At 51.9% G+C, this 142,174-nt stretch overlaps 2 protein-coding genes and 1 pseudogene across 4 annotated transcripts in view; 2 read left to right on the top strand and 1 right to left on the bottom strand.

The window, feature by feature from the left end:
* The first annotated feature begins 9,586 nt into the window (after positions 1 to 9,586).
* Positions 9,587 to 92,213, top strand: LOC111154316 (par-6 family cell polarity regulator gamma). Its single transcript, XM_022513833.1, has 3 exons — positions 9,587 to 9,706; positions 32,464 to 32,686; positions 89,680 to 92,213. Exons 1-3 carry the CDS (start codon positions 9,635 to 9,637, stop codon positions 90,474 to 90,476), a joined length of 1,092 nt encoding a protein of 363 aa, XP_022369541.1. The 5' UTR covers positions 9,587 to 9,634; the 3' UTR covers positions 90,477 to 92,213.
* Positions 92,214 to 111,173: 18,960 nt separating this feature from the next.
* Positions 111,174 to 142,174, bottom strand: part of LOC111154275 (ADNP homeobox 2) — a 31,097-nt gene continuing 96 nt past the window's right edge. The window contains exons 2-5 of one of the 3 annotated variants that reach the window (XR_002641078.1): positions 133,258 to 133,379; positions 120,388 to 120,477; positions 112,978 to 116,669; positions 111,174 to 111,993 (exon numbers count right to left, since the gene is read on the bottom strand). Coding sequence is in view for 1 of the 3 variants with exons in the window: in XM_022513785.1 (XP_022369493.1) it covers positions 113,445 to 116,669; positions 120,388 to 120,477; positions 133,258 to 133,379 (3,437 nt within the window). In the remaining 2 variants the exon portion in view is untranslated. Of the gene's footprint in view, positions 116,670 to 120,387; positions 120,478 to 133,257; positions 133,380 to 142,174 lie in introns of all 3 variants that reach the window. The other 2 variants (XR_002641077.1, XM_022513785.1) reach the window with 2 other exon arrangements.
* On the top strand, positions 121,024 to 127,139 carry LOC111154206 (annotated as a pseudogene).

Below are 142,174 nucleotides of genomic sequence, written 5' to 3' on the forward strand. Positions count from 1 at the left end.
AGGCCAATAAGGAAACAAGGGCTTGAAATGACACACTGGACCAAATGGACTTCGCAGATATGTTCACAGCATTTCATCCTAAAGCAACAGAATACACATTCTTCCTAGTGCACATGGAACATTCTCCAGAATAGATCACACACTGGGTCTCAACCATTACCAAAAGATCGGGATTATTCTGTACATATTCTCCAACCATAATGTTTTAAAATTTGAACTCAATCAAAAGAGATAATTTGGAAGGAAGCCAAATACATGGAGGTTAAAGAGCACCCTACTAAAAAATGAGTGGGTCAACCAGGATTTTAAAGAATTTTTTGAAATTCATGAAAAAAATGAGAATGAAAACACAACACTTCAGAACCTTTGGGATGCAGCAAAGGTGTTCCTAAGAGGGAAGTACATAGCGATATAGCAAGAAACAAGAAAGGTCTCAAATACACAACCTAATCCTACACCTAAAGGAGCTAGAGAAAAACAGCAAATAAAGCCCAAGCTCAAGAGGAGAAGAGTAATAATAAAGATTAAAGCAGAAACCAATGAAATAGAAACTAAAAGAACAGTAGAACAGATCAATGAAACCAGGAGTTGGTTTTCTGAAAGAATTAATAAGATCTATAAACCCTTAACCAAACTTATCAAATAGAAAAGAGAAAGGACCCAAATAAATAAAATCATAAATGAAAGAGGAGAGATCACAACCAACACCGAAGAAATACAAAACATTATAAGAACATATCATGAGCAACTATACACCAGCAAATTTGACAATCTGGAAGAAATGGATACATTCCTAGAGACATATAAACTACCAAAACTTAACCAGGAAGAAATAGAAAACCTGAACAGACCCATAACCAGCAAAGAAATTGAAGGAGTAATCAAGAATCTCCCAATAAACAAGAGTCTAGGACCAGATGGCTTCCCAGGGGAATTTTACCAAACAGTTAAAGAAGAATTAATACCTATTCTTCTGTAGCTGTTTCAAAAAATAGAAGTGGAAGGACACTAAACAAAACATCCAAACTCTTTCTATGATGCCAACATTACCTTGATCCCAAAACCAAAGACTCCACCAAAAAGGAGAATTACAGACCAATATCCCTGTTGAACACGGATGCAAAAATTCTTACCAAGATACTAACCAATAGGATCCAACAATACATTAAAAGGAATATTCGCCACAACCAAGTGGGATTTATTCTTGGGCTGCAAGAGTGGTTCAACATCTGCAAATCAATCAATATGACACATCATATTAATAAAAGACAAGAACCATATGATCCTCTCAATTGAGGCAGAAAAAGCACTTGAAAAATACAGCATCCTTTCTTAATTAAAACTTTCCACAGTGTAGGGATAGAGGGCACATACCTCAATATCATAAAAACCATATATGAAAAGCCCACAGTGAATAACATTCTCAGTGGGGGAAAATAGAGAGCTTTTCCCCTAAGGTCAGGAACACTACAGGGACATCCACTATTGCCACTGTTGTTCAACATAGTACTAGAAGTCTTAGCCTCAGCAATCAGACAACAAAAAGAAATAAAAGGATTCAAAATTGGCAAAAAAGTCAAACTACCACTCTTCACAGATGACATGATACTCTATATGGAAAACCCAAAAGACTCCACCCAAAAATTGCTAGAACTCATATAGGAATTCAGCAATGTGGCAGGACATAAAATCAATACACAGAAATCAGTTGCACTTCTATTTACTAACAATGAGGCAGAAGAAAGAGAAATTAAGGAATCGGTCCCATTTACAATTGTACCCCCAACCATAAGATCCCTAGGAATAAACTAACCAAAGAGGTAAATGATCTGTACCCTGAAAACTATAGAACACTTATGAAAGAAATTGAGGAAGGCACAAAGAAATGGAAAAATGTTCCATGCTCATGGACTGGAAGAATAAATATTGTTAAAATGTCTATACTACCCAGAGAATTCTACACATTCAATGCAATCCCTATCAAAATACCATCAACATTTTTCACAGAGATGGAACAAATAATCCTAAAATTGTATGTAACCAGAAAAGACCTTAAATTGCCAGAGGAATGCTGAGAAAGAAAACCAAAGTTGGCAGCATCACAGTTCTGGACTTCAAGCTCTATTACAAAGCTGTAATCATCCAGACAGTATGGTACTGGCACAAAAACAGACACACAGGTCAGTGGAACAGAATAGAGAACCCAGACATGGACTCTCAACTTTATGGTCAACTAATCTTCAACAAAGGAGGAAAGAATGTCCAACGGCAAAAAGACAGTCTCTTCAACAAACGCTGTTGGGAAAATTGCACAGCAACACACAGAATAATGAAACTGTATCATTTTCTTACACTATATACAAAAATAAAATAAAAATGAATAGAAGACCTAAATGTGAGATAGGAATCCATCAGAATCCTAGAGGAGAACACAGGCAACAGCCTTGATATTGGCCACAGCAACTTCTTGCTAGACACGTCTCCAAAGGCAAGGGAAACAAAAGCAAAAATGAACTTTTGGGACTTCATCAAGATAAAAATCTTTTGCACAGTAAAAGAAACAGTCAACAAAACCAAAAGACAACCTACAGAATGGGAGAAGATATTTGCAAATGTCTTATAAAATAAAGGGTTAGTATCCAAGAACTGTAAAGAACTTATCAAACGCAACACCCAAAAAGTAAATAATCCAATCAAGAAATAACCAGAGGACATGAAAGGATAGTTCTGCAAAGACATATAAATGGCCAACAGACACAAGAAAAAAGTGCTCAACGTCACTCGGCATCAGGGAAATACAAATCAAAACTACAATGAGATACCACCTTACACCAGTTAGAATGGCTAAAATGAAAAAGTCAGGAAACAACAAACGTTGGCAGGAATGCAGAGAAAGGGGAACCCTCCTACACTGTTGGTGGGAATGCAAGCTGGGGGAATGTAGCCACTCTGAAAAGCAGTATGGAGGATCCTCAAAAACTTGAAAATAGAGCTATCCTATGACCCAGCAATTGCACTCCTGGATATTTACCCTAAAGATACAAACGTAGTGATCCAAAGGGGCACGTGCACCCCAATGTTTATAGCAACAATGTCCACAATAGCCAAACTATAGAAAGAACCTAGATGTTCATTGACAGATGAATGGATAAAGAAGATGTGGTATGTATATACAATGGGATACTATGCAGCCATCAAAAATGAAATCTTATATTTGCAACAATGTGGATGGAGCTAGAGGGTATTATGCTAAGGAAATAAGTCAATCAGAGAAAGACAATTATCATATGATCTCACTGATATGAGGAATTTAGAAACAAAACAGGATCATAGGAGAACAGAAGGAAAAATAAAATAAAATCAGAGAGGAGAGAAATCATAAGAGACTCTTAACTCTAGGAAACAAACTGAGGGTTGCTAGAAGGGAGGAAGATGGGGGAATGGGGTAACTGAAGGACAGGCATTAAGGAGGGCATGTGATATAACAAGCACTGGGTGTTATACGTAACTGATGAATACGGATTCATCTACCTCTGAAACTAATAATATATATTATGTTAATTAATTGAATTTAGATAAAACACAATTTAAATATTTAAAAAACCAAGCCAACTCACATATTCCTCCCCCACTCCCAACACAAATCTAAACCTGACCTTTGCCCTAAATCGTCATCCTCAAATCGGCCCTCTAGGGAGGTTGCCACACTGCTGGCAGATAGGACATTCCAAGCTTCTGGGCTAACCCTAATGCTAGTCATGGCTCTGGGACTAACCAGGCCCTAAGCCTAGGTCAGAAAAAGAGAGGACTGAGGACACCAGTTCAACACTAGAAGACTCAGCCAGCAATGCCTAAAGAAGTCCTGTCATTTGGTAGACTGGAATGGAGATAGCACATGAGTATCCTGAATGAAAACCTAAGCCAGCCCACCGTCCACCCAAAGTACCTTCACACAACCCCTAACCATACCCTATTCCCTAACCACTAATCCTAACCCTAACCCCTGACCCTGACCCTAACTCCTAGCCCTAACCCTGCTGCCCCAGCCCAAGACATTCAGCCTTTCTCTCAGGCTCAGCCATGCCTTCTCTGGCCCTCTGTCCTCCCTGCACCCCCCGTCTACCACGTTAGGTCAAGGCAAACTGTGTCCTCACACACCCCCAACCTTCCCACCTCCCGTCTCACCCATCTCTGGTCTTGCTGGACCCAAAGCACCAGGGGAGCCCCCCGACCAAAGACTATAAGTGGCTCCCAGGTTTTCAGCCCTCTGGGATCCCCCCAACCCACCCCGACAGTGGTGATGGAGATGCAGCTGGAATGTGAGCTACACTGTCTGCTCATCTCACCTTCACTGAGAAGGAAGGAACTCTACCCATGAAACATACTGTGCATTTATGATCTTGAAAAAAAAGAACCAAAAACATTTTATTGGGAACTTTTATCCCAAAGTGTCTTCTCTAAGGCCAAAGTTCAGTAATGAAATTTCTTTCAGCACATTTTCCTTTTATGTGAGTCCTTATGTAAGTCCTTATATCAGGTTGTGCATAAAATGAGGTATGCAGTTTGCCATTTCTCTGAAGTTTGAGCCACCAGGAGCAGAGCACACCTGACATTTAGCATTGTTGATTTCACACTAGGTTGAGTTTTCCCGCCGTTATCTCAGACCCAAGGACAGTGAACAAAGGCAAGATGAATCTACACACTTTGAAACATCTGCAGCAATCTTAAAACCCAGGTTCCCACAGAAGTGAGCTGAAGGTTAGAGACCTGAGTGACGAAAATGGGGGGAAGATAGCAAGTATCCAAAAGAAGGTGTCACGGCGTCTGCGACCTTCCCTACCTGCTGAGAGTGAGCCACGCCCGGCAGAAGGGAGCCACACCTGGGCCTCCCCCTCTATCTGGGCCGCACTCAGTTGTCGCAGCAGCTGCACTGAGCCAAGGCTGGAGGGAGCAGCTGGACATGGATGCCACCTGCCAAGTACCTATGGGACCAACTCCCAGTCCACAGCTGAGGTTTGACAATACTTGTAATTATTTGTGTATTTACTGTGACCGGTAATGTGCTCAGTGTTTTGACTACATTCTCTCCTACTTTATCTTTTTAAACCACTTTATGAAGGTATAACTGACATTAAAGAAAACCTGTAGATAATTAATGTATGCACTGATGAGTTTGGAGGTGGGTTCTACCTGTGAAACCGTCAGCACCGTCTATCCCATTAACATACCCATCACCTCCAGAAGCTCCCTCCTGCACTATTTATCTTCACCACCATCATCTTCTTCATCATTTGTGTGCGTGGTAAGAACTCTTAACACAAGATTCATCCTGTTAGAAAATTTTAACTTTGCAGCCCAGCATCATTATCTGTAGACGCCCTGTGGTACAGATCTCTCAGGACTTACTCAGCTAGCATACCTTGCAGGCTTGGCAGCTCCGGCTGGCTCCTCTCCATTTCTGCGGAACCTGGGGTGGAGGAGGGGATGCTGCTCCCTGTCCTCACAGCTGGGATGTAGCAGAGGGCTGTGTCCTCCTGGTCTGTGCAGAGTTACACGCCGGTGGGTAGCTGCTTTTCTCCTGCCCCTGTTCCCTCAATCACACACCCAACATCTCAGCCTACCTCGTAAGACCACCCATGGGTTGCAGAAACCTTTATCCCATGGGCCTCCCTCTGTCTCCTTTCTCTTAGCACTCTCTTCTCCCTTTTTCCAGTGCCCCCCCCTTGCCTTCCCACTGAAGAAAGAGTCTGGGCAGGAGTAACGACACGCCTGCAGGTGCCTCCGGCTGCAAGGGGGGCTGCTCAGAGCGCTGACTGCTTCACACATTCAAGCCTCCTAACAACCTTGGGTAGGCAAGTACCACCATTATACAACCTTCATTTCACAGATGAGGACACTGAGGCAGAGCAGGCGAGGCAAGCACCCAGCCGCACACACGATGAGTGGTCAGAGCCGCAAACAACCCAGATATTCTTAACCCATGCATCACCTACAAGGAAGGTTCTGGTTCCAGCCCCCCCCCCCAGGAAATGCAGCCACACCCCACCTCGGGTCCTCGGAGACCCTGCTGGATCCTTACCATAATTCCACTCAAGGCTTTAAGTCCTCTACACAGCCAAGTTACTCCAACCTAAGATGGCAGGTCTGCAAAACACCGCAGACAGATTGGGAGAGCCCACATGAAGGAAGAGGAAGGAGCCGCTGCCTAGCACAACAGCGGGAGAACTCGGGGAGGGAGGAGATGCGTAGGCTGGGACAGGAGAGCCTGTGGACCCTCGCCTGTCTCTTCTGCGTTCAAGCACAGACTCTCACCTAGTCCGAAGCAGCATCAGGACTCTCCTCAACCAACGTCTGCCAAAGAAAAGGAACGGAATGGCTAGGTGTGTTTGAATCACTGAGGCTGAGCTGTCAGAGGCAGACACCTGCACCCTCTGCTCTTTTCTCCAGCAGGTGTGTGCTCCGGGAGCCATTCTGGACATTTGTAGATGTTATCTGCCCTTTCTCTCCACAGAGGAGGGAACTGAGAATCCCAGACCTCAAGTCCCCCCACCAGGATCACGCCCAGTCTACAGTCAGAAGTTCGGAATGTCAGCATTCTAGGGGGTCACCACTGCCGATGGAGCCATGGCTGAATGTCCTGGCCAAGAGCCAGACAGGACCCTTTGGCAAAGCTGGGAGCCTGCAGTGAGCTGCCTCGTTAGTAGGTTACTCACTGCGGAAATGCATACTCAGGACAGGCATTGCAGAGTGCAAAAGGTAATGGGGACGGCAACCCCCCACACCGAGACTCCACCCCAAGAGCTGCCCCCGGCTCACCTACTGACAGGTCTCCTTCAGCCTCAGGCTGAGCTACTCTGACCAGGAGCTGCCTCTGGAGTGGACACCGGGCCACACACTGCGTGTGTCTGGACCTCCTGGGACGCAGCTGCGCAACACGCTGACAGCCCGAGGGGAGGTGTCTGTAGCAGGGTCGGGGAGGGGAGCCTTCTGGGGATGTGGACAGGGAGACGTCCTGGGCTTGGAGGAGGAGTGTGGGGCTGTGTCTTCATCAGACCTGGGCCACGCATCAGCTCCACGGCTCAGGGACGTGCACAGAGCAGCCGCTGCCTCATTGGTAATTGCCCTGCTTTGTCTCTTTCTAACCCAAATGCCACAGCCTACACCACCGGTGAGACTGGCGCCAAACCTGCTATAGCATGAAAGTATCAAAGGCAGCAGCCACCTGACAAGTTCTTCAGACCCTGCTCCACAGCCGAGGGGGGAGGAGTGGGCGATGCCTGCATACATGGCCTGGCCACTTGGCTTTGTCTACACCCAACCCACACACAAGCCTGAAGCCAAAAGAATCACCTTCAGGTTCAACCTGGAGACTCAGGCTCCTTCTACATGCATGTCCTCCTGCTGACCATCCCAGTCAAGTTTTTAGAAAACTACAAAGTCGGGGCACACAGACCATGGTGTGGGGGTGGGGGGGGTTGTTCAGGTGCAAATTCCGCTTCAGTGGGTCTGAATGGGGTATTAGTAACAAGCGCTGGGCCTTGGACAGCACTGGGCCCCAAGCGTGAGGGAAACGGTCTCACTTCCACCAAGGACAGAATTTTGTAGCTTCCCACCCTCCCTCCTCCCCATCTCCAAGCCCTGAGCTGGCCAGTGGTGCCCTAACCTGCCCCATCAAGTACAATGCTGTTCACCTCCCATCAGCCCCTTGTCCCTGCTTCTTAATAAATCTTGGGGGCTCTCCCCACCACATGACTGCTGTTCTCAGCAACTGGCAACAACCACAGACCTCCATGTGGTTTAGGGGACTTCTCTTTGAAAGAAAGTCAGTACCTCTGTGCACACAGTGTGTATCTCCCTGACATTTAAAAAAATTCTACTTAAAATTTATTAAAATTTGCATTGATAATAAACCATTATACCATGTCTTTTGGAGCTTTCAGACCAGAGGACATCCTAAACCTTTTGTCTGGAATGGTTTTTTTACTGACTTTCTGTGGGAACGTCTTGGCATTTCCGCCTTAATTTGGAATTCGGTCTATATGCCTGGACCCCTGGCCAGACTGGTGTTTCTCCTATGGGCAGGGCTGTAACTGTGTGTCTCTGCGGTTGTAGTCCCGGCAGGTATGTAACAGGATATTTAGTGAAATGAAGTAAAAATCAGATTCAGAGTGTCACGGTTTGGCAATCTGTGTTAAAGGCTGTGTGTGCTCCATGGCATAGCAATTCCATTTTTCGGAGTCAGTGCTAATGAAATAATTAGAAATAAGTGAATTCAAGAAACACAATATTTTATAAAAGCCAAACATCGGAAATACCTTGTTTATCTAAAATGGAATGATTAAAAGTCCATACATGCAGCTCTTAAAAACCGTATTTCTTGAGAACACTCAATGAATATGTTCCTTAAACAACAAGAGATGAAAATAGTAGGTCGCAGAACTGGTTAAAGAGCATGATCACAATTGTGTAAAATATATGAATATATACACAGAAAACGGAACAGAGATATATATACCAAAAGTTTAACAGAATTGATTGCTGACTAGTATAATTATAGGTGACTACCTTTTGTCTTTCAATTCTTTGTATTCTCCAGATCTCTTTTACAATGAATGTATAACAATGTTACCATTATATAACGTACTTACAGTAAACTTTGTAATACTTTTAGGTACCTAATTGTCCTGTCTTCTTAGCTTCATCCCAAAGTCCTGAAGGAGTTTCAGAACCCTCTAGAAAAGAGGTTCTCCGTGACGTTGCTGACAACCGATTCCATCTTTCTCCTGAGACAGTCTTTTTTCCAGGGCCTTGCGGAAGGCTTCCCTCTGCATCAGCTCGGCCTAGAGGTGCTTCCGACCCTCTCCTTGTTCCACCTGTGCGGAAGTGCGCCTGAGCCGTTTGCCTCCCTGCAGAACCTTCGTCGGGGACCATCTACCACCCGGCGGCGGGTACAGACAGGAGTCAGTCAAGCCTACACTGGCTCCCGCATCGTCCAAGAAAACAGCAACAATCAGCCCAAATCAGCCTCCTGCCCTGGCCGCTCAGGGCAGGTAAACAAAATCAGGGCGGAGGCGAACAGGAGAGAGAAGTTTTGAGCACCCAGGTGGGAATGAGACGCCCGGGGTTGTTCCAAGCTGCTTTTCCCTGCTCCGGACTGCGCACACAGAAGCGCGGACCTCCCCGGGACTCTGCCGCTTCGGGGGCGGGGCGCGGGGGCGGGTCCTTGGGGCGCGGGGCGGGACCAGGGTCCTCGGGACGCAGGAGGCGGGTCCTCGGGGAATGGGGCGGGGATGGGGGGCGGGTCCTTGAGGCGCGGGGCGGGCCCGGGGTCCCGGGGGCTGGGGGGGCGGGCCCTGGGGGCGCGGGGCGGGGCCGGGGGGCGGGTCCTCGGGGCGGTGCGCGCGGCGTCCCCAGCTCCTCCCGCGCGCGGCCCCTGGAGTCCCGAGGCGCGCGGCCAGCCCAGCTCGGGCCGCCGCACTCGGAGCGGCGGGGCGGCCGAGCGAGCGCGGCTTCGGGCTGGGTCGGGGCCTGGGCCGGGGCCCGGGCCGGGGCGGGGGGCGCCGCCCCCAGCGTCCTCCTGCAGCCCCTGGAGCGAGGAGCCGGGGCGAAGGCGAGGCTGCGCGGGGCCGGAACCATGAACCGGAGTTTCCACAAGTCTCAGACCCTGCGCTTCTACGACTGCAGCGCGGTGGAAGTCAAGAGCAAGGTGAGCCGGCGCCGGCGCTCTGCACCCCCGCGAATGAATGAGCGCCCCGCGGGGGGCGGCTGGGCGCTGCGGGGGGTACGCGGACTGGCGGCAACTTTGGAGCGCGGGCGCCGCGGCGGGATGCGCTGGGGTCCCGCCGCCCTTCTCGCCCCCGCACGGACACAAAGCCCGGCGGCGCGATGGGTGCCGCTGGAGCCCGGCGCTGGGAGGGCCGCGCGGGCTCCGGACCCCCGCGGGAGCGGCTCTTTTGTTCCACGGGCGGGAGACGACCCGGCGCGCCACACGGTGGAGGGGCGGCGTTTCCGGGGCGACCCGAGGGCTGCTCGGAGTGGGGCCGTTGGGGAGCCTGTGGGGCCCGGGCCGGGGGGGAGGGCCGGGCCGCGCCTCCTCCTTCGCCTCGGAGGAGCCTCGGAACGCGCGAGGGGTGAGCGGCAGCCGGCCGGGACCCCCAGCCCCGCCGGCGCGCCCCAGGCCCAGGCTCTCCCGGCGCGCCGGGCCGGCGGCCCCTCCCGCTGCCCGCGCCCCGGCCCGAGCGTGCCCCAACTTGCGGTGTCTGTGCGCGTTCGGCTAATTGGCGGATAGGATCTGGCGCTTCTGCCCTTTGCGGGGGCGGCTCCTTAGAGGCTGACGCTTTAGTCTGCGAGGGTCTTGGTTGCTGTTGTTCAGGGTCCCGGAGGAGGGGCTCCTCGGGCCCTTCGCTGCTGCTGCCTGGGAGTCGGCCCTCTCGCCCTTTCTCTGTGCCTCCCGCCTCCTGGAAAACGAGGCGGAGCAGCCTGAGGGCTTGGGAGAGGGGCTGGGCCGGAGGGTGGGCTCAGAGCCCCCACTCCGTGCGGAGCGATTGTGCCTAAGGAGCTGAGTCCGGCTACCCCCCTGCGCAGGCCGCCTCTGCGGGTCAAGGGCCGTAGGGTTCCTTTGGTAAGGGGTTTACAGGGCCTCCAACGAGGACCGGGGCCGGTTTCTCCGCAATGAATCAGTGAGTTGGATTTCATTCTCATCTTGGGGAGACGGTCTTTCTATGAACTCCTCTTCGCAGCCTTCTCCCTATGCTAATTCTGTGACCCTTGCCCGGGACTCATCCCCTCTGCAGCCCAAGAGTGCCCCCACCCTCCTGAATCGCATGTGCCCGCTGTGAGTTTGGGGAGGAAAGAACCACAGGCAGGAGTGGGAGCTCCAGACTATTGTTGGTTTCTTCAACTGCGTTGGGAACGTGGCTGATCAGAGTTCTTTGACCGCTCTCATAGGCACTGAACACATGTGGTGGGTCTTTTTAACTTTTTGAAATCATCATGGTTTCACAGGCAGTTGTAGGAAACAATGTAGAGAGTCCCAGGAGGGCCCGTTTTTATAGCGGGGACGTGGTCGCACACCTTGTTGGGTGTGCATTCCTGCCATTTCCAGCAAGCACAGTGCACACACAGAGCACTTACAGCAAGGGGCCCTCCTGCTGCCCCTCCCGTGGCCCTTTGATTTTAAGTGTAGATTGACTGACATTAAGCACTCTTCCTGAGTCACACAAGCCACATTCCTCGTACTCCAAAGCCGCGTACACCTTGCGGCTGCCTGATGGCAACAAGGTCCAGACGTCTGTCTAGAAGGGGCGATCCGGAGGCAGCTGGTGGCCTCCCATGCAGGCTGCTGGGAGAGGGAGGGGAAGAGCCTTTGCGTCCCCTCCAGGAGGGCAGTGGGGGGGCTGTGGATGTCCTGGCTGGCCCGTGGGCTGCCCCAGACTGCCCTACCCCTCTAGCTCCCCAGTGAAGAAGGGTGCTTGGGCTCAGGTTCAGATGCATTGACTGTTCCCCTGGAGGTGAGGGGCCGAGCTGGAGTTTTGGTTGAACTTGGGAGCACCCCTAGGAGAGCCACACCACCCTGGGTGGGCCCTGCTGAGCTGGCTGGTTCAACACACAGACACACACACACACCATTTTGGGTGCTGGGACTTGCCTTGTTTGTCCAGAGAGTCCACTTGGCTCTTCCCTCTGTACACAGCCTCCCACTGGCCCCCTTAAAAATTAATATTTGCTACCATGAACCCATCTCTGCCAGGAGCCTTTACTGCAGCTGCTGTTGTCAAAATACAGGAAGCAAAACTTGATGACAATGAGGTCTCTGTTCATGTTCAGTGAAGCACCAGAACACCGGGGTTTGCAGGTGGCGAAAATTGTGCTGGGGGCTGAGTGCAGACAGGTCTGCTGCCTCCTACTCTTTGGAGCCTTCAGGAAAGTTATTTGACCCTTCAGAGCCTCTGTTAGTCTATCTGTAAAATGGGCACTGTTCCTGTTCCTCTCACCTCCCAGGACAGAAAGAAGTGATGACTACAAGAGCGTGTGGAAGGCCGCAGACTGCCCACAGTTGGAACAGTCGGTCCCCACAGTTCAGGGTTCTGTGGTGTTTCAGAATATTGGGTATGAAACTCGCCTCTCCTGCTCTCAGCATTTCTGGCCATGTGCCACAGCTACTCAACTTCCAAAGCCTCAGGGACATCGTCTTTACCTGGTGGTTCTCCCCATCACACAGGCCCTTACGTTCCCCAAACATTTCTGCTTTAATACGTGTGAGTCATCTACTCCTCCCCAAACCAGCGGAATGCACTTCTGCCTTCTCAGTTCTGGCACCGAGGCTGCCATTTGTTTGGCTTTTGCCTCTCCTCCCATAAGACCTGCCGTGTGGAAGGAGGGGCTGTGCATAGGTCTCGGGGAGCATGTCTCAGGCCCAGGGGAGCAAGTCTTGGCCCCTTGTAGGGTTAGCAGGAGGACCAGTGCTAGGAGAGGCGTCTATAAGGGGCGGAGTCATCACAGGTCTCCAGCTCTGTGAAGGAGCACGCTACCCCCGTCCACAGTGTGTCCCCTCCGAGCCTCTGCCTTCTGGTTGGGCCTCAGTCACGTTCTCTTAACCTGGTGGTCTGTTGGCCTTGGTTATATGGCTTTCCCCCACCTGAAAGGCTCTCTGAGAATCCGCCCTGGGCGCCGACCCTCTCCTACCCAGCCCATCAGATGCTGTCTGGGCCGAGCTCCCGCCGTCCTCCAGCCCCTGCTCATCTCGTGGCCCCTTTCCCAGTGCTGGCACAGGACGACTGTCCAGGGCAGAGACCGAGGACTATGCGTACAGCCCCAGGCGTGCCACATCCATTGCATCTGGGGACAAGGTACTACTGAGGGTTTTAGTCTAGTGTGCTGCTTTGTTGAAATCATGTTGGAGGCTCTTCTGTACTCTCAAGAAACACTGTCATTGCTGAAAATTTAGAAACCACATCAGGCACAAAACGGGGTAATTCTCCCGTCCAAAACTGAGCCTCTCTCGAGTGTGACAACCTGCCCTCTGGAACCTCTGGGTGCACACTTCTGTCTCCTATAGAATCAGAGTCATGTTCTACAGGCATGTGGCGGTCTAGCCTGAGTCCCCCTTCAAGTGTTTTGTCATGTCGTTAGTGTTGTTAAAGAACATATTTTTAAAATTACTACCTGTGTTCTATCTTGTGTGTAAACCATAATTAATTTAACCAGTATCCTATTGGGTTCATTTCCAGTGTTTTCTATAATAAGCAATGCTGTGAAAAACATCTCTGTACTTACACATCTACACAAACATATACAGAGTAGAGGTTTGTTACGTAAAGGATGGGAAGAGCTCTCTTTTGGGGACGGATCCCCAGAAGCGCACTGTCTGTGCTGTGAGTTACCTACCGTCCCCTGTCTGTCCATCCTCTCTCTGCCCTCCCGCCCTCTAGCCCTGGGTGTTTTCTTATTCTTTCCCAGTCGGATAAGTGGAACCCCGTCCCGTGGTTTTACTTCGATCCTCAAGTTATCAGTGAATTGAAGATTTTTGTATTTGTGGACCACTCATCTGTTTTTAGCTGCCTCTCTCTTGCTGGCAGTGTCACCGTTCTGACTTTTCCTGGAGTTACGGGACCTGCTTGACTACAGGTTTTCCAAGCAGTGGTTTAAGCCTGCGTGTTTCCCCTGGTCCTCAGACCCTATGTCGGCTGAGGCTGTCTGCTGCTGGGTGCTGCAGGGACACGTCTCTCCATCTGGTGGGCTGGGGCCTGGGCCAGGCCCTCCCCACGGGGTGGTTGAGCACTTGCCTCCCCTGGGCTGTTGAGAACCACCTGACGAGGTTTGACTCACCTGTGTGTGTCAGCTACACCCTTTCAAGATTCTGGTTTTGTACGTGTGCATATCTGTTCAAACAGGTTGGGTGACTTGATGAGGGAGGCTGCCGCTGGAGGAGACTCTCACCAGGGACCCCAGAAGCAGTTGGCAGGCTGGTGGGTGCCAAGGGGGTTGAAGTGGACCTCTGGCCTGGGAGCAGCAGAAAGCCCGATGAACTCTCCTGGGGCAACTAGCCAGGGGTTCAAGCCCTTTCCTAGGACTTGTGGCATTGAGATAGAATTCTCCTACCTTGAGGAAAGGGGTGTCAAGATTGGAAGGTGGAACCATTCAAGGCATCAAAGGCTCTCACGTTTGTGAACCGTGTCTAGAATCAGCCCGACCCTTTCCCAGTAAAGGGGCTTCCCACACGTTTAGAGACAAGCAGGGAGCTTGGCATGGCAGCCACAGAAACCACCATGACCCCAGTGGTAAAAGGGAGCATCAGGGGTGGTGTCAGACCTGTCCAGCTGGCTGTGGACATGCTTACTGGCTCACCCCTGCCTCTTGGCACATTTCTACTCTTCTGTGAACCTGGGGACCAATGGCAGGGACCGTGACCTTTTTTAGCCCCAACACACAGCCTGCAGCCTTCCTCTGAGGCTGCCCCGGTCACGCTGCGGGGGGGGGGGGGATATAGATGGTCCGGGCTGAATGCTGCCCTCTGTCTATAGGTTGTGCTCAGAAATGTTTAGGATTATTTAACCGTCTTTCCCAATGTATAAGTGTGTACACCTGCAGACGCTGCTCTAAATACATTGCACTTGCAAATTTCAGTCATTAACCTCCATCACAGCCCTGCAAGATGGGTTCTGTTACCATCACTGTTATATGACAGGAGCACTGAGGTCCAGGGAGATCTGCGAAGCCGCCCGAGGCCAGAAAGCCTGAGCAGTCTGGCTCCAGAGTGTGTGCTCTTGGCCTTGAACTCTCAGTGGCCACTGGGGAAGGAGGGCTCCTGGTTCCTCCTCCTCGGACAGGCCCCGAGGTGCAGGTGCCGGTGTTGGTGCAGGTGCCCCATGTACAGTGAGACAGACCCCTCTGGGCTGCCTGCCGCTAGTGCTGGTAAGGGTAGCTCCTGTGCTTTGTGGGGGAAAGTTCTAGTCTTACGTCACCACAGCGGGTTCTGTGGCTTGGTCTCAAGGGACGTCCTCTATTCGGTAGGTGTCCTTAAAAGTCGGATTCTGCCTTGTGCTCAGCCGTTCCTTTATTCATTTATGCAGCGACCACTCTGTGCCGGGTGTAGGGCTTGTGCTGGGGGATGAAGAGAGTTAAGAGAGTAGAGACGTAGGGTCCAGTGGTTTGCTCTGGCGAGTGAGAAGACTGGGGGAGAGGAGGGTCCGTCATTCTAGTATCCATAGTGTCACCAAATCACGCTTCACATCTCCTGGAGCCCAGAGGTTTCCCCTGCCTCCCAGCCGGCCTGCCCGCCCAGCAAGGGCCCTCATGATGTCAGCCTCCAGAAACCGTTCCTGTCTGTTTCCCAGCATCAGCAATGTTGAAGTTAGCCATGATTCCTCTGAGATAAGTCAGAGCACCTTCTCCCCTCATTGCCCGCACTTTTCTAGTCTGGGGGCTGTCCGCTGTGCTAGACTGGGAGGTCAGCTCAGAACACTAGCTGCATTTCTCAGTAGCATGGTCCAAGGAAACTCTTGGCATCTACAGTGTGAAGAGCGGTGTTTTGCATATAGGAGGTACCCAGTAAATGCTGGCTTAGTTGAATTCAGGTAAGGAACAACTCCATTTTCCCAGGAGCTAGTAGTTCAGAAGTTGTTAGGGTGCTTTAGAAAAGAACTACTTTTTGAGGAAGGTGAGCAAAGCTTGACTCACTGATGAGATTATTCCCAGGGTGCCTCTGAGCTGGGTCAGCGGCCTTGTTCATTCCCTGTGAGTGCCACAGGGGACAGAGCAGACAGGAGCGGGGGAAGGATGAGCTGAAAAAAACAAGAGAAACTTTGGAAGTCAGAAGGAAATGGACCAAAAAGTCCATGTTGCTATTTCTGCGGTGAGGTGTCTGCCGAGTTCCTCAGTGTTTGATTACAGGCCGCAAGCTCGGGTGGGGGCGGGGGAGAGGCACAGCCCACCATCCCTCTCTCTCTCCTCCCCAGGCTGCGTTCCTCACTGGGGCTCCAGGCAGGAGCTCGCCAGCAGGCTCCCCTCCTCGCCCCCAACCAGAGCTTCGGCTCTATATTTTGCGGGGAGTGTGTTGCATTTCACTTGGGGGGAGGAAAAACAATTTTGTTGCTTACAGAGTTTGAAACCACCCCCGGCCACATGCAGGGCCCAGCTGTTAAATCCCCGGTTTGGGTCTGCAGGCCAAGCTTCTTCCAACCTGCCTGGTCCTACCCTTGCCCGGCCTCAAGGCTGAGAGAGCGGCTGTTCCGGGAGGCTGTTCCACACCTCCTTCATGTGGTGGCCTCTCTCCTGTGTGACCGGAGCGCACCCTCATCTCAGGCAGCCTGACGAGCTGGTGCGTGTTTGCACACCAGGCGAACACTACAGATCACGGACGGAGCGCTCCCGGATCCAGGAAGGTTCCCTCACGTCCTGTGTGGTCAGCATCCACCCCTGGTGTAACCACCGTCAGGGTCTCTGTCACTGAAGGGGACAGTGCTGGTTCTCGGACGTGATGTCACGGGTTAGCCTCGTGTCCACAAGGGACACTGACCTGTGTAGATTGTGCCCCAGGCTGCGTGCCTGTCCCTGGGCGGCCACCTCCGGTTTGGTTTAACCCCCACCTGGTGAGGCTGTTCTCGGCTCTAGCCCAGACTCAACGGGATTTCGTTGAAGTGGCTGTAGGAGGTCTGACCATTTGGGAATTCCGAAAGCCTTGAACCACAACTTATTATGGGTTTATTGATTAATAAAATAAATCAGGAAAAGATTCTTTGTCTTGCAGAATTTAAGGCCCCACTGCTGGTGTTAAAGGGGCTCTTAGCCTCCGTCTTGCGGCTCTGTGGTTGCAGGTGCTGCTGTCTTCCTTGGCTTTCCTTTAGTCCACACCAGCTTCCGTGGGCCCCTCTGGTGGGCCTGGCGTCGTGGGAGAAGCAGAGACTCCAGATGAGCACAGGTGGGCCTGGGGGCTGCTCGACGGGTTGCGGGGCATCTGGTGCGCAGGCTGTCCCGTGAGAAAGGGAGATCTCCCCCCACACGAATGTCTGAGCTTCAAGTCCAGAGCGAAGGCCTCATGGGCCACCTGCAGCTTGGCGGGTGTGGACAGCTGTGCGGGCAAGCGTCAGACCGCCTGTGCCCTGGGAGGTCTGCCGCCTCGACCCCCCTCGGCTCGCTCACACGCCCGCAGGTGTGACCGTTGCCTCGCAGCCCGTCCCGGGGCTTTGTCCGGCCTCCTGGACGTCCCACGGAGAGCCGCGAGTCTGTTCTCCATTTCTCCCATCAGCCCGCTTGTCCGCAGGCGGCTCAGGCGCCGGCCTGCCTACAAGGCAGAGCTCTTTTGGCGCCTTTGCTTCTGAGACAGGGCAGGGACAGACAAGGGGCCTCTTTCTGGGGACGCGTGCTTCGCGGAAGGACCCCGAGGCCCCTGGGTAGAGGTTGCGGGAGGGAGACTTGTGAGGGCCATGCTGGAGGGCTTCGGAGATGATCGTCATGTCTGTATCCTGTTTTCCACGGCATGGGGGCCCGAGCCACCGGCTCCCCACCCACGGGTCCTAACCTCACTTCCCTCTCTGGTCTGTGATGATAATGGGGTGTTGCTGTGGGACAAAACAAACTTCTGTGTCTGTGGGATGGTCCCTCACGTGAAGGAGGAGGTGGCGCCCTGCCTCTGGGTTCTGGTCCCCTTGGGCCCATGGGCCGCTGTACCCAAGCAAGGTTAGGGGCACAGAGCCCAGGCTCCCCGGAACATGCTCCCGTGGACTGGAAGGTGACGGAGGGGCTCTGCAGGTCTGGGAGACCCTCCTGCAGGAAATGGGGTATTGAGGACCCTCGTCCAGTCCTCAGGAGATGAGCTGCCCCAGGATCCCTTCTCCCCATGAGCTTGGCATCACCGGCCCTGTCCCCCCAGCACACAGGCTGGGAGCAGTCTCCCCAGGGCGTGGCCCCATTGCTTGTCCGTCAGTGATGCCTCTCCTCGGCCCAGGCGGTGGAGGACTAGTCACGGCACAGTCTGGAGAGTGGCCCAGGCTGTGCCACCACGGATGCCCCACACTTGGCCTTGATTGTGTTTTGGGGAGGCACGTAGTCTCTGGACTCCCTCCCAGCCCTGGGAGCCTCCACTAGCCCAGTGGGAGCAGCTGCCACTCGGTCACACCAACCGGAGGAGAGTCCAGGCAGTGTGACCTGTGTTCAGCTACAGTGAGGTCTCACGGTGACAGCCCCCTTTCCTGGAGCACCGGCTGTGCGGGGCTTTCTGCCAGCGTGTGCATGGGCTGGGCAGAAGAGGACCCCGGGGACTCGCCTTTCAGGTCACCTGACCAAGGTTCCGTCTCTAAGTGCCAAAACCAGGTCTTAAACCCTCAGTCGCTTCCCCTGTATTTCATGTCATTCCCTGATTCCAGCTCTGGAAAACAGACATCACCTACCTGCCCAGCCGCACTCGGCAGTCATATCCTCTACCTGCACCCCGGCCCCGCACCTCCTGACACTGGCTGGGGGCTGTGCGACTCCCTCAGCATCCCGCACGCACCCTGTGAGTACCCCTCTCCCAGGCGGCCCTGTGGGTCCCGACTTGTGCTGCGGAGATGGCAGGGACAGGGTGAACCTGACCAGCTCTCCCACGTCCTCCTCTTTGTGACTGTGAGCAGAGTATCGTGGCGACTCCCCTGCTCCCTGGCACCCCTGGACATGTCCCTCAGCAGATGCCCCTTGAGTGGCATGGCTGTGGGTGCATAGCAAAAGGGCTGCCCGACTGTGTGGGCAAGTTCGGGTCTTTGAGAAGGGCTGAGACCACAGCCCTGTGAGCGCCCGTGTGTGATGCGTTTCTCCAGGCACTCTGGTGAGCAGCGGCCCCTCTGCTGGGACCACACTCGCTCAGCATGCACATATATTTGAGTCTCACAAAAACCCTATGAAAAATGTTTTTGTCCCTTTTTTTTTTTTTTTTTTTTTGAAGAAGGAAATATGCTCAGAGAAGTTTAAATTATCCAGAGGCACAGAGCCAGAAAAGGACAGTTGGGAATTTGCCCCTGCAGGGCCTTGTGCCTCATGACTCTGCCCTCCCATCTCTATGGGTAAGACATCACTGGTCCAGACCCCATCCCATCTCAGCCCATCCCCGTCCCTGGAAACTGCCCCCTTTTTTGTGACTCGTGAGTTCATACTAGGATGTCACCTCGCTTCCTTAAGGGGCCAGGGTTCCAAGCTTCTGCTGGAGTGGATTTCTGCGTCCGAGAAATCCCATGGAGGCAGGGCCAGGTGAGAAACCTGGCCTTCACCTCCTGCGTCCCTCCAGTCTGCCAGCTCCACCTCTCAAAGCAGCCAGGTCTCCTGCACCGTGACCCTCAGCTCCAGAGCAGCCAGACCCGCCCTCACAGTTCCCACCTGCCGGCAGCCCTTCTTCAGGCTGGCGGGCTCAGGCACCCCTTCCTACCTGGGGAGTCTGCTCCCAGTGGGGTGTCCCGGGGCTTGACTTCCGCCGTGGAGTCCTCAGTTTACCACTGGAGCTCGTTAGATCTTTTCTGCATTCTCTCTGGCATCAGCCCTAGTTCTTCTGTTCACTACCCTCGTAACTATGGTCAGGGATCGAATCCTTCCAGGTCTCAGTCTCCTGGCCTTTAAAATGGGACCAGTGACACTCCTGCATGGCTGTTAGGGTTAAAGAGAGCTTGTACAGAAGGCATGGCACTAACCACACCTGTTCTACCATACTGGAAATCCCTGCCAGACAGAAACCATGGACCCTGTTCCTAGATCTCTGTGTCCTCCACTCTCAGCCCTGCCCCACATCTCCGTTAAGCAGGGAGGGGTCCATGGACTCAGATCATGTGTGTGAGCAGAGGAGCACACATGTGACCTGTAGCACACATACGTGCTCACTAAAGTGACCCAGGTGCATTGAGTTCTCCGTCCCCAGCACCCTCACAGGGTTGTTCCCCTGAGTCGTCCTGTGGCTGCCGCAGCTGGGCCATCATCCCTGCAGGTTGGGGTAGGTGGATGGGGCCCAGGAAGGGGCTAGGCTCCGCTGCCGGCTACACCCCATCTGACTCACAGGTCTGTGGCCTGATTTTAAACTATTTCATCACGTCAGCTCAGGAAGTCATCCCACAGCAGGTCCCACGCTCCAACAAATGCCACATGAGAATAACAGCCTTTGCTTCCGGATCATTCTGTGAATGGAAGTCTTCCCCACCATTTTCTCTGGGGCAGACGCATGCACTCCTGCTCCTTGGCCCTGTCCCCAAACGGCCTGATATGGCTGCATCACTGTGCAGAGAGCCATCTGAGATCTGTCACGTCCGGGGCTGTCTGTGCTCCTTCCACCTGTGCTGTGGCCAAGCCGCTCCGGTCCTCTCTTCACCTGGGTGTTTCATTTCCTTAGACACACAGTTCGAATCAGGGCCTGCGTCCTGTAGTTTCCGTGTGTGCATTTCTCAGTTTGGAACTACACATCCGCATGTGTGATCACCGCCCAGCACTGGGCTCTCAAACAACCGTCAGGCCCATGAAGGCACGCGGCCCTGGCACCAGGTGCCACGCACACCTGGCATTCAGTAAGGTTTTGTTCAAGGAACCAACCTAAACAGCAGCCCCTAGCAGTGACTGGCGAGATGCCCCCTGGGATGGGTACAGCCCTGCTTTTCAGACTGATGTGTGCCTGAGTCACTGGGAGTTTAGTGACTCCCTCCTTAAGCCTGGGGCCTGAGGTCACGCATCTGCAGCCGTTCCCAGGTGACAGTGCTGCTGCTGGCTCAGGCACACATGATGGGGAGGTCCAGCTCCAGAGAGCCTGGCTTCACTGGCGGCAGGCGGGCCCAGAGTGCTTGGCTCCCTGGGCTTTTGGGTTAGGCAGGAGTCACAGCTCTGGGCTGGGCCTTGTGGCTTTGCTCCGTGCTGCACCCTAAGGATCACACTAGATTCAGCAGGGCTGAGACTCAGGACCCTGGGATCCTGACCTGAGCTGAAGGCAGACGCTTCACAGACTAAGCCACCCAGGCGCCCCTCTAAGACAGCATTTCTGTTGGCTTAATTACATTTCATCCTGGGAATGTGCTTCCTCTGTTGAAAGTTTAACATTTTTGACAATTAAATATTTTGGTGAATGTTTTCCCTGAAATTCTTTCTGATGACTTCCCCCTTTGCTCTCACCTGAGGGGCCCGGAGGCGGGGCCTCGGGGGTGTGGTGGTGGGCGGGGCCTCACTGGCCGCGGTGGGGAGTCTCCGTTGGTGGGGGGGCGGGTGTGGTGACACCGGGTCCCTAATGTTGGGCCGAGAGGTGCCCCGCGGAGAGAGCTCGGGCGCTGCGGGGTAACCAGGATGGATAACCAGGGTGGCATGGGTGCGTCAGCTTAAGTGTGCGCTTGTCGTGCGCGAAAGGACAAAGGAGCCCGCGGACGGCCCGCGGAGTATCTTTTACCCAAGACAGCCTGTCCCTCCGGGAAACGACCCTAGGAACCCTGGGCTTCGGCCTCGGGCCCTGGTCAGCGGGAGCGGGGGTCCGAATGAGTCCCAGTGTCCAGGACCCTCCTGGATCCCTCAAGGTGACAGCAGTTTCACGGTAACCGAGGAGTCTAGGCCTGGAGGGCATTTTTTAGGCAAAACAAGGCCTCGTTGTGTTAGTGCCGCAATCGGGAGCAGAGCGGGTGTGCTGGGACCCGCGCTGTGCGGGAGCCTCCCCGCGCGCTGCTTCCTAGAGCCTCCCCGAGGCCCGTCCTGCAGGCAGGCTGCGGGGGTCGCCCCGTCCCCAAGCCCCGGCCGCGGCGGTGCGGCCGCCCCTACCCCGGGCTGTGTCGGGGAGACCCGGCGGTGACCCGCCGGGGCTGCGGGGGGAGAGCAGGGGGTGACCCGCCCGGACTGCGGGGAGAGACCCGCCGGCTGCCTTCCCCCGGCGCGTGCACGACCGACCCGGTGCGCTCGGGGAGGTACCACGCGCCCCGGCTCACTGCGGCGGGTCTTCCTGCTGGCGCGTAGTTTCGGGGCCTCTTCTCGGTTGGGCTCCCCCCGCCGCCTGGTGCCCAGAGCCGCCCCGCGCGCGGACCGGCCGGCGACAGCAGGAGCCTCGCGTGACCCTGGTTATTCAGCAAGTGGGTCTGGGGCCGCTGGACTGCGGGACCTGGGGGCGGGGCGGGCATGACGAGGAGACCCGTTCTTTCCTACGCGTAAAGCCCAGTGCGGGAGACTGGAAACAAGGCGTCTCTCCCACACACACCTTCGGGCGTTCGGGTGCGGCGGGACCCCGCGAGCCGCCGTGTCGCCACCACCCGCGCGGACCGCCGCGCCGCTGGAAGTGGGTCCCAGGCTGCTTTCCGCACCGACGGCTCCCGTGGTTGGGGACCCTTCCGGGTCGCCTGTCACTCGCCTGCGTGCAGAGAGTCGTTGGGACACCGCCTCCTTGGGTTTGAAGGTGATCACGCCGCCGCTTCGCAGTGACACCTGGCGTGGGGAGGGGCGCGTGACTCTGTCGTTTGGCTTCAGATCTAACCCACAGGCCTGGGCTGGTGTGTGGCATGGGACCCGGCTTATGACTTCATGCTCCAATCTCCTCCTGTGTTCCTGTTTTGATTTAATTAAAATTCTAGAATTTTATATTAAAACCAGTTAATAGAAGTTTAATTCCTCAATTGAGTGAAGACTTGTGTGCAGGGGCGATACTGGTCTAGAACAACCAGCCCTGCTCTCCGGCTGTGCTCCTTTGCTGCTGTCACTCATGCGGTAATTACAGACTGGTGGCCGCGTGGGGTTTGGAGGCATCTTACAAGTGACTCGGTTACTGAACAAATTTTAGCTGGTAAGGACTCTACCTGAATGCCTGGCTCCCGTGGCCTTGCGGGGTGAGTCTAACGACACCCTGTCATGTCCCTGTGGGCCCAGTGACTTACCCTTCCTCACTCAGGGGCCTCTGACAGCTGGAGACGCCTCCTCCACAAGACCACAAGCATCCAGAGAAGGAATGTTTTCACAGTGGAGCAGATAAGTGAAGAAAAGCACAGAGAGGGCCAGTGTAGAGCGTGTATTACTGTTTGTTTAGAAAAGAAGGACTGTGGATAGAGTTCACATTCAACGCCTTCGCATGGCTTTGAAGGACACAGACAGCTGAAATCACTGGTTCCTGTAGGGAGGGGGCTGGGTGGCTGGGAGACTTTTTACTGAAAACCTTTTGAATTTTGAGCTATGTGGTTCTATCCCTATTCAAACCATAAAGAAAAACATACCAAGCAGTGTGGCTCCAATTCTTTTTTTAAAGCATGCGTGTTGGAGGTATGCAAGCATACATCCTCACACATGGCTCAGGTCTCGGTCAGATGTCCCTACAAGGGCCCTCACGAGCTGGCCCGGGCGCTGGACCAGCCCCAGAGTGGGTGAGCTCCAGGCTTCAGCTGGCACCCCAAGAGTCATACCAGATGCTAGACCCCGATTTTCCTCCTTTTTTTTTTTTTGTCTTGCATGAATCTTGCTGGTTTCCCTGTGGTGGCTGTGTTCACAGGCATGTATGGCCAACTTTTGTGCTATTTCAGAGCAAAGACTACCTTGCTTTAAATGCATAAGAAAGAAGAATACTTTTTTTAAAAACAGCAAGTTTTTTAAGGAAATGATGAAAGAGGATAGACATTGAGAATTAGAGAACTTGCCCTTCAATTCCCGTTGCTGTGAAAACCGCCTGAAGAGGGAGACGAGCTGGGGGTTGTGGGCAATCGCGTCGGACGCTGTGGCAAAGAGAGACCGTGAACCTGCAATTGCACCCCAGGGTTTGAGCCGCCTGCCTCCGTGAAGGGATAATACCTCTCTCCCAGGTGGATTGAGATTAAAAATGGTGTATGCACCTGCCCCACGAGACTGTTAGAAACACAAATATGTGTGAGGCTTCAGTCTTCAAGTGAAGGAAACAAATGAGTCAGCCCTCCCTGTCCTCTCTGGGCGTGCAGGGACCTCACGTGGGGTTCAAGCCCCTAAACGCTGTCCCAAGCTGGAAAGACAGCCGTGGAGATGGACTCAGTGAGAAGACGGTGCTCAGCTTGGTTTTCCTCCTCTTCCCTGTGACTTCAGCCCTCACAGGAGGGATGACGATGAGCCAGAGTTGCCTCTCAGTCATCAAAAAATGTGCCATTTTAGAGTTTTAAAAAAAACAGCACCTGAGCGAGTTTAAGAGGAAATCTGGGGACCATGTTTTCCATCGTAGGAAGAATGACTTTTCGGTTAGCTTGGAGTGGTAGCTGCTTAGTGCTGCAGACGTGAACTGAATCAGAGTCAGGAAATGGGGTCTTTTTTCCAGCCTGGAATCCAGGTGCTCTGTGACCTTGGGCAGATGTTTCACCCTCTCTGAGACCCTCAGTATAGAAGCTGGAGGGGCACTTCCAATGGGGAAGCTTAAAACTTAATTGTGCACGGGGCGCCTGGGTGGCTCAGTGGGTTAAGCCGCTGCCTTCGGCTCGGGTCATGATCTCAGAGTCCTGGGATCGAGCCCCGCATCGGGCTCTCTGCTCAGCGGGGAGCCTGCTTCCTCCTCTCTCTGCCTGCCTCTCTGCCTGCTTGTGATCTCTGTCAAATAAATAAATAAAATCTTTAAAAAAAAACTTAATTGTGCACATGAAGACAGGCAGTGCAAACAAGCCTTTTGTGCTCTGCCATGTTCTACAGAAAATGGATTTTTTGTAACATACAGGAAAGTGTAGAGAGATCTCATTAGGTATCAGGAAAAAGAAAATTTTACATTTTTAGTATTTTTAACCTGGAAAATAAGAAATAATCCTGGTAGCACTCCTGGAGTCCCGTGACACTGAACGATGAGAACAGACTGGTACTGTCAGAGTCTTGTGACTCCAGAAGTACCATCTGAATGGAGTTTTAGTTTCTGAAGAGAAGAGGGACTGAGGGCCCTTTACAGTTTGGAGCAAGGGTGGAGATGGGTGTGAGGGAAGGCAAGTTCTACCCTGCACCGAATGCCTGCCCTCTGTCCTTACCAGTTCAACACCGTGGGACCAATCCAAACTGGAAAAGCCTGCCCTACCAGCTGGGACTGCATCTCACATCCTGTTTCTGCTCTGCAAACCCAGCAGTGATGGGGAGGGGGCTTCTTAAAAGTCTTTATTTTCTAAACTGGTGTAAGCTGACAACACATGCCTGGACACTTGGTCCCTTAGGGTTTCCTGTATGCCAAGAGCAAAAGCAGGGTCTGCATTGAACCCGTCCGATGTCACTCTCTGGGCTTTCTGTGTTTCCGAATACAGCTTCCAATGAGCCTTCAATTGGCTATTTAAAAAAATCATTCTTTGAGGTGAAACTTAAAAAAAAATAAATAAATAACGGCTCTATAAGCTATAACTCACGTGAAATAAAATTCACAACTTCAAAGTATAAATTTAGTAGTTTTTAGTATATTCACAGAGTTGTGCAGTCATTACCACTATCTAATTTGGGAACATTTTCCTCACCCCAGAAATAACCCTCCTACCCATTAGCAGCCATTCTCAATCCCGTCTCTCCCAGCCCCAGGCAACCAGGAGTCCGTTTGCTCTGTGACTCTGCCTACCCGGTACCTTGCACGTAAACAGGCTCATACGTGAAAAGACCTGTATCTGGTCTTTTGTGTCTGGCATCTTTCACTGAGCATGTTTTCAGGGTTCATCTTTATTGTAGGACATGTCAGTACTGAGTTTTGGGGGGCAGTGTAAGGCCAGGATCCACTCAGGAGAGCCTGGCACTGTCCAGGGAAAGCCCACGGCCCCATGACAAATGTTACTGCTTCAGACCCTAGTCTTGCTGCTGGGTCAGCGTGCCTGGTGTAGACCAAGTAGAGGCTCCCAGCAGGTAGGAAAGCTGGCTGCCTCTGGAGTTGTCTTTTAATCAGAAGAAACAAGTTACAAGCAAGCAAAAGTAGACTTTGGCTGCCATTTATGTACACCTCCGTAGTTCCATTCAGTGGTGCTGCTTGTTTCTACCGTGGATTCAAGTTCACGGGTACTGGGCTTCTATTTCAGCCTGAAACATAGCTTTAGTATTTCTTATAAGGCAGGTCTGCTGGTGGCAAATTCTCTATTTTTGTGTGTTTCAGACTATCTCATTTCTCCCTCATTTGTGAAGGACAGTGTTGCTGGGCACAGAGTTCTCACTTGACATTCTCTCCCCCACCCCCCAACATGACATCCCACAACATTTTAGCCTCCATGATTTCAGACAGGAAGTCATTCATATACTTGCGGATCCTTTCTATGTAATGAATTGTTTTCCTGCTTTTAAGATTCTCTCTCGGGCTTTGGATTTTGACAGTTTGCCTATGATACGTCCAGGTGTGATCACATTGAGTTTATCTTAATTGTAGATTGGACTTTTCGGTATGTAGATTAAAACAGATTTGGGAAGTTATGGACTTTGTTTCTTCAAATATTCCTTCTGCCTTTTTCGCTCTAGGTAACCATCCAAAGTAAAGACTTAAAAAATCTTTCACTGAATGAAAACTGTTTAACCCTCCACAAGGCAAGTGTGGCATTGGCTCTTTCGCTCCTTCTTGCCGTGAACGTCCACACTGGGAAGGCTTCCCTGGGCAGTGAGTAGATGGGACTGAGGGCTCTGAAGGCACACCAGACCTCAGCTCTCGACTCTTACCAGGTCGTGTCTTCCTTGGGATGCGTGGTAGCTGGCCACAGATCTCTGAGACTCTGTTCGTTTTTGTCTTTCTGCTCCGTAGATAGTACAGTCTCAAACGACCCATCCTCACGTTTGCCGATTCTTTCTTCAGCCACGTCTAACCGTCTGTCGAGTCCCTCTAGGGAATGTCTTCACTTCAGTTATTATATTCTTCAATTCCAGAATTTCCATCTGTTTCTCTTTTTTTTTTAATGATTTTCATCTCTTTGTTTATAACGTGTTCCTTGCTTTCGTGGTTTCCGTGAGCTCTGTAGACATGGTTTCCTTTAGTCATTTGAACGTAATTATAATAACTGATCTCAGATCTCTGTCTTGTGAGCACAGCCTCTGGGACCCTAAGTGACTGTTTGCTGCTCATTTTCCTCTGTGTGGAGGCCATTTTTTTCTGTCTCTTTATAGATCTCATAAATTTGTTGAAAACTCAACATTTTAAATAATATGATGTGGAAGTCAAACCCTTCCCTCTGAAGGGTTTGTGTTTGTTGCTGCTTTTTATTTAATGACTTCCCTAGAGTAATTCTGTAAACTGTATTATTGTCATGTGTGACCACTGTTAGGGTCCTGGTCAGCCGGTAATTGAACCAAGATTTCCTGGAAGGATTTGAACCAGAGGCTGTGCTCTGAGGCTCTTGGGGCACACCTTTAACACTCCAGCTGCTTACAATTCGCCTTAAAAGCCTTTGCTCCTGACTCACAGAACCCCAAGATCAGCCAGGTAGGAGAGATTAGAGCCTTCTCGGGGCTTTCCTGATCACACTGATAGCCCTGCCTGTGTGAGTGGCTGTCCGTATCATAGGAATGAATCCGAGCTTGTCACAGCCTCCTGCGGAAATCTTATTCCCCTCCATTACTTTTACTGTAAAGCACACATCACGAAAGATGTGCCGCCCAACCATTTTACGTGTGCAGTTCAGTGTCCCTAAGTACATTCACGGTGCCGCGCAGCTGTCCCCACCATCTCCAGAACTCCTTTGTCCTGTGAAACTCAAAGTCTGCCAATTAAGGAGTGACTTTCCAGTTCTTTGCGCCCACCACCTGCTTTCTGTCTCCGGGATCTGATGGGTCCAGGGACCTCATCCGCGAGGATCGCATGGCCCCGAGTGCCCCAGGCTCGTCTGTGCAATGGCGGGGCCAGAACAGCCCTCCTGTTTGAGGCTCAGTAACACGTGTTAACCCGCTGTGTGGGCGTGAGCTGCAGCACACTTAGCAGTTCCATACATTCTGAACATTCTCCCTTTTTACAGGTTTTTCTACTCCGCGGATCGTGTCCTCTTTTTTTTTTTTTTTTAAGACTTTATTTATGAGAGAGCGAGCAAGTTGTGGGGAGGAGCAGAGGGAGAGGGGCAAGCAGACTCCATGCTGAGAGCAGAGTCCAATGTGGGCATGACCTCAGGACCCTGAGATCGTGACCTGAGCTGGAGCCAAGAGTCAGGCACTTCACTGACTGAGCCCCCCTCTGTGGACAATGTCTTTGGATACAGGAAAGGCAGATTTCCCTAAGTGCAGTGTCTCTTTCTTCTTTTGCGACCTGTGCCTTTGGTGTCCTATCCAAGAAACCATTGCCAGACCCAGCGTCCTAAAGCTTTTGCCCTGAGTTTTCATCTAACCATTTATAGTTGTAGGTCCTACATTTAGGTCATTTATCCATTTTGAAAGACTTCTGGTAATGGTGTTACCTAAGAATCCAACTTCATTGTGATAAAAGCATCTTATTTAAAAAACTAAAGTCATGGAATACAAATCTTATATTTTTACTTCCCCCTTATATCAGATCACACAGGTTTCCTCTAGATGCAATAATTAGCAGGTAGGATTCATTGTTATATAATTCTTGGTGTCCTTACCAGAAATTGAGAAAGTGAATTGTGCCAAGGGTTTGGGCAGGAAATCATACAAGCCAGTTGTTTCCAGTATTTTGCTTCTAACAGCATTCAAAGTTGTCCTAATTAAATTGTCAGCTAATAGATTATCAAAAGTAATTTTAACGATAGAGCACTCTATGATTATTTATCTTTGGCACACGACCTGGTGAGAGTCCGAGAGCTGGGGTCTGGCGTACCTTCGGAGCCCTCGGTCCCATCTGCTCGCTGCCCAGAGAAGCCTTCCCAGTGCTGACATTCACGGCAAGAAGGAGAGAAAGAGCCAACGCCACACTTGCCTCGTGGCATGTTAAACAGTTTTCATTCAGTGAAAGATTTTTTAAGTCTTTACTTTGGCTGGTTAATAATTATCTACGAAATGTTGTGGCTGTGTTCTAATCGTGATTTAATCATTGTAATGACTCGGGCTAGAACCTTCTTTACTGCAAAAAATCTATTTTATATTACTTTATAGTTCTGGTGAAATACACATGCCTTATATTTGCCATTTTAGCCAGTTTTCAAGCACGTTACCAGCCTCAGCTCCACTCACATTGTTGTACATTCAATCCAGGACTCTTTCCATAGGCAGAATTAAAACTCCATACCCACTGACAACAAAATGTAGAAGCATTCTCCACACGTAGAGCCTTGTGGCTATGTGAAAAAGAATGTTTAATTCAACTTATCTGTTTTTCTTGCACAGAAGAGTGATAGGGCACTCAGGCATAAATTATTATGATAAAATGCTGGGGCAGGGTAATAGCAACAAGAGACCAAACAGGAAAAGCAACCCTGTGGAACCTGGGATCTCCAGAAGAGTTTGCTTATTCTATTTTAAAATGCGTGATGGTGACATCACATCACTATGGCATTTAGATTTCATTGACTGTATTTGAAAGGTTATCTGATATTTATTTTTAAAAGAAATATCTGCAGAACGCCAGAAATTGTGTCCCTTGCAACTGTTTGTCTTTCTTATGAAAGTCAGGGACGCCTGGGGGCTCAGTCCTTACGCCTCTGCCTTCGGCTCAGGTCATGATCCAGGGTCCTGGGATTGAGCCCCGCATCGGGCTCCCTGTCTGCGGGGAGTCTGCTTCTGCCTCTGCTCCCCACTTGTGCTCTCTCTCACTATCTCTGTCTTTCTTTCTCTCAAATAAATAAAATACTTTAAGAAAAAAGAAAAAGTTACATGCTAACTTTAAAATATATTATCCTTTTTATCATGGTAGTTTTTTGAGTTCTTCAGGGGCACGTGATGTTTGAAGACCGCTCCAGTAGTGTGTCCGGATCCCTCCGAAAATGCCTGAGCTTTCCCTGGAGACCATCTTGAAATGCCCAGAATCTCCACTGGGGGGGGGGGGTCTCCCCCAGGTCATGAGCCTCCCCCAAGGCTCATGACCATGTAGTGACTGCTGAGGGTCAGACCTGCTATCCCAGTGTCAAACTGGCTGAACCCCACAAACGAGGCTGCCTGTCCTCACTCCAAACCAGTCAGGACTTCAAAGCTCAGTGCTTACTAAGGAAAGTTTTTTAAGAAAAACCTTCATATGGCACCTGTTCTAGGTTAGCAGGCAAGTTAGCTGCCTGAAACCGCCCACCTTCTCTTCCCTGTGTCCTGACCACAGCTGTGGCATTTCCCCTTAGAAGGACCAAGGTGCACAGAGTAAAGTAACCCACAGAATGGGAGGAATCATGCCCATCATGGTCACAGAGACAAACTGTGTGATCCCACTCATGTGAAGGACGGGGAGGAGTCGCAGTCCTAGAGTCCTGGGGCAGGTGATGGCGAGGGACTGGGAGAGGGGCTGGGGCATCGTGTTCGAGGGGACAGACTCAGTCCACAGCATCCAAAGGCATGTGGATGGTGGGGACCTGGCACAGATGGTCAGTTTTATGTTATGTGTATTTTGCCACAATAAAAATGTAATATCCCATTTCATACCTCTTTTTGCTAAACTTGGAGGTTCATTCAACGTATGAAGCGTATTTGCCATTCTGTGGAATCGACTAAGCCAGCCTCATTATCAAACAGGTCAGAGTAGCTTTATCTGGATTTTCATTTCACATCAGCACAGTAGGACGTATTTTGAAGGAAACTAATAGAAAAAGTGAGAAACAGCTTAGCTGTGTCTTAGACCAAACGGGCTTGTCCAACGTGCTGGTTCTCCCTGCTCAAGCTGGGATGTGGCCTCGGTCCCACAGGGGTGAGAGGAGGAGAGGCAGCCCGAGTTGCTTAGAGCATGTGCATGGCGTCCAGTCTGGGGAAGAAGCGCAAACGTCGGAGGTGCTCACTGCTCTCATCAGACGGGATCCAACTCCCTTGACGTGTTTACTGAACGGGGGCGCATAGGGATTCAGGCCGCTCTGCAAGCTAACTGGTGTCAGGACCGAGGTGGCGCAGGGGGGGTGGCTGCTGTTCAGACACGTTCGTGATGGGATGGCACAACCCAAGCTGAAAAGGACTCCCCGGAGTGCACGTCATAGGCTCGGCCCCAGGCGTCCTGATGAGTCTCATGGCCGCGGGGTGCCGTCCCCGTGTGCAGAGGCCAGCCCGTGGGGTGTACGGGGACAAATACGAAATCACTCCTGTCTTTAAAGAATTCGGGGAGGGACTTTCAGGTTTGCTGGGCTGTGCACCCCCATGGCAGCAAAGGGGGAAGCCCCGCCGCACCCCCTTCACCCCGCGTGTGGGAGGCAGACTGTGGAGCCGTGCTTCCTCATGGAGGGTGGCCGTTCCCAGACCGACGTTTTCAGATGTCCCGCTGTTGTGTGCCTGGAAGTGTTTTTATTCCCGGGGCAGTGCAGGGTGGGTGAGGACTTTGTTTCCTTTTGCTTTTTTGCTTTTGCTCTGATTCTCAGAGATCTGTGGGTGGGGAGATTGGGAGATGGACTCCCCTAAAATCGTTGGTTTCGTATGTGCAGTCCCCAGCCCGACAGCACCCGCTTCTCCTGGGAACTTGTTAAAAATGCAGGTCTTGGGCTGGCCTCCAGGTCAGCACAGTCGTGACCTCAGGGGGACTCCAGGTGGTTCTGACACCCACCCTGTTTGAGAGCCACACAGACCCATGTGGTGGGAGCGATTGGCCCTTGACATAATGTCTAGATGACGTAACGACTCGTTCGGTGTAAACGTCATTGGACGTTTCATTTATGTGTGTTCCGGAGCCACTGTAATTAGTTTTCAGTTACATTGAAGAGCACTCGTCTGTCCTGCCTGATGAGTAAAGGTCCCTGTAGCCAAGTGAGGGACAGCAACCCACCCCAATCCGGAAAACCGTGGACCAGACTGGCGGTGTCCTCAGACGCCAACACGGTGCAGCCCACGGGAGGTGACCTGGGGTCCTCTGCCCCGAGAACTGCGTGGGTACCTGAGCCAAGGCCAGGGCAGTCAGGCATTCCCCAGGGCACATGGCGAATACCCGCTTTTCTGGGGACAGACCTGCTCTGTCCCTCTGGCCAGTGCAAGGACCCCGCCTCCCGAGATTTCTGAAGCCTCCTTTGTACCACCGTCCTTCCTCCCTTCACTTTGGCTTCCGATCTGACCCTTTTGAAGCACAGTCATTCGGTCCTTTAGAAATGCAAACCCTATCAGGTAGTTCCTAACCTAAAGTCCTTGTAGGACTACCCACTGCCCTCAGGCGAATGCAGAGCTTCCAGGGGGCTCTTGCTTCCCTCCTGCCCCTGAGGGTCTGACCCTGCCTCAGGGCTGTCCAGACCGTAATCTGGGCCTGCAGGGCAGCCGTGGGTGGAGGCCCTCACCGAGGCTCCTGTCATTTCATGCGCCGTCCTGGTTATTAGTTTTGACATTGCTCTTCGTGTCCAGCCTGAGCCCCAGCACCCGTCCTGCCCGCAGCGCTGGCGGAGCTGCTCCCCCCACTCTTGTCTTTGCACAAGCTCCGTGAGGACGGGGATACTGTCACACACTTGTCATTCAGGGAACAAGCCTTATTTCGGCCGCCCTTCCCCACCACTCATTTACTCCCTGTCTCTCGCGCTGTAGTTTGGGGCTGAGTTCCGGAGGTTCTCCTTGGACCGCCACAAGCCTGGGAAGTTTGAAGACTTCTACAAGCTGGTCGTGCACACGCACCACATCTCCAACACGGACGTGACCATCGGCTACGCGGACGTGCACGGGGACCTGCTGCCCATCAACAACGACGACAACTTCTGCAAGGCCGTGTCCAGCGCAAACCCTCTGCTCCGGGTCTTCATCCAGAAACGAGGTACGGGGCGGGGGTGCTGCCTGTCCCCAATGCCCGTCACACTGGTGCAGCACCCACTGCCGTCTGTCAGGACAGAACCACGTGGTTCTTGTGTCTGCCCCGTGGGCAGATGAAAGAAAGTGATGTTTGTTTGGTCAATGTTAATTTGTTAGACAATTTAAAGATTTTTTTTTTTAATTTGATAGAGAGAGATCAGCAGGCAGAGAGGCAGGCAGAGAGAGATGGAGAAGCAGGCTCCTTGCTTGCGGAGCAGAGAGCCCGATGCTGGGCTTGATCCCAGGATCCTGAGATCATGACCGGAGCCGAAGGCAGAGGCTTTAACCCACTGAGCCACCCAGGTGCCCCTTGTTAGACACTTTAAAATGCATTTTCCGTCTTCAGTAGTGTTGACTTCTGACGTCCAAATACTGAGGATGGAATAATATTGACGCTGTCATATTTGACTGGAAGCAAGGGAGTTCACTAACAAGCAGGCTTTAGCCAGTAACGCGAGAGTGAAGCTGTGGCTGCCAGTGTGTGCTCTCCACTGTCTTCTCAGGGTTGGAAAATGATGCGAGCTTTCAGTTATAACTTCGGTTAACTTTTCGCGCTCAGGGCCTAGCTTTGCTGTAACAGTATCATTTTATGGGAAAATAAGCTGCTCGTGTAGGTGTCTGGTTGGGAGGGAGGACCCCCGCTGCTGAGTTCAAGCGCGTCCTTGTGCCACTCCCAGCTGCATTTTAGATGTTTGTTTTCATCTCAGAGTCAGGAGAAACTTCCCGTTTCACAGTGAAATACTGAGGAGAACCCCTGCAGGTGCGGCTCGACATTTGGAAAACAGCGCTTCCTGGTCGACTTGGTCATGACCAGACCTTCTGTGACCCCAGCGAGCACCTCGGGGACCCCGCTGGCCGCCTGCACGGGGCAGAGCACCTCGGGGACGCTTCCAGAGGGACAAGAACAGCTCGCGGTGGGGACAGGGGGCTGGGCGCATCCTGTAGCCACCACAGTGTTGGCGGCAGGAGGAGGCCAGGACCCGGGGCCATGTGTGGGGCCAGGAGCCCAGCTCTGAAGGCAGGCAGGGTCCCTGCGGCGCGGACGGCCATCTGGACGTAGGTGCCGTCAAGCGGCCGCACAGCCAGGTGCCCGAGCGAGCTGGCCGACAGCCCGTGCTCCGTGCGGACTCGCTGGGGCCGACTGGTTTGTGGGCTGGAAGGGAGCACACAGAGGGGGAGCCACAGGAGATCTGCTGACCTCCCTTTCCGACGGGTCCTCTGGCATGAGATCACACAGCTTTGCCTCTGCCGTCTTGCTGAGCTGGGTATCCCGCTGATGGTTCCCAGAAGCCCTCACAGCTGTCACTTCCTCACAATGACGTCGGCTCCGTCCCAGCCCACAGCGTGCTGGGCCCCCAGCTCAGCCGCAGCCTCCGGGGTCCTCCTGCTCTCATCCCCTTCCCTGGGACCACACCTGCCACCCCCGCCTGGCAGCCTGTGCCGCCCACGGCGCCCTGGGGCTCCCTCACGCCACCCTCTCCCAGCGGCCCGGCCCGAGCTGCTCTGCCTCATTCCCTCACGTCCCCCGGCTTCCCCGTGTGGCGTGTGGCGTCGGTCAGCTGTTCTCTGAACGCCACACCCCACGGCTCCGCCCTGGCCGCCCCAGGTCAGGGTGGGTGTGCGAGCAGCAGATCTGCGCGTGGGCCTCGTCAGCCACCCGAGGCCCCACCGAGAGCACCCTTTTGGGCTGAGGGCTGGTGGCGCCCGGCGCCCCGCGCTGCTAATTCACTGAGGCTGAGGTGATGCGGGAAGCCCCAGGGTTTGTGTGTTTGCAGCTGGGCACGTGTCAACTTCCTGAGGGAAGCTCAGATTTCTTTGAGGCCCTCCATCCTGTCTTAATTGTTTACTGTTCCTTCTCCACTGTCCTCGGACAAATAGCCCAGAGTTTAACCCGCTGGCTTCAGGTTTCTGAGCCCCTGGGTTTGCAGTGTGAGCACGTTCCCTGCAAGCCTGCCTTCCTCTGTCAGGTGACAGCAAGGAGCATGGGGGACCTCAGTTCAGATCCTTGTCACCAGCTCTGTGACCAACTGGTCCTTAATGCTGTTTCTGGTCTGTAAAATGGGACAGCAGTGCCCACCTCATAATTGTCAGACTTGAGTAGGAACGTGCCCCTAACATTCACTCAGCCCAGCCTCGTGGTCCCGTCCTTGGGGACACTAGGGCTCCATTCTCACCATCCTCAGTGGACGGTCACTGTGAGCACTGTGTCCGAGTGGGAGAGGCAGGGAGCTTGGGTTTTTGTGGACGGCAGGAAGCAGGAGCCATCTTCACACCCTGTGTGTTCAGGACGGACTTGATGACCGGGGGAGTGTCCGTCCGTGGGCAGGGCCTTGCTGAGGCTACCCTACAAGGTGACATCCAAGTCCCCTGTCCTTTCCCTGCAGCAAGGGTTCCAAGATGTCCATCACATATGCTGTTCTCATGGCTGGGCTGTGGCCATACACTCTGTCCTTCACATCCTGACCTTATGAACCTGGATACGTCCTGTAAGAAAAAGCTCATTACTGTCCCGCGTGCAAAGTCCTCAGTCTTCCAACAGGTGTTGAGTTGAACCCGCAGTTCGGTTTGGGAAAACTACTTTGCCACTTACTAATCTCTTCCCCCAAACCTACACAGATGGCACAGTAAAACTCCAGACCCGTGTCCCTTCACCAAAGCCCCAGGATGTGGGACTCACCTTCCCACACCGGAACTTGTGCGGGGCTGCTCACGGCAGCCGTGAGTGGACAGCATGGATGCGCCATGGGACAGGACAGAGGGGCCGAGGGGTCACGGACGCAGCACGCAGGCACCTCGGAGAGAACGGGAGGCAAGAGCAGCCGGACATCCAGGCTGCTGTCCTGGGGCTCTCTTCAGTCCGTCCTCCCAGTGAAGTTGCTCCAGTCTGTTTGTCGCCGACATTCAGTACTCAGGGCACCCGCGGGGCTGTTCGCAGACGTGCAGAGCAGGGAACAGTCAGCGGCCGATGCGGCTGACGTTGGAAGGGCTCCACTCCACCTTCTTGCATCTGCTCTCAGGCGGAAGAAACGTCCTTCCCACAGTCCACGCAGTGTCCTCTTTGTCACTTTCTTCTGCGTTTTCTCTTCTTTAATTGTGGCAAAATCCATAGGACATAAAATTTGCCATCGACCCGTTCAGGGACTTTAATACATTCCCAGTGACATACAACCATCGCCACCCTCTGTCTCCATGATGCTTTTCATCTTGTAGGACTGAGTCAGTCTGTCTTCTAACGAACTCCCCATGCTGCCCTCCCTCCACCCCTAGCACCCGCCACCCTGCTTTGTGGAATCCCATAGCATTTGTCTCTGTAACTGGCTCGTGTCGCTGAACACAGTGTCCTCAAGATTCATCCACATTGTGTCATGTTGCACAACTTCCTTCCTTTGTGAGGTTGGATACCATTCTTTCGTGTGGACAGAGCACATTTCGTTCGTCAGTCATCCATCAGCAAACGTTTGGGTTTCCTCAGTGTTTTGGCTGTTGTGAATAATGCTGCTATGACTGTGAGACAACATCTCTTTGAAACCCTCCTTTCGATCCTTCTGGGAACACACCCTGTACTACGTATGTTGCTGCTTCATGTGGTAGCTCTGGTTCTGATGTTTTGAGGAACTGTCCTACTGTTCTCCACAGGGGCTGCCCCAACTTGCATTCCCACCAACAGTGCACAGGGGTCCAGTTTATCCACATCCTCTCCAATACCTCTTGTTTTTAGGATTTTCTTTTTATCTTTTTTCTTCCCCCCACGCCCCCCACCCCGTGCAGGGCTTGAACTCACAACCTCCAGATCAAGACCTGAGCTGAGATCAAGAGTCAGACACCTAACCAACTGAGCCACCCAGGTGCCCCTCTGATTTCTTAGAGTGGCCATCACAATGGGTATAAGGTGGGATCTCGTGCTTTTGACTTCTAAGTCCCCATTATTTAGGGATGTTGAGTATATTTTCAGTGCCTAATGGCCACTTGTCCATCTTCTTTGGAGAGATGTCTGTTCAGGTCCTTTGCCCATTTTTGCACCAGATTCTCTTTGGTTGGCGAGCTTCAGGCATTGTTCATATTCTGGATGATCATCCCTTATCACATGTATGACTGGCAAGTATTTTCTCTCATTCTGTGGGCTGCCTTTTTCCCCTGTGGGATTATGTCTTTTGATGTACAACATTTGTAATTTTGTACAAAGTCAAATTTGTCAATTTTTTCTTTCAGTAACTGTGCCTTTGCTGTCAAATCCAACGTCCTAAGGCATTTGTCCTAAGTATTCTTCCAAGGGTTTTATAGTTTTAGGTCTTACATTTAGGTTTTTAGCTTTTATAACTGGCCACGTGTTAGCCTTCCCTGAGACCTTCCTCCATGCACGGCTTCCCAGGACCGTCTCCTGTCCTTCCCTTGTGCCCGTCCAACTCCCAGGAGCAGCTCTTGTAGGAGAGGCTCAGTGGGCACCCGACGGCCACTGCTTTGTCTGTCTGGCCATGTCTTGGTTTCTCTCTCACTTTGCCGCATGATTTTGCTGGATAGAGGGTTCTCTGCTGACCGGTTTTTCTTCTTACAGCTTTGACCGTATTGGTGCACGTTTGCTGAAACCAAAGTTTCTGATGAAAAGTCTGCAGATAATCTTACTGGGCGTCCTCTCTTGGACGTGAGGACTCTCTTGTCTCTCGCTGCTTTCACGGCTCTCTCCTGTCTTGAAAGTCTGGGTGTAAAGTATCTCCGAGTGGGTCTCTCCGACTTCATCTGACTTGGAATTTGCTGACCATCTGGAATTTTATATACATGTCTTTCTTACAGTTAGGAAGGCTTTCTTCAGCCATTATTTCTTCAAATACTCTCTCTGCCCTTTTCTCCTCCTTAGACTCCAACAGTGTATATACTGGTCCTCTTGATGGTGTCCCACGGGTCCCTTGGGCTCTGTTTGTTTGTTTGTTTGTTTTTTCATGGACTTTCTAGTCCACAGTGTTAATCATGTCCACTGTCCCCAAAGATGTCCGGTCTTCAGGTTCACTGATATTTCTTCTGTCTGCTCAAATCTGTTTTGCATCCCTCTAGTGAGCTTTTCATCTCAGTTACTATACAGCTCCAGAACTTTTTTTTTTATGTTCATTCAGCCAGCATATGGTACACCATTAGTTTTTGATGTAGTGTTCAATGATTCATTAATTTCTTATAACACCCAGACTTCTTTGGGTTTCTTTTCTGATTTTTCTACTTCTTTATTTATATTTCCATTTTGTTCATACTTTTTCTTTCGTGATTTTACCTACATCTTCCTTTAGTTCTTTGAACATCTTGGAGACGGTTGTTTTAAAGCCTGTCTAGTAGATCTGACTCAGGCCTTTTTAAGGGACTGACTCTGTTGAATTCTCTTTTTCCTTTCAGTGGGCCAGACTCTCCTGTCGCCTTGTGTGTCTTGTGATTTTTTGGCTGACTGACCACTGGACGTTCAAGTCTTATAATGTGGTGACTCTGGAAATCGGATTCTCCCCCTTCCCCAGGGTTTGCTCTTTTGCTGTCGAAGTTCTTTGGATTGTCGGCGGGCTGTCTCTGTGCCGAGAACCAGCCTGAGGCGTAAGCTGCTGTCTCCTCGGGTCTTGTCTGAGCCTTTCCGTGGGCACGCACAGTCCCTTCCTAATTCCCACCCATGCAGCTGTTTCTGAACGTCCTAACGTGTGGCTCCCAAAAGGGGGCCAAGGGGGCCCTTGCCCTTTCAATGCCCTTGGTGTCGCTAGAGCTGGAGCTGGAGGGGCGGCAGCGATGGCCGCCAGGCTCGGTGTCGGCACCTGTGTGATGGGAAGCCACCGTCAGTGTCAGAGCGTAGACCCTGCTACTGGGAGGACAGGTCCTTGCCCACCTGGCGTCTGCAGGCTGTTCCAGAAACACGTGCACAGCTGCCTGCGGCGTGGCTGGGTGGCTGCGACCGTGCTGAGAGCTCGGAGAGACCCAAACTGACGACTTCCCCTGGACAGTGGCAGGCTTCGGCAGACCCCACGGTCCCCAAAGAGTCCCATCAGACGGTCTGCCCGTGCAGCCGTTGCCCAGGTGGGGAGAGATTCCTGGTGCTCCCTGCTCTGCCCTCTTCCCAGTATCCTCCTGTGCTTTTCTTAAGATGTCACTGTTGAAAATTACCCCAGGCAGAGTGCTGTTGCATCTTCCTCAGTGCAAGAGGGATAGAGTGTTCTCTATGTAGAAAGTGCTCTTGGGTGTGAGCTCAACATTGTGAGTTGGTGACATACAGTGAATTTGTGTCTTTAAACAGACACACACATAGCACAAGGGTTTGTATTGCTCAGTGGATAAAGACGTGATCAAGAGGCTCACAGGAACCTGCCCCTGTATTTTCCCAGGAGTCACGGTTCAATGTTCCAGAGACTTTATAGAACGTAACTACTGTGAATAATGAGAATCAACTCTATATGAGAAGTCCAGAATGGGACGATCCACAGAGACAGACACAGATTCATGGTGCTGGCAGAATGGGTATTAGGAAGGTTAGGGTTTCTTTCCTGGACACTGGAAATATTCTGGAATTCAGCAGTGATGTTGACTGCCGGGCTTGTAAATATACTCAGGACCATTGGATTTTACCCTTTAAGTGGGTAAATATATGGTACGTAAGTTAAGCTTCAATAAATAAATTATATCTCAGTATCTCTGTTCGAAAAGTATGAGATTTCAACCAGACTCTCCTGGGTCTGAGCTTGGACCCTGGGTGATATTGTCTGGGCTCGTCTTTAGCCTTTGTTTCCGAAATTCAGCCATTTTCAATAGGTGTGAACACTTGCACTTTGTAATTAATTTCTGTGGCATCAAAACTCAAGACAGTGCTCAGGACCCTCCAATCGCTCCTGAGGGGCATGTGTTTTGGGTCCATTGATAGACTTAATAGGAACGTGACCAGCCCTGGGCAAGGCCAGCCAGACTGGCCACTTGGCTGCCCACAGAAATCTTGCTCGTTGTAGCAGATGTCTGAACATGGTTTGCAGTGATTGTCATTTTAAAGGAGTGGTGCAGGTTGTTATTTAACACATTAAACAAGTAAGAAAGCACGTGTAATGTTGTATCACATGTTTGCTGTTGGATTTTTATCATCTTCAAAATAACTTATTTCCTTTGTAAATACATGTGTTTTACTTACTGCTTTTAAGAACGTGATTCTGAGAAGCAGTTTCCCAGCACCCTCTGATTCCTGAGGGCCCATGGAGCGCTCAGGGTTAAGAACCCAGTTATGCATAGTCTGCCCTTGGGAGCTCAGACGACAGGCCAGGAATGACTCAGACTTTGTCCCCCTGGGACTGACTTGGGGACATCTTCCTTAGGGTGTGAGATGGCGTTTCTGCCCTGCCTGCGAACCCTGCCTGTGGCCTTCATGTGCACAGGCTTCTCTCTCCCAGCATTTACCAGACTTCTGTAGTCCTCTGTGTGGGGCTGGACTCCTACTAAAAACTGGGGCTTCTCCCCATGGCTGTATAACAGATGTCCTTATGCCTTTCACTTTAACGCTTTGCCCATTAAATAGGTTATAGAATCAAGAGGGCACAGTGGGAGAATGTGGACTTAGGTTTGGGTAGCACACTCAGCCAGTGTTGAGGAGCCACTTTCTCTGTCCCTGCGTGCTCCTCTGGCCCTCCCTGAGGACGCAGGAACATTTTGGAAAGCTGGCCCAAACCAGAGAATGCGGACAAGACCCGCAGAGATCCTCAGAGTATCTCTATTTTTAGCAGAACAAACAGGAAGTGCAAACACTAACTTTTTACCACTTATCCATCACATAAACCCCCAACACCAGCATTCCCAGCACTCTCATTATTTGAGAGATGGGCCTTTTGCCTCCCAGGCCCCAGCCCAGATCTAGAGCTGGAAGCCTTGTCGAATTTGGGGGCTCCTTTGTCCCGCAGGTGACTAGCTTCTGCAGACGTCATGGGAGGCTTGTGCAGACTCAACCATGTCACAAGATTTTCAGCACGATTAGAATGTTCTGAAATACCTACTTTTAAAGTACATGTAAACACTGCGCATTTCCATGTGTCTGGTAACTGTTTCTGGCCTTCTGGCCTTCTTCTCGGTGCCTGGAATGAGGAAGACATGCACGTCTCATCTATCAGAAGTTGCACGATGGGGGTGGTGGGAGGTATTTGCTCATGATTTCACTTAAGTGAGTTGCCAGAGAAAGTACCTATGGGATGTTCTTCAAAGTAAGACGTATTTAATCATTGCGAATCCGGTTTTACGCACTGGCAGAATCTTAAAGTGTTGGACATAGGAGTCCTGCCTGGGATTGCTTCTCTGCACTTCTTCGTGACGTAGTGGGAGGCACAGGTGGCTTCTCGGCTGGGGCTCACGGCTCAGCAGGAGGCACTCGGTGTCTCCCACTTTTTCAGATGCTGTAGTTCTCTTTCCGCAAACACTGCCCGGGGTTTGAGGCTGTACGTGGTGAGGGAAAGTGTGGTCTTGCTGAATTAACCTTATCGTGTCCTTGTGCTCGTAGGAAGGGATTGATACCCTTCCACTGTGGGAGCTTTCTCGTGAGACACATTTGCTTCTTTAATTGCCGCTGATTTCTCCAAGTTTGCATATTTGGAGAATTTCTTTCTTTTTTTTCTTTTCTTTTCTTTTTTTAACTGAAAGAAAGGGCACACACTCTCCCACTCCTCCACCGTGGGAACATGCAGAAAACAAAATGCCTGGAGCCCGCATTCACCCCTGGAGTGGGAGTGGATAGGGGGAGAGAATGTGCTGATGTAGCTCATTAGAAAGAAAACAAAGCCAGAGCCACCCACCATCCAGAAGAATCCAGGGGCTGGTCCTGGCAAGGCTAACGTCCGTGTGGGGAGTCAGAGAGCATGCGGTCGTCGGCGTCCCCAGACGCGGCCGGCGGGGAGCACCTGGGCCCTGGGCCCGCCTCTCCCCCAAGCTGAGCCTTAGGAGGGAGGCGAACGCCCTGTCCCGGGGAACCTTGTACGTGAATGGTGAGAGGGAACCAGATTCCAGTCTCTTCTTTGTTGTCTGGTCCCGTTTACTTTTACACAGTCAAGCCCATGGTATGCTTATGATTTGGACTCCTGCGTTTGAAACTCTAATATATCATAAGCGTACCCTCTCATTAAACTCTTTGTAAGCCTTTTTGTTTTTAAAAAGCCTTTTCTGCTTATAACACACTTGTAAAAGATATGTCAGACAAGGTGGAAACAAACACCACCAGCACCCCAAGGAACCCACAGTACATTCCGGTGAGCCCCTTCCACACTGCTACATCCTGCTAAACCAGCGAGTTTATCTCATAAATCGGCTCATAATACACAAATGCTTTTAAAGTAATTTCAATTTTTAGATATCATTTTAAGGTAGTGTTGTATTTTTGACTTTTTGTGGGTGTGTGTAGATACACACTAGCCTTTTTAACCGGAGATATCAGCTATATAAATATAACAAAACATAACCAATCCCTTATTTTATATTTAAACTGTTCCAACTTTCTATTCTTAGAAACTGTGTTGTGCATTATTACTTTGTGCCGAGTTCTCTCTGTGGGGTAAATTAGGGGAAATGTCTCGCCAGGTTAAAGGCGTGCATACTCTGAACTAAGGTACCTTGTGCCCACAGTCTTCTTGTTAGCAGGGCATTCAATGGACATTTGAATGGAATCTTTTCATACACATCTTTAAAAACTGTCCTTTTGTGCCGTGAAAACTCGTGAGATTTGACTCTACCCTCTTGAAGGCTACAGTGAAGGCCGGTGAGGGTCTGGCCAAAAGTGTAGGCTGTGGGCTATTCTCCCATTAGGACAGCACCCAGGTGGGGACCCTGCAAGGCTGGGACCTCAGCAGGCTGTTATCCTACTCCACATACCTGGTGTGCCCCTCTCAGCCTGGCCTTGCTGGGTGGGAGTGGCAGACCCCTGGGCTTGGAGCTGAAAGTGGAGAACATGGTAGGTGCTCGGGCCCCACCGTGCCTGCTAGCGCCTCTGTGCCCAAGTGGGGTCTGGCCAGGGGAGACCCGCTCCCTGGTTCTGATCCATCATGTCACAGGGCTGGTCAGAGGATGACCAACATGTTTATATCTCAGCCAGTTCTCAAAGAGGGCGAGCTCACGGATGGCCCGTTTGAGGCGGAAACGGCAAAGCATGGAGGCACAGCATGGGGCTTTCTTTGCAGGGTTAGGCTGACGGGCCTGAGCCGAGTGATTGGCTGTCAGGCTGCCCGTGTTAGCAGGATTTCTCTTTGAAATAAATCTTTTTAAACAAAAAGCAGCAAACTCCTCAGTTAATAGAGCAGGACTGTTTCTGTTTCCAGGGTGGGGCAGGGTTCTGTGCCGTCGTCTAGGGTTAGAAGAAAGGGGTTCTTCGGCAGTTTGGATGGCCTCCCGCTGAGCTGCACACCCTGACCCAGCCCTGTCTGGGTGCCTTTTTGGAAGCTGTCAATGCTAGGAGCTCAGGCACTTCCCATGGGAGGTGCCCCCGACCACAAAGGCCCACACTCCGGTCACCCCAACCTGGAGTCACCAGATCTCATGCTTCCCTCCAGCCCCGTGACAAGCAAACTGGAGACTCTTCCCAGTGGCTGAGTGCAGGTGTCTCCTGGAGCCTGTGAGCCATGTAACAGAGCCCAGGAAACAGGCCTGGCCCCTGAAGGTTGTGTTGGGTGATGGAGAGCCACAATAAGGGTCAGCAGGGCCTCTGTGGGGCCAGACCCAGGTGTTGCTGTCGGGGGTGGTTTATGGGAACTCTGCCTATGCCTAGCTGCCTTCTCCAAAGCCCAGGGATAACCACACGCACTTGCTTGTCCTGGACCACACACTCTGGGAGACAGAGGTGTTCTGGGAAGTGTCTCCCACAGCAGGACCTAGGTTCACTTGGGACCTGCTTGTCTGGAATGGATAGAATCGAAACCTGATGGACTGTGTTAGGAAACGTTGCCAAAGGCTGACCGAATGAACTGCCAACTCCCTCGAGGCTTTGTGAGCAAGGGGTTAAGTCTGAGCTTTCTCGTCCGTGTTTGGGGGTTGGCAGCCAAGGGATAACCTGGCCTCTAGTCCCTCCTGAAAGCAAGGTCCTTGCTACTCCCCTTTGACTGCGACAACGGTACCGGGGGAAGTCCGCCAGCCCCAAGTTTTCAGCATGAATTATAGAGCCTTCCGCTGAAGACTCGCTTCCCGAATGTCACTCACAGCATCCCAGAACGACCAGCCCTTCACATCTACCCGGTGTATGGACAGGCTCACCTCACTTATGGGCTTCAGCAACCCATGTCCTGTCCAGGGACACAGGGACCACTCAGGGGAGCGTGCTGCGCAAGCCGGAACAGAAGGTCCGGGGGCTACACGGGGAGGTGGTGCCAGGCCAGGCATCAGCGGGCAGAATGAAAAGTCTTTGTGCAGTCCCGGGAGAAGCACGAGGCTGGGGCTCGGTCCAGAAGCGCCAGGCACAGTGAGCAATGGAAGAGAGGGTGGGAGGGCCCCAGGGGCTGACGCGCCCCCAGAGAACCAGGTGGTCGTTTCCTCACCTGCAAACAGTAGGTGTACACTAAGGAGCGGGGGAGCCCCTAGAGGGCACCGTCGGCCACGAAGCCCTGCCCAGAACGGGCGGACAGGCGTGGAGGACACACAGGGCGAGCGCCCAAAGTGACGGGCAAATTCTGTGGCCAGCGGCACGTCCCACGGGAACTTGGTGCCCGGATCACCGTGAGCTGAGGTGTGTTCAGCGTGTTAACGAAGCGGCTCCCCGAGCGTCTAGTGTGCGCGAGCGGACGCTGGCGTCCGTGTTAACGTGTCTTCTCTTCAGCACTTTGCATCTTGCTCTGGAAGCGTCTTTGCTGGGAAAAGACACCAGGGACTGAACACGTGAGGCTCTTCCTCTTAGCCAAAGGCCAGCCCGCTGGGCCTGCCCCCAAGTTGTGGTCCGATGCTCACGGTCCTGGACCAGTCATTTTGAACCCAATCAAACGCCATCCATTGGGACAAAAACCTTCTTGGGAAGGAATGAAGTTGCTGGAGAAAGTTACTGTTGGCCCAGGAGGGCCCCCAAGGGAGGGACCAGGCCGGGGCGCGGCCCACCCAGAGGCGCGCGCAGATGCTCTGGGGACCAGCAGCACCCACTCGGGGTCACGGTGTCTTTTTCCAGGGTTTTCTCATCTCAGGGGCAGGTGTGGGAGGCCGGGAGCCGTGGAAACCCAGGTGGGCTTGTCGAAGCCACACGCCCACTGAGATGTGGCCTCGGCAGGGGTCAAAGGGAGAAGAGGGAGTCGTCTCCCATCGGCGGTTGCACAGGGAAGGCTGTGTTTTTAAAAATGGTTTCCAAAGCCCGGAATGAAATGACGACGTGCCCCCACCATCTAGGCCCTTGGACTCCCGGCTTGGAGAGGGCTGCCTGCCTCATTCCTTTCTTACTTTTCTTTCTTTGTTACTCTTTCTGAACGCTGGCCTGTTTCCCTGCTTCCCGCACCGGCAAGCTGGCCTCAGCCCTTCTGTGTGTGTCTGCAGCGCCACTGGACGGGCCATCAAGCAGCGACTTACCTGCCCTGGCTGGGAGTCCAGAGATAAAAATTTCCACTGTGAACTTTCCTCTCCCAGAAGCGTAAGCAAGACTGGGATTTCCTCCTGCACAGTGGTCTGTCTTCCTGTTTTTGCCCAGTATCTCTATTTTCCAGCCCGTCCTGTGGGAAGGTGACTCAGCATGGAGGCCAGCAGCCCCAGGGCGCCCCCGGCACCCCGGTCTCACTCCAGGCCCTGAACCGTTTCGTGGCACCTAACCCTTGCAGACAGCGCTGGGGTGAGGCTGGCAGTTGGACTAGGGAGTGCCAGAGCAGAAGAGCCCCTCGGGCTGCCCAGCCCCTCCCCTGCCAGGCTGCGCCTCGTTAGACCAGGAGGGAGCTGGTACCACAGCGTGTGCTGACTGATGACAGAGGCTAATCTTTTATTCTGGAAAAACATACATAAAATAAAATTTACCATTTTAACCACGTGTAAGTGGACGGTGCAGTGGAGTCTGGGGTGTTCCCATTGCTGCGGTCACTGCCGGCCCCCTGAGCTCCCCAGCCCCCGCTGAAACTACACCCGTCAGAGCCTCATGTGTTGGCCGCGTTCGGCTCACGCTCTGCCAAGACGCGTTCCTGTAACACGTCCGTGGATGTCTGTGTCTGCCATCTTGTCAGAAATTTCAGGTCACAGGCCGAGAAAGGACACTTTTTACCAAAGCAGCTTGTCAGGTGCTGCTGGGGTCACCGCATCCCAGCAGAGGCCCGGGCCTCCCCAGGGCCAGTGTCTGTGGCCGACCCTCCTCACTCCCGGGTCTCAGGCACGGACACGCCAGGACCAGAGGCCGGCGGTGACAGTCATGTTTCTTGGATTCTCGATGGCATGTTGTGAGTCTCAAGTCCCCCCAGGAGGAAGTACCTCCCGGACCCCCCGGACACACCGGGGCATCATTGGTCACTCAGAAGGGTCGGTCATCCTACCCCCGTCGGCCACCTGCTCGCGACCCCGACGGCGCTGGGCTTTCTCTGCCCCCTCCAACAAAACGCTGTGCACGTGCTTCCCTCCGGACATGTCTCCTTCCGCCTCCCAGATGCGGGGGCAGGGACCTCGGGGCGGCCAGCTCCCTCCCTGCAGCTAACAAGCCCAGAGGCTGTGCTGACAGACATAAGTGCAGGAAAACGGTGCGGTTTGGGACTGGTGACCGTCCTTGCCTCCATGCTGCCTCCTTCCCTGCCATTGCTGGACCTCCGTGCGTCCGAGCAGCTTGGATCTGCTCTCCCCTCGGTCCTGGCCCACTCCGGGCTCCGGGTAGGTCCTCTCTGTGGGCCTCTGCCCACCCCTGTGTGACCTCGGCGGAGAGGTCAGCTTCTTTGGCCACCAGGAAAGCGTGTGTTCATGCTGCTTGCCGGCAGGGGCACCTGGCCTGGGACAAGGCGCGTCATTGGTGTCTGGGCTTAGAGGGCCGTCTCCCCTGGGACCCGCGCCCCTCCTAGGACCCTCCGTCTTCCCCCAGTGATTGCACAGAGGGGCTCAGTCCCAGAACACGCACTTTCAGGGTTCTGAGTCAGCAGCAAAAGCGGAGAGCTTTGACCACCTTTAGGGTTTGGGCTTTGGGTGCTGGTTTGTCAGCATGGGGAGGGGACCCCCGCCTGGAGCAATGGGTCCAATGTAAACTGTGTCTCCGGTGAACGACTCTTCCGGGTGACTTAGCGAGCGCTCACAGAGCACTCACAGGACTTCGACGTTGCCGTGGGCCCCAGGGCAGGTGGTCCAGCCCCTGACTTCTGGGTGAGGACACACAGTCCCGTTATGCTGCGGGTCCTACAAAGCCGATTCCGCAGTAGGAGTTCTTGGGGGCACGGGGGCTCCTGTGGATGCCCAGGTGCTTCTGGAGTTAGAATAAGTCCTCTCTACCCTCTGTTGCTGCAGACCCAACTGGATGTCCCCATGCTGCCAGGCCTGCGTGGGGCCTGGTAAGTACTCCCAGGACAGCGGGAGAGGGCCTGCAGAAATGCCATGTGGTTCACGGGAATCGGGGGTCTCTGATCGGTGGTACAGTATGCACACCCGGGCCCTGGTTCCCGCACACGGGCGGTGTTTTTGGTGGGTGGGCTGCAGGGGACAACGAGCGTCCCAGGGTTGTGCCGCTGTCACAGAAGCATTGGACAGTCCTGGTCCACAGACCCTACAGCACCTGTCCCCCTGCCCGCTGCCCCCAAGCCCAGGGAGGCAGGGATGGACTGTCCCTTTCACAGAGGACAAACCTGAGCCCCAGGGAGCCACCAGGGTCAGGGTCCAGCCTGTGCCCAGGTCTGCCACCAACATCTTTGTGCTGGCACGTCCGCCCATAGCCCGAGCTGTGGTGAAGCTGAGTGATGGCCTGCAGGTCAGAGTTCCGTCTCGCCCGAGGTGGGAACGTCAGGAAGTGGCCAGGGCAGCACACTCCTTCAGACGGTGACGTCTAGACAGCCAGTGGACGCACAGGGTAGTTCCCGGCCTTCAGAGCTCTGCCCACTGTGGGTGGCCCACCCAGCAGAGTCTCCCGGGCCCAGTGGCTGTTCCTCTGCTGGGACAGTGTCTCGGAAATGCCAGGAAGATGACAAGTTCTGTGCTTAAAATCCAGGGTCTTCAAGACATAGTAAGTGGAAGACACTGGCTACGAAGAAGCATGTGTGCCCCATTCCTGTCTGGAGTAGACCGAGAGGGCGAGCGTCTGCATCCACATTTGCTCATTTCTCCATAAATAGACTCTAGATACATAAACTAAATGAAATAGCGCAAATCACAACCTTGGGTGGAGAGGGAGAGTGGCTCTGGGTTTGGGGTTTCTTTTTGGGTGATGGAATGTTCTGGAATTCGGCAGTAGTGGTGCTGGTCACACAGCTCGGCGAAGGTACCAGGAGCTGTCGGTTTGCCCACGGGGAGCACTCTGGGAGATAAATCACGTCCCGAGTGAGGTCAGTCCGGCCATTGGAAACGTCTCCTGAAGCAGCAGAGCGTCTGGCTCGGAGCCCCGGGCAGTCATTTAACACCAGTTGGGTTCTTGGTGCTTTGTCTCCCCAGAAGGAGACAGAGGTAAGAGGGGAGCCCCAGGATGGAGGGGCCCCCGGGAAGCCGTGTCTCTGCAGGAAAGGGTGCGGGCAGGGGCTGTATCCTGAGCACGGTGAGGAAGGGGTGCCGAGCGGGGGTGCTGGGGTCCTGCTAGTGTTTGCGTGCGGGGGTGGGGGGGAGGATGCCAGGGACTGGGGGGATCGGAGGAACGGAGGCGTTGGCGCAGTGGCTGTATTGAGGAGGGCTGTTCCTGCAGGGCTAGGCCTTGGTAGAGGCAGGGGGCTTTGCCCACCAGCCTCCCTGGGGCTCCTGTCATCTTCTCTGAGTGGAAAGAGGTTGGTCGGCCGGCGCGCCAGCCAAGCCTGGGCCGTGGGACCCCGGCCACGAGAAGCACGGAGGAGGTCCGCCCTAAGTACGGGCTTCCCTGCCAGTGGCTATTCTGGGCCGTTTGGATTATAGCTCTTGTCTCTGGTAACTGCCACTGTGTCCCGTAAATACAGCAGCCAGGCCCGGAGGGAGGACACGGGGACGGCCCCACTCCTCCCTGGACATGCCAGTGACCCTGTGAGGCTTTTGGTGGCATCTCAGAGAAGGTGGAGGGGGGAGCGCTTGGCGCAGCCCAGCAGAGTGCCTGACACGGCTCCCTGTTCCCCCCTCCCCCACCCCACTCCATGATCTGGGTGTGCGCAGCGGCACGCAGCCCTGACTCCCGGGACAGCCCCACCAGGCCTGGACGGGTGTCCGATAAGCGGGCTCTCTGCCCTGGCGGTCCCAGCATGGACGCCATTCTCCTCCTGAGCTGGGCTCGGAGAGGCTGTAGGAAGCCTATCCCGCCCTCTCACTGGAGACGGGTTTCTTCTTTCCTTTCGGTTTTCCCAGCTCCTCTCTCCGCCACCACAAACCAGATTTCAGCGTGAGGGGTGGAAAACAGAGGGTGCTCCTTCTTGGAGAGGGGCGGGCGCCAGACGGGAGCCACTTCAGCCCCCAGCAGGGCTTGGCGGGCCTGGGGGGCCAGACCGTGCTCTCGGTCCCTATTCCCCACTGACCACAGGCCAGCGGCCCTTTACCTGCCCTGGTTGGAACGGAGCTCGGGAGGGTGGTGTCCCAGCCGGGCTGGGAGACACATGTCCAGCTCCGTGTCCTGGTGCCCCCAAGCTGGGCCGGTCCAGCCGGGCCCCCGGAGGCCGTGGGAGCCCGCACACCCACTTCTCTGTGGTTTCTGAGTCTGGGTTGGGTGTAGGATCAGACAGTGCGCTGCGGAACAGCAGCCCTCCGCAGTGGGAGGGACAGACGGAGTCCAGGATACCCACTTCAGGTTCTAGTACCTTTTGTGAGGTCTCTTGTCTGAGATCAGCTGCCAGAACTCGAGTTTTTCTAAGTCTCGCTCCCTGGGAAGCACTCCTGTCCTCCACCTCCTGGCCCAGCCATGGTCCTCGGAGGCGAAGGGGAGCCCCAGCCTCTCAGCCCGGAGCCACGCAGTCCTGGGTGGTTCTCGTTTCTCCCGTACCTTAGCGTCCTCACCCATCAGACTTCGCAGGACAGCACACCGGGTGGCATCGTGAGTGTGAGCCACGCTCCTTCCCCTCCCCATGGCCTCTCGGGCAGTTGGGGCAGGGCTGTGGGTGCAGGAAGAGGGGTGCGCACCCCAGGACCTCCCTGAGTGCAAGCGAGCCACACCCCTGCCACAGCTGGTCCCCGGGCCTGCATGTGCGCATGTGTGCGTGCACATGTGCCCTGTTGGGACCCAGGGTCTCTGGTTGCGTCTGGAGTGACTGCGTCAGGATGGCCTGACGTTCAGGGAACTAGCTGTACATTTAGCAAGATAGGAAAGACAAAGCTCGTTTACTTTAATTAATATTTGTTTTTAAATCATTTCTTCCTAACTTCTGACTTCCTAAATCCTAACTTCCTGTTGGAAGTTAAAACACCTTCTGGGGCTGTAACTGGCCCCGTGAGTAGAAAATCCATGGTTTTGCCCCGTGGGCCCGAGGGAATTCATTACTCACCCAGCGAAGCGGACCAGCTCCCACTAGACCTTCCCTAGCCCAGATCATTGCTGGAAGCTGTCAGGCTGCACAGCAGAAGCAGGCAGGACCTGCCAGCCATCGCGGACCCGGCGATTTTCTGGTGACAGTTCGGAAGCGGCCCGAGCAGCCCCTGGGAGGGAGTGAGAAGTTCGGAAGCAGCCGTTTCCTTGGGCCCGAGCAGCCCCTGGGAGGGAGTGAGATGGCCTGATGTAGGCTCCCGTGCAGCCTCGTCCAATTCTGAGCGTCTGCAGGGCACCCCCAGTCCCAGAGCCTGGTGCCGCTGACGACAGGAAGTCCCCAGAGCAAGCCCAGCCAGGGCGTCCGGGTTTGTCCTCTCGGCCCAGCCTCCGTCTTCACAGAGCGGCAGATGGCTCGTCGCTGAGATCCTGCTAGTGCCTTTGGCTGCCCGCCCAGAGAGCTGGACCGTGGTTCCGACCCGCGGGAGCCAGGCCCCCTGTCCCCTGGCCACGGGAGGTGGGGTCTCGCCTGCTGAGTGGATGCTGCCCCCTGTGGGCGTGAGGAGGGGCGCAGGCTCTTGGGGCTGCCCGGGACACCACGTCCCCGAGTGATGGTCACCAAGACAGCTCGTCTCTTGTCCTCTGCACCTTGTTCTGGTCTCTCGCTGTAGCTTCTGGGTTTCTGCCATGTGCAAAATGGGGATCGTCTTGCTTCTCCTGGCTTCTCTGATAGACGCGCCCTTGTGTTACAATAATATTGGCAAGATGACTGAGAAGCAAGGTCCAGTGTTTGAACATCCCCCAAGCTGTGCCAACAGGGTCCGTCCTGCTGCTCCCCTGTCTTCTGGGGACCGAAACTAATGGCAGGCATTTGGGATCTCCTCCGCAAACCCTGTCATCTTCACCATTGCGCCCGAGACCCACACAGGCTGGGATGGAAGAGTCTGGAAGGAAGCAGAGCTCCCCATCCGCCCCTTCATCACGGGATGGCTGCTGAGGTGGCAGAGGCTCGAGATTCCCAGCCCCCGTGCTGCCGTCCGGGGTGGCAGCCCCGTCCCTGCTCCCACGAGACCCTCATTCCGGGGACGGGAGGTGTGTGTGGAAATGGAGATACAAGCGTGCCCCAGGCAGCACACAGCCTGCGCTGGGTCCCGTGGTGTGACTCAGTGGCAGTGACTGCTGTCCACTTGGGAAGGACCAGAGATGACCAGTTGGGGAGCGTCAGCGTCACTGGCAATCTCGTACGGCCAGGAGGCGCCCTGCCCAGGCCGCAGCGGGGGAGGACGCCCTGTTAGGCAGTGGGGCCTGCGGTCCCCGGAGCAGGAAGGGACCGTCTCATCTCTCAGTACAGGTTGTTGAATGAAGATGCTATTGAGATGTAACTTACATATCACAGAACTTACCGCTTTCAAAGGTGCAAGTCAGCGGCTTTCAGGATGTTCACAGAGCTGGGCGGCCTCGAGCAAGTCAGCGGGACCTCTCCTCACCCCGAAACAGGCTCTACAGCTGTTCCGTCATCCTGCCAGCCCCAGGAGCCCCAGCCTGCGCTCTGTCTGCAGGTTGGCCTGTCCTGGGCGGAGCACGTCGCTGGAGTCCTGCGCTGTGTGGGCTTTCGTGACGGCGGCTTCCCCTCCCCACCGTGCTCCTCCAGGGGAGCCGCGTGGCCCTGCGTGTCCGTGCCACGGTCCTTCTGTGGCGGGTACGTTCCGTTCCATACGTTCCGTTGTGTGGATGGGCCAGCCTGTTTGTCCGTTCCTTAGCTGATGGACACATGGGGGGTCCCGCCTTCTGGCTGCTGTGAACATTTGCAAACAAGCGTCTGCGGACGTGTGGGTTCCGTTCATTCCAGCTGCTCTCAGACGGGTAGACCCGCACTCTCCACGTGGCCCAGAAGCCCAACTTGAGGGTTAGGGTTACTTTTCCCTGTCCCACCTGGGTGCTGCTTCTGTCCTTTTCTCAGCTCCCCACCTGCTAGAAACTCCAGTGGGACATCCTTGTTCTGTTCTGAGCTGGAGTGGGGAGCACTAGCCCTCACCCCTGGGTGGGAGGGCCTCTGTGGGCTCATCAGGCTGCACACCTAGCGTTTCTTCCTTATTCGGGGGCTAAATGCCCTGGGGGCAGTCTCTTGATTTCATCTTGTTTGAGAAATAAAAATGACCAAGGAAGACAGAGCTACAGGCACTAATGTTTACCCAAAACACGACCATAAAAGCAGGAGTTAAAGCTCCGAGTGTTGACACCCCTGGGGTTAGAGCTTGAGTCCGAGTCTGCGCCTGCGGTGCCGTCCTCTGTGTGCTCAGCTAAGACCAGGACGTGTGAGCGATTTCCTGACTTGGAGAACGTTAACTTTATGCCATAGCTTTATTTATAAGAGTCTTTAATTTGGGGGAGGGGTATTTTCTTTTCTTTTTTACTTAAAAGTTATGTAAGGAGTCATCGAGGCTGGTTTTGATACAGAAAGCTCACTGTGACTGGTTGGCTAAATTCAGTTTCTGTGGCCTGGGGACCAGCGGGAGCTAAGCCAAAGGAATGTCTGCGGAAGAGCGTGGGTTCCTGTGTGTGATTCATAGCACAGGGACGGGGCACAGGACCTCAGGGTTTGTGTGTGAGTGGGGCTTCCCTGGGGTCGCTGTCCCATGCCCACAGCCCCATGAGAATTGTCCAAAGGATGCTGGCCCTTGTTTGCCTTAGTTTTTATGGGAAACTTTGGGTACCCGTGGCTTTGCCCCACGCTCATTTACATCTGGTTTCCCGGAAGGTCCTCGGTGCCACATCTTACCGACCGCCTGTCCTGCCAACAAACCCATGTGTATATTATTGTCCAAGTGTGGATCCGGAGCCCACAGCTCCTCTGCCCCTGGCCCCTCGCCCCTTCCTCCAGGGCAAGCGGGAATGGGAAGCAGGGCTGCTGTTTCTCGGAGCTGCTCTGCAGAGGCTCCAAGGGGCCCAGGCGTTGCGGGAAGGACGCAGCCATGCAGGGTCAAGGGCAGCATCGCAGTGTGGATGCAGAAGGACCTCCCGCCTCAGTTTCCCTCCTAGCATGGGTGAAGACGGGGGAGGCAGATAGGGGTGTGTGAGAGCTCCGGGCTGCACACGGGCCTCCCCCCTGCAGCGTGCACATGGCCTGGTTAGATGGCAGGACCCCCTCCCTGGACAGCTTCACAGACGGCACACCCAGCACCACCCCAGTGCTCCCCCAGGGCTTGCTTCCCGCATTTGTTCCGCCCGGGGTGGGGGAGACCAGACAGGCAGGAAGGCCAAGGGCAGAAGGCAGCTCCCAATAGAGGCCACACCAGAACAAGGAGAACGGCCCAACCTCCTGCCCTGTCCTGCTGTGGGCCTTGGCCCTGGTCCGACCCCAGTGAGAACACGAGGGTGAGAGAAGGGGAGCCTCTCCAGGAGGCTCAGCAGGTGCTCTGGGACCCCCATCAGAAGCAGGGTGGCTGGGGGTCCATGCTCACAGAGGCTCCAGGCTCCAGGCTGTCCTGAAGGCGGCCTCCTGCCCAGGCGTGTGTGTCCCACTATGTGTCATGGGACTCCCACAGGCCAGCCAGGGCAGAGGCCAGCCACGCACCTGTCCCTGGCCGGAGCCGGCCCATGCTTCGCGGACCACATGCAGGCTGGCCCATTTCTGACCATGCTCACACGTACCCTGTGGTGGCAACGCTGTCTCAGGTTCCACCATCATGGGGACATCCTGTCTCGGGGGAGGACTGTCAGGCAGGACAGGCTGCCTGCTTCCCGCCTCCCACCCCACAACTTGGTATCTCCAGCACCCGTGGTAGCCTGTCCAATCTTCTGGCCCCGGCCTGGCGTGTGGCCTGTAGTCCCTGCCCAGCCTGAGACGGGCCTCCGAGCGCCAGCCACGAGAGACGCTGCTGGGAGTGCAGGGGGAGGAGGGGAGCATCTCCAGATGTGGTTCAGGTCGGACACTGTGGAATTTAGGGAAAGGGGGTGTGCTCACATGCTCTTTGGGAGCAGAGAGAAGTAGTGGTGACCTTCCGTGGCCTGCGGGCTCCCTGGGGCTCACAGCAGCATTTCACCCAGTTCCCTGGGGCCCTGGCAGGCCATCCTCCTCGGGCACATGCAGGACATAGCCAGGGTGAGGACTTGAGCTTGTGACACCCCAAAGTCGAAGCCCGCACCGAGTCCCGGAGGGGCTGCCCCTGCAGGACCCAAAGTCCGCCTGCATGGGGCCCTCAGAGCGGCCCAGCCCCACGTGGGTGCTGTAGGCCCACGCCGTCCCCGCAGGGCCCTGTGTGCACATAGCAGCAGCTCCCCCGGGGTTCAGCCGGCCTCTGGGCAGCTGTGTCTGCAGGGGCCACACTCTAGCCCCCAGGAGTGTGTGTGTCAGGCACTGACCCCTGAGTACTCCCGACTCCTGAGGAGGCACAGCTCTGTGCCTTGTGGGCGTTGGTCGGCACCCCTCACTGTGACAGCCACAGGTGTCCCCCTCATCACATGTCCCTGGATGTCATTCTGCGTGCTGTGGGGAGGATAGGGCTAGGCTGGCCGCCGAGGGGCTTGCTTCCCCGGGAGAGGCCCGCCCCCGGGTCTCAGGCACATGCCACTGTGCTGGGGGACAGGCCAGAGCTAGAACTAGCCCGGTCTTGCTCTTACAGAGACCAAGAGTCCCCATCACACAGCACCCCTCAGTGCAGCATGGCAGAGGCAGGAGGCTGCAGAAATGAGGTGGAGCCTCGGCCCCAGGCTCTGCCGCACATGAGCCTCACAGGGCCGCTAGAGGAGGACAGGGACACCGTGTGCTGGGGAGGCTGGCCCACTCAGTGTCCCAAGGGCCCAGCGTCTGTGTCTCCAGAGAGTGCCTGGCCAGGCCAGGGTGGCCCCGGAACAGACAGTGGTGTGGCACAGGGGTCCCTCCCACTCTCTGGACCCCTGGGGAGCCCATGTGGGGCCAGAGCCCTGCTCCCCCGGGTAGAGAGCTGAGCAGGGCCCAGGTGGCCCTGCGGGTCCGCCCCACACCCCACCAGGGGCTCCCTGCACAGGAGCAGGAGGCCAGCGGGCCAGCTGGGACCGTACCTCCCAAAGCCCGGATTGTGGGAGTACCAGCCTGGGCCTTCGTGTCCCTTACGTGTGGGCTCTGCACTCTCTCTTCTTGAGCATGACATCTGCCCCTGCCGGAGTCACAGCAGGCACTGTGCTCAGACATCGGCCTCCATCCACAGGGAGACAGCCAGCCAGGCCCTGACCTCGTTTGTCTTTCCCAGAGTTGTTAGGTGAGAGCCAGGAAACCTGGCTCCAAGTCTGACTGTGGGAGCGTCTGCATCAGAGCCGCATTCCTAACCCTAACTCGCCGTGTGTAACATTGTTTCAGAATTTGTCTTGTCCCAGCCGAGGGCTCTAACGGGGTAGCACCTGGGCTTGGCAGGCTCCCGATGGCGTACACCTTGTGGTAACAAGACCGCCAGACTTCAGCCACTGAACACGCAGGGCGACCCTGCGTTGGTGTTTGACCCTGGGCTTGGTTACCCAGTGGGAAAGCGTGGCCTTGAGGGGGAAGCAGAGGCCGCCCTATGGGGCCGCGGCCGCGTTGAACCCCAAGCCACTGGGGCACCCTGCGCTCCTCTCCAGCCGCCCCACAACCAAGCCAGGCTCTGCTCCCAACTGCTGGCTGGCTTCCCCCTAGATCTAAGCCCTGCTGGGAGCCGTGGCCAGCACAGCCGCTGAGGAGACCGGAGCCATACCTGTCTCTGTGGACAGCGGAGGGAAGCACAGGGCCGGTGGCCTCTGCAGGGGTGTCGGGGCTACGACCCACTAACAGCAGGACACAGCCCTGGCGAGGAGAGGAATTCCCCTGCGTCGGGCAACCGGGCTGGGACATGTTGCTGCAGCTTGAGGCCTGTGCCTGAATGATGTCATCGCGCCCCAGCCCAGCTGTGGGTCTCCGCTGCTTCCCTGAGACACACCTGAGTGCTCCCAGCTCCCAGGGATTACTGTGTAAACACATTCCCCTCTGCTTAACAAACATGGCCCTAGTCCTCCTTCAGGCCTCCCTTTCAGAGGCCCGTGGGCTGGATGCCTCGAGGTTTGGCGAGAAACTCTCCCACATGGGCTTGAGGCGGGAACAGCCAGTTCCAAGTAGGGCTTTGTAATCAGCCTTTGTGGCTTCTGCAAAAATGTAGGAAATTGGGTGGTTGACTCTTTCCCTTGACTCTGCATGTTCTTACCGAACAGTCGGCCCAGACTGGGCTCTTCCTTTGGCTTCTGGGTCTACCCACCTTCCCAGCGGGAGGCAAGCGATGTGAGCCTTGAAGGCTGTTTGGGGACCAGGAAGCGTTGGGGCCGAGGACATGGAGAGAAGAGAAGACATTGCCCTGTTCACAGCATTGACAGGCCTGGCTCAGGGAAAGACGCTGAAGAAAAGCATGGTGAGCACCCAGAAGGCTCAGGAGACGGTGCCCCTCACCCCCTTTGTCTCAGATCCATGTCCCTTCTGAGCAGCACAGAGAAGCCAGCCTCCAGCACCCTCCCACAGACACCTCTCTCCAAGACTGACTTCTGTTTTCTGCCATGAGCTCCCTGTAGATAAAGCCCCTTGGGTTTTCCAGAAGGGTGTAACCACAGAGCCCCCCCTCCCGGAGCAGCGCTGGCTGGGGCCTGTGTGTCCCTGCCTCAGGAGGGGCCCCAGGGCCACCTGTAGGGCCAGTGGGGAATCAGTGTGTAGGCTTACCAGTATCCCCGGAACCCAAGGCTCTGGAGTCTTCCTGCCTAAATGCAGCCCCGGGGTGGGGCGGGGGGGAAGACCACAGGGCTTGCCGAAGGGCTCCACCACCCTGACTCTGGGGCAGGGCCGGGGGCTCTGCGGGGTTGGGAGTTGTACCGAGATGAGCAGTAACGTGGAGGAGATCGCCTGTGCTCAGCCCAGGTTCCCCAGCAGGGACGTCCTAGGGGACTACAGCAGGACGGGACACCTTAATGCTGTCTGTCCACCTTGCTCAGCTCCACGACTCCACTTACAAGTGTGTGCCCTGTGGTTTCTTACTGCGAATCACAGTTCTATCTGGTCAGATCACACACACAGAAAAATCACTGTTGACCGTCAACGGCGAAACGTGCTGTGGCATTGGATGGTGACTTATCCTGTGCCGGCTTCCTGTGCTCCTGGGGCCCGGGGCAGGGCTGCGTGCTTAGATCATGGTTCGCCCACAGCCTGTATCTGACACCTGTCAACACTTGCTCCGCCCTGGGGAGCTGCTCTGGGGCCTGGCTCCCCCAGTGAGTGGGATCCGCCTACCCAAGGGAAGTGTCAGCCTGGGCTGATGGCCTGTGCTTTGAGTCCTTCCCGTTTTTCCTGCCAGTCCCCTCCCGTTTCCTCCCGCCCCAGGCCACCGGAACCTGCCCTCTTCAGGCCGCAGCCCAGACCAGCCTTGGCTTCTGTGCTCTGGGGCTTTGCCGCCTTGTGTTCTCGGTGTCGATGGGAGCGGCAAATACACTTTATAAGGAGGATAACTGCTTCTGGAAAATTCTCCCATTTTCTACATTGAGACTTAACATATCGGGTGTATCCATGAGTGTCTTCTCTGTTTGTGGAATTTTTCCAGGTGGAGATGTTAGGAAAAACTTGATGTATTTAGGCACACACTTTACTTTTTTATTATTATTGATTAAATCATCAGCCATTGGTAATTATACTCAATCTCCAGGCCTGCGGCCCTCACTGGGTGGGGTTGGGAGACGGTCCAGCCTGCTAGGCACATGGTTGGCTTCCCTGGCAACCAATCCCCACCTTTACAACACTTAAAGGCTTTCTTACCCTTCTTTTTTCATTTTCTTTTTTTTTTTTTTTACATTTTTTAAATTGAGTTAATTAACGTATAATGTATTGTTAGTTTCAAGGGTACAGGTCCGTGATTCCCAGGGCTCATTACACACAAAGGGCTCATTACAACACAAACCCGTCCCCTCCGTCCCCCCAGTTACCCCAGTTCCCCACACCCTCCCCTCAACAACCCTCGGCTTGTTTCCTCAGACTGAGTCCCTTATGGTTCATCTCCCTCTCTGGTTTCCTCTTGTTTGATTTTTTTCCTCTTTTCCCATATGATCGTCCGCCTTGTTTCTTAAATTCCACATATCAGTGAGATCATATGGTAATTGTCTTTCTCTGACTGACTTACTTCGCTCCGTTAAATGTCCTGTAGTTCCATCCACACCGTTGCATACAGAAGACTGCTTTCTGGCAGCTTATGCACACTATGAGTCTAGTCAGCCACCTGCTCTGATATCCTGCTTCTCCTGTCCCTTTGGCCATTATTCCCTCCTGGTTCCCATACTTCTCTCCTTTAGATTCTTTCCAGGTGAACTGTGAGTTCCACCACTTATAAGAAGTGTCCCTTGGGCCCCCACATCCCTCTGCCCTCCCCCAACCTTCTGTCTTCGTCGTGACATGTGGCTCCTCTGTGTCCTCCAGCTTCTAGGCCATTCCCTCCCACAGACCCTCAGGGTAAAACAACAACCTGTCCTTGCTGAACACCTCCTCCAGGAAGCCTGTTGGGATATCCTGTCCTCTTATCAGAAAAACATCACAGCAGGCTGCTGGTGCGGCTGGGCTGTGGCAACACTGGAATCAGATACATGGCCTGTGGAGCCTTCAGGGAAACAGGCTGGAGAGCAGCTTACCATGTGCGGGCTCAGAGCTCAGCTTCACCCCTTCTACGTAAACATGGATGCTCAGGAGAGAGCGGTTTTAGGGTCAAACGGAGAAACAGAGGCACATCCCTTCTAAATGAGGTCGAAACCGCTACGGAGTTAAGAGGGGTCTGTCCCAGGCAGACGGCAGAATAAAGGAGCCAGCTGTGGCCACGGGCATGGGCCGGGACGGCACTGCACCCCAGCTCCACACAGTGAAGACCTAAGCCCGGTGGGAGGGACTTTAGGAGGCAGTTAAGGTAAACTGAGGTTGTGGGCGGTCCTGGTCCTCATGGGATGAGGGGGAGCGCCATCTCGCTGACCAGAGCCCCTCCTCTGCACGAGCGTCTCGGGCAATCTCCAGAGCAGACCAGCAAGTGTGTCAGCAGACCCAGGGCACAGATGCCCTCTGCGTGGGTGGGCATCGATTCTTCTCTCTCTGTGAGCTGGAGTGACCCTCTCCTCCCTTCAGACATCAGAGCTCCTGCTTCTCGGGCCTTCAGACTTGGACTGAATCTCCCCACCCTCCACCTGGGTCTCCGGCTCCCCCGCGGTCAAGGCTGGAGCCAGTTCCCAAGTGAAGCTCCACTTCCCCGTGAGAACCCGTTCCTGGGGTCTGTTTCTCTGGGATCACGGACTCTGACACACAGGCTCCCTGCACCAGACAGTCTGGGGAACCAAGCACCAGACTGTGACAGGGGCTGGGTGACAGAGTGCGACAGGACAGGATGACATAGTGTGATGGGGCAGGATGACAGAGTGTGATGGGGCAGGATGACAGAGTGTGACGGGGCAGGATGACAGAGTGTGATGGGGCAGGATGACGTCCCCTTTGTGTACATGACCCCTGACCTGTTCTGCCCCAGCACATGGTTGAGCTCTCCCTCCGCATGTTGTTTGTTTGTTTTCATGAGCAAACAGCTGAGCGGAAGGTAAGGGGTTTTCAGCGAGGTCTTCGCTCTAGCACAGGCGCAGGTCTGACCCGGTGCTGGTGGCCTCTAGCATCAGCACCCTCAGTCGAAGGAGATGGTCACTGGCTCCAAGGGCAAGGAGGACCCTGGAGGAAAGGGTGGGAAGCTCTTGTTAGGGCCCAGCTTTCAGGAAGGGGTGTTCTTGGCCAGTGTGGCCTGTGGGGTCCTCAGGAGAGTCCCCCAGGAGTGGCTGCCTGGCCCACCGAGTCTGCCCTTTGTCTGAGGCCCTCGGGGATGCCGGGTTTGAGGGACCGGCCCTAGCACAAGGCCAGGCAGCCCCAGCAGGCGCGAGCACAGCCTCGGCACTGAACTTCCTTCAGGCACGGTGTGTGCAGCCCTCTTTGTGTCTCCTGCTCAGGATCCCGGGGAGATGTGGGCCAGGGCTCAGGAAGGGAAGATAACGCGCCCTCGGTTCCCAGGGCTGGGCTGTGGGCCGGACTCGCCCTGTACCCTGAAGCCATAAAATAGAATCAGACTCGGCGATGCACTCATCACCCACTCCGTGGCCGCATCAGTAACGAGGACCCTGAAATCGCCAGAGGGTGTCGGGGGCTGCCCAGGACTAAGGACACAGGGGCCCCAGCACCCCTCACTAGGGGCTTTGAAAGTCCAAACCCCCCCAAAGTGTAGACGTGGCAAGTTATTTCAGAGCTGACTTTACTTTTACTTTGAGATGCTTTCCAGAATGATCTGTTGTTTGAAGAAACTTTTAGTGGGAAAAAAAAGTTGCTTCGTGCTTTCCCTCCCCACTTTTTTTTTATTATTTCATTTATTTATTTGAGAGAGAGCACGAGCAAGGAGGGTGGGGCAGGGGGCAGGGTCCCTGCTGAGCAGGGAGCCCTATGTGGGACTCGATCCCAGGACCCCAGGATCATGACCTGAACCAAAGGCAGACGATTCACTGAGCCCCCAGGTGCCCCACTTTCTCTCCCTTTTGCTGCTGGGCGTCTGCCAGGGCCAGGCCACCTTTTTCCAGGCCGGTCCAGTTCTTGTTAGTCTGGTCTGCATCTTCTGCTCTCCTCCATGATAGAATTTTCCAGCATCCCAGAGCAATGCATTTCCTGGCACACATCACATTCCTGTGAACTTGGGGAACCTGGTAGCTGAGCTCAATGGTACTTAATTCTTTAAATGAGGACTGAGCACACCGCGTAGCTGGTTGGTTCATTTCTACATCGTGCTGGTTCCAGACCAGCAGGTCCAGCCTGGTGTCCGGGGCTGGACCTCCACTCCAGGGCAGACGGAAAGAGCTTGTAAGACCAGACCCCAAGCACAGGGCTTTATCTGTGTTTCTGTTCCTCTGAACTAGGGCCCTAGCTGCCTTGCTTAGAAGTGACCTGGGGAGGGACGCCTGGGTGGCTCAGTTGGTTAAGCGGCTGCCTTTGGCTCAGGTCATGGTCCCAGCGTCCTGGGATGGAGTCCCACATCGGGCTCCTTGCTCGGCGGGGAGCCTGCTTCTCCCTCTGCCTCTGCTGCCTCTCTGTCTGCCTGTGCTTGCTCTCTCTCTCTCTCTCTCTCTCTCTCTCTAACAAATAAATAAATAAAATCTTTAAAAAAAAAAGAAGTGACCTGGGGAGCAAAGAGGGACATGACTTTGGATTAAGTGATGGCTTCCTAAATAGGACACCAAAAATGACCAAAAAAATAGATAAAATGGATTTCATCAGAATTTGAAACTTTTGCGTCAGAAGATACTACCAAGAAAATGAAAACAACCAGCAAAATGGAGGAAGATATTTTGAATCACATATCAGAGACTTCTATCCAGAATACATAGAGAACACTCACATCAGTATAAAAAGGCAGTCCAAATGTAAATGGGCAAGAGGTCTGGATCGACATTTCTCCAGAGAAGACATATGGATGGCCCACAAGCCCAGGGAAAGGGGAAAGGCCGGTGAAGGCCGAGGAGGAGAAATGCCAAGACGGGGCAGCCCCTGGGGAGGAGAGTCCGGACTTTCAGACGTGACACACGGAGCTTCCATCTGACCGGTGACTCCGTCCTGGGGAAACGCCTGAGAAAAGCGAACACGCAGGCCCCAGAATCCCGCACACCGACATCCAAGCAGCGTTCTTCACCATCACCGAGAAGTGGGAGCAACCCAGCCTGTGGTGCCACGGGGCAAAGCGTGGCCCGTCCACGTGGCAGGTGCGGTCAGTCACTACAGCGTGGATGAACCGTGAGGACACGGCACCGAGAGGTCGGATGCAAGAGGCCCCAAGTGGTGTGATTATTCAGTTGGCAAAGCTGTCGAGACAGGAAGTGATGTTTGCTCAGGGATGGAGGGAGGAGGGCGTGTAACACGTGGGTGTCTTTTGGGGATGATGGAGGTGAGTTAGATTATTGTGATGGCCCCACAAAGTTGCTAATGCACTAAAAACCGGAGCTCCTGGGGGGGCTCAGTTGTCAAGCGTCTGCCTTCAGCTCAGGTCATGACCGTGGGGTCCTGGGGTCAGGGCTGTGACGGGCTCTGCGCTCAGGAGGAGCCAGCTTGAGATTCTCTCTCCCCCTGCCCCTCCCTGGCCTGCGCACGTGTCCTCTCTCTCCCCACCTCTCTAAAAATGAATTTATTTATGTGTGTGTGTGTGTGTGTGTGTGTGTGTGTACACACACACTAAAAACCATTGAATCGTACAGTTTAAAATCGTGTGAACGGTGACTTTTCCGTTGCGTGAATTTTATCTCAGTCTTGAAGGCAGATGCAGGAGGGCGCATGTGGGCCGGGACCCGTGTCTCAGGGGACTCCGCGTGCTGTGCTGACCTCCCCCTGGCTAGGGCAGGGAGGGGGCCTGCGTGTCCTCTGCCACAGAGGTCTTCTGTGGGGGCTGGAGACCGCACGCTTTCCAGCAGGGGAACCGGGAGGAGGGTGCGGGGGAGCAGGGGGGCGGGGGCAGTGTGATGTTCCCGAGGGGAGCCCAGCGTGAGGGGATGGAGAAAATGCTGACAGCGGTAACCTCGGGGGCAGTATTTTAATTTATTTTGTAATAAATATGGATCCACAGTAAGTGGGGATCCTTTGAGTTAAGTTTTTTAATAGAGGGAAATAATAGAGAATCAGAACCAAAACAAGATGCTTCTTAAATGCTCTCTGTTCTGCCACTTCCTTCCCTGTGTCTCCTTGCCTTGGGCTGGGGGGTGGGGGAACATTCCAGAAACAGCACCCTGGGCTATAGCTCGGGAGTACAGCATTTGATTGCAGAAACAGGACCCTAATGTAAGTCAGGAATTTCGTGCCCTGAAATAAAGTTCTTTAGAAGTTACAGAAAACACTCTCTAGGTGAAAACTGGTATTGTGTGGGTTTTGTTTTCTCTTGTCAAAAGGAAAGCTTGTCATCAGCTCCCAGCCTCCCTGAAATCTCACGTGAGGAGGGTTTATCTTGAAAGACTGTGTTTTAAAGTGAGTGGGAAGGAGGGCTCCAGGACCCGCGATCTCAGTGGTGGGTTCACCCTTTGTGACAACAGGGGCAGAGCTGCCTCCCCTCCGTCCACCTTCAGAGTCCCCGGAGCACACCTGCATCCCAGCCTGTGGTCAGGTGCCCTTTGCTGTTTGGGCAGACAGGTGTGTCTCAGCCCAGCTGCCAGGCCGTTCCCTGCTGTACCGCCTGGCACCCTGCATACCACCCACTGGCACACGGCAGACCCCCGTCCACTGCAGCACCACAGCTGCTAGTAATAAAGAACTAAAGTTGTGATGATACCCTGCACCCAGAAGGGGGGCCGCAGAGAGGCTTGTAAGCGCTCACTTGCTCCTGGCCAGCCCCTGGGGAGGAGGCACACTGGCTGAGGCCGCTGGCCTTCTCGCTGCCCAGGCTGTGGGCAGAGTCAGCAGCCCTGCCAGGCCAGCGCCGCCCCCTCCAGGGCTGACTGGGCCCCGCTGCAGGCAAGGGGGAGCGCTCGGGACCACACCCCGCTCACCGGCCTGAGCATCCTTGTCCACCCAGAACCAGCCTCTGGGTGGGATGTGCTGCCAGGACCAGCGAGAGCCTGTCTGGAAGGTGCTGGGGAGGCAGGACCGAGAGGAAGGCCGAGAGAGGGAGGAAGAATAAAAGAGCACCTGGAAACAGAGAACAAGTTCGGAAGCTCGTGGGGGGTGGTCCCAACCAGCTCTGGTAATCTGAGAAGTAGAAGCCCCAAGAGGCAAGTCCAGGGAGCCCTGTCCAGGGACCCGGCACCCCCCCCCACCCCAGGGACACAGGCGTTCACGGCCAAGGCACCCCGCCTCCAGGGAGCTCTGCAGGTGTCTGCAGGCCCCGGCCTCTGGGCACTGTCCTTCAGGGTCTGTGACACCCGCAGGCCCACCCTGTGCTCAGAGTGGACCCGCCTCCCCTCACCCCACAGGCGGTCCTTGGTGACCCAGAGCCCCCCGCTCCCTCCCAGATGGGGGTAATGAGCTGACGGACTTCGACGCCTGCCGAGCGGCCCCGTGGGGCCCCGTGGCTGTGCTGCTGAGGGCAGCGGGTGTCCCGAGCTGGGAGCCCTCCGTGTCCGGCCTGTGGCACACGCCCTGAAGCCTTGTTTGCCTTCAGCAATGGCGTCCGTCACTCAGGACAGGGTCCTGGGACCACAGCGACAAGGACCCCAGTGGGCCTGCCTCACAGGACCTGAGGGAGAAGTAGGCTAAGGGGTGTGCAGGGAGAAGACAGGCTGCCCTGTGAGCGCCAGGCCCCCAGCTCCCGGCTGCCGCCGCTGCACATCTCCTCCACTTTGAGTCGTTTTGTGACGATGAATCTGGCTCCGAGTGCAGGGCCAGCCCTGACGAAGGCCAGCACCGGGCCGGAACAGGTGCCAGAGCACACGGGCCACTGGGTGCAATGCGGGCACCCGGCCCCTTCTGGCAGCCCGGGGTGGGGGCTGGGAGAGGACACAGCGGGCGGGAGGGCCCTGCGCCCCGGGGTTGGGGGGCGCGAGGGACTGACTCCAGGAGCAGGGCGGTCTCCTGGAGCGCAGGGTAAGCTGGGGGGCACCGGAGTCCAAGTCGGGCCCAGAGCCTCAAGGGGAAGTCTGGAGAAGGAGCCCTGCTGGGAGTCGTGGGTTCCTCTGTAATGTGCGGCACGTTTTGTTTTGCAACTTAGGTGGCAGACGTTAAAAATGTTGACACTTCCAGTACCTTTAAGAATGAAGTCTTATTCTGACTTTTTTCTTGATCCAGTGGCGCAGTTCTCCAGAGTGTTTTTTCTGTGTCTGCATGTTTGTTTAATTATGGAAAGGGGAGCTCTTTGGTCATAGCTACCCTTGGGCAAGCGGGGACTGGAAGAGGTATTTCCACACAGCCGTGAGATGGCTGGTTAAAGTCACCCCATGCCTGTGCGTCTGTCACCACCCAGAGCGAGAATCCCTGGTCCTGTCCCCGCCCTCCCCGCCAGCCTCCTCCCTCCCCTTCATTCCCCTCTGCTGTCCCTCCCCATGCCCCTTCCCCTTCCTTCCTCTCCCCTCCTTCATTGTTTATTTCTAGAACGGTTTCACCCTGAAGCCAGCAGTGCTTGTGCCCTCCTCGATGACTGAAGTGGGGTTAGGGTTAGGGTTGGTGGCTTGTCCTGTGATCCTGGTATCAAGTCTGGCTGGTCAGTGAGCTCTTCTCTTCATGTCGAGGGAGGGAAAGAGCTCGTAGGGACACCAAGCCAGTGGCAGCACGAGGTTCAGCTGCGGTAGGAAAAGCCTTGGTTTCTGCGTCTGTCTGAGCATTTGGCTGGAGACCCCGTGGGCCCAACCCCGGCCCTCACCCTGGCCGGTCCGTGCTTGCCCACGGCGTCCGTCCTGCTGCACAAGACCCCAAAGACACTCACTGCTCTGGGGGCTGCTTGGCAGAGGGAAGCCTGTGCATAGGCCACGACTCTAACTGCTGTCAGCAGCTGCCCTGGGGCGTTTGCCCGCATTTCTGTGTCCGTGTTTGGCTGTGAGACCTGAGTGAGTGGGGTTATGCTGGGCACAGACACGGTCTCCGGGCCCTGACCCCACAGGCCCTTGAGACGCGCCCACCCTGCAGGTCCAGCGCGGGAATCTGCCTTGAGGAACAGAGATGCGCGCCGTGTTTTCCCCCGGGCTGTTCGTGAGACCAGGAAGGAAGAGCAGACGTCCGACTGCAAGGGGGCGGCTTCCGTGACCTCCCGTGACGTCTTGCGTTGAACCTTCTGTCACCTTGAAAAGTACCTCAAAGCGGCATATTCACTGCTGATGTTTCTAAGCCCTGACGTTAAGGAGAAAAACATCACCCCAGACCCAAGGTGTGAGCCCCCCCACACACAAAAGGCAAACGGCAAAGGTCAGAAAAATCACCCCAAATTGTGGGGCAGATGATCTCGTGAGGTCATGTATCCACCCAGCATGGAAATCCAGCAGCAAGCCCGCATTGCTCCCCAGTCGGGAGGGAAAGAGCAGCAGTGGGGAAACGTGCCCCCTGACAAGCAGGGCCTCACGCCCTTCCTGGGGCTGGAGCCTGGCGTGTGACCTGCCGGCTGCTCCCCTCAGGTGTCCTTCCACGTGATGGGGGAGCTGACACGGCGACAGCACGGGGCAGCTGTGGGGGTGCCAGGCGTGCACGGGCGTGGGAGCCCAGCCCAGGTCCCCTGTACACCAACGGCGCTCGGGCTGTCCGAGCCCAGCTCTGACGGGGGGGACGCGGCCACTCAGAGGCCTTTCTGGGTGCCAACGCCCAGGCCCCGCTCTTGGCCGCTGTGTCATCCTGATGGGGGGGCTCTTCTGGGCCACGTATCCCCCTGGGGCCGGGGGAATGGCTGAGGTGCCTTCTGAGGGCACCAGGCTCTTCCTCCTCAAGTGCAGGAGAGCCCAGCTGCTTTGCCTTGTTATCTCCTTCCTCTAGATTGTGGGCATTCCTGCTTCTAGGGACGCCCAGAGCAGCCGAAGCTGAGTGGGTCACACATGTGCTGGTTGCGTGGAGCTTGACTGTATTTTTGCTGGATGAACAGCAAGACTGGTGACATTAACTTTGTCCGGCAGCCTTTCCACTTTGCACTTCGCACTTCGCACTTTGCACTGCTGCTGCAAGGGTGGACGACAGATGGGGGGCCCCTGTGGGTCCTCCCAGGGAGCAGGTGCGAAGGGTAGGAGTGCCCGGGGGCTGTGGCCACTGCCCCACCATCATCTGGGGCTGGGAGGCAGGTGGACGGGCCCTGAAGTCCCAGGCAGGGTGGAGGGCGGGCAGGACGCTAAGTTAAGAAGCTACCTGGCTGGACCCCGGGCCTGTCTGCGCCCCAGGCCTGCCACCCCGGAGGCTGTCCCTGTTTGCAGGGTCCCCCTGTGCCCACCGTGTCCCGTCCACACCTCCAGGCTCTTCCCACCCTGGCCCTAACCCTCGCTCAGCTGCTCTGCCCCCTGCAGACCCTAAAATCACCTTGTGGGGCCTGAGCGGGTGGCCAGGATATGCAAACGGCATGTTTTATTGCTCTAGGCTCATAGGTTTGTTTACGGTGATTCAACAAGCGATTACTCTGTTTTGTAAAGTTCAAAGTTTGACTTTCCAGTGAGGTCCTGCCGTTGCCGATTATGAGATAAATTCTTAATTAAGCGTGCCCAAAGGTGCTGTATGATGGATAGCTGGAGAGGTAGGGTCTCCAGGTTCTGTGGTGGCTGAAGGGTGTATTGAGGGCCGAGGGCCCCGGCAGACAGCTGTCCCTGCCCTCGGGGGGCGAGCTCAAGGCAGCTCCTTCCTGGACCCCAAGGTCGCTGCTTTGTGTGATGGCTGAGGGGAGCGAGGTGCTTTCCGTGGGCGTCCCCCCAGCCATCCCGTGTGTGCCCATGTGTGCGGAGTCCGGCGTGCTGGGCAGAGGGAAACACGGAGTGGCGGGGAGCGGCTGGGAACTTTTCAGGGCCCCAGGGACTGAGCCACCTGGGAGGGAAGCCCGCCAGGACTTCACTGTGAGCGCCTCCCCTTGGTGGGGGAGGGGCTGGGCGCAGGGTAGTGAGACTCGCCAGAGTTCTCCAGCAGGCGTCCTGCCCAGGTCAGGGAGCTGTGGGCACCGGCCTCTGCTTCCGGCCGACGGCCTGCGTCTCCTGCTTCATCCCTCAGGCCCTGGGCTGCGGATACGGTAGAGGGCGTGGCGGTGGCCTCTTGGGTCCAGACTGGCTCCGAAGGAAAAAGATTCAGGGGGCTCCCTTGAGGGACAGGAAAAAGTGTATGGTGACTTCTGGGCCCCCACAGAGTCTCTGTCTGTCTGCCCCCCCCCCCCCCACATCCTGGAGGACCACTGCGCGTTACTGGAAGAGGAAGACAGGCCCTTACGTTCGCCCATCTCCAGAAGCACTGAAGTGTGTTCGTCTCCCCGTGCTGCTGGGCCCGCCGACTGTTCCCCGTCCGCTGCTGGCACGTGGGAGCTCTGGACCCTCGCCCACCCTGGTCCCTTCCCAGGGCACTGGCTGATCACTGCTGTTGCCGGCTGTGAGTCTGAGGCGGAGGCCCCGTCTGTCCCGGGCACAGTGGCCACAGAGGGGCAGGTGCTGGTGTGAGTGACCATCCTCGGGCCTCTGGAGTGCCCTACAGTCCCCAGACAAGTCCCTGAGGTCCTGAGAGCCCACACACGGCCTGCTGCTTCCCGGCTCCTGTGTTGGGGAGCTCACCAGCGTGGGCGGGCGTGCAGGGGTGACACGTGGGAGCTGCAGAGACCTTCCCGCAGTTCCTCCTGCCGCTCTACGGTGTGTGACCGTTGATGCCTAATTCCCTTTGAAAGTCAACAGTTACACTAGGGGATCATGTGTTTTGTGTTTGAACCGTTTCATGATCTTAGCCTTTTACGTTTTCAGGCATTTTAAAATTCTGTAGACTTAACTTTTTCAGCGCAGTTTTAGTTTTATAGAAAAAATTGAGCAGAAATCTCAGCAGGCTCGGTTTACCCCCATCCTGCACACACGCTGCTGCTCTCCTGCGACATCTCGCATCCGTGTGTGACCTCGTTGAGTCGATGAGCCAACACTGATCCATCAGCATTAACTAAAGTTTATCGTTCACACTCGGGCTCACTGGGCGCTACGCGTGCATGTGGGCTTTCCCGAGTGCACGAGGACACGCATGCCCGTAACTCTGTAGACAGAGGAGCCTCACAGCCCTGGAGACCGTCCGTGCTCGGCCTGCGCGCCCCTCCTTCCCCTCCAGCTCCCGGCCACCACGGGTCCCCACTGACTCCATGGCTCCGTCTTCTCCACAACGTCTTAGAGCTGGAGTCCTAGAGGACGTCGCCTTGTCAGACCGGTCCCTGCACTTATGCTACGCGTGCAAGGTGTCAGTGGCTCGCACTCATTTCTGCTCGGTGCCGAGCGACACCCCGTCGTCTGGGTGGAGCACAGTGCGTGACCCCCGCCTTCCGAGGGATGTGTGGGGTGCTTCCGGGGTTTGGCAATTGGGAACAGAGTGGCTGTAGACATCCTTCTGCAGGTTTCTGTGTGGATGTGGGTTTTCAGTTATTTGGGTAAAACCAGGAAACGGGCTTGCTGGCTCATACGGTGACAGTATGTCTAGCTTCACCAGAAACTGCGAGCAATCTTCCACCGAAAATTGGCCGCACCATCTCTCTTCTCAGCCTCTCTGTTCGCCATCTCATTGCTCTAGGTGACTGCGCACACCGGGGCATCCCTGCCATGCGCTTCCCAGCACACGTGTCCCTTGTCCCCTGTGAGGGTGCACCCCTCCCACAGCGCTTCTTCAGGCACGTCTCAGCTGAACGGAAAAGAACCCCCACCCCAGTCCAGGGGATGCCTCCTCTCGCAGGTGCCCCCGACAAGGTCCTAAGCCAACCTGCATCCTCCTTGCGAGGTCCCCAGGTTCTGCAGAAGAAGGGTTCCCCACACTCTGCTGCTGCCTTTCCACCTTTTGTGACCAGGGAGGAGGCGGGAGGCACTGACTCAAATAGCATTTTTGCAATAGTCTTTCTGTAACAGCAAGGAGAGAGGGAGTCTGCTTGTCTGCCAGTGATTCTCAGGGGGGCGTCTGACGTCATCTCTTGGACGCAGCGGGGAGCTCCTTCCCCGTGGCCAGCGGCTCGCCCAGAGGCTCCAGTTTGCATCCTGGCCATGTCAGTGTGTGTCCGTGGCCATGCTGGGCTTCCTTGGCCACGGCTGCTGGGCTCACCTGCCTGGTGTGCCTTCCAGGAGTCGGACCCTGGCAGAAGGAGCGAGTGCGTGCCTCTCAGCTTGCCCTCATTTGCACTCATCCCTCAAAAGCTGTGACATCAGGGCACTTGTCCACCTGGGTGGCTCAGTGGGTTAAGCCTCTGCCTTCAGCTCAGGTCATAATCTTGGGGTCCTGGGATCGAGCCCCATATCAGGCTCTCTGCTCGGCGGGGAGCCTGCTTCCCCCTCTCTCTCTCTGCCTCTCTGTCTACCTGTGATCTCTCTCTGTCAAATAAATTTTAAAAAATAATAAAATCTTTAAAAAAAAAAGGCAGTGACATCAGACATTTTCAAACTAAAGATGATTCTGAGAAGCCTCTTCTCCCAGAGGAGTCCCCATGTGTGACGTATGTGTGTTTGACGTGGGTTGAAGCAGCTTCTGGCTCTGAGCTTGTCTCCTCACCTGCGAGGGGGGCTGGGAAGTGGCAAAAACCTGACTCTTGCAAGGTTTTTGGTGCCATCCTTGCGACAGAACCTGTCGAGCTGGCCCTGGGCAGCGGGAGAGAGACAGGCAGGAGGGAAAGTCAGCACCTGCGCCCGCCTTCCCTCTCTGGCCTGCTCGGGAAATCAGGGCCAATGTCTCTTTTTCCTTCTGCCGAAGATCTCTGGAAATAGAAGTAGACAAAAGAGTGTAATTTTGGTGAAAATGTAGATTACGATGGGGGGTGGGTGGGTGGACATTTACCTGATCTGTGGACCCCATCTCAGTTGTCGCTTTGTGGAAATCAGACAAGATACTGCCTGACAGAAAGCAGCTGGGGCACTTCTGCTCTTGCAAGAGGAATTTCAGGGACGGGGTATTCTTTGTAACAAATTCTGTTTTTAAGATAGTTGGGAATTTTTGACTAAGGAAGTGCATATGCGATGGTCTATGTGTGAAAAGGGGAACGTCGGCACGGAGGCGGACGCCTCCTTCCCGGCGCCTCCCACCCTGCTTGTGGAGGACGCCGTGGGCTTTTAGGCCTTCACCGCGGCTCGTTGGAAAATGGACAGACAGTCTGGCCCTTGGTGCTGAGAAAGGGGCCCAGGAGAAGCTGCAGCCGGCCCACCCCTCGATCCCGTGCTCTCTCTCCCTCTTCTCCAGAGGCCGCCTGCATGTCTCCACCGTAGGACCCCTCACTCTCTGACCAACACCCAGAGGCTCATCGGCTCTAGGTTTTAACAATGGTTTGCCTACCGTGGAGGCACTTCTGACCGCATCAGCTCCTTTGTTACTCCGAATCAGCCAGTGACCTGAGAGCCGCAGCCACCCGAGAGCCGAGGGCTGCATCCCAGACCCTGTGGTCAGACTTGCACGAGGCCCAAGCTCCATGGGAAACACTGCATCGGCCCATTTACAAAGCGGGTCCTCGAAAATGCCCTGAACAGCCTCATCCTGGGCCACACGCCGGTACTCCTCACTCTGGATCCAAGTCGCAGATGAGCCGCATCCTGAGAAAGAAGGTGGGAGCCCCTGAGCCCCAGGAGACTTGTGACGGCTGACCGATTGCCTGAGTGGCCTCAGATCCAGGCAGGTGGCAAAACACCTTTCTGGGCATGTCTGCCAGGGTGTTTCTGGAAGACCGAGTCGAGCAGACCTCCCTCTCCCATGTGCGTCGCCTCACCTGGTCCCCGTCCTTTGGGGACCTGAATGGAACAGGAAGGCGGAGGAAGGGCAGACTCCCTTTCTGCGTGCCCTGGGACGTCGGTGCCCTGGTTCTTGGGTTTGGGGGCTTGGTCCGCTGTTGGCTCTGCCCGGTCCGCAGCTCACTTATGCGACTTGTGAGTGACCCAGTGCTTGGTAAACCTGTGTATCTGTAACCTCCCCGCGACGCACTGGGGGGCCCTGCCCCCGATACGTGCTTAGGGAGAGATGCCTCCCTTCCAGAGAGGGGCTCACGCTGGGTGAGGTGTGCAGGTGGCCACCACCCATCGTGGGGGCCCCTCTCGGGGTGCTGTCCCACCCCAAGGAGCATTCCCAGGTCTCTGGACCCGTGCTCGCTGCTCACACATGTGTTTCCCGGGGAACGGGGCACTCCTGGAAGGGGAACCACAGCAGAGAACCCACAACAGGGTAAGGGCCGCCGTTGGATCTGGGTCTTGCCAGCGTGATCAAGGTCAGAGGTTAGAAGGCCTGGAGTGGTGGGTCCTTGAAGAAAGGAGGCCATCATGTGTCGGGAAAGGACCCCCGTCCACCGCTCTGCATATGTGACGAGGAGGGTCAGTCTGGCTGGAGTGAGCTCAGGACCCTCTGGCTGAGAGTTTTCAAGCCTGGCGCCCGCGTCCCAGACCTGCACTTGTGCACAACCCTGCTCCCCGAAGGTCACTGAGGACAGAGACGTGTTTTGTAAATGGGCAGGTGCCTGGGAGCCATAAGAAGCAGACACAGGCTGAAACGGGCAGGAGTCTTCCCCAGTCCTGGGCAACCTCCACTGAGGACATTTAACAGAATGTTTGGTTTTTAGTTACTAAGCTGGCGCTGAGCCATTGTGTTTTCTTGTCCAGCAACTAATGACATCTCATGGTCAAGGGGTGGGGCCAGGGTCATACCCGGAACAGGGAGGTTGTAATTAGTCGCTTACTGTAGGAACCCGCTGGTCTTTAGATTGGAATGGAGGGCAAGTATGTGTACGTGTGCGTGTAATTGGATAATTAATACCAACGTTCGGTTTGAACATTTACCTGGTGGGGCTGGAGGACGTCACCATTGAAAACAGGTTAAAACACTGCAGCGTACAAGACGTTGTTCAAGGAAAAGTGTCAAAACCAAAATTGTGCCTAAAGAAGGATTAGAAACTCAGAAACTGCCAACTTCATGCTGATTAATAGTATTCTGAACAAAAAGTTATGTGTGTTATTTGGAAGTACGAGCTGGCTATTGTTAAAGTAACTTTCTCACTGGCAGTCAGGTGAATATGAGAAATAGTTGGTGTTTCTGTGCAGGAAGTGCTAGAAAGAGCAGCTCTCATGGACTGGCAAGTCTCCCGTTAATGGAGAATGCGACCACGGCTCCAAACCATAGACACGCTGGTGACTGCCCGTGCGGAGACCACATGGCGCCCTCGGCCTTCCTGCCAGCCTCCGGCCCATCTCAATAAAACCCAATGCCAGAACTTCCCACCGAGATGAGGAGTCGTCCGGGTGCCCCCCAGGCTGTGGGGTAGGTCCGGTCAGCGGCGTCTGCCACACACAGGTGCCCCCAGACGGCGCTGTCTCAGCGGCAGAAGGAAGCAGGGTTTCCCACACACGGGGCAGGGACCGCCGGGCGCACGTTACTTGGGTGGGGGAGTGCGGTGGATGGATGCAGCAGGTGGCAGAAGCACGGGAGTTAATGACCAGGGCCAACTGAGCAGATGGCCTCGGGGATCCGGGCAGGGCCTTGTGGGAGCGCTGTCGGCAGGCCTGTCTTCATTTCAGAGCAGAAACACACCAGAAGACTCAGGATTTGTTTACAAGTCCAGATGGTGACAAGGTGGTGACTTTGTCACTCAGGAAGTAAGTGGGAATAAATGGTCACGTTTTCTGGCAGCTTCCTAGAGGGTTAGCAGTTCAACACCGTTTTTTAAAAAGCACTTATTAAAATGTGAAGTTGGCTGGGATTACACTTCGTATTGCTGTCAGGTGCATAAACAAGGCTCCCACCCAGTCGTCTATGAGCATCCAAGAAGGCCCAGGGCTCAACACTCAGGCACGAGGCTAGTGAAGAACAATATGGGCCAAAAAGTATCCAAATATGGAAGTTTCGTAAGCTGTATAGCCCTTGAGACAAGGAAACATCATGGAGGGGATGCCGCTTGACATTTGACAGATGTCCACTCCAAGGAAGAGAGGACACGTGTCAGCAGTCCTGGACGTCATGTGGCAGAGAGTTAGGATGGCCCCATGAGCGCATAAGTCAGACGGAAAGGAGAAGCCCCGGTGGACCTGGAGCACAGATGGGAGCACAGCAGAGCACCAGTGGCCCAGGACTCGGGGGAAGGACCAGGGGCCAACGACCCAGTGGAAAAGGACCAAGGACCCAGTGGAGAAGGACCAGGGACCAAGGGCCAAGGACCCGGTGGAGAACAGCCACAGGATGACTGCACCCCCATGAGACTGTAACAGGAAGACCAAGCTCTTAATTTCATTGATTTTTTTTGTTGTTTCCCTGTCACAGAATCACTTCCTGCCTGTCTTATTTCCTTCCTTCTGTCTTCCTGGGCTTACTCTGCTCTCTGGGCCTGCGAGGTGAGATGATCGCACCTGGGGCAGTGCCCCCCGCAAGGGGTGTCCCACACACTATCTAGTGCTGTTTCATTCTCACGCTGGCCAGTGGTGGGTTTATCCCTTGGAGATTATGTAGAAGAGTGTTCTTTTCCGCGTGTTTGGAGAGTTTCCTGTGGTCTCTCTGTATGGATCTCGCGTTTGAGCTCAGGAATCAGAAACGCAGTCAGAAAACAGCACAATTTCAGTTTGCAGCCGTGTGTACGCCAGGATGGGAGCGGGTCTGCCCTGGCGTGTGTCCTGCAGGCACTTAAGAGGAGCCCCTCGCCTTGGCTGCTGTGGAAATGCCTGCCCTGTTGGCCAGTGGCCCTGTGGGGTCACACCGTGTGGCTGGTCTGCTGCGGACGCGGGACGTCAGCCGTACATTAGGGTGGCGGTGTCCCCCGACTCCCCTTCGGGCGCTGGCGCCTTTGCTTGGTCGTTAACTCGGGGTTGTGCGGCTCTGCAGTGCACACGTCCAGGCCGTCCCGGCGGGTTGCCATTCGGGGGTGGGCCACCCCTCTGCACGACTCCTCTCTCCGACATCAGCGCAGCTTCCCCTGCCTGCTTGTGCCCAACGGCCGTGTGGTCTCACCTCTGCACTGTTTATACTTGTGACCAGGGGGGCCTCGTGACCACCGGCCAGAAGGGGTTCCCGTGGATCCAGGGAACTGTCCCCTCACGGCCTTCACTGACCCCACGGGGGTCCTCCCACAGCCTCCGCTGTGGCTGCGTTTCTCTGCCGCATCTGGATGGCAGGAGCGCACAGGGTCTGAAAGGCTCCCTTTCCCAGCTGCCCCTTCCTGGCCTCTGGAGAGCAGGCTCATGTGGGTTCTCATCTGCAGCGGCTGGTACCACGCCAAGAAGCCAGGGCTTGGGTTCTGCAGGCCTCCCTGGGCAACCCCCGGCCTGCCGTCCTGTCCCTCGGCGTCTTCTCCCACCGGAGTCCCGTGTGCAGCCCCGGGTTTCGGTGGAACTCAGCAGCAGGGGTGGGGAGATACACCCCCTCTTCTGGGAGCAGAGGTCCAGGCTGGCTTTTCTGCTGTCAGGAGGCCTTGTCTGCCTAAGTGAGGAGCCCTGTCTGCCCCACTCTGTACCCCGACTTCCATGCCGGCACTGGACACACAGGTGAGGGGTCCCCGAGCCTCAGTCTGGCCAGCCACACACCACACCCAGAGTGTCCACATGCCATGGGCCCAGCCCCGGTGACAGACCCCGAGCAGGCCACATGGGGGGGACGTGCCCGTGGGAGTCGGGTCAGCAGGGGCTCAAAGACAAGCAGCTTTGAGGGAGTGGGGGCTGCTACAGCTCTCACTCTGCCCGTGTTTGTGCTTAAACCCTTCACACACTCAGATGCACACTGTCGTGTTCCCTGGTCAGAGCTGGCCTGTCCTCCCCGCAGCTCGGGCCGGCCAGCATCCCAGCGAGGGCTTGGCCTCCAGTGTGCCGGGGTCCTGCTCACAGCTCCCCAGCAGCCGGGCCCCCCACAAGAAGGGATGCGGGCCGGTGAGCCCAGGCAGCACGCAGCCCCCCAGAAATGTTTCTGGAGCCCCGCCCTCGGCAAGATGCTCTGATCTGTTGTCAATGGAGATGCAGTCAGAGTCCCCGTCCATGGGAGCTGCCATCTCTGGTGTGGGGTCGCCAAGGAGCTACCTGCCCGTGAGGGTGAGCTGAGGCCCACACTGGGGCTCAGGTCTTAGTCTGGGGGAACGCACCCTGTCCCAGGCCCTGAGCCACACCCCAGCAGCTTCGGGGCCCGGGGCCCCCTGTCCTCCCAGTTGCATGTCCACCCCCTACCTCCCGCCCCCAACCCGCCCGCCGCTGCCCCGGGAGCCGCGGCCGGGCTCTTCTCAGGCGCTTCTGGAGCAGTTGTGTGTGGGGTCCTGCCGGCCTCACTAGTTCCACGGTTTCCTCAGGGCAAGCAGTTCCCTGAGCATCTGCTGACGGCGTAAGGTTCAGACAGGCCAGGTGCCAGCAGGGACACACGCTGCCCGTGAGAGCAGCTGAGACCCTGCCGCACGATGACAGAGTCCAGGGCAGTGTGTGCAGCAGGACCCTTTCTATCAGACACCAACTGCACAGACGGCACAGGTGCGCCCGTGTGATGGGGACCCCAGCCATCGGTCCCGTCCGCAGCAGACAGCGCCACAGATCCATCCATTACAAAATACGACCGCAATATCTCCTTTTCTCGGAAATCCTGGCCCTTGGCACATCAGTGTGGGTGAGAAATGACAGTAACTCGGTTGCTGGTATAATGGAGTGACTAACGGACTTGGCCTTCCAGCTGGTGCCTGCCATGGCCTGGCGGAGGGCTGTACCTGCCTCAGAGGACCCGGTCCTGTCCCTGCTCAGGTCCTGTGCCTGCGGCTCCGTGAGGGGCGCTGTGCCTGCCGACCATTGGGGTCCAGCTTGGAAGAACTGTCCCAAGCTGTTGGCCGGTGTCCGTGGCCCCCGGAAGATGTCACAGGGTGGGGAGGGCACTCAGCAGAGCCCAGCCACCGTCTGGGCCTGTGAGCAAGAAGCCGTCCACTCTGGGGCACCTGGCGAGGGGTGTGGTGGTTCCTCTAAATTAAGAGAAGAGCTGCCCATGAAGAGAAATGGTTTGACAGGCACGTACAGGTGCTCTGTTGTCGGCTCCCATGGCTGATGCTCCCCCTTCCTCGGTTTCTCTGACCGGACTTTTCCACTCAGCCTTCCCGGGCTGATTTCCTTCTGATCGATCCGTCTTCTGTTTCGCAGCCACGCACAGGAGGAAGGGCCCGTGTTGACACGTGGACTGTGGCGCGGGTGCCGGTGAGAGTCCTCACCACCATGGCGGGGAGGGGGCACCCCTCGGGGGAAGCAGCGGCCTTCTGCGAGGGGAGGGGTGTGGAGACGTTAGGGGAGCAGTGGCGCCAGCCCCCAGCCTGAGCAGCCGGACTGTCGGGTGCCGCAGAGCCCCTGGGATCGGGGTGCCCAGCGCGGACACAGCTATGTGGACAACAGCTGGGAAGAGAAACCACTTCCCTCTGGTCCCAGAAACACTTGCCTTGGGGAGCCCCACGTCAGAAACAGAGAGGTCTGGTTTGTGTCCGCGTGTGTGTAAGAGAGAAAGAGAAAACAAATGAACCAAGCTGTCTGACAGGAGGAAACACTTCCTTCAGGGTTTCCGAATGCCACCTGCCTGTTTCCTTCCTGTCCTTTCAACTTCTAGAAGCTTTCCTGGCGGGTGAGCCCCTTACGGCATCTCCCTGGCTGAGGAACGACCACTCGGCCTTCGCCGTGGCTGCCACGACCTCCTTAGGGTAAAGCGCGACCCTACTGGGGCCGACCCTGCAGGTGCGTGCGGCCAGGTGGCCCCGGGGGCCTGACCATACACGCAGCCCTTGGGGCCGTGGGAAGGGGTGAGGCAGAGCACACGGGCGGGCAGGAATCTGCCTCCACCTCCACGCAGGCCTGCAGGACTGTCGAAAGGAACAGACTTTTCCTGCCGGTGCAGCTCCCTCTGCCCCACCTCTCGCCCTGTCAGTTAGTCCCCAGAGTGAGGAAGGGCGGGTCACGGGCTCTGCCGACTGCAGACCACATCTGCGGTCCCACTGGGCTGCTGCTTGGCCAACGCTTCTGTCCTTGGGTGCTTGTTTCTGTCAACCCTAGAAAGAGGACAGAGTCTCTGATTCATAGGCGAAAGGCAGGACGGACATAGAATGTTTTCAAGAACTCAACTGGGTAAGTTCGGGGAGTCCTCAGGGCCAGCGTCCTGCCCCCATGGAAGCTCCCCGTGCCAGAAGCCCTGCTGGGGTCGATGCCGTCCTCTGCGGGAGCGGTGGAAACCCGGAGGCTTGAGTGGGGCCCGGTCAGGGTGTCCCTGCGCCCCAGAGGCCCCCCACCCCACCCCGCACGCCCCTGGATGTGCTCCTGCAGCCAGAGGCTGGGGGACGCCTTACACTCAGCAGCCCCGGGGCTCCCTGTTCCCGGCACACGTTGCTCATAGCACTGACACAACCCTTCCCTGGTCGTGTGCGACCAGTTATAAAAACCCATACTGCGTAAGAGTAAAGGGAGTCGCGGTCACTGGTTGTCCCCGTAAGCCCGCCCAGGGGACTCTAGGGGCCCAGGCTGGAATGCAGTGACGTGATGCTGTCACGCAGGAGAACTGTGTGGATTTTCTTCAGGTTTTCTTGTTGTGGTACAATGCCCAGAAAATTTACCATCCTCACCATCTTTCGGTGCAGGAGTGAGTGGAACCCTGATCGTGCCACTGTCATCACCACACCCCTGCTCTTTTCGTCTGGAAAAACTAAAACTCCGTCCCCATGAAGCCCTAAGCCCCCTGCCCCAGCACCCTCACCCGCTGTCTGTCTGTGTGTCTCGGACTCTCCTCTAAGGGCTTCGTCCGCACGGAACCTGCCATCTCTGACTTTCCGTGATGGGCTCGTTCCCCAGAGCACAGGGTCCCCCAGGCTCACCCGGGGTGTAACAGGTGTCAGAATGGCCGTCCTCATACAGGCTGAGGGCTTGTCCCTCGCGTGGCTGCAGCACAGGTCGGGTTGCTTCCACTCTTCGGCTATTGTGAACAATGACACGAGGAACATTTCCCTAATTATTAGTGATGCCGCATGCTTTGTGGACATTGGGGTGTCCTGTTTGGAGAAGCGTAATTCCCAGTCCTTTGCCTTTTGTTGTTGTTCCTGCCGCAGCCACAGCTGTGTCTCTCAGAGTCCAGTGCTCACCGTTACACATGGAACCGCCGCAGCTGTGCTTTTCATTGAGCAACAGTCGACATACATTTTACTAGTTCAGTTAGACAGCTGGTGCACCATAAGTGCATACTAGGTATACAGGAGTTCTTTGATATTTGTACAGATTACAAACTCTGCTTATTTCTGAATTGGGACCCTGTGACTGAGTTTTAGGAGTTTTCTGTATTCTGGATATAGATCCTGGTCACACGTGTGATTTGCAAACACTCCCATTCTGCAGGTTACCTTTTTTTACTCTGTTGATGGCACTTTTGATGCGCAGAATTTTAAAAATTTTCGTGAAGTTCAGTTGTCTTCTTACTCTTGTTACCTGTGCCTTTGGTGTCGCATTCAGGGAACCACCGCCATATCCAGTGTCCTGAAGCTTTTCTGCTGCATTTTCTCTTGAGTTTCAGAGTTCCAGGTCCTACATTAGGTTGAGAGTTTCAATCCATTTTGAGGTAAGTTTCGTGTGTGGCATCAAGTGGGCGTCCAACTTCACTTTTTGCCTGTGGATGCCCAGTTTTCCTGGCGCTGTTAATTGAGAAGGTGCTCCTCTCACCGCTGACCGCACCTGTGAGGGCTTCCCTGTGGGCTCTCCGTTCTCTTCCACTGGCGTGTCTGCCTCCACCCCAAGGGTCTGCTGTCTTGATTAACAGAGATTCATGGTTAGTTCTAAAACCAGGAAGTGTAAGTCCTCCATTGTTTCTCTTCACCTAGGGAATTATTTTGCCTGTTTTGAGTTTTCTCAAGATTCAGTATGAATTTTAGGGGGGGGGGGGTACTGTTTCTACAAAAAAAAAAAAAAAAAGTCATTGGATTTTGATGAGGTTCCACTGAATCTGCAGGGCAGTTAGGGTAGTCCTGATGCAGAGCCATTTAAGTCTCCACTCCAGGGCCATAGGATGTGTTTCCACTTATTTATGTCTTAATTTCTTTCAGCACTGCTCTGTAGCTCCCCTTGTACAAATCACCTCCTTGCTTGAGTTCATTCCTGAGTCTTCTGTTCTTTTTGGTGATATCTTAAATGGAATTATTTTTGTGATTTCCTTTTCAGATCATTCTGCTCCTAGTGTGTCGGCTTTGTACCCTGCTGCTCTGCAGAATTCATTTATTGGATCCAACAGCTTTTTTATGGGGTCTTTAGCATTTTCTCCATGTAAGATCATATCACCTACAAACAGAAATGGTGATTTTACTTCTTCCTTTCCAGTTTCAATGTGTTTTATTTCTTTTTCTTGCCTAATGGCTCTGGCTAGGAATTCCAGTACTGTGTTGAGTAGATGTCATAAAAGCAAGAGTGTGTGTCTTCTTTCTGCTTGTAGAGGAGAAGCTTTTTTTCACCATTGAGTATTGTGTTTGCTACGTATGTTTCATACGTAGATGTAGATTTTTTATGTGGAGATAGTTTCCTTCTACTCCTATTTTGTTGAGTGTTTTTATAATGAAAGGGTGTTGTATTTTGTCAAATGCTTTTTCTGCATCGAGATGATCGTGTGTTTTTCCCTTCATTTTTTTATGTGGTGTGTCACCTTGATTTTCACATTTAGAACCATCCTTGCATTCTGGGAGGACATCCCGCTTGGTCCCATCCTTTTAATATACAGCTAAACGCTAAGTATTTTGTTGAGTATTTGTGCATCAGTAATCGAAGGAATATTGGTCTGTGGCGTTTTCTCCCTTGTGGTATCTTTGTCTGGCTTTGGTATCCGGGTAGCGCTGGCCTTAGAATTAATTAGAAAGAGTTCTCTCTTCCTTGAATTTTTGGAAAAGTCTGGGAAGGATTGGTATTATTTCTTCTTTAAATGTTTGGGTGAATTCACAGTGAAGCCCTCAGGTCCAGGGTTGTTCTTTGTTAAGAGACTACTGATCATGGATTCAATCTCCTCACTAGTTACAGAGCTATCCAGTTTTTCATTTCTTCTTGAGTAGCTGGTGGTAGGTTTTGTGCTTCTAGAAATTTGTCCATTTCATCTAGATTATCCAATTTATTGGCATGCAGCTATACATAATACTTTCTTAAAATCCATTTTATTTGTGTAGAAATGGTAGTGATGTCCCCACTTTTATTTTTGATTTTAGTAATTTGAGTCTTCTCTTTTTCTTAGTTCATTTAGTTAAAGGTTTGTGAATACTGTTGATCTTTTTTGAAGAACCAACTTTTTGTGTCATTGATTTTTCTCTACTGTTTTTCTGTTCTGTACTTCATATATCTCTGGCCTAATCTTCATTATTCCCTTCCTTCTGGGAGCTTTTAATTTAGTTTGTTCTTATCTTTCTAGTTCCTTAAGTTGTAAAGTTGGGTTGTTGATTTGATCTTTCTTGGTATTAATGCAAGCATGTATCACCATAAATTTCCTTCTTAGGACTGCTTTTGCTCCATTCCCTAAGTTTTGGTATGTTGTGTTTTTGGGTCTATTTTGGAACATGTCCCATGTGCCCTTGAGAAGATTACGCGTGCTCGTCTTGCTGCGCACACTGCTCTGTATTTCTCTACCAAATCTACTTGGCTTTACTGTGTTAAGCCCTCTATCTGCTGACGTCTCTTGTCTGGTCTTTGTCTCCATTCCTGGGGAGGAGTACTGAAGTCCCAGCTGTTACTGTAGAATGATTTCTGCTCCATTTCTGTCGGGTTTTCCTTCGTATATTTTGATGGTCTGTCACTAGGTGTGTCAACGTTTGTAACTGTTGGATCTTGCTCTGTTGAACGCTTTGTTAATCTATAATGTCCTTTGTCTCTTGTCTCACGCGAGGTTTTTGTTTGGAGTCTGTTCCGTCTGGCATTAGTAGAGCCGGGCCGGCTGTCCTTTTGCTACTACCGCCGTGGAGCCTCTTTCCGTCTGTCACTTTCTACCTGCCGGTGTCATTGGGTCCAAGGTGAGCCTCTGGTTGACAGCATAGTGTTGGTTCCTGTGTTTTCACTCATTCTGCCAATCTGTTCTTTGGTTTGAGAGTAAGATTCATTTACATATAAAGGAACTGCTGATAAGAAGGGACTGACTTCTGTCCCTGTGCCTTTTGTTTTCTATGTGCCCGGCAGCTTTTTTGTCGCTGAGTGACTGCGCTTCTCTTCTTTCCAGTTAAATCCTTTGCAGGCAGTGTTAAATCCCTTCCTAATTTCCTTCCTGTCTATTCTGTAACTGTTTTCTTGGTGGTTACCATGGGGATTCCATCTCACTTCCCATGGAAATAACATTTGAATATTAATTTGTAACAGCAGAACTTCAGTAACAAAGTAAAACAGTTCTGCCCCTTCTCTTTGAGTTGTTGGTGTCACAGAATTACATCTTTATACATTGTGCGACCAAGAACATAAACTGATAATCCTGGTAAACGCGTGAGTCTTTTACATTATGTAGAAGACAAGATTTGAAGTCACAAATCAAAGTCACAGTAATGCCAGCTTTTAGACGATGTTTCTCCTTAGATGTGTTAGACTCGAAGTCGTGGAGAAGGAAGGAGAGCAGCTGCAGACTGGACCGGTGGCATCATAATGGCAGCACTCGCGATAGCCCGCATTCTTACCCCAACTCGGATACTCCCCAGTGGCCCTCACTGCCGTCCGGCGTCTTTCCTCTCCCTGCCGGCCCCGGAGCAGCTCCCGCCCGGCAGGTCCGAGTGAGGCAAAGCCCCCCAGCTGTTATTTTTCTGGAAATGTGTGACTTTCTCCTTCTTTGCAAAAACAGTATGCCGGATACAGGACTGTTGGTCGACAGGTTTGGTTTTTTTTCCTTTAGTACTTTGACCAGATCAGCCCCCTGGCTCCTGGCCTCCAGTGTCTGATGGGAAGTGTTAAGGACAAACAAGTGCTAATGTGATGACGGTCCCTTGCGTGACTCCCTTCATGCCACCTGCAAGAGTCTGTCTTTGTACGGGTCGATCGTAACTTGTCTTGCTGTGGATCTGAGCTCACCTGAGAGTTTGCCAAGTTTCTTGGATGTTGACACTCATGCATTTCATCAAATTTGGGGAATTTTCAGGCACTACTTCTTCAACTGTTTCCTCTTCCCCTTTCTCTTCCTTCTGAGAATCCCATGATGCACATGTTGGTTTCCTAAATGGTGCCTCAGATTTTCTTTAAGTTCTGTTCACTGTTCTTCAGACTTTTTCTTTTCTGCTCCTCAGACATGACATCTTTGTCTTCTACTCAAGTTCACTGATTCCTTCAGCCTCTTCATATCTAACAGTGAATCCCCCTAGTGATTTTGGAATAGTTGCATTACAGTATTTTCAGGCATACGACAGTGGGTCAGCAGTTGTCTACATTGTTACAGGGTCACCATAGTGAGTGTCGTCACCATCTGTCCCCATAAAACTTGAGAGTCTTACTGACTGTATCCCCGGTGCCGTACTTTGCATTGGCGGGACTTGTCTATGTTATAACTGGAGGTTCGTACCCTCATCTGCTCCACGTCTTTCACACTGTCCCCTACCCTCTCCCCTCTGGCAACTACCAGCTCTTTCTCTGTATTTACTACTCTACTTCACATGCTGTTGTTGTTAGGGTTTTTTTGTTTTTTACGTTCCACGTGCAAGTGAAATCATGTGGCACTTGTGTCTCTCTGACTTCTTTCACTTAGCGTAATGCACTCAGGGTCCATCCACATTACTGTAGATGGCCAGATTTCATTCTTTTTATGGTTCAGTAGTATTCTGTTGTGTGTATATACACCACATCTTCCTTATCCATTCATCTGTCAGCACACACTTGGGATCCTTCCATCCTGGCTATCGTAAATAGTGCTGTAATAAACATGGGTGCTTGTATCTTTTCAAATTAACGGGTTTTTTTTTTAATTTTTTATTTCTTTTCAGCGTAACAGTATTCATTGTTTTTGCACCACACCCAGTGCTCCATGCAATCTGTGCCCTCTCCAATACCCACCACCTGGTGTTTTTAATGTGTAATGGATGGTATAAGAAAGTCGTCTAGTTTCATTCTTTTGCATATGGCTGTCCAGTTTTCTTGGCCTATTTCCTGAGGATAGCGTCATTTACCCAGTGCATATTCTTGTCTCTTTTGTCATAAAGTAGTTGACCACATATACAGGTTTATTTCTGGGCTCTCTGCTCTGGCTTATCGGCCCATATGTGTGCTTGTGCCAACACCACACAGTCTGGTTTGCTAGAGCTCGGTAATTGAGTTTGAAATCAGGGAGTGTGATGTTTTGCTATTCCTCAACTTTGCCTTGGCTCTTTGGGGTCTCTTGTGATCCCATATAAATTTTAGGATGGTTTGTTCTATCTCTGTGAAAAATGGCATTGGAATTTTTGTAGGAATTACGTTGAATCTATAGACTGCTTTAGGTGGTGTGGACATGTTAACCATATTAATTCTTCCCACCTGTGAGCATGGAGTATCTATCCATTTACTGGTGTCTTCTTCAGTTTCTTCCGTCGGTATCTTACAGTTTTCAGTGTACAGCAGTTTCATCTGGTTAACTTTACTCCCAGGTGTTTTACTCTTTTGGGGTCAAGTATAAATGGGACTGTTTTCTTAATTTCCCTTTCTGCTAGTTAGTTATTAGTGTAGAGAAACAAATAGATTCCTGCATATTAGTTTTGTTCCTTGCAATTTTATTGAATTCATTTATTCTAATAGTTTTTTGGTGGAGTCTTTAGGGCTTTCTATATATATGATCTTGTGATCTGCAAACTGTAACCGTTTTACGTCTTGCTTCAGTACTTGGATGTCCCTTACTTCATCTTCTTGTCCAAATGCTCCATCTGGGGGTTCCAGTACCGTGTTGAATGAAACTGGTAAGTGGACATCCTTGACTTGTCTCCTACCTTACAAGGAGAGTGAAAATGGGACGTGAGCTTGGGTTGTCATATCTAGCCTTCATTAGCTTGAGGTATATCCCCTCTCCACCCACTTGGTTGAGTTTTTATCATAAGCAGAAGTTGAATTTTGTCAAATGCTTTTTCTGCATCCATTAAGGTGATCATATGACTTTTATCTTTCATGTTGTTAATGTGGTCATCACACGGATTGATTTGCAGATACTGAATCTTCCATGCATCCCTGAAACAAAACTTGATCCTTTTCATGTATTGTTGAATTTGGTTTGCTAATATTTTGTTGAAGATTTTCACATCTATGTTCATCAGAGACATCTGTCTCTAATTTTTTTTGTTTGTAGTGTCTTTGGTTTTGGTATTAGGGTAATGCTGGCCTCAAGAATGAATTTTGAAGTTTTCCTTCCTTTTCCATTTTTTGGAAGAGATTGCAAAGGACAGGTATTCACTCTTCTTTAAATGCTTAGTAGAATTCACCTGTGCCATCTGGTCCTGGACTTACCTGTCAGGAGTTTGGTCACCAATTCAATTTCGTTACTAGTAATCAGTCTGTTCAGATTTTCTATTTCTTCCTGATTCAGTCTTAGAAGATTACATGTTTCTAGGAATTTATCCATTTCTTCTAGGTGTCCAATTTGTCAAAATATAATTTTTCATAACAATCTCTTATAATCTTCTGGATTTCTGTGATGTCAGCTTTAAATTCTCTCATTTATGATTTTATTTATTTGAGTCTTTTTCTTGATGAGTTTGACTAAAGGTTTGTCAATTTTGTTTATCTTATCAAAGAACCAGATCTTAGTTTATTGATCTTTTCTATTGTCTTTCTGGTCTCTAATTCATTTATTTTCACTCTGATCTTTATTACTTCCTTCCTTATACTAACTTTGGGCTTTTTTTAATAGTTTTTTGTTTGTTTGTTTGTTTGTTTGGTGTACGTTTAGATTATTTGAGACTTTTCTTGTTTCTTGAGGTAGGAACTTCCCACGTAGAACTGCGGGAATAGGGGCGCCTGGGTGGCTCAGTGGGTTAAAGCCTCTGCCTTTGGCTCAGGTCATGATCTCAGAGTCCTGAGATCGAGCCCCGCATCGGGCTCTCTGCTCAGTGGGGAGCCTACTTCCTCCCTCTCCCTCTGCCTGCCTCTCTGCCTACTTGTGATCTCTGTCTGTCAGACATTTCTCATTAGACCAGTTTAGTGATTATGAACTCTTAATTTTCCTTTGTCTGGGAAACTCTCTCTCTCCTTTAGTTCTGAATGATAACCTTGCTGGATAGAGTATTCTTGTTGTAGGGTTTTTTTTCCCTTTCAGCACTCTGACTCTGTCATGTTACTCCCTTCTGGCCTGCAAAGTTTCTGCAGAAACATCCCTTGTATGTAGCCAGTAGTTTTACTCTTGCTACTTTTTTTTTTAAGATTTTTTACTTATTTATTTGACAGACAGAGATCACAAGTAGGCAGAGAGGCAGGCAGAGAGAGAGGGGGAAGCAGGCTCCCTGCTGAGCAGAGAGCCCGATGCGGGGCTCGATCCCAGGATCCTGAGATCATGACCTGAGCCGAAGGCAGAGGCTTAAACCACTGAGCCACCCAGGCGCCCCTCTCTTGCTACTTTTAAGATTCTCTCTTTAATGATGTCATTTTAATTATCACATGTCATGGTGTGCACCTCTTTGGGCCTATCTTGTCTGGGGCTCCCTGTGCTTTCTGGACCTGGATCTCTTTCCTTCCCAATTAGGGAAGTTTTCAGTGCTATTTCTTCAGATAGGTTTTCTGTCCGTTTCTCTAGCTCCTCTCCCTCTAAGACCCTGTGATGTGAATTTTAAGTTGTTCCAGAGGTCCCTTAACCAGTCTTATCTTTGTTTTTGTTTGTTTGTTTAAAATTATTTTTATTAACATATAATGTATTATTTGCCCCAGGGGTACAAGTCTGTGAACCATCAGGCTTACACATTTCACAGCACTCACCCTAGCACATACCCTCCCCAATGTCCATCACCCAGCCACCCTATCCCAACCCTCTCCAGCAACCCTGTTTGCTTTGTGAGATTAAGAATCTTTTATGGTTTGTCTCCCTCACGATCCCATCTTGTTTCATTTTTTCCTTCCCTACCCTCCACAACCCCCCACCCTGCCTCTCAAATTCCTCGTATCAGAGAGATCATACGACGGTTGTCTTTCTCTGACTTATTTCGCTCGGCATAATACCCTCTAGTTCCATCCACATCGTTGCAAATGGCAAGATTTCATTTCTTTTGATGGCTGCATAATATTCCATTGTGTATATGGATCACATATTTTTTTTTATTTTTTTTAATCTTTTTATCTTTGTTATCTTTTATTTTTTATCTATCTTTATTTGACCAGTCTCATCTTTCAGTTCTTTTTTCTTGTTGTTTCTCAGCATGGGTACTTTCCATGTCTGTCTTCCAGACCAGTGAACCATTCTGCATCCTCTAATCTCGTTCATTTTCTGTGATGTAATTTTCATTATAATTTTCATATTCATTATATGATGTAATTTTCTATCTCATTATTGAAGTTCTCAGAGCTTATCCACTCTTCTTTAAAGTCTAGTGAGTATTTTTATGACCATTACTTTGAATTCTTTATCAGGTAGGTTCTTTATCGCCATTTCTTTAGGTCTTTTTCTAAGGTTTTGTCTGATTCTGTGTTTATTTCTATGTGTTAGGGTCCACCAGCTACATCTTCTGGTTTTGAAAGTAGTAGCCTCACATAAAATGCATCCTTTAGGGCCACAGTCCCCTCTGGTCACCAGAACCATGTGCTTCAAGGCTGTCCCCCATGTGGCCCGCGTACCCCCTCCTGTTTCGATGGGGCCCTGACTGCTGGGAGTCTGCTGGTAGGTGGAGCTGAGCCCCCTCCTTGGGGCAAGAGTCCCTCTGGAGGGCTGTCAGTTCCAGCTAGGGACTCCCCCTGGGGTGTGGCAGGTGGGGCTGCTTGGTGGGGCGGGGGTCCTGCCAGGGCAGGGGAGACAGTACCAGCAGGTTAGATGGAGCGTGCTGGAAGTGGTGCCTGGCAAGCTAGGTGGAAGGAGGGCAAGAACAGTGGTGCCCATCAGCACTTCCGTTCCCAGAGAAAGCGCCTGCGGATTCCTGCCCCTCCGGTACACGCCCTAACACTCGTCCGTGAAGCTTCTTCACGTGAGCTCCAGGCACTTTTCAAACTGCCATCTCTGCGCTGGTGCCGAGTGACCTAGGGCTCAAACCTTTCAGGGCAGTGGCTGGCATCCTCTAGCCCTTGCTCTCCTGGAATGAGGCCCCACTTGTTTTCAAAGCTCCCAGGGTTAAGCCTCGCTGGTTTTCAGAGCTGGGCATTATGGGGGCTTCCTTCCTAGTGCAGGTCCCTAGTGCCGGGGGTACCCCTGGGGCTTGATGCCCTCAGTCCTCAGAGACGAGCTCTTCCCCTGTGCTTTCCCTCACACTGGTGGGTCATGTGCCAGGAATCGATTTCCTGCTCTGCCCTTCTTGGTGTGTCTTCTTCCTTCTGTCCTTGGCTATGGAAGAGCCCTTCTGCCAGCCTCCAGTGGTTCTCAGGGTGAGTCGCTCTCTGTGTGGTGGATGCCTTGGTGTGTCCCTGGGAGGAGGTGAGCTCAGGGTCCTCCTACTCTACGTCTTACCCCATTGTCCCAGGGCATTTGTGTTAGAATCTGTCTAGTAGATCTGACTCAGGTCTTTTTCAGGGACTGACTCTGTTGAATTCTCTTTTTCCTTTCAGTGGGCCAGACTCTCCTGTCGCCTTGTGTGTCTTGTGATTTTTTGGCTGACTGACCACTGGACGTTCAAGTCTTATAATGTGGTGACTCTGGAAATCGGATTCTCCCCCTTCCCCAGGGTTTGCTCTTTTGCTGTCGAAGTTCTTTGGATTGTCGGCGGGCTGTCTCTGTGCCGAGAACCAGCCTGAGGCGTAAGCTGCTGTCTCCTCGGGTCTTGTCTGAGCCTTTCCGTGGGCACGCACAGTCCCTTCCTAATTCCCACCCATGCAGCTGTTTCTGAACGTCCTAATGTGTGGCTCCCAAAAGGGGGCCAAGGGGGCCCTTGCCCTTTCAATGCCCTTGGTGTCGCTAGAGCTGGAGCTGGAGGGGCGGCAGCGATGGCCGCCAGGCTCGGTGTCGGCACCTGTGTGATGGGAAGCCACCGTCAGTGTCAGAGCGTAGACCCTGCTACTGGGAGGACAGGTCCTTGCCCACCTGGCGTCTGCAGGCTGTTCCAGAAACACGTGCACAGCTGCCTGCGGCGTGGCTGGGTGGCTGCGACCGTGCTGAGAGCTCGGAGAGACCCAAACTGACGACTTCCCCTGGACAGTGGCAGGCTTCGGCAGACCCCACGGTCCCCAAAGAGTCCCATCAGATGGTCTGCCCGTGCAGCCGTTGCCCAGGTGGGGAGAGATTCCTGGTGCTCCCTGCTCTGCCCTCTTCCCAGCATCCAATCAGGCACCTTTAAACTTTCCATCTATTGTCAGTTCTCTTGACTGCAGTTTCTTATTTCTGCCTCTTCACCTTTCGGTCATTTTGTTGGTTTCCTGTGGGTGGTTTTGGAGAGTTCCAGAGAGCTAACTGTAGGGAGGCAATGGGACTTGAACCCTTGGGGCCAGCTCAACAGATGCCAGGAATATTTGTGGACTCCGTGAAACAACTCAAAATATGACCCCAGGGTACCAGCCTGGAGGTTGAGGCTTCCCCAAAAAGTGAGGTTTGGTGATACAAACTGGCACCCCGTAGGCAGGGGGTGAGCGCCGCAGGGAGTTAGCGGACAGACGGGACGGGATTGTGGCGCGCTCCGCTCAGCGCTCCGCGGGGCCACAGGGCCGGTGCGGGAGCCGCCGCCGGGTCAGCAGTGGAGAGGCCGGCCCTGCCGGGCACGGGCGGCCCCTGCGTGCAGGCGTCATGGTGCCCTGGGGGCTTCCCCACCCCTTTGGCCTTCCCCAGCCCTGTGGCCCCGTCGTGACCACCCCGTATGCCATTGCAGAGGAGGCCGAGCACGGCAGCTTCGGGGCCGGCTCGCTGTCCCGCCGGAGGAAGGCGTTGGCGCTGCGCGAGGACGGCCCCCGCCGGCGCGCGCACCTGCACATCGGCCTGCCGCACGACTTCCGCCCCGTGTCGTCCATCATCGACGTGGACATCCTGCCCGAGACGCACCGCCGCGTGAGGCTGTACCGGCACGGCTGCCAGAAGCCGCTGGGCTTCTACATCCGCGACGGCACGAGCGTGCGCGTCGCCCCACAGGGGCTGGAGAAGGTGCCGGGCATCTTCATCTCGCGCATGGTGCCGGGCGGCCTGGCCGAGAGCACGGGGCTGCTGGCCGTGGACGACGAGGTCCTGGAGGTGAACGGCATCGAGGTGGCCGGGAAGACGCTGGACCAGGTCACGGACATGATGATCGCCAACAGCCACAACCTCATCGTCACGGTCAAGCCGGCCAACCAGCGCAACAACGTGGTGCGCGGCAGCCGCGCGTCGGGCAGCTCGGGCCGCTCGTCGGACAGCGCGGCCAGCCGCCACAGCCTGCCCGCCGCACCTGCGCTGCTGCCCCTGCAGCCGGACGACGCCGACAGCGACGACGAGCCCGACGTGGTGCTCGAGGGCGTCCTGGAGCCGCCGCGGCTGGCGCCCCGGCCCCCGGTCAACGGCGCGGGCCCGGCGTCTGCGCGGGACGGTCCCGCGCACCGGCTGCTCAGCTCCCTGCGCGCCGACCCGCGCCACAGCCTGGCGCTGCCGCTGCCCCCGGGCGCCGTGGAGGAGCACGGCCCGGCCGTGACGCTGTAGGCCCCGGACGAGCTCGGCGCGCGGCCGCTGTGCTCTGGGGGCGGGATCCGGATCCTCTCCCGCAGCCCGGCGCGGCCCGAACCCCTGTGGAGAACGGACAAAGGCTGTTTTTCTGCGGTTTCTCCGAAGACCACGGGAGGCTCACGCAAGCCCCGTGTCCAGCCGGGGGCGGGGCGCGGCCCCCCCCCCCCCACCCCCGGCAGCGCGCAGGAGGGATTTCAGCGGAAGTTGTCGAGCGACTTTCATAAATGAAGCTTTAAAATAACCTTTTTTAAAGAAGAGTAAATCCGCGGTTTCCATGTGACTCTGCAGACACAGCCCGGAGGTCAGCCCTGGGGGCCCGGCGGCAGCGCAGGGGGGAGGCGAGCAGGCGGAGGCCGGTCTCACCCCCGGACGCACGAGGCCCGGCCGAGGCGAGGGTCCCCCCACGCGCACTTCGTCTCCGAACCGGGGTGCAGAGCGCCCCAGCGTCCCCGGGGCAGGCCACCGGCCCGGAGCAGGCCAGTGCATGCGGGCGGTCGCAGGCGGCCGGTGTCCAGCCTCGGGCCGAGCCAGCACCGCGGGACAAAACGCTCGTATGGCCTTTCCCTGCGCCCCGACGGAGTCCGAGGCCGGTTGTGAGGTGTTGGCCGCGGGCAGGACAGACGCGCCCCCACGCGCCTCCAGCGGGCCCGGGAAGCTCGCGGTTGTCTGGATGTACAGTTTCTGTTGTCTCGGTTTTTAAATAACAAGTCGCTTGGAACCTGATTTTTACGCAGATTAAATTCATTGTCGCTTCGCTTTGATCTTCAACAATATTTATATATTTAGTCGTTGTAAAGGTTTCCTCATTTGATCCAATTTTATATGAACTCTGTTTTGTTCGAGTCCGATGTCCAGGAAGAAACAGGACCCCTTCACTCGGAGAACTAGGCTCTGGCCCAGTAAAGCTTTCCTACAAATAACGTGTTTTTCTAGGAGCCTCCGGGCGGCGAGCGCAGCGGCTCCTCCTGTGGTCCGGCACCACCTGCTGCTCAGTGGCGAAACTGTCCTGCCTCGGGACGCTCAGGCCCCCAACTGGAAAACAGAATCTCACCATCTTCACTTTTGCTGAATCCATTAAGTGTAAAAGCCAATTATTTTTCTTTTGGAAACTATTTATTGGGCAGAAATACTTTTTATTGAGTAGTTGTGGTCTGCCACGCCTATGTTTGATTTTGTTATTTGTGCGCTTTTGTTCCTAAACACAGGGAAGACCAAAGGTGCGCCCTCCCTTTGAGGTCTGGGGCAAGAGCTCAGATACACCCAGATTTATGGGCGCCAGTGAACATATGAGCATCTTTTCTGGCACCCAAGCAGTCAGAAGTGTTTTTGTGGTTTTGGTGGTTTTTTGTTTTTTTTGTTTTTTTTTTACTACAATAAGTATTATAGAACCAAAAACCTAATGCTAGTTACTATCACAATGAAATGTTCTAAGTTATTGCTGGTTATGGAATATCTTGTTGAGTAATGGGATCTGTTACCAAGAAGGAAAGTTACGTTTCTTACCATGTTTGAGCTAAGCAAATGTGAATAATTTTTTAAAGAAAAAAAAAAAGAAGCCTCCCCTGAGACTTGTATTCTGTTGTTCATAATTTTAGGAGTTCTGAATTTCTTGGAACAGCTGCTTGAGTGTATTTTTGTACCCATATCTTCACTTCTGCCTTCTTCTTAAATAAAAAAAACTATGATGTATTACACATTAAAGTTTTCTTGGTTTTATATATCAAAGAATAAAAACTTTTTCGTTACATTTAATATTTTTCACTTGTGTTCTAAGTACTGGAGAGCTTATTAGTGTTAGTGATGAGGAGAAACTTGCCCCTCAGAATGGAATTCCTCTAATATTTACCAAGTGCCTGTCGTGTGCCATATTTTTTTCACTTAATCATCACATGTGCTCCATGAGCCAATTAGCATTACAGATGAGAAAATGAGCTCAAACTCAAACAGGTAGTAGGTCATTCCAAATAACTAAATTATAATTGTATTTGATGGGAGATGGATGTGTCTTAGGTCTAGAAACTTCTTAAGTCCTTTTGAAAAATGTTTCTAAATATTTATTATCAGCTCGTCCTAAATACACCCAGGTTTGCAAAATTGCCATTCAAGCTTTTTCGCTCTGACATCAGTAAACATACAATGCACGTAGCATCATGATGTGCTCATTCAATCATCAGATGCTATGGTGATAGCAGCGAGCACCAAGAATTCCGGGAAGAAATGTGCTTTCTACAGGCATTCATCCAGTTAACCCTTTCAGTGCCTTCTCCAGTTTACAGTTGGGGAACCTCCAAAAGCTGGCCCATCCCCCTGCACATTCCGAGGAGATGGAGCTGCCGGTGCTGGGGGAGGGGATGCAGGGCTTGCCTGTGTGTGAGGCACACAGCCCTGGGTGCATGGAGGGAGTGCAGGTCTCCCCGACCCAGTAGTCCACATGGCCAGCCCTGGGGCATATGGTGCTGTCCAGAGGAGCCCCCTGGAAGCAGGTGATGAAGCTGTCCAGGAATCAGAAGTTAGGTGGCAACTTGCAGAATGACACGAAGTGATCACACGGGGGGTGGGTCTCATGGCAAGCTGCAAAGGTACCTGGAAAGTACTGATTGTTTCAAAATCCAGTTGAGCTAAAGTCTGAGACAAGTCTTCCAAAAGAAGGCCGTTACGTTATTTTCATGTCCCCATCAAATGTTTTTTGAAAGCTCTGATGGACCTCCGGGGTCCTTATTTCCAAGATGACCAAGAAAAGGAGGCATCGCTGTCGTGCTCGAGAGGGCCAGGGCCGCATACGGTCTCCCTGCAGCACCAGCTGCACCCAAGGACGCGGGAGGAAGTTGGCTGCCGTCGGGAGCGCTTCTGGGGCGAGCAGGTGCTCCCACCCCGTGAGCCCACACTGCTGCGGGAGCCTGAACCACGGTGAAGTGGTCAGCCCCGCCCCTCGGAGCACTGAAGGACCCAACACCCCGCACCAAATTTCCACCTGCAGATGCTGCCGCAGCACCTCCACCAAAGCCCACACAAGGAGCGAGGTCCTCAGGGACTGAAGGAAAAGTGTTCTCTGGAAACAGGTGAAATGGAGATTGGACTTCAAAAAAATATAAATGAATATAAGCTCTGATGCAAGTATGAACCAAACAAGCACCAGGACTTTGCTCCAGTGTGTTCTATGCTGGCATGGAGACCATTATGTGACACCAGGTGACCTGCGTGTGTCCTTCCCACTGTGCAGAAACATTTCCTCTTCCCCACCATGCTCTACCCTCCGTCTCGCCCCTAATGTCTGATTCCCCGGTGTCCTAAGGAGTCCTCATTCCAGAAGACGCCCTAAGCCAATATACAAATTCTTTTTCCCTTTTTCCATCTCATCTCTCCTCACCTTGTTTTCTTCTCCTTTATCTTCATAAAAAGAGAACTTTCGGGGACTGAGAACTTTTCGTTTCTGAACCACATTCCCAAAGAGTGGAATAAAGTCTAATTATGTTAATAAAAAGCAAACAATTGATTCAACATTGGTCTCTCCAGCCCAGGAAATGACTGCCATCTTCTAAATTCCTTTCCCCAGGGAGATTTGAAAGTGAACACATTATTTCTTGACCCAAACCCTCTTAGCCTCAAGCAATCATCCAGGGCAGTAAGGGACCCCTCATGGCTCTCATGGCTGAGCCAAATCCAGTCACTCACTCCTATGTGGCTGAGACAAACACAAGGCTTTCTGACTCAAAGTTCACATCCCTGCACTGCACAGAACTGACAGGGTACCCTAGAAAAAGTCTAACCGACACCCGATTTATCCAGGGCCTCTAGGTGTTCGGCGGGAGCCTGGGGACACCATGAGAAATCAGAGCCACATACAGAGCTCACATCAAGTATCTTCATGTACCAAACCAGAATCTCCACCCTCAGAGCCTGTTTGTGGCCCCTCGTCTTCCCGGGTGCCCGTCCCAGCTACCCACCGAGTGCTCCAGAAACACAACTCACAAACACACAATTCCTGAAGAGAGACAGCTGTGTAGACATCCACATGCGTCGGCACTGAAACAGTGTTAGGCAGTGTGGACGCACAGAGCACACAATGTGGGCCGGAACCAGCTGTCTGGGAATGGGGCCACAGACTTTTCCTTTCTGACTCTTTGAGGTTTTCAGAAAAATGCAAGCAATCCATTCTGAAGTCAGAAAAAATACAAAAAGAAAAAAGAATGAAAAAAGTGAAGACAGCTTAAGGGACTTAAAGGATAACATCAATGGAATAACAGTCACATGATAGGGCTCCCAGAAGGAGGAGAGAGAGATTATGGGGCAGAAAATTATTTGAAGGAATAGTGGCTGAAAACTCTCCTAAACTGGGGAGGGAAACACATCCAGGTCCGGAGCCTAGAGAACTCCAAATAAGACAAACACAAAGAGACCAACACTGAGATACTGAGACACATTATAATTAAAATGTCAAAAGTTAAAGACAGAATCGTTAAAGCAGCAAGAGAAAACTTGTTATATACACGGGAACCTCCATAAGACTATCAGCAGATTCGCAGTAAAAACTTTGCCGGTCAAAGGGGGGTGACACAACATATTGAAAATACTGAAAGAAAAAACTCCCAACCAAGATTATGCTACCCAGCAAAATTATCATTCAGAATTGAAGATAAGACAAAGAGCTTTCCAGACAGCAAAAAAACTAAAGGTGTTCATCACCACTAAACCATCCCTACATGAAATGTTAAAGGGACTATTTTAAGCTTAAAAGAAAGGGTGCTCATTAACAAGAAAATATATGGAAGTATAAAACTGACTGTAAAGGTAAATATACAGTAATGGTAGCTAATCCCTTATAGCTGGTATGAAGGTTAGAAGACAAAAGTAGTGGGATGCCTGTGTGGCTCAATTAGTTAAGCATCTGCCTTTGGCTCAAGTCATGATCCCGGGGTCCTGGGATCAAGCCCCACATCAGGGAGCCAGCTTTTCCCTCTCCCACCTTGCTCTCATGCTCTCTCTCGCTCCCTCTCTCTCTCTCTCTCTCTCTCAAATAAATAAAATCTTTTCAAAGAAGACAAAAGTAGTAAAAATTACTATAACTACAGTAATTAAAGAGTACACAAGATAAAAAGATGTAAAATGTGACATCAAAAACATAAAATGTGGAAAAGATTCATGATCATCTTAATGGAATGAAGTTAAAAAATTAAGTTTTAAAAGTTTTTAAAAAACATAAAATGTGGTAGGGACTAAATATGTACAGCTTTAGAACATGTATAAACAAATTATTTTCAACTTAAATTGTTATAAATACAGGTTGCTGTATGTAAGCTTCATGGTAACCACAAAGCAAAGACCTGTAATAGATAAAGAAAAGAGAAAGAGAAAGGAATCTAAACATACCACTACAGAAAAAAATCATCAAACCACAAAGAGAGAAAGAGAAGAAACAGAGGAACAACAAAACAGCCAGAAAACAATTAACAAAATGGCTGTAAGTACATACCTATAGATAAATACTTTCACTGTAAAGGGACTAAATTCTCCAATCAAAAGATATAGAGTGGCTGAATTCAAAAAAATTTCACTTGACAGAAATGTGGGTCCAAGTGCAACACAAGTCATGCACAAGAATGTTTATAGCAGCCATTGCTAATGGTCCAAAACCAAAAGCACAAAATGCTCATCAACAGTAGAATGGACAAATAAATATATTTTACATATCTATGATTCTATATTTTATATATATTTATATGTAAATGTATAAGAATAATATATTCTTATGATGGGAATTTTTACAGGAGTGAAAACAAACCACAGCTATGTACTGCAATGAATCTCCAACCATAATGTTGAACAAAAAGAGCTAAACACAAGGAAACATACTGAATTATTCCATTTATACGAGGGTCAGCAGCACTCATTGATGGTGTTGGGAGGCAGAACAGTAAAATCACTGAGGAGAAGGGTGGGGAGAGTGTCTGGGAGGCAGCATGAGGACTCCTGGGGGCCTGCTCATGTTCTCTTTCTTGTTCTTGGTGTATTCATTTTGTAAAGAATCCACTGCACTGTGCATTTGTGATTTATGTACTTTTCTGTATTTGAGTTCTACTTCAATAAACAGATTAAAAGTAATTTTAATGGTTAAAAAAACCAAGATCTATTCATACACGACCTATAAGAGACTCACATCAGATGTAAGGACACACACAGACTGAAAATGAAGGGGTGGAGTAATGCAAATGGAAACCAAAAGAAAGCTTGGGTAACTATACCTATATCAGAAAAAATAGACTTTACGGGTACCTGGGTGGCTCAGTCAGTTAAGCTTCTGCCTTTGTCTCAGGTCATGAACCAGGGGTCCTGGGATCCAGCCCTGTCAGGCTCCCTGTTCAGCGAGAAGTCTGTTTTCTCCCTCTCCCCCTGCCCTGTCCCCTCCCGCTTGTGCTCTCTCTCAAATAAGTAAATAAATATTTTTTAAAAATAAAAAATGGACTTTAAAGCACACTAATAAGAGACAAAGAAGAGCACTACATAATGATAAAGGGGTCAATCTAATAAAAGATTATGTTTGTAAATATTTATGCACCCAACATAAAGGCTCCTAAATATATAACACAAATATTAACAGACTTAAAGGCAGAAATAGACAGTAATGCAAGAATAGTGGAGATATTTAATACCAAACTTTAATCAATGAATAGATCATCCAGACAGAAAATCAAATAAGGAAACATCAGTCTTAGATGAAACATTAGACCAGAAGAATTTAACAGATCTATACGAAACATTCCATCTGAAAGCAGCAAAATACACATTCTTCACATATCTTTTCTGACCAGTGGTACAAAACTAGCAATCAATCACAAAATGAAACCAGAAAATCCACAAATGCTACTGAATAACCTAACAGTCAATGAAGAAATCAACAACTTGAGACAAATGAAAATGGAAATACAACATATCAAAATTTATAGGATGCAGCAAAAGCAGTTCTAAGAAGGAGGTTCATAGCAAGATATGCCTGCCTCAAGAAACAAGAAACATCTCAGACAACCAAACGTTACACCTCAAGGAACTAGAAAAAGAACAAACTTAGTAGAACTTAGAAGGAAGGAAAAGTGCAAAGATCAATGAAATAGACTAAAAAGACAATAGAAAAGATCAATGAAACTGATATTTGAACTGGATATTTGAAAAGATAAATTTGACAAACCTTTAGCTAGACTCCCCTAAGGAAAAGAGAGAGGGCTCAAGTAAATGAAATCAGAAATAAGAAGAGTTAAGATGGCCAAGGATTGAGGGGACCTAAGCTTCTTTTCCCTCAAACATAGCTAGATAGTTATCAAACCATTCTGAACACCCGATAAACCAATCTCAAAGAATAAAACCTGCAAGTCTACCAGTAGAAAAGCAACCACATTTTGGAAGGTAGCGGTGCAGAGAGTTGAAGTGGGGGAGATGTAGCTGTGGATACAGAAGCAGAGAGGGGCCTGCTTATCGAGACTACAGTGAAGTGTTATAAGCAGCAATGCACAGAATCAGAACGTTTAGATGTCTACTACAGTGGGGCACAAGCCTGGCTTAAAAGTACTCAGCTGGCGAAGTGGGGCAGAATCCCAGGTATGACAGCACAGTCTCGGGATCCCCAGGGTTGCAAGAACGGGTGATGCCTACGTGCCACACTGTCCCCAGGCACAGGTGCAGGGAAGCCACTGAGAGCAGTGGAACTAGGACGGGCTTTCTCTTCTGTTTTGCCATAAAGTATGAACCACTGCACAGACATGTGACCACTTTCCTGGGACTCCCCAGCAAATGGCAAAAGTACAGCGAGACACGCCCCACCCCAGGAGGAACAGCAGGGGTCCTCACCAGGAGAGTCCCTAAAATTTGCATTTTTGAAATTCGTGTGCCTGAGATAAAAATGTTCAGACAAGGCAGGGTGAATGCAGGGTTCTGATGGAAACCAGGGACATAGAGTGATTGGCTGCTCTTCTGGGAGGGCTCACTGAAGAGTGGAGGGGGTGCAGTTTCAGCTCCAAGGCTAGAGGACAGGTACAGCCATATTCATCCCACCCACCCATGCTGAAAGCCTTCAGTGAGCAAAACACTGCCTCCTAGTAGAATCTGGAGCCATGTACACCAAGGCCTGGCTCTCTGTGTCCTGGAGGCACATTTCTACTAGGGCAAGTCCACCTGAGAATCGGCTCAGCCGGCCCCAACCCCAGAAGACCAGCACAAACAACTAGCTCGCACCAAGTTTGCTGATCGTAGAGTGCTGCAAAGCTTCAGCTCTAGAGGAAATAGGATCTAGCTTCCCTTTATCCTTTTTTTTTTTTCCATTTTTTTCCTATTCAATTTCTTTTCTTATTTTTTATTAATCTTATTTAATTTGTATATATAGTTTATTTTTTATTTTCATTTTACTCTTTTATTTTGGGACCTAGATTCTTCTTAAGATTTTATTTATTTTAGAGAGAGAGAATGCAAGTGAGGGGAGGAGCAGAGGAGAGAGAATTTCAAGCAGACTCCATGTTGCACATGGAGCCTGATACAGGGCTCAGTCCCACAACCCTGAGATCATGACCTGAGCCAAATCAAGAGTTGGATGCTTAACCGACTGAGCCACCCAGGTGCCCCTGGGATCCAGATTCTTTTAACAAGGAGACCAAAATATACCCAGGATCCAGGTTTTTGTTTTGTTTTGTTTTGGGTTTGTGTTTTTTTTTCTTTCTTCTTTTCTTTTCTGGACAAAATGACATGACAGAGAAATTCACCCCAAAAGAAAAGCAGGAAGTAGAACTCAGTAGGAATCCCAGACAAACAAAAACTAAAGGAGATTTCCCACCAAACCAGCCCTGCAAAAAATTTTAAGGAGAACTCTGAGTGGAGAAAAAAACACAAGAGCAACAAAGACTACAAAGGACCAGACAGCATCATCAGAAACACAATGGCACTGAATTCGTATCTTTCAACAATTACTCTGAATATAAATGGACTAAATACTCCAATCAAAAGACATAGGGTATCAGAATGGATAAAAAAAAACAAGATCCATCTATATGCTGCCTATAAGAGACTCATTTTAGACCTAAAAACACCTGAAGATTTGAAAGTGAGTGGATGGAGAGCCATCTGCCATGCTAATGGACATCCAAAGAAAGCCATACCTATATCCAGCAAACTAGATTTTATTATTTACGGTTAATATTTATTTATTTATTTATTTAGAGAGAGAGAGACAGCACATGAAGGGGAAGGAGCAGAAGAGGAACAGAGAGAAAGAACCCCAAACAGGCTCCACATCAAGCACAGAGCAGGATACAGGGCTCAGTCCCATGACACTGAGATCACAACCTGAGCCAAAATCAGCAGTCAGGTGCTTAACCAACTAAGCCACCCAGGTGCCCCAAGACAAACTAGATTTTAAAACAGACTATAACAAGGGATGAAGAAGGGCATTATATCATAATTATGGGGTCTATTTACCAAGAAGACCTAACAATTGTAAATATACATGCCCCCAACTGGGACCACCCAAATATATATATCAACTAATTTTAAACAAAGAAACTCATTGATAATAATAAAATAATAGGGAACTTTGACACCCCACATACAGTAATGGACAGATCATCTAAGCATAAAATCAACAAGGAAACAATGACTTTGAATGACACACTGGACCAGATTGACTTAACAAATATATTAACAACATTCCATTCTAAAGCAGCAGAATACGCATTCTTTTCAAGTGCACAGGGGACACTTTCCAGAATAGATCACATACTGGGTCACAAATCAGCCATCAACAAAGTACAAAAATACTGAGATCATAACATGCATATTTTCAGACCACAACATTATGAAACCTGAAGTCAACCACAAGAAAAAATTTGGAAAGACCACAAATGCATGGAGGTTAAAGAACATCCTACTAAAGAATGAAGGGGTCAAGCGGAAAATTAAAAAATATAAAAATAAAAAAAATACATGGAAACGAATGAAAATGAAAATACGTTTGTCTAAACCTTTGGGATACAGCAAAGGCAGTCCTAAGAGGGAAGTATATAGCAATACAGGCCTACCTCAAGAAGCAATAAAAGTCGTACACAACCTAACCTAACACCTAAAGGAGCTAGAAGAGGCGCAGCAAAGAAAGCCTAAAGCCAGCAAAAGCAGGGAAATAATAAAGATTAGAGCAGAAATAAATGATATAAAAACGACAATATAAACCAGGAGAATGGATTAATGAAACGAAGAGCTGGTTCTTTCAAAGAATTAATAAAATTGATAAGTTTTATTTAGCCAGAGTTATCAAAAAGAAAACAGAAAGGACCCAAATAGATTAAATCATGAATGAAAGAGGAGATATTATTACCAACACTACAGAAATACAATTATAAGGAAATATTATGAAAAATATATGCTAACAAACTGGGCAATCTGGAAGAAATGGACAAATCCCTAGAAACCTATAAAATGCCAAATTTGAAACTGGAAGAAACAGAAAAATTTGATCATACCCATAGCCAGCAAAGAAATCCAATCAGTAATCAAAAATCTCCCAACAAACAAAAATCCAGGGCCAGTTGGATTCCCAGGGGAATACTACCAGCCATTTAAAGAAGAGTTAATACCTATTCTCAAACCATTCCAAAAAATAGAAATAGAAGGGATACATGTAAACTCATTCTATCATTACCTTGATTCCAAAACCAGACAAAGACCCCACTAAAGGGGAGAATTACAGGCCAATAACCCTGATGATTATTGATGCAAAGATTCTCAATAAAACACTAGCAAATCAAATTCAACAGTACATTAAAAGAATCATTCACCATAATCAAGTGGGATTTATTCCTGGGCTGCAAGGGAGTTTCAATATTCATAAATCAATGAATATGGTATACCACACGGATAAAAGAAAGGATAAAAACCATATAATCCTGTCAATACATGCAGAAAAAGCATTTGACAAAATACAGCATCCTCTTGTGATAAAAATCCTCAACAAAGTACTGATAGAAGGAACATATCTCATCATAATAAAGGCCATACATGAAAATCCCAGAGTTAATATCATCCACAGTGGAGAAAAACTGAGAGCCTTTCCCCTATGGTCGGGAACAAGACAAGAATGTCCACTTTCACCCTTACCATTTAATACAGTACTGGGAGTCTTAGCCTCAGCAATCAGACAACAGAAAGAAGTAAAAGGCATCCAAATCAGCAAGGAAGAAGTCAAACTTACACTATTTGCAAACGACACAATACTCTGTAGAAAACCTGAAAGACTCCACAAAAAAAAAAAAATCACTAGAACTATAGCATGAATTCAACAAAGTTGCAGGATGTAAAATCAATGTGCAGAGATATGTTGCATTTCTATCCACCAATAATGAAGCAGCAGAAAAGCAGAAAGGGAAACCAAGGAATTGATCCCATTTGCAATTTCACCCAAAACAGTAAGAGACCTAGAAATAAGCCCAACCAAGGAAATTTACCTGTACTCTGGAAACTATAAAACTCTGTGGAAGAAACTGAAGAGGACACAAAGAAATGGAAAAGCGTTCCATGCTCGTGGACTAGAAAAGCAAATATTGCTACAATGCCTGTGCTGCTCAGAGCAACCTACACGTTTAATGCGATCCTCGTCAAAGTACCACCAGCACTTTTCACAGAGCTACAACAAGCAACCGTAAAATTTGTGTGGAACCAGAAAAGACCCTGAATTGCCAAAGCAATTCTGAAAAGGAAAGCAAAGCTGGAGGCATCACAGTTCTGGATTTCAAGCTGTATTACAAAGCTGTGATGACCAAGACAGCACGGTACTGGCACAAAAACGGACACACAGATCAGTGGAACAGAGTACAAAACCCAGAAATGGACCCACAAATATATGACCAGCTAATCTTCAACAAAGCAGGAAAGAATGTCCAATGGAAAACAGACCATCTCTTCAACAAGTGGCGTTGGGAAAACTGGACAGCAACATACAGAAGAATGAAGCTGGACCGCTTTCTTACACCACACACAGAAATAAAATCAAAATGGATGGAAGACCTAAATGTGAGATGGAAATCCATCAGAATCCTAGAGGAGAACACAGGCAACAACCTCCTTGATATTGGCCACAGCAGCTTCTTACTAGACATGTCTCCCAAGGCAAGGGAAACAAAACCAAAAATGAACTGTTGGGATTTCATCAAGATCAAAAGCTTCTGCACAGCAAAAGAAACCGTCAACAAAACTAAAAGGCAGCCTATGGGGTGGGAGAAGATATTTGCAAATGACGTATCTGATAAAGGGTTAGTATCCAAAATCTATAAAGAATTTATCAAACTCAACACCCAAAAAACAAATAACCCCGTTAAAAAAAAAAAAGGCAGAAAACATGAGTAGACATTTTCCCAAAGGAGACATATAGAAGGACAATGGACACATGAAAAATGCTAAATGTCAGTCATCATTAGGGAAATACAAATCAAAACCACAATGAGATACCTTCTCACACCTGTCAGGCTGGCTACAATTAACACAAGAAACAACAGGTGTTGGCGAGGATGCGGAGAAAGGGGAACCCTCTTACACTGTTGGTGGGAATGCAAGGTGGTGCAGCCACTGTGTAGAACAGTGTGGAGGTTCCTCAAGAAGTTAAACAGAGCTACCCTCGACCCAGCAATTGCACTCTTGGGTACTTACCTGAAGGATACAAAAGTGCAGATTTGAAAGGGCACCTGTACCCCAATGCTTAAAGTAGCAATGTCCATAAGAGCCAAACTGTGGAAAGAGCCCAGACGTGCGTGGACTGATGAACGATGGAGAAGATGCCATGTGCCCACCACGGGATACTACGCAGCCATCAGAAATGAAATCTCGCCATTTACAACGATGTGGCTGGAGCTGGAGGGTGCTGTGCCGTAGGACACAGGCCAGAGAAAGACAAATTTCGTATGGCTTCACTCATAGTGGAAATTAAGAGACGAAACAGATGAACCTGGGGAAAGGAACAAAAGAGAGGCAAACCCTAAACAGACTCTTAAGGATGGAAACAAACCGAGGGTGGCTGGGGAGGAGGTGGGTGGGGGTCAGGCGTGAAAGAGGCGCCTGTGACGAGCACCGGGTGTCGTACTGAAGTGACGGACCCGTGAATTCTACTCCTGAAACTACTATGACACCGGAGTTTCAACAAAAACTGGAAATTGGGAAAGCGCAGGCGCGCGAACGGCAGCGGCGAGCACTAGAGCGGCTCGGGGACCCCAGCGCGCGTCCGCGGACTGGCCCTCCTCGCCCGCACGCCCTTCCCGGTGCCCCGCGGCCCGGGAGCCCGTCGGGACCCCGACCCCGTGCTTCCGCGGGGGGTCTGTGGGGTCTGTGCTCGAAGGGCCCCGGACAGCTGTTACCAGCCACGCTGGTGTCCCCACAACGTGCCAGGCTGCGCCTTCGCTGACCCGAGCGCGGTCCGGAGCGCGTTGGCGGGGCGGGGGGCGGGGCGCAGGGACCTTGACGCGCACTTCGGGCCCCAGAGGAGCAGCGCAGACGGGACCCGGCCCTTCCCGCGGACGCAGAACCTGTGCGGCCTCCCGGGCGCGAGCCCAGCCGGCCCTCGCGTCACCCACCTCGCAGGAACGCAGGGTCGCGGAACGGAGGCGCCCTGGGGCTCGGTCCCCCCGCGGAGATGCGCGTCCTCGGACACGGCCGGCCCCGCCTCGGCGCACCCGCTCAGCCGGGCGCCCTCCGTGCCGGCCCGACCGTGCGCAGCGCAGACGCCCGCCCGGGTGGACGTGGGGACCGGCCTCCGCGCTCACGGGGGCAACAGCTGCGGGTGCGCGGGCTTCCGGGCGGGACCCCGAGTGCCTCGTCAGCGACCGCAGCCCTGCCGCGCCGCCTTCCCTCTGCCGGGCCGCGGGCGCACGAGGTCCCCGTCTTCCTCCCCGGGGTCGCCGGGGTTTGAAGCCGCAGGCCCGAGCCCGGGTTAGGGTCCGCTCTCGGCGCCGCCGCGGTTCTCCTCCGGGAGGTCGTCGTCGTTTCGAGTCCCGGGGGTGGCTCGGTGGGTAGAGGTCAGATTCCTGATTTCAGGGCAGGGCGGTGGCCCCCGCGCTCACGCCGCAGCCTGCGGGTCCTCGGTCTCCCCCGCACCGTCTGAGCGAGTGAGCAGAGACCCGCCCGCATCGTGACCAGCCTCTGCCCGGCGACAGGCCGGCCGCTCCCGGATGCGTGCGGCTCCCGCCACGGTCCCGCAGGGAAGCCACGGAGCCCTCCGCGCCCCTCGGCTCGTTCGTGCAAACAAAGCTGCGCCGCTTGCCGCGGACGGACGAGGCCCAGCTGGGCACGGCCCGCAGGTGCGAGATACGCGCACGAACCACACTGGCTGAGACACCAAACACGCGCACCGACCTCTCACGGCGGTTCTCGGAAGTTGTCTTTAGAGAGTTTCCCTGCTCACCGGTCCACCCGGTCCCCGTGGTGAGTGTCCTCCCTCCGCCCGGTCGCCGGGGGACGGGCGTCCAGCCCAGGCTATGATGCAGGCGCGCGGGGAGCTGTGTCCCCCCGGCTGTCGCTTGCTCGCTCTGCCGGCGCTCCCGAGGCGGCCGCAGGAGAGACACTGGGGTGGCTGTGCCGGTCCACACGGGGCCCGCACCGCGCACTCGTACAGGCCGCCCGCACACAGCCCAGCACGCCACGGAGGACGGAGAGGCTCGTGATACGTGCGCTTTAAAATGAGCACGTGATGGGGGCGCCTGGGGGGCTCAGTGGGTTGAAGCCTCTGCCCTCGGCTCAGGTCATGGTCCCGGGGTCCTGGGATCGAGTCCCGCATCGGGCTCTGCTCGGCGGGGAGCCTGCTTCTGTCCTCTCTCTGTGCCTGCCTCTGCCTGCTTGTGATCTCTGTCAAATAAATAATAAACTCTTAAAAAAAAAATGAGCACCTGATGGAGAGCACCCCAGCCCGTGCTCCCCCGTCCCCCCGAGGTCGCACACGTGGCAGTAACGGTGGAACAAGAAGCCAACCAAGGCGAACCTGTGGTCATTTCTGTTAAGCAACTTCTGTTCCCAGTTTTGCTATTCGGATTATCAAGCTAGTAACCGACGCTCTTCTCTCTAGTCATTACAAGCTTTTTAACAATTCTATTCACTAACTAAGGGCACAGCTTCGGTTAATCCTGAAGTAATGCTTATTACAGACCAAAGCTTTAGACGTTAGTCGTGAAGCTCTTCCGGAGAGAGGCGATGAGCGTGTGGCTCGGCAGACGGTGGACACGGTCCCATCCCGAGCGCTGCTGTGATTTAAACGCTAAGACGTGGTCGTATATTTGAATTACAAGCTATATGGAATTCAAGCTATCTCCATATTCACATTCCAACTGAATTTGCAAGGTGAGGAAGAAAACTATTTGCTCTATTTACTTTCTTCCCGTCTCAGGCTACGAGCACCTGGCTAGAAACCACGTGTTAGAATTTAAATCTCTAGGAGCCTCCAAGTGGATGGGTTGAGTCTCTAGAAGTTCTTCAGTCCAGCATTAATGACTGATTCTCGCGTATTTGAGAAGCCCACGTCATGCAGTAATGGAGACCTCGTTCAGCCAAATTTACGTTGTCAGAGTGACTTATTCCGGCCCCACCCTTTTAGATACTGGACCTGCCCCAGCTGCCGGTCTCGAAGCGCACCTTCCCCTGACCCGAGTGAATGGAGCAGACAACGGAGAAGCGGGCGCCTGATGTTCGGAAAGAGCCCGTGGGAACCACACAAGGACTGTGTTCAGCAGCCGAAGCCCTTCATCTTGTTTTACTGGGCCTCAAGCCGCCCTTTGCTTCTTTCTTAGCATCTTTCTCCTCCCAGACATGCCATCTAAGTCAACATAAGCCTTGCGAGGCGGACACATGTGTACAGCATAGACCCAGGGAAATTTGGTCCAAATTTGCTTTAGGAAGAAAGAGACGCGATGCTATGCCTATAGTGAAATATTTATAAAATACTGTAACATTGCTGATAATCTCAGAGGGTGCCCACAAAGCTTTAATGAGAAAACACCATTGGAGGAATAGAACATTATCAAATTAAGGGTAGCAGCTTAATTTTTTAAATAAATATTAAATTTTAGTTATTTTTTAAAAGACTTTCTCTTCCTCTCTCTCTCTCTTTCAAGATAGAGAGTGAAGGTGGGAGGGAGGAGCAGAGGGAGAGGGACAGACGCCGAGCTGAGCACGGAGCCCAACTCTGGGCTTGATCTCAAAACCCTGAGCTCAGGACCTATCCGAAACCAAGAGTCAGACACTTCGCCACCTAAGCTGCCCAGGTCCCCCCTAAATATTAAATCTCGAAGGAAGGAAAATTAGCCATTCTGACCCTCTTCCTGCACACTGTTACCGTCATAGGCAGACGGACCTGGTCAGTGAGGGAGTGCAGAGAGGAGCACAGAGAGAAATCTCCTTGATTTTTATGATTTTTCTAAGATTCTTATGCTAATCCAAGTAGTTTGATTTATGCAACGTAACCCGATAACCTGGACTGAGGCAGACTCGATGTTAGAGAGCAAGACGACTGTTATGGGGCCGCCTGGCTGGCTTGAGGGGAGAGCATGTGACTCTTGATCTTGGCGTCCTGATTTCTAAGCTCCACGTTGGGCACGGAGCCTGGTTATGGAGAATATGCCATGTTCCCAACTCTTTGCATCTGCCTGTCTAGTCTATTATATTTTGTATATAATATATAATTCTTTTAAGACTTTGTTTATTTGAGGGAGAGAGTACACACAAGCAGGGGGAGGGGCATCTGAGGCGGACGGCGCAGAGCCAGACGCGGGCTCCACCCCACCACCGAGACCATGATCTGAGCTGAAATCCGGAGCTAGACACACAACTGACTGAGCGCCCCCGGGTGCCCCGTGTCTAGTCTTTTTGTGCAGCCCCTGGCAATCCTGTGGGAAAGCAAGTTACAGGCTAATTTATCCTTACGCAGGTCACCGCAAGGAAACAGCTTGCTAATGAACTGTTTAGGAAGTGACAAAGACCCATTTTCTATTTCTAGTGCATGGAGAATAACTATGATCATACTGAGACCATTTCTTAAGAAACACAGAAGGAATCACTGTCCCATCCCTTGCCATTTTGTAAATGGAAAATCCAACATACGGGACAAGATCTTGGCATCCGTTCTCACATACAATACGATTAGAATAAGTTCATTTTCAGAACTTCTTAAATATGGAGAAATTAGACAGGGGATATTGTTTAAATTATACTAAGTCCCTCAGACATTATGGTAAGTATTTTGATCCAGTTCTAAATGTACATTTAAGGATTTCTAAGTGGGAATCAAACAGATTAGAACTTACACACATGGTGGGGCGCCTGGGTGGCTCAATGGGTTAAAGCCTCTGCCTTCGGCTCAGGTCATGATCCCAGGGTCCTGGGATCGAGCCCCGCATCGGGCTCTCTGCTCAGCGGGGAGCCTGCTCCCCCTCTCTCTCTGTCTGCCTCTCTGCCTACTTGTGATCTCTGTCAAATAAATTTAAAAAAAAAATGAAAGAACTTACACACATGGTAATGTCCCAAGATCATTAAATTTTTATTACCGAATAGTTCTCACACTGAATTTACCAAGTTTTTCATTTTAGTTTTTAAAAACACTGAATTGACTCATTTACTATTTCGGTAACAATAAATCTATTCTTAGTATCTCCGACTTTATCTCTAGTCATCAGATCAGTCGGCGCAGACTGTGCGCAGACACCGGAACAGCGGGACCTCGGCTAGGAGGCGGCGGGAGCGCGTGCCGGCGTGTGACTCGCGCTTCCTGCTCACCTCTGAGTCAGAACCTTCCTGGATGAAACGGCCATGACCACCGCATGCAAATAAAAATGAAGTCCACAGTGAAATAGACTGAGCCCCGGTGACGGGACCCTTGAGCCGCTGTAGAAGCAATGTCAGTTCACACGAGGTTCTTAATTTTCTTTAAGATTTGGCTTATTTATTTGACAGAGAGAGTGAGGGCGAGAACACAAGCAGAGAGAGAGGAGGAAGCAGGCTCCCCGCCGAGCAGGGAGCCCGATGCGGGGCTCGATCCCGGGACCCTGAGACCATGACCTGAGCTGAAGGCAGATGCTTCACCGACGGAGCCGCCCAGGCGCCCGACGTTCTCGGTTTTCTAAGTCACTACAAGAGCACCTTGGAGCTGAATGGAGCTGAAAGGCCTTTGTGGGTGCAACATGGTGTCGTGTGACCAGAGTGGGGCGGCCTGTCCCAGGCTGGGACTGACCAGGGGCTCCTCCAGTAGGTCCGAAACTCCCGCGTCCATTAGCAGGCCTCTGCTTGTGCAAGCTACCCTACTGACACGACATCTTCACTGCACTCAGTCATCTGAAAGCACATATAAATCCTAGACAAAGTGTGTTTTATTAATTTGAGAGCACGTGCAGTGTGTGCGAGAAGACAAGCTGGGGGGAGGGGCAGGTGCAGAGGGAGTCCGACTGGGGCTGGATCCCAAAACCCTGGGATCGTGACCTGAGCCGAAGGCAGGCGCCCAACCCCCTGAGCCCCCCAAAAGTTAGTTTTCAAAAATAACCAGAAATTAGCTTCCCTCCAAAGTGCGTAATTCCCTTCAAATGCCCTCTTCTGAATATCCCATTTTCAGAAGTCCTCTTCCACAAACGCCAACTGTAGATGTCTCCTGCCCTTTTTAGGACCAAAGACACTTTCCTCATAACAAGAAGACCCTAAACCAAGTCTGCTTGGAAGCTCTCTCCCGCGTCCATGGACACCGCCTGGGGGATCACACTAACACGCGCGTGTGGGTGCTGGGAGCGCGGACGTTCCTGCTTATTCTCCGAAGCATTTCTCTGGGCCGCTATTTCACAGACATTGCAGGAAATTCCAGGTCTTCAATCTCCATTTCTGAAAGCTGCTTTGAAGGAGGTTGGGGAAGCAAAATGAGACAACTTATCTGTAAACTGGCAAACTTTTTTTTGGATTTTATAGCTCAACTAACAATATTCTCTTTTGAGGCAGAACTACATACCTATACGGAAAAGTTGTCTTAAGAAACACGGAGCCATTAAAACCTTACTATTCGTTGCTATTAGTCATTCAATTTTCTCTAGCTTACTTGTAGGTAAATGGTAAATTATTTAACATTATATCAAACTTCCCAGATCATGGACTGTAAGCTGTAAACAACCAATTTCTGAAAACACATATTCATTCATGACAATGAATTCTGAATTTGTATTTGAACAGAAGACCACACAATCTTAGTTTATTTGTAGTAAATATGCTTATATGGTTGCTGAAGTTTGGTTTATAATTTAAATTTTAATAAAATTTTACATTTTTATTGGAAAAACTTCCCTCCTGAAAAGGATTCCGTGTATTTCTTTTATTTAAAAATAAACATAAAGCTCACGATTTTGAGCGGGACAAAGAAGAGCGGTCAGGGGAACACCTTCTTTAAAGCTATGAAAAGCTCCCCTGAGCTACTACTCAGCACCTTCTAGACAGTTTACCCTCAAAATGTGTCTGCAGATCATCTGAATGAACGAATGGCTGGTATCAGTGTTTGTTCTCAGTATGACAATATGGTGGACGCATACAACATGTTTTTAGTCTGATTTTGGTCTATAGATCTCGGGACAGAAGAGCCAGGCCTGCGTCTGGAGACAGTAGGCGGAGTATGAGGCACTGTGGCACTCTTGTTAGGGACGGCCACCCTGGGGAGTAGACGGGCCTTCAGTGAGGTGACCGGCTTGTCCGTGCGTGCCCGGACGGGAAGTCCAGAGCAAACTGGGCCAGCTGGTCCCTCCACCTCTGACCCCACTTCTCCGCTGTGGAATGCAGATGAAGTAAGAGGCAACAGTCTCACCATGGTGGAGAGCGTGAAGCTCTCCTCCTGGCACCACAGCTGCCCTTCCACTATCCTGGCTCCCTCCCCACGCATGGCCCCCATATGCACCCGTCTCTGTGTAAGACGCAGGGGTGCCGTGAAGACCAACCGTTTAGGGTGCAGGGTGCCCTCCAGCAGAGCCCAACACAGTGGCGCTATCATGGGTGCTATTATTCAAGTGTTCAGCCCATTTCCTAGCGATAGCAACAGCTGACAAATGTCTAGAAACACAGCTTGAAAACTAGAGTAAAAACCAGGCTGGAGTTTGAGGCCTCACTGCTCTTCTTTTTCTACGAGTTCTGTGTCGCTTTGTTTAGTGAGCAATTAAGAAATCGAGACCCACGCGGTATTCGCCAGGCGAAAGGGGCTGTCGGAGGAGGGCGTAAGAGCAGGTGGGCGGCTGCCTCACGGCTGCACTTGCCCAGGAGCCTGCCGGGGCCCTCGCCTGGGCCGCCACCTCTGCAAGCAAGACAAGGTCGGTGAAGGACCAGCTGCGGCCCAGCATTTCCAGAAGTCGCACCCCAGAACTTCTTAAAGAACAAGAACCACATGGACTTTTGCAAGGAGACTGAACTGACCTGAATTTGAGGAAAGGAGGACGTGCACCCAACACCAACGAGGCCGGGTGGCACCAGCACTTTCCTGATGTGGAACGTCCTAGAAGAGCTCTGGAAAACCATCTCTGCCCAGAAATGCGAGTCCAGTGTGGCGGTACAGCAGCTATGCAGGGTCTCTGTTTCTGGGGTTGTCTGGTGGCGTGTGGACAAGGGTCTTCCGGCTCCCCACTGGCTTTCCGGGACCAGACCGGCTTCTTCACGGCTCGTCTCTGCTTGGTCTCCGTGACGGGGGTGAAGGGAGAGCCGGCGTCCACGCTAAGGGCCAGCTCCTCCTCTGCAACTGCGGCACCGCACGGGGACTGCAGCCAGCACCGTCCCTGGGCGCGGCCCTGGGCTCCTGCCTGCCTGGGCTGTGGGGCCCAGCCCTGCACGCTCCCAGCCGGTGCCGCCTGCCATCAGGGGTTCGCCCCGGGGCACGTGTGACAGAAGCAGCTAAGGGCAGCCCCTCCCCACAACCCTGCCTTCTGCGCCGCAGTGCTCTGGGATTCCTCCAGCCTCCCGCTGCGTTCCAGCCCACGCCTCTGCCCTTCCCAGGCCATCCACTCGCGGCTTTTCGAGGAGAACGTTCGTGAGCCCTCAGGTGAGGCTGAGACCCAAGACGTCGCGTCCAGATCCCTCAGCTGCGTGAGAAGCCGCCGTTCCGTGATTACGGGAAGCGGACCGACGGGCCTCCCGAGAGGGTCTGACCAGGAGGCACAGTCCCTGGGGGAGGCGGCATGCTGATGGGAGGGGCGGCGGGGGGAGCGATCAAAGGAGCGTCCACCAGCGAAGCGACCAGCACGACACCCAGCACACAGACCCTGCCCGGCGCAGCCTCGACACAGGCACGCTCGTGGCCACCCGACATCCGCTTCGACCACTGGAGGCCAACATTACAGAAGCATCAAGAATCTCTAGCCACGTCTCTTGTGAGGACAGAGGTGACTCACTGGCCCTTGTGGGTTATGCTTTCACGGTGACAAGTAATGTTTTCAGCAAATAAATGTGGTGTCTATTTCCACATTCAGATTACTCTTGAGTCACAGTGACGTACCTGTTGAAAGAATTAAGCGGTTCTGTTTGCAGTGGTATAACAAATTTTAATTCAAAATAGACACTCTGAAACAATAGGTTAAAAAAAAAATAAACTTCAACAAGCTCTTTTTGGATTTACAACAGAGCACACCAACAATCACAGACCAGTCTCACAACCGCCTCAAAAATGCACATTATAGCAATTACATGCACGTATTCTAGGTTTTAAAATCCATATGGTGACGTCATCTTATTTCCCAGAGACTGTCACACCCTCGGAGTATGCAGGACAGGTGCCTCTGCTGGGTGTGACCAGGAATAGGACTTAAGGTCTACACCGGCTGGTCTCGACTGCTGGTTCTGGGGCTTTGAGTTATTCTGTGTTGGGGAGGGAACGACCCCGGAGGCTTACCTGCACAAAGGACAGCAACACAGTGGAGATCCTTAACGATGCCACATCCCGTCAAGCCAGACCCCTGGGCTACAGAAAAGCCCATTTCTCCAGAACAAATGTGTTTACCTCTAGGAAACGGTCACAAGAGTTGATACACCAACACGGAGAGAGCCCTCCCTCGACTCATTTCGCTTTGTGCCCTGAAAACCTATGTCTGCATTTCAGTTAGTAACACACTCAAGGGTGAAACTTTGATTCCTGAGTAACATGGTCCTTCCCCTTCACTGGTTTTGTCACCTTCCCGGTTAGGAGGAGCGTGTGTGTTCAGCATTTATGCTAAAGGCACTAAAAATTTATTGTCTTACTTTTGAATGGAAAAATGACTTATCACCATATAAAAAGGGGGAGAAGTCTACACCGAAAAGCATTTCTGCACCCACCGAATTGCTTTATTTGTAAAATTACTCTTATGAGCTAATAACGGGCTTCAGGTTCGGCACAATCTTAACAAAGGAAAACATTTGGTTTTCTAGGATTTATAACAAACCGACAGCTGCGAGGACAACCCTGAAGAAATGTAAGTCAACATCGTCACCTAGGAGCTAGTACCTTGCGAAGAAGCAACCAGCGTAAGTTAATGCGTCTCAGGGAACCCCACGCATCAGCGGGTGTGAACTCGCTTCTCAGCATGGACGCTGGCCACTGGCCGCACGCGCAGCTCACAGAGGCAGCTCAACGCAGTTACTCAAGTCCCTTCAGCGGAGACACAGACACAGACGTCCGCTTTCATCCGACCGAACTGACACTACTGGGAAAGATCCAAGGATTTAATTTACATGACGGGGAAGAACTAAAAATACTTGTTACAAAATCAACCTGCAGGAAACAATAAATCTGAAAGAACTATCGGCTTCTCTTACGTAGAAGTCTTTCCGAGCACCTGAAATAAATCTACAGAGCAGCATAAAGACCACTGAAGTTGATTAGTTTGACATACAGTGAAGAAAATAACATTTTAAATCTCGACTGAGAAAACCACTAATTATCTAGTACTTTAGATTGCCTAATTTGTTTTTTTACAGGTTTTGTGGCTCATACTCAAAGTTCAACCTGTGTTTAACATTTTTAAGTTCAGACATATCAAAGCCTAAAAGTACAGAAGGCTTGTGATTTTTTATTGCTTTCATGCAAATGTATCTTCTTTTTCCAAAAAATGAAGCCACGTCGATTTTCCACACCCACAAGAGTGAAGAAAGAAGTTCGATTTCCTTTTTACTAGGATATGGTCTCTTGTGGAAATAGTCTCTAAGGAACTGCTTTTTTTCTTCATATGAACGGTCTTCGTATTTCTTAGGGTTTAAAGCTAAAATCTGAAGCGCGTCTTCACTAACGAGCGGCCCCTCTGTCCTCACCTCACTCCTTTGTCTTTTCAAAGGCACCGCACTCGCCACCTTCTCGGGGGCCGGGGCCGCGTCGCTGCTGACGACGAGAGGTCGCTCCTCCGCCCCCCTCTGCTCTTCCACCCCGGAGTGGCCGTCAGGCAGCTTTCTCTTCACGGAGAAACTGGAGTCGTGGACCACCTCGCCGTTGACTAAGAGCACTTGGCTGTTCTCGATGAAGCTGGGCTGGACCTGCAGGTCCGAGCTGCTGTCCTTCGGGGCGCTCCGGCAGCGCAGCAGGTGGATGGCGATGGCGGCCAGGGTCATGTTGCCGGTGTAGACCCCACAGCAGTGGATGCACTTGAACGCCGGAGACTTCAGGATGGTGTGGACCGTCGGTGTGATGTGGTGCCTCTCCTTCAAATGCAGTTCATACGCCTCGGTCGTCACCAAGGTGCCAAAGCAAAAGGGACAAGTCAGTGCTTGTTTGCCGGGGCTCCCGGAGGCGGCCTCCGCCTGGGGCCTCACTTTTATATACACGGGCACGAGGGACTTGGAGTGTATCCCAGCCAGCACGGCCAAGTAGACCTCCCGCTCCCCAAGCTCTTCCTTCGGCAATATGGTAATGAAGTCAAGATGGGGGAACATCAGGTTGCCGTTAGCGTCGAGATCCAACTGGAAACCTCTGTTGCTATAGTCCACAGGTAGCTTCTTCTTCCCTCGGTGCACAGTCCGACTGTGCTCGGAAAGGCCTCTGATGTCATGGAAAGTGCAGGGACAAAACAAGCAGCCCAGGCCGTGCATTAGCAGGTGATGGATGAGCTCTTCCTCGGACACCAAGCATTTACAAGAGAGACACCGGACTGTCTTCTCTCTCATCCACTTTAAAAACGGGGCACACGCGGCCAGCTTTTCGGGCTCCAGTTTCTCAGCAGCCTTGGACTCGCTGTGCTTGTGAGCCACCTCCATGTGAACCTGGTAGACGTTGGAAGGGAAGAGCTCGTTGCAAACCGGACACGTTTTCCACTGCTTCGCCTGTCTGAGTGCCTGGCTCGCTTCTGCCGCCGACGGAGAGGCCTGAACGAACATACTCTGGGCGGCGCTGACCACCACCGGAGACGGCATGCTGGCCATGGAGCTGGCCATCTGGGCAGCCGTGCCCGACTGCAGGAGCGGGATGGGCACCTGGGGCGGGGGGACAGTGGCAACGCCTCCCGGAGGCACAGGCAAAGTGACAGACACGGGGGCAAGCGTGTACGTGGGAATCCCATTCACCTGCTTCCCTGTAGGAATGAGCTGTCTGAGAATAGAGCCCGACGTGAGGAACGTGGTGTTCTGAGAAGCGCCCGGTCTCACCGGCTGATTTGCAGGCAGAATGCTGGTGCTCACAGACTGGTTGAGCTGTAGGACCCCAGGTCTCACCGGCTGGCCCACAGGGAGCACACCTGACACGACGGGCTGACCAAGCTGAAGAACCCCAGAACTGACACCCGGGCTCACAGGCAAAACACCTGACGAGACTGTCTGGTTGGGAGAAAGGAGCCCAGGTGGGACCACCTGGCCCGCAGGCAGCACCCTCAGCGGGACCGTCTGGCCGGGAGGGAGAACCCGTGACGGGACCGTCAGCCCAGTGGGGAGAACCCCTGAGGGGGCCGTCTGGCCAATGGGGAGAACCCCTGACTGGACCACCTGGCCAGCAGGAAGAACCCCAGAAGTGGCCGTCTGTCCCGAAGGGATCACTCCAGCAGGGGTCATCTGGCCTGCAGGAAGGACCCCCGATGGGACCGTCCGGCTCACAGAAATCACTCCTGGTGACACTGCCTGAAGAACCCCGGGGGTGACAGATGGATTGACAGGAAGGACGCCAGGCCCAGCAGGCCTGCTGACGGAAAGAACTCCAGGCCCAACAGGCTGGCTAAGGGGTAAAGCCCCAGGGCGGACGGTCTGGTTGACGGGGAGGACGCCAGTCCCAACGGGCTTATTTATATGTCCCACTGGCTGACTCAAGGGCAACACAGGAGGGTTTGCTGACTGAGTAAGCGGGACTCCACGAGAAAGGAAGACGGGCTGCGGAGCGGAGGGAGGCAGAGGACTGGAGACCAGAGTCACGTGGGACTGAGCCACGGCGGGCGGGGAATGGGTGAGGCTTGCAGAAGTGCCCGCGGCCACCGTCACTGGCGGGACCGGGCCCTGCACGGGCTGGACCACGGTCTGGCTCTGGCTGCTCTGAGGCAAGGTGAGACGGAAACAAGGGGATGTGGCCGCGAGGCCCGGAGCACTGCCGTTTGGCGGCACAGCCAAAGGGGCCACTGGTTTGGGGGCGATGTGCATTTGCTTCAAAAGTCCAGGCTTCTTAATATGTTCGGAAATCACAGATCTCAGCTTATTCTCCAAATCCCTGTGCGTGTCCGCTGTCAAGATGTGGTACATCAAAGCGTCCTGGCTGCTGGCCTTGGCACTGCACTTTTTACAGTAATACTTGTCGGACGGGGGCACCTTCTCGGCAGAAAGGCCGTCCTCAGCTTTCGGCTGCTCACCCGTTTCCTCAGTCCGCAGGCCGAAGTAGGAGCTAATTAAGTAGTGGAAATGAGCCACCAGCACGTGCTTCTTCATGCTGTAGTACAAGGTGTTCGAAAAGTTACACTTTAAACATGTAAAACTTATCACATCACTCCTCGAAGATTTCGTTTCCCCTAAAATATTCACTGTGTAGTTCTGGACTTTCCGAACAGGCGCATGGAACATTCTGAAGTGCCGTCCCACGGTTTTGGGTTGAGAAGAGAATACGCAGTTCGGGCAGGGGATCACCAGCTCCTGGTCGATGTCATCCTCGTGGCACCGATGTAAGTGAGTCCTGAAGGAGGCGAGCGCTTTCGTGGAGTACTTACAGAGGCTGCAACAGTAGGGCTTCGTGCGGTATCTCTGTGAAAACAGAACACAGTCAAGCAGACGTCAATAAAAAAGTCAGGTCCTACACCCTCCAGAGGTCAAAGCCTAGGGTTCTTCTTCACTGACTGTGCTGGGTAACACGACACGATCACCCCTCCGGGAAGAGTGCTTCTGTGAAACCAGGGCAAGCTCTTTCTTCAAGGACCAGAGAGTAAACACTGCCTCTACGCCAACTCCTTGGTGTTGCCATCGTGACCCCAAAACTCCCACAGACGACACGCCAACCTAGGAGCATGGCTCTGTGCCAATAAAACCACAGACACGAATTCCAATTTCATGGAGTTTTCACGTCACAAAACTATTCACTTCTTTCTTCTCGAGCATCTAAAAACGCACCAGCTATTCCCGGCTGCTGACCGTACACACAGGACCCGGCCCCCCGAGCCTGGCTCCGGACCCCTTCCATGCCATCTCCTGAGCCACAGTCTCGTCATCCCAGTACAAGAAATTCACACAGTTCTCTGGGAGAGAAAGTTCATTTCTCCCCTTCTCGTCCCATTTCCCACGGTTCCAATGTTGCTTTTACTCCAAACTCTAAAACCTTTAGAATTCATCTGCAAATAACCTAACACGCCAATGGTTAAACCTGTCATTACCTTTACTTCCCTCATTCCCAGAGAAGGTAAGAGCCAACCACATGCAGGTGTCCAGTAAACTACGTGACGAATGGGAAGGCGAACAGGGCTGTACCTAAGGCACCACACAGTCCTGAGGGAGTTCCAGGCCAGATCACAGACAAACAAGGCCAAAGCCCTCTCTAGGGCAAACGGGGGAATTCCACAAGCTTGGAATATGAGGACACACGTCCGGACAAGAGCCGGCCAGCTAAGAAATGGAATGTTAATCAGCCAAATATTTACAGGTTTGTGAAGGTTTGAGAGTCACAAAGTCTTTGGTCTCGAGGCTCCAGACCCTAGAGCTGCTGAACCACAGAAAGCCTGGCTCTGGCTTCATGGAGCACAAAGGGAAGACCTGGGCCCACTAAACGCTTCACCTAAGGTCCCACCATCGGTGGTGCGACACTGCTTCTTCCTAGCACGGCGGCTCTCCCCTCCAAGCCTGTGCTTCAAGTCCCCCGCCAAGTGTTAACTCAGTGGTTTCTGTCACTCTCTTTCCTATTCATGCGGGTTTCCCTCTTGCCACAAGTCAAGAAATCACCCAAACGTGTTCAAACAACATGGAATTACCATTTCATTCCAGCATTTCTGATAGGGCCTAGAATAAACCTACGGTAACGGCTGATGCTAGACCACAAACTAAAAAAAACAATAACCCATATTTCACTGTTTCTAAAAGACCTTTTCTCCATATTTTTCCCATATCTTACTATCTCAGAAATCTGAATACACCTTACAACTAATACTTCAGTGTTACCAGAGTAACACAGCTTAAATGAAGTATCGCTTTAGCTTTATTAGAAGTTCGTTGGAAAATGGTGTCTCAGAACACGGTCAGTAATTTTGTAGTAACGTATGGTAACAGACGGTAATTATACTTATCCTGGAAAGCACTGAGAAATGAAAGAGTTACTGAATCACAGCTGTACATCTGAAACTAATACAACACTGTAGGTCAACTATACTTGAATTACGCATTTTTAAGGATTATTTATTATTTAAGTTATCTCAACACCCAACGTAAGGCTCGAATTTACAACCCAGAATGAAGAGCAGCTCCACCAACCCGGCCAGCCAGGCCCCCTAGGATACATTTTTCTAAATGGCGTGTTTTACACTCAATGAAATACTAGAGTGAAAAACCAGTTAGTCAATGAAAATTACACTCAATGAAAGAGCCAACAGAAATTACTAACAGGTGTATGTTACTGTTACCGTTGAACAGATCTTTGGGTTAGGGAAAGATGTTTCAAATATGAAAACATAAACATGATCTACACAAGAAAAAAATCGATAAACTGGGCCTCATCTAAGAAAGCTTCTACTCTGTGAAAGACACTGTTTAAGAAATAGACAAGCCACCAGCTAGGAGACAGCACTTACAAACGTCACACCTAATAAAGGACTTGTATCCAGAATACATGTAGGCACGTTCAAGTCTCAACACGAGAAAATAACCCGATTTTTAGCAAATGGGCCAACGATCTGAACCTTCACCAAAGAGGGCCTCTAGAGGCCAAATGAACAGGAAAAGATGCTCAACATCCTTAGTCACCAGGAAACGGACACCAGAGAAGGGGCCACTACACACCTACTAAAATGGAAACTAAGGGGTGAAGCCCAGTCCAGCCGGGCCCTGGAGGCAGAGGAACCAGGCCTCCCTCATCACTGGGGGCAGAGCAGAACGGCACAGCCGCTCTGGAACACAGCGGGCAGTTTGTTCTAAAGGTGAATGTGTACTTACTTACCACAGGCCTTCCAGCGTGTTCCAGCCCAGGCACTCACCGACGAGAAATGAAGCCTGTACTCCCCTAAAAGCGCGCTGGGAAAGCTCGGGGATGAGCGATCGCTCGGGAGCAGGGCGATGCGGGCAACAGAGGAAGAGCCACGAGCTCGGCCAGCGGCGGACCGGCAGGTGGAGGAGGACCGGGGGTGCCAGAAATCCCGCCCCGGACACAGCGCCAGCCCCGCTCGTCTGTCCAGCTGCTTCCTCATGTCCACACTAACAGAGCTCCACAACCGAGGAGACCCTCAGCAGGTCTCTGTCCCCAGAACCCAAACATCTAACAAACGTCTGTTCTCTGAGCCCTGGAGGACCTCGCCGCGGCACCAGCCACGCACTTCAGCCTGCGGGCGCTTCCTCCGTCCAGGAACAGAGGGGAAGTGAGGCGCGGTCTCCACCACACCGGGCAGCGGTGCTTTTACTGAACACAGCACCCAATCAACAAATTCCATCGCTTCCGCTTCAAACGGTTATTTAACACGAGTTAAAGAAAATAAAACTAGTTCACCTAGTTTCTAGCAGGCACTCCAAAGGTGTTTCTTGGTGAAAAGCTTATAATCGTATATTATACTGCGTTTTACTTTATGGGATCTTCTGAGAATTCAGAAGAGAAAAACCAGTGAGACACAAAAGATTCAAGAAGTCAAGGTCTTCAAAGCAAGGCGTAACGGAGCGGCCACGTGCGGCCACGTGCTGAGTCAAGCAGGGGAACGACCGAATCAACGTGGTTTCAAGACATCTTGTGTCTGACGGTGGAGACGGGGTGCTGGGGCAAGGAGCACAGGAGACCAACGGGTGGGATACAACACAAAGGCAGAAAAGTGGAACTCGGGAGGACGGGGGCAATAGAAATGTTAAAGGGGCGCCTGGGTAGCTCAGTGGGTTAGTGTCTTAAGGCAGATGCTTAACTGGCCGAGCGCCAGGCGCCCCACCAGAGATCCGTGTTTTTAATGAGGTTTCTGAAACCGGGATGAACCTTCAGCACACATAACGACATGACAATCCCTTTTACTCAGAACAGTTACGAATCCAAGGCCCTTCTTACATGAGTGGCATCTTATGATCAAGGACAAACAGTAGTTTCACTACATCACATTATTAACTTTATACACAGAAAACTCTCAAAGTAACATAAAGCACTTAACTTTTTCTTTCTCCTTCCCTGAATGCTTACACCACAGGCCTCCCCCTTAGTCATCAGTGATCCCAGTATGTGATGCTCCTCAGAACTGAAGTGACACGTACCCCCAACTTCTGAGGAAATATAAAAATCAAATACAAAAATACGTACCACTTTCTTTCCAGAAGGTTCCCAAAGAGAAATATCTCCCCATGATGTGTTAAAAAAGTACTTCTCTCCTGGATCAAAGCCTTTAAGGTCCTTTTTAAAAACGGAGAAAAAGAGAGATCATTAAGCAATTTCAGAAGGCAATATTTAATAACCTGAAGGCATTATCTAGCACCTATGAAATCCACATGGGAAACTGAAATGAGAACACAGCCCATGAGCAGACCGTGGCAGAGTACCCATAAAGCAAGAGAAAGGAGGAAAAGGCTGAAACAACCCAATTAAAAATTAAAGTTTTAAATTATAGTTAAATATTATAGTTTTATAAGAAACAGAAGAGATTTCCCACCCATAATTTTTATTTATTTATTTATTTTTAAAAGATTTTATTTATTTGACAGAGAGAGACACAGCAAGAGTGGGAACACAAGCAGGAGGAGTGGGAGAGGGAGAAGCAGGCTTCCCAGTGGGCAGGGAGCCCAGTGCAGGGCTTGAACCCAGGACCCCGGGATCCTGACTTGAGTCGAAGGTAGATCCTTAAGGACTGAGCCACCCGGGTGCCCCTCCCAACAGTAATTTGTAAGAGAGCAAAGCTCAGGAGTGAACGCCGTCTTCTATCCGTGGCGAGCACGTGGGAAGATGTGCCAGCAAGAGTATAAAGTGGGTGCTCCCGGTGGGCGCCTGACCGAGGACACCTGGAGTCCACCCTGTGGAGGACGGCGTGGACAGGGTGTGGCTAACACAACAGAAAGGGGTGAGAAGGGGGGGGTGGTGTTGGACACTGAGAACCGAACAAGCAGATGCAACGGGGTTCACGCTGAGCCCTGGGTTAGACAAACCAAGCGTAAGACAGACGTCTGGAGGAAACTGGAGATACGAATATGGACTGGGTGTTAGATAAGAAGGACGAACATTTAATGGACAGAGAAAGATGAAAGTAACTGAAAAGGCAGTAAAAACGCATGATCGATACGAGCTCACTGTGGAGACCACGCACACACGCGTGCACACACGCACACACACGTGCACACGCACAAGAAGCTGCTGAAGCTGCTGAACAACAAGATGTTAATCTCTGAATGGGAGGAACATGGCTTTTTAAATTTTATTTTCTAAAGAAATGACTACCTGTGTTTTCTTTCACAGTTTATATTGCTGTTTAAAGGTTTATAATACAGAAAGGCATTAGTTAAGCCAGATAACAATACGACTGCCTTCAAGTATACCTACGCTAATACGCTGCTTACCAAGTCAATTCAGAACCAGAGAAAAGTACAATCATAAGGATTTAATTTGCAAATAACATATCCTGAGGGTTATAACACATGTAGAAACAAAGTGCATGGTAACAATAACACAAAGGCCGGAATGGGAAACAAAAGCCTAGTATTGTAAGGTCTTCTTTTTTTTTTAAACTTTTATTTATTTATTTATTTATTTATTTTTAATTTTTTAAAGATTTTATTTATTTATTTGACAGAGAGAGATCACAAGCAGGCAGAGAGGCAGGCAGAGAGAGGAGGAAGCAGGCTCCCTGCTAAGCAGAGTGCCCGATGCGGGGCCCGATCCCAGGACCCTGAGATCATGACCCGAGCCGAAGGCAGCGGCCCAACCCACTGAGCCACCCAGGCGCCCCTTATTTATTTTTTAAGTAATCTCTACACCCCACATTAGGCCCAAACTCATAACCCCAAGATCAAGAGTCACACGCTCCACCAACGGAGCCAGCCGGGCGCCCCTTGTAAGGGTCTTATATGTGAAGCAGTATATTAGGCAAACAAAAGCCAAAAATGGGGTTAAAATGGAATCATAAAAAATATTCAATATTTTTATGTAGTTTTTAAGTAGAGAAAGAATAAAAAAGAAAAAGAGAAAAAACAAGTAAAAACAAACAGCAAGATGGGAGATTTAAACCCAACCATATCAATAGCCATTAATTACTATTAAGTAGCAGGGGCTGGAAACTCCTAAAGCAAAGGCCAGAGAAGAAATATTTCGGGCTTTGCCAGCCGTTCAGGCTCTCACACAACTCAAAGCCACCAGCATGCATAAAAGCAGCCATGAACACAACAAGCACGGCTACATTCCAAGAAAGTTTATTTACAAACAGACAGCAAGCCAGGTTTGGCCGCAACCATAGTGTGCCTACCCCGGTCTAGATATTCAACTTAAGAGGCACAGGCTGGCGGACCGGCAAACAAAGACAAGGTCCAATTACACGCTGCTGCAAGACTCTCACTTGCAATATAAAGTCATAGACAGGTGAACGGCAAAAAGGCAGAGATGTGTCATGCTATCGCTAATCCAAAGAAAGCTGAAGGAACTACATTACCACCTCACAAAGCAGATTTCAAGGGTAAAAAAAGAATATTAACATGGACAGAAATTCACTTCCTAATGGTAACAGGGTCAATTCATTAGCAGAACAGAACAATCCAAACATGTATGCACTTTAGAAAGAGAAAGTACATGAGGCAAAAACTGAACTGAAAAGAGAAACAGTCAAATTTAAATTTATAGTTGGAGACGTCAACACACCCTCTTCTTCCAGTGAGTGGCAGAACGCGCACAAGAATCAGGAAGGACAGAAAGGACCAAACACAACCAACCCGACCCAACACCGACAGACTCTCCACCCAGAAGAGCAAATACACAGGAAATATTCACAAAGATCGAGCTTATGCAGAGCCATAAAATAAGTCTCAATAAATGTACAAGGACTAAATACAGTCTCTAACTAAAGCAAAATTAAAAAGAAATCTGTAACAAAAGCGATCTAGAAAATTCCCAAATCCTAGAAATGAAACAACATACTTCTAATCCCTGGATCAAAGAAGAAATCAGGAGCAAAATCAGACAGCATTTCAAAACTGAATGAAAGTGGAAACACAGGAAATAAAATTTGTGAGACACTTCTAAAGCAAAGCATAAGGGAAATTTATAGCATTAAGTACAGAGAAAACGAAGACCTAAAAAACAAGATCACTACAGCTCCTACAGAAAAGGAAATAATATGAACTTTATGCCAATAAATACTACAACTTAAGTTGAAATGGTTAAATTCCTCAAAAAACAAACTACCAAAGTCCCCCCAAAATTAGGTAACATGATAGCCGATGTCTAGTCAAGAAACTGAATTCACTCTTAAAATCCTCCCACAAAGGAAGACACGTGGGTGGCTCAGTCAGTTAAGTGTCTGACTCTCTATTTCCGCTCAGGTCAAGATCTCAGGGTCATGAGATCGAGTCCCCGCATGGGACTCCATGCTCAGCGGGGAATCTGCTTGAGACTCACTCGCTCTCTCACTCTCTGCCCCTCCCCCACCTCCTACCCCAGCCTTGCTCATGCTCTCTCTACATATATAAAACATAAAACTAAAAAACAAAAGCAAACCCTTCCCACAAAGCAAACAAGAAACATTATCGGGGCGCCTGGGTGGTTCAGCCATTTAAGTGTCTGCCTTCGGCTCAGGTAGTGATCCCAGGGTCCTGGGATCGAGCCCCGCATCAGGCTCCCTGCTCAGCGGGAAGCCTGCTTCTCCCTCTGGGCTGCTCCACTTGCTTATATTCTGTCAAATAAGTAAATAAAATCTTTAAAAAAAAAAAAAGAAGAACAAACATTATCAATTTACAAAATTCCATAAAATAAAGAGGAAGAAACAACTCCCAGTTCATTCCATGAGGCCAGAATTACCCTGGTACCAAACCCAGACGAAGATATTACAAAAAATTAAAACTTCAGACTACATCACTCAAGAATATAGATGCGAAGATCCCTGATGGAAATTTTACAAATCAATCCAACATATAAAAAGAACCAAGTAGCATTTCTCCCAGAGATACAGACTGGTTTAAGAGTTTATTTTTTAAAAAAGAAAATCAAACCACATTATTCACTGTATTAGACTTAAAAAAGACAATCATCCTGATACAGAAAAATCACTTTAACAAAATTCAACGTCTAGTCATAATTTTTGCTCTCAGCAAGGTAGGAATAAGGGACTTGCTCAATCTGAAAAAGTGATCTGCAGAGAACACACGGCCGGCAATCACACCGTATGACATAATGAACATTCTGCTACTGTAATACAGCTTTCTTCAAAAAAATCTTTTTAAGATTCTATTTATTTATTTGACAGAGAGCACAAGCAGGCGGAGAGGCAGGCAGAGGGAGAGGGAGAAGCAGGCTCCCTGCTGAGCAGAGAGCCAGAAGTGGGGCTCGATCCCAGGACCCTGAGATCATGACCTGAGCCGAAGGCAGACGCTTAACCCACTGAGCCACCCAGGCACCCTGTTATTTCAAAATTTTTTAGAAAACCAATTCCAGGGGCACCTGGGTGGCTCAGCAGGTTGAGCCTCTGCCTTCGGCTCGGGTCGTGATCTCGGGGTCCTGGGATCAAGCCCCGCATTGGGCTCCCTGCTCGGCGGGGGGCCTGCTTCCCTTCCTCTCTCTCTGCCTACCTGTGATCTCTGTCTGTCAAATAAATAAATAAAATTTAAAAAGAAAAGAAAAGAAAAGAAAAGAAAACCAATTCCACAAATGGTAAGGGTACAACTGAAACCCTTACACAGTACTGACAGGAGTGCAGAATCATACATCAGCCATTTCCTATAAAACTAAACAGTTGTTCACAAAAATACTTTTATAAGGAGAAACTTATTCATAATAACCAAAAACTGGGAACAGCCAAGGTGTCCACCATCAGAAGAAAGGACCAATAAACTAATCCATCCATGTAACAGAATACTGTCACCACAGAGAATAATCTTCCACAGGAGCACATATAACTCCGCTGACATAAAACTGTAAAACAGGCAAATCTAATTTATAGTACAAAATTTCAGAACAGCGGTCGCCAGCGGGGTGGCGACACGGACTGACAAAACAGGGCTTGAGGAAAACTTTCCAAAGCAATGGAACAGTCCTGTATCTTTTCTTTTTTAAGATTTTATTTACTTACTTGATAGAGAGTGAGAGAACACCAGCAGGAGGGAGAACGAGAAGCAGACTCCCCGCCGAGCAGGGAGCCCAATGTGGGGCTCGATCCCAGGACCCTGGGATCACGACCCACGACAAAGGCAGACGCTCAACCCAATGAGCCACCCAGGTGCCTCAGAACTGTCCTGTATCTCTACGGGAGACTTGTATTACTGGAGGACACGCACATCAAAAATCATCATTTGGAGAAACTTAAGTGCATTTCACAGCATATAAATGTCTTTCCCTGGGTGGGTCAGTGGGTTAAGCCTCTGCCTCCCGCTCGGGTCATGATCTCAGGGTCCTGGGATTGAGCCCCGTGTCAGGCTCTCTGCTCAGCAGGGAGCCTGCGTCCCCCCCGCCCCGCCTGCCTCTCTGCCTACTTGTGATCTCTCTCTCTGTGTCAAATAAATAAATAAATAAATAGATAGATAGATAGATAGATAAACAAATAAATAAATAAAATCTTTTTTAAAAAGTCAAGAGGCTCCGCCAGAAGGGCACGGCAACGATCCTAAGGGTTAGGGCTGCTGCGTGGTCAGCGACTCTGTCCCCGGAGGCAGGGGCACTGGTCCCCTGGCACAGGCCGCCTTTCCCAGCGGTTCCCCTACAAAGGAGCAGCGGTCCCGGTTTGCAGCCGCAAGGAGTCCGACAGAACCACCCGTCAGAGACCCTTGGGGAGGAACAGCCACGGGCGGAGACAGTCAGCCCCCAGAGTGGTCTCTGCGACCACTGCTAGCCCCGCTCACAGGAGGGACGTGCCTGAGGCCGCCGGCACTGCGGTGATGAACAGAGAGGAGGAGGTGTGGAAGTTACCGCCAGGCTTCGTGAGGAAAACTCTGGAATTCCTGCACTGCGGACTGGCATCGTCCCCGGCCAACAAGCCGACGCAAAAGGCACGACTGACCCGCAGAAAGATGCTGGACGCAGACCTCACTATAAACTGATTTTATAAAAAGATTTTAGGTTCTGGCGATACCTTAGACTACTTCAATGGTTATGAAGATTTAAAAAATAAGAAAGATTTGCTGGGCATGCTAAACGGAGGCTACAAGAACTTTCTCTTCAACTTTTACAATATTCCTGGTTTCATGGGACAATGACGGACAAACCTGGTAACCACGACCCTGAGACGCTGGAAGCAACCGCAGCAAATGCAAAAGGCTTGGTGGGACTGTCGGAGAGAGGGTTTGGGAGGACCTGGAAGAAATTTACTGGTAACCACGCAGATCATTTCATTCACTTCATCTATGATCCTGACGTGGCTCCTTACACAGGCTAACCTACTAATCCAAGTTAGAAGAATTTAACAAAGTTAGGAAAAATGTTGCTGGTTTTTCACCAAAGCCAATGACTCTTCTTGGCCTCGTTATTCAAAGTACAGGCTGAGGTCTCCAAATTGGATTTGAGGCTGAAGACTTCAAAAGAAGAGAAGAACCTTGGTATGTTCATAGTTAAAAACAGGAAAGACTGAGTTAAAGCAACAGACAATTCAGAGCCGCTGAAACCATCAAGACGTCATCGCAGATGCGAGGGAACCTGATGCAAGGACTGCATGTGGGAGCTCCAGAGGTACCAGGGATAGCACGGTCTTGCGCAGCAGACACAGCAGTGGCGCATCCCTCCACTTCCTGTAAGCGGCCGTGACATCAGCAACGTGGGCATGTCTTCAGGACAAGAAACTAAGCCTGTCGCAGCAGTTGTAAGAACCGGGGAAAAGCAGCTACCAGATGGAGAAAGATGGACTCCTAAGTTACATAAAGAAGAGTCAAAACTGACGAGAGCTGGCACTCAACAGCAGAAAATTTGGGGTAAGGTTAAGTTTTCTTCTCTCCCTCTCAGTGAGATTTAAGAGACTTCAATATACAGCGGAATGAAAGCTCAGAGGTCCTTCCCAGACAACAGGGCTCTTCTGTGGTGAGTTTCAGGCAGGAAACTCAAGTCTACCTCCTCTTAATCTCACTACACACTTGGAACCTTGTGATTCTTCTGGGACAGTTCTGCTGTGAATAGTCTAACTGGCTTCCCCTGTCTTCATCTGTGTAGCCATCCCCCCTACCCATGGCACAGTACACTACTGATCTTAAAAAGTGATAACTGTCTTTAAGAAACTAAAGTGCGCGCCCGGGTGGCTCAGTCATTAAGTGTCTGCCTTTGGCTCAGGTCAGGATCCCAGGCTCCTGGAATCGAGGCCCGTATCGGACTCCCTACTCTCTGGGAAGCCTGCTTCTCCTTCTACCTCTCCCCACCCACCCTGCTTGTGATCCCTCTCTTACTATGTCTCTGTCACTCACTCACTGTCAAATAAATAAATAAAATCTTAAAAAAAAAAAAAAAAACTGTTTAATGTTTGCAATTGGGAAAAAAAAGAAAAATAAGTGAAATAAGCCAGACACAAAAAAATTCCAGTTACATGAAACATCTACAGTAGGCAAATCCATAGAGCTAGGGTAGATTATAGGTTACCAAGGGCTGGGGTAGAGAAGATAGAGAGTTACTGTCTCATGCTTAGAGGTGATGAAATGCTGGAAACACAGTGGACCCTTAAACAACACAGGTCTGAACTGCATAGGCCCACTTAAACACAGATTTTTTTTTTCTCAGAAAAAAAATTACTATAAATGCATTTTCTCTTATTGTTCTTTCTCTTATGATTTCTTAACATTTTCTTTTCTCTAGCTTACTTTAAGAACACAGTATATAATACATATACTTTTGCTGACCATTGATGCTGTCAGTAGGATTCTGCGCAACAGGAGACTATTAGTAGGTAAGTTTGGGGGGAGTCAAAAGTCATACCCAGATTTGACTGTGCAACCCACCGTGATACTCAGGGTCAACTGTAAAGAGAGCAGACAGCTGCAAAGCAGTGTCAGTATTATTACTGCTAATGAACTGTGTACTTAAAAATGGGAAAGATGACAAATTCTTTATTATATACATTTTATCAAAATAAAAAATATCTTTCAATATGCTTGGAACATTTAAGAGAAAAAAGAGGGCAAAATATTTCATTACTTACTTTATATTGACTGCATACTGAAATATTTTTAATATATGAGGTTAAATGAACTAAATTATTAAATATTTTTAAAAATCTGGGGGCGCCTGGCTGGCTCAGTCGGTTTAGCATCTGCCTTTGGCTACGCTCGTGATCCCTGGGGTGTGGGTTCGGGGGTCCGCTTATCCCTCTCCCTCTGCCCCTCCCCCGCTCGCTGGTCCTCTCTCTCAAACCAGCTCTCTCCCATAGGCACGCACATCCGCACACACCCTCTCAAATAAATAAAATCTTAAAACAAAACAGCCTGAGAAGGTCTTAGAAAACACCAGTGAGGGCTTCTCCAGGGGCACTAGACTAGTGAAGCCACATAGAGCCCTGGGCTCAGAAAGGCCAGTGCTGGGATTTAACGCTCCGTTGTCACCATATTGAAATTGTTAATAATTTTAAGTTTGAATTTGTATTTTATAAAAGTAGTCTGATAGGACAGTGGGCCACAGGTCAGGAGCCTGGAGCTTCAGCTCACACATGGTCCTACCTCCAGTGTTCCTGGGAAAGATTCTGCCCCAGCTCTCCATCTCCCATTCACCCCAACCTCTCTCTCCCCGCCCTCATCCTGAAACCACTCCCTCACCCTGCACCACTTGCCACAGTAACCAAGCTGTCACATTCCATCACCACCTCCACTGGAAGCCTAGCACAGACTGAGGGAGAGAAGAGGTCAAGGTGGGGACCTCGAACCCTGCCCAGATCCAGATACCACGAGCACCCAGCACAGGTACCACGAGCACCCCAGCACAGAGGTGCTGTCCCTTGGGACTCCCCACATGCTGTGGGTTGGGATGGGACAACAGGCCTGTGGGCCAGCCCAGGTCCACACGTTCACTGTGCACAGTGCCGTACAAATTACATAGCCAGCCCCTACTTTAACTGATCAAATGTTAGCTTTCAAAAAAATCAAGAGACTCTAATGAGTAAGCAGGGTTTGCATCTACTTTTAGAAAAGAAGATAAGGTTCTTAGAAGAGTCTGTCTCCCAAAAGTTCAATTTTTTCTCAGACAGGCTTTCAACAAGAACTCTATAGCCTAAAATTTGAGGTCTTAACTCTGGGGACAAATAGAGTCCTGGACACTTTGGAAATTGGAGAAGGCAGAGTGACACCTCACTGAAATCTGACGCACTGGGTAAGGAAGTGGAAAGGACCACGGACAGACGTCCCCTCAGCTCCTTCAGTCTGCAGGGAAGACTCTGGAGGCCTCGGGTTTCCAGTAAATTCCCTTTTGCTTAAGTTGGTCGAGTATCAGTTTCTGTTGCTTGAAACCAAGAAATTCTAAGTACTATGGGGGATTAAGAATAAATGCATCTGACGTGGGAAAGAATTCAGTGAAAAGACAAAACAAGGCTAACAGAGTATCTCAGTTTAATCTCCCACTTAAAAAAATCTAGAAAAACATACAACAATGTTAACAATGGGTATTTTGGGTAACGGCTTACAAATGAGTCTTCTTGTATCTATGTTTCTGCATATATTTTCTAATTTTTCTAAACTGAACTTCACCATTGCTTGAATTTTAAACAATTTTATAAAATACAGAACTATAGATTTTAAAAAACAAAACTTTTCCCCCAAAAGAATCAGTAACATTTAACCCAATAATTAAACTAACTTAATAGTTGTAAACCATTCAAATCTCTCAATTTTCCGTTGAGAAGTACGTACGTATCTGTGTCAGCACAAAGTAAATAAATCTTGAACAAATTCAGATGAACAGACACATTCTTAGGCTGACTAAGGAAGCGGAAGTTAGTGAGGAATATTGCTCTATACAGCGTCAAAAACGAAGGCTACCAGGATGAAAACTTTCAGTTATTACTAATGTTTTACCTAAGAATAAAACAAAACAAATTTTGGAACAGAATTCCATTTAAAAAGTCAACTCACCTTCAAGGAGAAGAAAGAGAGAGAGATGACAATGGAAGGCTATGGCTGATACTAGACTGGGTCCCCCCAGACAGAGAGGAGTGCTATAAATGATCAGACGAGATAAAAATACCAGCTCACTTCAGCTGATAACCATTCTGAGGTAATGTAAGAGACCATCCTTAGTCTTCGAAAACACTCACTAGAAGTATCACACACACACACACACACACACACAAAGTGAGAAAATGTTACAGCAAACAGAATAAAATAAGAATGACTGGTTGATCTTGTTAAAGGGTAACGTGTTCCTGAAATCACTCAGCCTGGTTTGATGACGGTTAACCAACTGGGTTGTGGTTTTAAATTCCATGTTCCTGGAATACCCTTTCTAATTCTTTCTACTGGGCAAACCTACCCATTCTTTAAAAACAAACAAAACACGGTTCAAATCTCATCTCCGTAAAGGCTACTCTAGGGGTGCCTGGGTGGCTCTGATGGTTGGGTGTCTGCCTTCAGCCCAAGTCATGATCTCTAGGTCCTGAGATCGAGCCCCGTGTTGTCTCAATCCCACTGCTGGGGGGGGGGGTCCCCAGTTCAGAGGGGAGTCTCCTTCTCCGCCGCCCTCTGCCTCTCCCCCTGCTTGAGCTCTGTCTATCTCTCTCAAATGTATAAATTTTTTTTAAAAACCTTAAAAAAAAAAAAAAAAAAGGCTACTCTAGCTTCCCCAGCTAGAAGTGATCTTTCCCCATTTCGCACTATTATTCAGTTTGTCTCTCAGCTCCTGCTAAACTGTCATCTCTCTAACAGGGAGAGGATCCTAGTACCCTAATTCTCTATATTCCTTCACTGTAATAAGGACACAGGCCCAAAGATTAACGGATTTGTCTAAGAGCACATAATTAGCTAAGAGCCAAGATTAAGATAAAAGGCATCTCTTTATCCTCCCCGTCCCCCGTGGCCCACGGACACTCTCCGTCCGTCTACTGAAGGCAGCACTACACCTTCAGTGCTCATTTTTGGAGCATGCACCACATGGCGGGCATCACTGCAGGGGTTCCCATATATTACCACTGGAAATACCCTGTACCTACATATACACTTGGGTTCTTGGCTTATTTATATACATTCTCTACAAATACTACTTAAATACATGTACTTACTGTAAGAAAATGATTTATAAGAAAGTTGTAAGAAATGATTTATTTATAAGGTCATTCAGATGACCAAATATGTATTTCTCAGATAAATCTGGTCTTCATTCACAGTTTCTGAAAATGCTTCAAAACCATAAAGGTGCGGTGAAGTTCTTGTTATTCATGACGGTGACTTGCAGATCCCACCCAAGAGTGCAAGTGGTTCCCAGGAGGACCAATCATGTGATGAGAGGGCTGGAACCTGCAGGCCTACCCCAAGTCCTGGGGAGGTGAGGGGGACTGCAGGCTGGATCAGTGAATGACTTAATCAACCTTGACTATGTAAGGAAAGCTCTGTAAGAATTTTATTCCCCACTTTGGAGAACTCCCACACATGGGAAACCAGAACACCTCTTGTCGTGTCAGAACTGGGTCCAGGAACTTTCCAAGAGTTAGCTATTACTAATGGCCTATGTCTATACCCACCAGCCCAATCTTATCTCCAAATAACTACCTTGCTTTCATTCTCATGCATCAACTATGACTTCTAAGCAGAGATGCAATGAACTCTGCGGCTCTTTTGCTTCAAGACTGTTACTGAGCAGGAGTGCCTGCCAAGAGCTTCCACTCTGGGATCTCCCCACCCTTTTATTTGCAAAGACTTTCAGTAATAGTCTGTTATTAAAAGTACTGCTCTACTTGGGTTTCTACTTTTGTTCATTCATTCAAAACTTACCTGTTAAAAAATATGTATTTTTTAATACGAATATTAAAATATTGATATACATATATATGTTACATAGCTACGTGCCAGACCACAGCTCTGATCACAGGTAATACAGTGGATTAACAAAACAAAGAGGTCCTTGTCTTCTTACATTCAGCGGGGCAGGGGGCGGTTTGGAGACAAAATAAATAATGTCAGGTACTATGAGAGCTTTGAAGCAAAACAGAGTAGTTAAGTCAACAGAGAACAGAGAAGGCAGCATTGCAGAAGGAAGAGCTCTCTGAGGTGGCAGTGTCTGAACAGAGAATCACCGGGGTCCTTCAGCAAGAACTTGGTACTTGTCTACTTGAGCGCAAACATCAATCCTGGCCATTAATGAGGACCGTGGTAATTACTAGTCTTTCAGTATTAGACCACCTTTTTATAAATAAAATCAATCTGGATCAAAGTCTGATATTTGAAAATTAAGAAAGTGAACCCTTCCCAGGCCAATACCACGAACTGAATTGTTCACGAGTCTAAAAATATTTCAAAGCAGACGTGGTCCTAAACACGTACAGGATCACCAATGGCTTAAAAAACGCACACCCAGCCTCACTCAACAATTTCTGTCTCTACTATAGATGCCAGCCACATACCCTCAAGTTCTAAGAAGGGAAAAAAATTATGAGAACACAACTTATCAGAGTATGTGAGTGTGACCTTAATTGTTAAACTTCTGTTAAAACTGCATATATTAAGTTCACAAGTCACACTACATGTGCACCCCCACTGGGTAATTACTCCCAACAACCAGGGGTCACGTTAGGGTCTTCTTTTGCCAAAATAACAAATAATACAACACATTCCCTTTGAAGATCAAAAACAAATACATTTGATAACTAAGAACTATAAAAAGACCCACGTAAAAGTAACTTTAAAAATTTGAACAGCTTCAGATAGCTCACTTTAAGTCAGAAAGACATAAAGAACTAATTATGCTCTCATGCAGTCATTTGAAATATTAGCAATTTCCACCTCGAGGAGCGCTCCCAGCTCGGATCTCACCTCCATAAAGCCAACCCTGCGTCTCCAGTGTCACTGTCTTCTCGTCACCTCACACGTGCATTCTTACCTGCAGCAACTCCTTGCAGCTGTCGAGCCCGATATCCACAAGAATGCCTTTCACCTTTTTTCGTACCTTCCTGATGTTGTCAAGATTTTCCACAGGAATCTGAAACATTTTTGAATTTTTTCCTGAAAAAAAGAAAACAGAAAAACTTGAGTACCTACACTGACATCTAAACATTTAGCTGAGCAGGTAAAACACCAAGAACAGAGTAATTTTCAGGGCACCTAGGTGGCACAGTCAGTTGGGCGTCTGACTTCGTTCCGGCTCAGGTCATGATCTTGGGGCCGTGAGATCAAGTCCATCACACTCCACACTGCACATAGGGTCTGCTTGAGACTCTCTCTCCCTCTCCCTCTGCCCCTCCCAACCTCCCACTCGCCCTCAAATAAATAAATCTTTAAAAGAAAAAAAGAGAGAGAGAGAGAGAACAGAGTAATTTCCAACAAATTATGCTAGGACAACTATATATCAACATGCCAAAGAATGAAGTTAGACTCTTTCCTTCCATCACACACAAAAAATAACTCAAAATGGATCATACACCTCTCTACGTAAGAGCTTAAACTTTTAATCTCTTAACAGGAAACAGACATAAATCTTCATGACCTTGGATTTGGCAATGGACCCTTAGATAAGACACCAAAAATCACTAACAACTAAAGAAAAAGAGAACTGGAGTTCACCAAAATAAAACTTATTATTTTTATTTATCTGAGAGAGAGTGCAGAGAAAGCGAGAGCACACACACACAAGCAGGGGGAGCAGCAGAAGGAGAGGGAGAAGCAGGAGCCAGATGCGGGGCTCAATCCCAGGACCCCGGGGATTGTGACCTGAATTGAAGGCAGACACTTAACCAACTGAGCCACCCAGGCACCTCCAATAAAATACTTTTATGCTTCAAAGGAAATCACCAAAAAAGCAAAAAGAGAACCCACAAAATGGGAGGAAACATGTGCAAATCACATTTTTAATAAGGAACTAATACCCACAATATATAAAGAAAAGAACTCTTGTAACTCAATAATTAAAAGACAACCCAACAAGACAAATAACCCAACTTAAGCAAATTCCCGCAACCCAAACATGGGACAATTCGGGCATCAAATGACAGTAATAGATTACAACCTGTGGCACTGAATTTTCCAAGCACAATGCCACAGTACCTCCCGTCCCACATGCTCTTTTATAAAAGAACAGAATAAGTACGTGATTTCCAAGCACCTCCCTAAAAATTACTTAATAATAACCAAAGGAAAGGGGAGCCTGGGTGGCTCAGTCAGTCAAGTACCCAACTCATGATCTGGGCTCTGGTTATGATCTCCAGGTGATGAGATCAAGCCTAGTATCACGCTCCACACTGGGCACCACTGTCCAGAACAGACAAATTTACAAAGACAGAAAGTAGAACACTAGTTGCCTAGGGCTGTGGAGGAATGAAGGGGATGGCTAAGGGGAACAGGATTTCTTTTTGAAATAATCATAATGTTCTAAAAGTCAACGGTGGTGATGTTTGCACAACTCTGTGAATATACTAAACACCAGTGAACCATATACTTTAAATGGGTGAATTGTATGGTATGTAAATTACATCTCCAAAAAGCTGTTTTTAAAATATCTAAAAAGACATAAAATTAAACTAAACCCTATGGTACTTGACCAGAATAGGAGGTACAGGTGTGACCTGTTTTTAATACATACATATACAAAAAACACAGTTGTAAGTGTGCGTGTATATATTCCACAGCTTTGTTCACTAAGAGAGTCCAGAAGCACTTACACCACACTGGGCACCGAGTCTGCTTCAGATTCTCTTTCCCTCTCCCTCTGTCCCTCCCCACCCACCCTCTAAATAAATAAATAAATAATCGAAGGAAAAAGTAATTCACAGAAGTCTCGAAGACTTCTTAGCCCAAAGTAATAGACACTCTACAAAACAACTAGCCTCTAATATTCAAGGGTCCAGACCATACAAGGTAGCACTATTCATGACAGCCAAACGTGGCAACAATGCAAATGTCCTTCAAACGGTAAATGGGTAGACAAGCACGATAAACCCATAGAAACGAACGCTACTTGGCCCTAAGAACGAGGTAGTGATGCACGCCACAACATGAATGAACCTCAAACCATTATGCTCTGCCAAAGAAACCAGATGCAGAAGCTCTCACACTGACTCCATGTATGTGAGATGCTCAGGAGAGACAAGTCTACAGACACAGAAGCTAGGTTAGCAGTTGGCTGGGAGTGGAAACGGGATTTTTGGAGTGTGCCAGAAATGTTCTATCATTAGACTGTGGTGATGGCTACACAACTCTACATGAATTACACACTTTTAAAAAAAGATCATGGAAGGAAAACTAAGGAACTATTTCCCACTCGAAGAGACTAAAATAAATACCACGTGAAATTTTAAGTTCGTTCTTTCACCAGAAGTGTTACTGGAGCACTGGCAAAACTTCAGTGGGACCTGAGGATTTGATGATAATAACGTATTGATTTCCTGATTCTGATAAATGCACGCTGGATATGTGGGTGAACGCTCTTATCGTTGGAAACAGACAGTATTTAGGGTAATGTGGCATCTTGTTTGGCAAGTTACTTTCAGATGTTTCAGGGGGAAAGTTCTTCCCGTTATACTTGCAATTTCTATGAATCTGCAACTATTTCAAAGTTTTTTAACGTGTAAGCTATCAAAGCTACAAAACAGTCAAATCAGATTAAAGAACACCAGGTTAAAATAACAAATGCCAACCTTTTATTATCAGAATGATAACTTTTAAAGATTGATCATCACTGGCAGTGAAACTAAGTAGAAAAGTCATGATTTCTACATGCGTAGAGGGTAATTTAGCCGTATCTCCCCAGATTTTAAATGACCACATCTGTGAGTCAGCAATTCCATTTCTGCAGCCCTCTTGTGACCCCCTCCTCCCCCAGCATATACCTGGTGCCCCTCCCAGTTTATGCTTCTTGCATGGCACGTGTTCCAATGATCTATTTATGTATCTAGTTCTCCTATTAGACTTAACCCTTTTAGGGTAGGAATCATGTTGTCTTTGCACGTCTGGGACCTATCACAGAGTGTAATATACAGCAAGTGTTCACAACAAGGGAACAAAAGAGATAAAATAAAACAGGGTAGGAATCATAAGACATGCAGAAAGTGATGGGGCGCCTGGGTGGCTCAGTCATTAAGCCTCTGCCTTCGGCTCAGGTCATGATCCCAGGGTCCTGGAATCAAGCCCATCAGGCTCTCTGCTCGGGGAGAAGCCTGGTTCTCCCTCTCCCACTCGCCCTGCTTGTGTTTCCTCTGTCGCTGTGTCTCTGTCAAATAAATATTTTTTTAAAAAGTGCTGAAAGGTTCCAAAAGGCTATGGGACCATTAGAGTTGGAGCCCAAAACAGTCTAGGCAAACAGATCAGCATCAAAAAATTACTGAGGTAAAGGAAAAGTCTCCCTATATTTGGCCAAAAGTTAGTAAAACCAAAAAGGTATACTGGAATCAAATGGGTGGGACTGGGGGGAGGAAGGGTTAACAGAAGAGAGAGAGGAATTCCCAGTGGGTACAAAGGAAACACAAAATTTCTGGGAAGCTCATTTGGAATGAGTTTTCCAAATCTCATTATCTATGTCAAAAGTAGATCTTGGGTTCAGTAAAGGAGAGACTGAGGGATCATTCAGCATGTCATAACTGAAGAGTATTACATCCTAGTAAATAGAGTAAAAAATTAATAAAATTACTAAAAATGAAATGCACCAAACTGGGTTCCAGCCTTCAAAAGCCCCACCTAGGGGCCCTGGGTGGCTCAGTCAGTTGGGCCTCTGACTCTTAATCTCAGCTCAGGTCTTGACACAGGGTCACGAGTTCAAGCCCCAAAGCCTCACCTAACAGAGGAGCTGTCAAGAACCTCATGAGGGTGTTCCTAAAAACGACACACAAGGTCCCCTTCAAGCCCACACTGGCTTCTCCGGCCGAGGAAGCCTCGGTAAAAATTACTGTTGGATGCTTTCCACTCAACTCTATCAGACGTGCTTTCATCTCCTCCTTACAGCCCCGTGACCCTCTCTGCGCTCGGGTTCTTCTTTCCCCAGGGTGGCCGTTACACAGAACCGTCCAAGGTCACGACCATCACCCTCCCGCCTCCGCACCAAGGGGCTGCATCCGTGGCTTGCAGAGTACAACGGCGGTACAGGGTGAGCCGCGCTCTGGGGACCGCGACCCGAGCGGCCGGGCACGCGGGAACTGGGGCACGCGCAAGGCAGCAGTCCCGGCGGGCTGCCGGTCGAGGCGGGCTGCCGGGGGCGGATGCAGGCTGGCCCGCCCTCCGGAGGACACTGACGGGAGCCGTCCGGGATGGCGCAAGCGGCAAACGGCCCGGAGTTACTTGTCCAGGGCTTGGGGCAGGCCGAGGAAAGGTCAGTCTTCTTTCCTGAAGCCGGAGAACGGGACCGTCCTGGTCTCGGGCGTGAGCACGCGCACGTCCTCGCCACGGTTACTGCGGCCCCGCACGCGCCCGTGCAGGCGAGCCTGCGGCGCTCGGACACAGCAGACCGACGCGGCCGCCCTCGTCTACCAGCCTCGGTTCACAGCCCGTCACAGGGCGCCCGCGCGTGGCTCACGCGGACCCTCCGAAAACGCCGCTCCGACGCGCGAGGACGACTCCCAGGGGACCGCGCCATGCACGGACGCCGCACTCTGGAAAGGCCCGCACGGCGAGGGCTCGGGTGGGAGCCACAGCTCCGGGCTCCCGCGAAATCTAAGCCGCCCCAGGGGCTCCCGCGCGCCAACGCCGCGTCCCGCTCTCGGCAGGAAAGGGTCTGGGACGGCCCTTCCTGGGGTCTCGTCCGCCCCACAGCGTCCGAGCCGCGCACCCTCGGGCAGGTCACAGTCCGGCCGCGGGGGCCTCCGAGACGCGGAGCGCAGCGGCTGCGGGGGCCGAGCGCGCGTGCAGAGCGGCCCGGCGGTGTCCGAAGAGCGCTCCGACTCGGACCTCGGGGAACGCCCCGACCCAGGCCGGAGTTCAGCAGCTGAAGAACACCCAGTGCTCGCGGCGTCGACGCGCGTCCCGGACCTTCACCAAGCCACGCGCCTCGGGCCTGTCGCGTGCGGCAGCGGCGCGGACCCGCGTGACAGGCGGCGCGGAGGGGCCGCCCGCACAAACGCGCGCCGCAAACCTGGGTACAAGGCGCCCCCGGAGATCTCACGCAGCTCCTGCCCCAAGTCCGCCCTCGCCGCCGGGAGCCGGCCAACCGCTGACCCGACGCAGCTCTGGGTCACACAGCCCCACAGGTGCCCGGGGTCCCGTCCGGCCCCCTCCCGAGTCCCGTCCGGCCCCCGGGGCGGCACCGCGTCCCCTTCTGCGCGCGGGAAGACCACCGGCCCCAACCCAACGACCCGCGTCGGTCCGCCGGGCCGCTCCGGGCGGAGACGCGAGCATCTCCGACCTCCGACCCGGGAGGACCGGCGCTTCCACAGCCTGACGCGCGGCGGGCCCCCGAGGCGCAGCCCCGCCGACTGCAGCCCCGCCACCGCCCCCGGCGCCCCCGGACGCCGCCGCCCCTCGTACCCCCGCGCGCTCACTGACAGCGCGCCGCTCGCGCCCCGAGAAAGCCCTCAGACGGCCGCCGGGTGAGGGGCGCGCCCCGCCGACCCGCAGCTCCCGCCGCTGACGGTCCAGAAACGACCGCGAGCGGAGGCGCCGCCAACAGCCGCGTCAGGGGCGGCCGGCGGCGCCCGGCGAGAAGTTAGCCGGCGTCGGCATGTGCACACCCCCGGGGCCCGCGCGCCGCCCTGCCCCGGCCCGAGCCCCCGCCCGAGCCCCACAGCAGCCCCGGCCCGAGCCCAGCGCCGGCCGCCACTCCCGGGGGCTCCCCGCACAGGCTCTGGGGGCCCGGTTGCGGGGAGATGCGCCCGGGGGCCGCCCTGGCCACCGCCCGCTCTGCGCCCCGCCGCCCCTCTCCGCGCGACCCGCCCCCCGCCCCGGCGACCACCCCCGACGCCCACGTGATGCGGACGGTGACGGGCGACGGCCGGGCCGCCAACCCCGCGCCCGGAGAGCTTCTCGGGCTTCTTGAAGCGGCCGCGGGCCGCGGGCTGTGGGAGGGGCGGGACGGGGCGGGGCCGCCGTCGGGACTCCGCGGGCCTGGCCCGGGCAGGGCCGGGGGCGTCGCCGCGGGACTGGGCCGGGGTCGTACCTACCGCTGGGCGCCCGGAGCGCCGCCGCCGCGTCCCCCGCCGCCTCTCGCCGCGCCGCTGCGGCCCGCCGGGGCCCCGCGCCTGCGCCCACCTCCGCCCCGCTCGGCGGGACCCCCGCCTCGGCGCGCGCCCACCCCCGCGCGACCCCGTCCCCTCCTCCCAGCACGGCCAGAAAGAGAAAATGGCGCTCGATTTGCCTCCGGAAGTGACGCGCGCCCTCATTTGCATGCCAGTACAGCCAGCCAATAAGGGGGGAGGGTGCGTGCCCCCCCCCCCCCCCCGGCACTGCCCCACAGGACCCTTGGGGCCCCTGTCTGAAGCTGGACTGGAGACTCTAGAGTGGGAGTGGGGGTCCCCTGTTGTAGACCCCGCCCCTAACCCCCTTCCTGCCACAGTGGGCTGGGCTGCCAGCCTCTCCCTTGCATCCCTGCATACTCTCGAGAGAGTTTGGGTAGGTGGTGACGTCATTGGAAGGGGGCGGGGCAAGGGTGTCGTTCACCACGTGACAAATCACGTGGGCTCACCAGCGCTTTGACTTCATTTGCATGGCATGGGGGTGGAGCTAGTGGCCGTGGCAGGAAAGGGTGGCCCCGCCCACATCTTAGAGCCAATAGGAAGGCGGCTGCGAGGAGAATCCCGCGCTGCCATTGGAGAACGCAACTTGGGCTCCGGGAGGTTGGACAAGTGCGCCCTTGGAATTGACACCTCTTGGGGGACGGCCTGGATGGGGGCTCCCGACCTCACAGCCCTTTTCTGAGAAAACTGTCCCTCTCTCCTGAGAAGTCTGGTTTCCAGTGGGAGCCACTGTCCGTCGCGGGGGAGGAGGAGAACCGCGCGTGTGTCAAACCCTCAGCCGGCCCGCGGGTCCCCCCGCGCACAGCCGCTCGGGCCGCCGGGGCACCCACTGCCCGCGACGCGCGCACGTGGCCTGGGCCCTCCCCGCGGGGTCGGACTCGCGCGCCACAGGCACTCGTGCACCGAGACGGGGACAGGCGTGCAGCCCCGTCCTCCTTCTCCGGCCCCCTCGTGCCCGCTCCAGACCCTGCCCTCCGCGTGGACGGGCCCCGGCAACGCCTGCCCTCCTCGGCTCACCTCAGCCCAAGAGCCTCCTCGTCCCGGAGCACCAGGACCATCGACTTGGGCTTCCCCAGCCTCGCAGCGCGCCGGGCACCCCTGCTTCCGCAGCAGCCGCGCTGACCTTGGAGCCAGTTTAGGGGACGCGTCTGCCCGTGCTGCCCCCTGTCCGTCCTCCCCTGGGCCCGCTCCCCTTGCGCAGCCCCTCGTGTTCAGTCATCCGCCTCCCACAATGGCAGCCTGTCCCTCTCTACCGCGACCTTCTCCTCAGGGCGGCCCAGTGACCCAAAACACAACAGGCACTAAAGAACTGAATGAATTTGAAAACGTGTTGAATTCCGGACTGATGCTACACACCTCTAGGAACACAAGTCATAACTGAAGGAGAGTTTGATCTTTCCATCTAGTCATGAATTATGATTCAATGTGATCATGAATCACAGAGCTAAATGGGTACGATATCCCTATATATCGTCCTTGAAATCATGGGTGTGCTTAAAAGTAAAGCTGAAGCCTTCAAGGGCCTCTTGATCTAGATCAAGGTGCTCTAAGGAGAGCACTGGGTCACAGTTTCCACCGTTGCTTGGACTTCCTGGACTCGACAGCCTCATGCTCTCCAGCCATGGCTCTCACCACTCTGTAGAAACTCCTGGGTCACCAGCGACCTCATCACCGTTGGACCCAAGAACAGAGGGGAGTCCTCACCCTTAATCTGTAATCCCTCTCCCTTTCCGGAAGCCCTTCTCTCCCTGACCACTCCCAGACGTGCCCTTTCACCTCCAAGCTCTGACTGTGCCTTACCTCTCCACCAGCTTCTCTCCCTCAGCCCATCCTGGACTGTGGGTCTCCAGGATGACACCCACTTTCACTCCTTTTTCAACACATATTCGTCACCCACATCCTATGTGCCAGGCACTGTGCTAGGTACTGGAAATCCCATCCCTCTCATTGTATTACTCTGCTCTCCCTTCTTAATATCAGTAGTAGATTCAAATTTCATTATTTTAATTCCAAATCAACGTGTATACCTCTTTTGTAAGCTTCACTTTTATTTTTCTGGCTGCCAATGGGGCAGCCCCACTTGGGTTTCCCACAGGCACCTCAGATGTAAAATGTTCCAAACAGCCCATCAACTGTCTTTGAAATTACAGTAAGCGGTGGGCTTAACTGTCCTTCATTTTCCCATCTCCAGTTTTCCAATTTTACATCCTAAACATTCCTCAAATCTGTTGTCTCACCAGCACCTCGGAATTCAGGTTACCCCCTGACGAACACCAACACGAGCACCCACCTTATCTCCAGCTTCGGCTCCTCAGGTACATTCTCTAGGCAGCCATCCCAGAGACGTACCTAAGACAAACTGAACCCCGCCATTCCCCTTCCTATCTTCAGCCATTCCACATCCTCCCAGGATCAAGCCCAGTGGTCAGCATGGCACCCAAGCTCTCCAAGCTTGACCAGTCCCAGCCCATCTCCTGCCATCAAAAATACCACACAGTGTCCATGGAGTGCCTGCCCTCCCCAACACCTGAACCAATTTTCATTCCACTGCCAGCAGAACTGAGTTCTGCTGCCCTCTCTTCCAGGAAGATCTCCCTGACCACCACCGCTCCACACAGAAACATCAGAAAGTGTGGCAGGCACTTCTCC

The sequence above is a fragment of the Enhydra lutris genome, unplaced genomic scaffold (assembly GCF_002288905.1).
Source record: "Enhydra lutris kenyoni isolate GAN:26980312 unplaced genomic scaffold, ASM228890v2 scaffoldscaffold36, whole genome shotgun sequence".
Lineage (NCBI taxonomy): Eukaryota > Metazoa > Chordata > Mammalia > Carnivora > Mustelidae > Enhydra > Enhydra lutris.

Bases quoted from the DNA above. Each gene is read 5' to 3' on its own strand.
- LOC111154316 (XM_022513833.1), top strand. From the start codon at position 9,635: ATGAACCGGAGTTTCCACAAGTCTCAGACCCTGCGCTTCTACGACTGC. The intron at 9,707-32,463 runs GTGAGCCGGCGC...CTCGCGCTGTAG, and splicing joins CGGTGGAAGTCAAGAGCAAG to TTTGGGGCTGAGTTCCGGAG. The intron at 32,687-89,679 runs GTACGGGGCGGG...ATGCCATTGCAG, and splicing joins GGTCTTCATCCAGAAACGAG to AGGAGGCCGAGCACGGCAGC.